General features: G+C 35.1%; 8 protein-coding genes and 1 long non-coding RNA gene across 13 annotated transcripts; 2 read left to right on the top strand and 7 right to left on the bottom strand.

Annotated features, from left to right (window-relative positions):
- Positions 1–5315: 5315 nt before the first annotated feature.
- On the bottom strand, positions 5316–8626 carry LOC127870795 (uncharacterized). Its single transcript, XM_052413287.1, has 2 exons — positions 8391–8626; positions 5316–6598 (listed from the first exon to the last, which is right to left on the bottom strand). Exons 1-2 carry the CDS (start codon positions 8545–8547, stop codon positions 5901–5903), a joined length of 855 nt encoding a protein of 284 aa, XP_052269247.1. The 5' UTR covers positions 8548–8626; the 3' UTR covers positions 5316–5900.
- A 15756-nt stretch (positions 8627–24382) lies between these two features.
- Positions 24383–30071, bottom strand: LOC127875081 (uncharacterized protein F36G3.2-like). The gene is made up of 2 exons (XM_052419898.1): positions 29829–30071; positions 24383–25422 (listed from the first exon to the last, which is right to left on the bottom strand). The coding sequence occupies exons 1-2, from the start codon at positions 29905–29907 to the stop codon at positions 24746–24748; spliced, it is 756 nt and encodes a 251-aa protein (XP_052275858.1). The 5' UTR covers positions 29908–30071; the 3' UTR covers positions 24383–24745.
- Positions 30072–62313: 32242 nt separating this feature from the next.
- LOC127873482 (uncharacterized protein F36G3.2-like) lies at positions 62314–64271 on the bottom strand. Its single transcript, XM_052417366.1, has 2 exons — positions 63925–64271; positions 62314–63275 (listed from the first exon to the last, which is right to left on the bottom strand). The coding sequence occupies exons 1-2, from the start codon at positions 64091–64093 to the stop codon at positions 62581–62583; spliced, it is 864 nt and encodes a 287-aa protein (XP_052273326.1). The 5' UTR covers positions 64094–64271; the 3' UTR covers positions 62314–62580.
- A 7122-nt stretch (positions 64272–71393) lies between these two features.
- Positions 71394–72764, bottom strand: LOC127870786 (uncharacterized). The gene is made up of 2 exons (XR_008044908.1): positions 72410–72764; positions 71394–71586 (listed from the first exon to the last, which is right to left on the bottom strand). It is a non-coding gene; the product is annotated as an uncharacterized LOC127870786 (long non-coding RNA).
- A 299-nt stretch (positions 72765–73063) lies between these two features.
- Positions 73064–95133, top strand: LOC127870784 (acyl-coenzyme A amino acid N-acyltransferase 1-like). Of its 3 annotated transcripts, none has more exons than XM_052413264.1 (9): positions 73064–73082; positions 83387–83764; positions 84124–84387; positions 85557–85726; positions 86314–86427; positions 87790–87875; positions 88241–88325; positions 91201–91402; positions 94538–95133. In XM_052413264.1, exons 2-9 carry the CDS (start codon positions 83548–83550, stop codon positions 94660–94662), a joined length of 1263 nt encoding a protein of 420 aa, XP_052269224.1. In that variant the 5' UTR covers positions 73064–73082; positions 83387–83547; the 3' UTR covers positions 94663–95133. The 3 variants fall into 3 exon arrangements, with proteins under 3 accessions (XP_052269224.1, XP_052269223.1, XP_052269225.1); XM_052413263.1 differs by lacking the exon at positions 73064–73082 and adding an exon at positions 82125–82495; XM_052413265.1 differs by lacking the exons at positions 73064–73082; positions 83387–83764; positions 84124–84387 and adding an exon at positions 84395–84948.
- On the top strand, positions 75286–79067 carry LOC127872464 (uncharacterized). The gene is made up of 3 exons (XM_052415797.1): positions 75286–77272; positions 77665–77776; positions 78293–79067. Exons 1-3 carry the CDS (start codon positions 76457–76459, stop codon positions 78928–78930), a joined length of 1566 nt encoding a protein of 521 aa, XP_052271757.1. The 5' UTR covers positions 75286–76456; the 3' UTR covers positions 78931–79067.
- On the bottom strand, positions 79060–80445 carry LOC127870785 (uncharacterized protein F36G3.2-like). Its single transcript, XM_052413266.1, has 2 exons — positions 80277–80445; positions 79060–80022 (listed from the first exon to the last, which is right to left on the bottom strand). Exons 1-2 carry the CDS (start codon positions 80443–80445, stop codon positions 79328–79330), a joined length of 864 nt encoding a protein of 287 aa, XP_052269226.1. The 3' UTR covers positions 79060–79327.
- Positions 95134–102619: 7486 nt separating the features above from the next.
- On the bottom strand, positions 102620–128272 carry LOC127870783 (uncharacterized). 3 transcript variants are annotated; one of them, XM_052413260.1, is made up of 14 exons: positions 128153–128272; positions 127131–127367; positions 125858–126036; positions 121248–125033; positions 120543–120592; positions 119952–120056; positions 117523–117607; positions 110507–110578; positions 109353–109481; positions 108861–108970; positions 108416–108439; positions 106050–106128; positions 104516–104670; positions 102620–103388 (listed from the first exon to the last, which is right to left on the bottom strand). In XM_052413260.1, exons 2-14 carry the CDS (start codon positions 127346–127348, stop codon positions 103341–103343), a joined length of 5040 nt encoding a protein of 1679 aa, XP_052269220.1. In that variant the 5' UTR covers positions 127349–127367; positions 128153–128272; the 3' UTR covers positions 102620–103340. The 3 variants fall into 3 exon arrangements, with proteins under 3 accessions (XP_052269220.1, XP_052269221.1, XP_052269222.1); XM_052413261.1 differs by having other exon boundaries at positions 128189–128253; XM_052413262.1 differs by lacking the exon at positions 108416–108439.
- Positions 128273–130997: 2725 nt separating this feature from the next.
- Positions 130998–142120, bottom strand: LOC127870782 (sarcoplasmic reticulum histidine-rich calcium-binding protein-like). Its single transcript, XM_052413258.1, has 5 exons — positions 141896–142120; positions 138839–138910; positions 137517–137568; positions 136850–136886; positions 130998–132163 (listed from the first exon to the last, which is right to left on the bottom strand). The coding sequence occupies exons 1-5, from the start codon at positions 142067–142069 to the stop codon at positions 132076–132078; spliced, it is 423 nt and encodes a 140-aa protein (XP_052269218.1). The 5' UTR covers positions 142070–142120; the 3' UTR covers positions 130998–132075.
- Between the last annotated feature and the right edge of the window lie 2059 nt (positions 142121–144179).

The following is a 144179-nucleotide window of genomic DNA, read 5'->3' as shown; positions in this document are numbered from 1 at the left end:
GATATCAATTCTTAACTCATTACTAAATTGCAGGTACGCTACCAGATCCAGATCCTCTAATGATTGAATTTAGAACAATCACACATTCGTCAAGAGATGTATCAGCTGCTCCTAAACGAGCACATGTCTTGAAATGAAACACTGGGCGCATACACGTTAACGTAGATAAATTTGAAACGATTCTTCAATGTTTACCATGAGGGGATATCCACATGTTTACTTCTTTAGACGGGTCACGTTCTTTGTGTTTCTGTCATTGAAACCTATGGGTCAGTTATGTTGCGTTGATGTTCTTCTAACGGTTTTGATGAAACTGTAGTTAGGATGCACATAAAGACAAAGCTGTGAGGTTTCAGAGAGCCCCTACTCAGGTTTCAGCCACCATAAACATTAGCGTCCCTGTGATTACCAACAAGCCAAGTTGTTCATACATTTTCCGTCAAAAAAATAAATAATAAAAATCTACTAAAGTCTTTAACCCTTTCTCTTATAAGAAGCAAAGTGAATATGGCTTTTGCAACCAGCATAAAACCAGAAAAGCCTGCGTGTAACTCGCAGTCTGCTCAGGTTTTATGCTGTTTGCTGCTCATCAGTATTTAAGGGTTGGAAATAAAGCCTTTATAATTTGAATCTAGTAAGAAAGGTCTTTAATTAAATTTATTTTTTAAGGAACTACTCAGGTGTGAAAATACGTATCTAAGAGGTCAAGGGTTAAGAGGCATTAAAGAGAATGAAGAGTGATTAAATCACTGAAGCGTTGTACTTATTCAGCGCCCATCCAATTTGAATGTTCGAGCAGATCCTTGGTCTAACTTCAAACAGCACAACATTGCAGTTCCTAATTGACATCTCACTGCATGGTGATATAGCGTTCTTGTCTTGGCATGGGACGGACGTGTGTCGGAAAAGGAACCGACTGCGCAATAAGGGTTTTACCATAACCTGGAACCCGGAGATTTGGTGTTGAAAGACCGAGGATCGCTTGTAGCAGAACAACTTGCAGCTCATTGTGCCACACATGGCCACATAACATGTGTTTTTATGTATAATGTGAAAGTAAATTTCTGATATAATGTTGCTGGCTTACATTTTCATTTACAGGCGTAAATATAATAGAAATACACTCGAAACGGTTAAATATGATACGTCGAATAAATAACGACCAATATAAGACTACACTGATCTGACTTTTTACAACAATATTTTCTTTGCTTTATATTTATATTGACTGAAACACTGATTGATTGCCCGTCACTAAAGCATACTAACTTCGTCTGCTACCATTTACACGGTATATACACTAAAAACTTTCAGTTGACAGTGTACTCATACTTAGAAATGATATGTTTAGTTTGTCGATATTTAATACAACTACACAACTATTTCTATTAAGCGTAAAATAAAAGATGAGAAATCCTGGGCGGCGTTGATTTGATTCGTTTGTGACGACACTAATATTTCGGAAAAGGCGATGTAACTCGAATAAAACAGTTTTATAGATTTATTGATCATATCGTGTCTTTATGTCATATGACATTTCTTATTTTTTTGGGACATAAGTTCTAATAATTATTGTTCAAATGTTTACTCTCCTTAGATTCTCCGCAGTGAAACTACATTATTTATATTCAGTTGTAAAACTTGATGCAAGTTCCTTTTTATATAAACGGTTCTTAAGTGTATACGCAACTTTCAAAGGATGTTCGCAGCTGTTAACCACATTTGTTCTTCAATAGTCTCCACATCATATATTTTATACATTCGGATGCCAAAAAAGTCACCAGAAAGACTGTGTTCCAGATACTTTGGCACTGGTTTACCTTCGTCTGTCATTAACTGCACGACACCAGCTACCGGTACATCTTTAAAAAGCCCCCTTAAAATTGCTATAACAACGCTTTCATCGTCTGCAAATACGTTCCTAAACCCGAGTTCTTGTTGGGGCATTTATGAATGCTCCCATAACCCATTACCTGGTTACCACGCAACTTAACAACAGCCCGCGGGCCGTTCACCTCGATCCAGGCCACAGAAATTTCTACCAATCTAGTGTTAGATACACCTGCCTGTCCTACTTCATAACCATTGGCCAAAGGTCTTCCGTTAAATCTCTGCACGTGTACTCACACGGAACAGCTTTGTTTTCATATACTCATTTACGCAAAGTATGCAAAAAGCTTCTTTTGATGAACGAAATGTGAATCCATTCTTTTCGTACCAATCCGCCATATAAGATAAGGAATCCAGTGACATATTTGTGTCCCCAGCTCGCTCAATGAAAGCTCCCCATATCAATTTTCATATTCCTTTTCCTCTCAAGTGCTCCCGTAAAATTAAGTTTCCACGATAAAAAATATCTGGTGTGGCGTTTGTGATTCTCCCATATCCTCGAATACAGACAAAGAATACAGTTTGTTTTGTACACAGGCATGTCGAATATACATGTATTATCATGCATTATTATCATTACTGCGTTATTGGAAGATCAAAAAGAAAGTAAGAAGATGATGAAGCCTCTCAAGCTACTTTAAAACCTTGCCAAATGCTATCGTGGCGGATTCGTATTCCGATCTGATATTCCGCGAATTAGTAAGCACCCGTAAGGCTTTTCTTGGTGTGCATATCGCGCGTTTGTCTCAGTGTCTTTTTGTAACAAAACGTCCCTGCCCAATGCCGTTTTAACCACGTGAAAAATGAATTTCAGGATATATAGTAATCAAGACGTTAATTGCTAATGGATTTAACAGTGGAAATGAAACTTGCCGTCTCGTCAAGCCATCCGTGGTAAACATGTATGATTATCCAGCTGTTTGTTCGTAGACGTGTTGGTGTCTTTTCGCCATAAAGCGTCCCTGCTCCGTACATAAAATAACTGGTTTTAAAAGGGTTTAATAACAATAATCAGTTGAGCCATGGTAATGAAGGTATGACACGAACGTAATTAATAACTTAATTTATAAACCCAAATCAATAGAAACAATATATTGAGACATATCTTCTGTCAAAATGACTATTGTTTTCGCATAGATTACATTTTGTATTTCAAATAACAAATTAATTTCTTGAGAAAGACTATCTCGTTGATGGTATTTTATTAAATTCCTTCCTTCATCTTGTTATTATATATTTATTTACAAGAATTAGTGTATTAAAAAATATGCCAAAATGACAATGCGAATGTAACTACATGTATATTGTAGCGGTTCTTCTTGTGTACATTAAATTGAAAAAATGCCAATGATTTAAACGAAGTTTATAACCCTTATGTTAATTTACTCCATAAAAATATGGATTTTCCATTTCAATTTATACCCAAAACCGATTTAGCATTAAATAATTAAAAAGCAAGTATTAAAAGTACATTGGTCACTTATGGGTTTGAACTGTACACGTTGCTTCAAACTACCGAAAACGCATTTGTCATAGATTTGTTCCCGGCCCAACCGTACATGAAACACAAAACTTGCCGGCAACCAAACGCGTTTTTTACCAACCTTCGAGCAGAGATTTTACGGGACCCAGCATAGATGGATCAAATGCCTTCATTACAAACCACGTGATGATTGTCGAGCCAAGTGGTACACTAAATTTTCCGTTGTTATCTTTACTATTTTAATTTTATGTAATGTATTGTTCTTATTATGAACCTAAACAATGCACTATTTTCAAATACAAACAGAAAATGATACTATTTTTCATAATATAATACTGAAACAAAAATAAAGTCCTACCAAATCTGGAAAGTTTGTCTTGCGATAGCAGAGATTTATTTGAGAGCATGGAACGACAACTATGCTTGCAGATTGGATCGAGCTATGCTGGTTTCAATCAAATCTCTGCGCGGACGTTGTCCAGTCGATAAAAGATATTCCCGGTTTTCAATCAAGAGTATGTTAGGAACAACAATCTACGAATGGTATTGCATTTTGGTGGTTCGTATGTAAGGAGGTTTGGTGAACAATTATTATTTTATTTCCATGGCTGTAATCATATGCAACGAGCGTCTTTTTTGTCGAATGATTTACATAATTCACGAAATAATGTGTATTCGGACGAGCAAATCAATTTTGGATATAAATATTGTATGGTAGGATCTTGTTGATTCGTGGGTTCTTTTTGAGTCTTTGGTTTAGGGATCGCATGAAATTCCCTGATAGAATGTTCGCACATGAAGAATTTTGTTACGGAAAAAAGTTTTGACACTGTCACCATCGTTTTGCTGATCAAATGCGATAACACGGGTCAATATTGTGATTCGCCATAACTCGATACGTTCTTATTAAATATTTCCTCCTTCATGCGTTGTACATATAGTGTTACTAAGTAAAATTTATTTATGAGTATTTTTTATGCCACACGGTATGTTGACATTCTTTCATAAGATATAAACCTACCCGAGAATCCACGGCTCAAGCAAAATCTTATTTTTCAAGATGGCGGTTTAACCTTATCAACTATATCTATTATTTTGATGTTAAAAGACAATAAACATTAGAAAAAAGCTACAAATATAAAGACCAAGGTTAATAACTATGCTTACAATGATTCATAGTAATATATTTATAAAATATTTGTGATGTAACCTCTTTTTTGAAAATTCCATGAGTGCAAACAAAGAACATAAGTTAAATTAATCATAAAGGTTAGTTATCTATTCCCAAAACGATTTACCTTTCAAAGAAAATGTTAGAATAAACTTGATAAAAATTAACAAATAATGAACAAAACAAATTTATGTGTTTATAATACACATTCATTTACACGGAAACAAAGAAGCCACATTAACATTAATTGTAACACTTTCTGGAAAAGTTCCGATGACTTGTGAAATCTACTTTACATCATTTCTGAATGACGAGAAGATGGAGCCTGAAAATACATGGCCTGAAAGCACCGCCACTTTATTCTCCAGGAGCGGGTTCAGGCCAGATCAATATTCTTGTGAATGATTAAAATGCTGCAAGGTCTGGATTGCAGCTTACACTATTTTTAAAATTAATTAACAGTTAATGTACACATTTTATTTCAGAATTTACTAAGTAGCATCATTTGCATGTATTGTACTTTGCTTCGTTCATTTTCAAAATAATAGTGACATTTTTTTTTACTGACCATCTTTTAAAAAGTCTTTTATTTAATATGCAGCCCAGCTTTAGACGTCGTTCAAACAGTTTTTTAATCAACATTGTTTGGAAACATTGTTCTTTACTTTCTTTATGCCAATGAATAGGCTGCCTATGAGACCTCACAATAGCCAGTATACTTGCCCCAAAATACTATACATGTCTTTCTTAAATAATGATACATAATAGTGATGCGTTGAAAATTTTATCATAAAAGTTCTGGCTCTGCTGTCGGCTCTCTAGCCCAGCCAAAAATGGTGAGTGTTACATTAACTAAAAGTCAAGCATTCTACTGTAACAAACAGACACAAAACTATCACCAGTTCAGAAGGTTGCCAAATTAACAAACACAATTAACAAACAAAACGTGAAATCAATTGTTTTGTTTTGTTCATATATGCAACGAGATTTTTACATATTAAGCTCAATATACAGGCTTTAGTTTTTTCGCGCATCATAAACACTATGTAAGCACAACACGTTTTTTACACGTTTGTTCAAACGTATTTAGGAAACGCGCTACACACGTTTTATACAACCGATAAGAAACGATGGTTATCCGTTAATAATCCAGTATTTAAAAAAAATATTTCCTTCGTCAGGAATGTCATTTTGATTGTTTAAACATAGTGCTCACTTTCTTTTACATTGATGACAATTATATTGAGAATCGTCATTTTACCAAACTGTGAACAAGTCCCTTTACGAATATATACGGCATAATCATAACTAAACTGCGTCCCTTTTATGAACGGTTGATCAGTTTTTACAAAAGTTTCAAAGGATGGTCGCAGATGATAACCACATTTTGTCTCCAATTGTCTCCACAGGATATTTGTTATACATTCGGATGCCAGAAAAGTCAAAAGGAGAATCGCTGCGTTCAAGATACTTTGGCATTGGTTTTCCTTCGATTTTCTCAAAATGCACGACCCGACCTTCCGGTACATCTTTGAAAAGCTCTCTTAACATCGCTTCAACAACGCCTTCATCATCTGCAAAGACGTTCTTTAACTCGTATTCTTGATGGGGCTTTTCATGAATGCTTCCATACCCCACTACCTGGTTACTATGCAACGCAACCACAGCCCGTTGGCTGTCAACGCAGAAACAGGCCCGCAGAATTCGCTCTCGATTCAATGTAGGATACACCTGTCTGTCATACTTCACCATCATTGGCCAGAGATCTTCTGTCAAATCCCTGCACGTGTATTCGGACTGAACCGATTTCTTCACAGCCTCATTAACGCAAACATTGAAATACGCTACTTTTGATGTACTAAACTTGAAGCCGTTGTTTTCGTACCAATCCCTCGTATAGGATACGGCATCCAAAGCGATATTTCTGTTCCCAGCTCGTTCAATCAACGCCTGCCATATCAATTTTCCGATCCCTTTCCCTCTCAAGTCCTCCCGTACAATAAAGTTTCCAAGATAAAAAATATCCGGTGTGGCGTGGGTGATTCCTCCATATCCTTAAATACAGACAAAAAATACAGTTTGTTTTTATGCACAGACGAGTCGTTAATACATGTATTATCACGAATTAGGCATACATATTTGTAAACGCATTTATTCGTTCTTGAAAGGTAAAAAATAAAGTTCCTAGTTGATGTCGCCTCACATACTTGTATAGCATACGTATGTTGAGACTCAACCTAATATCCAACTTAAGGCTTTTTGTCTGACGTATATCCCGATGTAAACCCTACGACTAAGTAAACACGTATAAAGGCTAATCTTAGTGAGCTTCATCCGTTTAGTGAGTGTCTATTCGTCACAAAATTACCTGCCCCACCCTTGAAAAATGATTTTCATAAAGTAATTAATCAGTTATTAATCGGTTCACTTGATCAGTATTTTACAGCGCCATTAACACTTGACCCTTAGTCTAGCAGCCCGTCGTAAAGATGAAAATAAATTACGTCTGCTTCTCTGGCTTTTCGTTCGTACACGTATATTAAGTTGTCTCATTGTAATAAAGTTTCCCTGCTTCGAACATTTTAATCGCGTTTTGATTACAGTGATCCGTTAAGCCATGATCAAGGAGATATTACCCAAACGCAATTAATCATTTAATGTAGTAATAAGGGAACACCAAAAAATATCTGGAGAGAAATTTTGTGAACGTCAATGGATACATAAATATTACATTCATATAAATGACTATTATGCTTGCGTACAGATAACATTTTGTAATGAAAATTAAACACACATTTTATGTAAGTAACTAGCACGTTAATATTATTCGCCTATATTTCGTAATTTCATCATTATATTATGTATACCTCAACAACAGCGAGTGTAGTAACTGTATTGTAGCGATTCTATTTGTGTAATGTGGATTGGAAACAATGCAAATGAATTAAAAAGAACTATCTAACCGTACTTTTTATTCCGTCGTTTTGATTCAAATATTGTTATTGCATTTCATTTTTTACACTAAAAATATTAAGCATAAAAGAATTCTACAGTAATCATTAAATTTTTATTAAAACCTACGGATAACTGAACATTTCGAAGTCAAAGATCAATTTCTTCGCCAAAAATTAATGGACCAGAACGAAACTTACACTTGATTGTAATTCATGTAGGTACACGAACACACCAAATAGCAGGTCAATACCTTAAAGGGGCCTTTTCACAGATTTTGGCATATTTTGAAGTTTGTCATTAAATGCTTTATATTGATAAATGTAAACATTGGATCTTAAAAGCTCCAGTAAAAAATCAAGAATAAAATTAAAAAAAAGTAGCCGGTACCAGGGCTCGAACCAGTGACCCCCCGGAGTCCTGGAATAAGTCTGAAGTAAAAACGCATTAGCCCTCTCGGCTATTCCGCCGGTTATACACCGGTAAGTATTTTATACCTTATATAACATACTTATACTAATAAGCAATCTTCGTACTTTCGTAAATTTAAACGACAACAACAGAACTATCCAAATTATTCAATCGTTTCGCGTTGCAACGCTTTATAATTTTTATGTTTTCAAATCGTCAAAAGATACATATAATGGCTATATTGGACTATGGTAAATGTTCAGTAATACTGTTTCCTCACAAATATCATAACTAAAATGAAAATTTGCGAATCTGAAACAACTTTTCAATTTTGTCAATTTACCAAACCGTGAAAAGATCCCTTTAAAGTGTTTCGTAAAAGTTCGGAAAATGGAAAGGCGGACGGACAGATGGAAAAACAGACAAACTTTTTAGTTTTTACACACTCCTAACATTTATAGAATAGCAAAAGTAGGTACATACCAACCGCTTCGTCATTCTCATCTACTGTCACCATCAGGTACTTTGGATCCTGCGCAACGTTGGCTTTATGACGTGTCATATCAATACCGACCCAGTCTTCATTAATACAATTTTCATCTCCGTCTTTTGCGTTTCTCACTTTAAACGAACTTTCCATTTCGCAAATGTGGAACTAAAATTGTGTATTTCTAAGTTTATTTACGGGTCCATTATATAGCCTCTTCGTAGAGTGCATCTATAGGATGGACCACTGTGCCAATTATCGGACCAGACTCATAGATACGTCACGCGCACCTGCATGTTTTCATTCTGTATAGCGTTAACTTTGTAAGACCGTGATGATATAAATGAATGCTATTTTTGGTCAAGTAAACATGTGTTTAGTACTTTTGCACAATTGTGTAATAATTCAATTGCAACAAAATATTTTCACATAATTCATGTATACACTTGTTTTTGCAATAATGCATGCCATATATTGACGTCAATATAGCCAGATACTTATAAGTTTGTTGACAGTAGATGCACGCTTGCAAATGGGTTCAGTCCGTATAGGTCGTGACAAGATTACAATGTAAATGATTAATTGGTGTTTGTTTTGAAAATAAAATAAAAACGCCCAAATATGCACTTCGATTTTGTTTGTTTGACCCATCAATTTGACATGTTTATGCAACGATATATGCAACGATATATGTATTTGAGCAGAAATATCTTAGCTACTAAAGGAGAAGGATCTAACCCACAGGAGAGACACTTTAGGTTTATCTTCAGGACCCCCATAAGGGGATGGGGTAATGTCTTGGTGGATTTGGACGGAATTTGTAATGTCCTGGAAGGTTTATCAGTTGATAACAATATTTTATTGACTTGAAAAACTTGTGTAACAACTGAATAAAGAACAAAGAACTACCGTAATTACTCTAGTTTAGGACATCCTCTTTTTTAGCAAAAATAATTATTTTTCGTATCTCTAAATTTTCGGACATACGGGTTTTCGTCTATAATTTATGTCTCTTAAGGACGTACGCGGCAGTTTAGTTTCACGCAAATATTTTTTTTACTGAAACACCGGTTGCGAAATAAGTGCAATATATTTCGGATATTCTGATAAAAAAGAATGTAAACAATGTTAGAACGAAAGAACAACAAAACATGCTTAAAATGAACGCAAGGTAAAAAAATGGACAGTTTTTGTCCATGAAAATTATATACCTTTGATATGACCCTTTAAAGGGGCCGTCCAACAGATAAAGAGTCGTATCGACGCGAAAAGATATTTTGGGAAACTACGAGGATTGCTTATATAGCTAAAAAATACATCCGATCTAAACATGAGCGTGGATGGTCTAGTGGTCTAGGCGGTCGATTTTTTACTCCAGGAATCCAGGGGTCAGTGGTTCGAGCCCTGTTGAGGGTTACTGTTTTTCCTTTAAAAAAAATTGTATTCTTGTTTTTTGTTACTGGAGATTTTTAGTTCAAATGTTTAAATTTACCAATATAAAGCATTTCAAGTATTTAATGACAAGCTTCACTACATGCTTAAATCTGTTGGACGGCCTTTTAAATATATATTGTATACATCTTGTTTTCAGTTATTTACTGTGTTATTCTTCTTTTACTCATATTGCTACACATAATTTGTGTTTTCATTTACATTTAAATCTACTTTTTCATTGGCATACAGCAATACATGTACTAGTAATGTGTTTTGACATGCACCATGTACATGGTTTTCACTGTGTTTTTAAATTGTATTTTAATACATGCAGTTAAAATGCATTTGTGAACAAACGACCCTGGTGACCTATTGTTTTCTTTTTATATTTGTATTAAGTCATAACTCATTAAACATTTATGTAAATTTGGAAAAAATCTAGGTGGAGGAAGTCATGTTAAAATAATAATGACTTTGATGCATTTTATTTATTTTCAAATGTAACATTCTGTTGTTTTTGTGTATGTTTAAAAATTGATAAAAAACATGAATCAATGGATTCATGTTAAAAAACATTAATTTGCAGTCAAATTAAATCAGTATTACATATTTTGTGAGGAATATAGTGGTTGTTTTCAACACTTTTCTCATTAATTTACTCTAGTTTTTATGTTATTACCTTATTGGTTAATTGTTATTGTGCTGAAATATGCTTGTTGTTCAAGTGCGGATAAAAAATGAACAACACTGGTGACCCATGATTTTTATTTTATTTTTCTATCAACAACAGATGGTTCTACCTAAAAACCAAAAATTATCAAATTCTAAGTGAAGCAAAATTTGCATTAAAACTGCCGCGTACGTCCTTAATTTTCGGACAGTACATTTTACCGCGCTTTTCTGCAGACTTCATCCCTGTTTTCGCATCTTGTGACACTTCGATCATGGATTTTTCGACGGGATTAAGGTCATAACGCCCCATTGGTAAAAAAGGGACCATGTGCCTTCTAATTTCAATGTCTTATGGTTCCTTTTTGCACCAATGGGGTGATAAAATATTGCACATTCATGCCTGAGGGCAATGGGCCATAACATTCGCGTAATTGGGTAAATAACCGGTAGAAAGTAATCGATTTACCCAACAGTGTCGTCCTATAAAGGAAGCAGAATGTTTTCTGTTTTTACGTTTTTGTTCTATATCATTTAATACGAGAGTTAGCAAAGCTGTTCAGTAGTATTTATTGTTTTAAGCAGATAAAGAAGAGTTAATCACAAGAAAATTATTGAACATTGATTTATTTAATTTAGTTCAATATAATTATAATATTCGGACACCTTAATTTATGTCTCTCAATTTTCTGACATCTAAATTTTCTGACACGAATTGTCCGAAACCTTAGAGTAATTACGGTATTCGTTGAGTTTATTTGTGTATGTGTTATGACGTTAAAATGTGTTGTACCTCTTCATATACTTTTTAATCCCTGCATAAAAAAATATTTGACACATCATCATGAAATTTTGATTAAATAAATCCTCTCATATCACCTGCCTTCACGTTGTCCTTGTTCGGATCATTGACCGAGACTTTATGATAGCGCATTTTTGAAAGGGCAAATGCAGATGATTTTTACTTCTTATGTTTCCTATATTATCGCTTCATTACAAACTAAATTCATTTGTCTACTAGTCAGTGATAGCTGTATGTATCGGCAGTGATCATATCCTAAATAGTTATGTAAACAATCAAGATGCGGACTGTAATTATGTATAAATATGACCTTAACAGTATTATTTTAAAATAAACATCTTGCCCTGCCACGCACATTTAGTATATTTATTTCAGATAGCGTGTATGATGTTTTTGCACACTTTCTTTCGTGGATTAATTAGGGCTCACAAAGTCCCTACAAATAATTGGCGTCGCACTGAAGTGCGGCGACTAGTATGTAATACGTGTTTTTTTTCGCTTATGGGAGGAGAAGTTATTTTACGGATCAATGTAAATATTTTTGTAGTCAGAATATCTTGCATAGTGGTGCTTTTTGTGTGTAAATTAGTGTAAATAAGTACTGCATTTGTGCCTATTACATTTACTACAACATTTATTGCCAATAATTCAAAGCTAATTCTTTTAATTAATAACTGATCACAGGGACTGGGCAATAATAAAAGATCACAGGGACTGGGAAAATACGCGAACCGGTGAAACTTTCTGGTTTTGAATAAAAACAAAACATAATCAAAATATATTTATTTTGTGGTTTTTCTAACAATAGCTTCATCTTGTAAGCGTAATTTCATATTTTTCTCAACTTCAAGGGGAGATGATTATGAACTTATTCTTACGTTGCTCATTTACGATAGGGGTTTAGTACTCATTGATATGAAAACACTGTAAAATTTTTAATGTGTTTACGAAACGCCCCCCCCCCCACCCTCTCACACATATATTTCACGGGCCTAATAAAAACAAAAAATGGTTACAATAAAACAGCATATTTATTTAAACTAAAATGTCTACATCAAATCAAAAAGTAAACATAGAACACAAATAAAATAATTTGATTCTACTGGAGCTCGAACCTTGGACCTCTCACATGTGAAGCGAGCGTGTAACCACTACACTACGGAACCGCTTGAAAAATCACCTTCTAACTAAGATATTAATAAGCTATTAATAGTCGGTTTCAATGTAAACCCGGAAGTTTAAACGCTGGATAGTGAGCGGGGTTAAAGGTCCATACCAAAGGGTCCATACCACTGGCAAGATACGGGTCAGGCCTGCGGCCTTCTATATGTGGTTCTTAAAAAAACCTGTAGGAGGACTTGATAGTAATGAGACTTGGGTGCTGTGATGGTGCTCCTCATTGATAAGCGGCTGCTTCCTTTATCAAGACTCATTATTACAATTACTAATACGTGTCACGCTTCGCGCTTTATAGCGCCTTTATTAGTAACTAGGTGGTTGCTAAGATAGTGGAACAAAGAAGTTTTGTTTTTATACAAAGCTAGAAAGTTTCACCGAATCGCGTATTTGCCCAGTCCCTGTGATCTTTTATTATTGCCCAGTCCCTGTGGTCAGTTATAAATTAAAAGAATTAGCTTTGCGTTATTGGCAATATATGTTGTAGTAAATGTAATAGGCACAAATGCAGTACTTATTTACACTAATTTACACAAAAAATCACCACTATGCAAGATATTCTGACTACAAAAATATTTACATTGATCCGTAAAATAACTTCTCCTCCCATAAGCGAAAAAAAACACGTATTACATACTAGTCGCCGCACTTCTGTGCGACGCCAATAACTCTTTGAACTAATTAATAGAGGCAAAGTTTATCAACACCATGGGTCTGGCATTTACTAGCATTTCAAACAATCATAACAACCCAAGAGCCTTTGGCCTCAGGCTGTTATGACTGTAGGGTTGTTACGGTGGGCAGTATGAATATTTATCCATGTGTTAACCTCAAATAAAAACGAAATTATAGTTTAGATTTTCTTTCAACCCTTTACTAACTAAAAATGGAACAGTCCAATAAATTATTTCGTCATTTACTAATGAAATCTGCGTGGAGGTTGTGCCTATTGAAAAAGCCGGTCCAGCCAAGGTGCCTTCTAAAAATTCGAACAACAAATTCAGGAGATACGCAATTCGTCTTATTTTGACATAAAACTAAATCAAATGTTTCACAGATTTTTTGAAAATTATTTTCAAATTCTACTAAAGAAATAAAAAATAAATTAGAAATATTTTTTTAAATAAATATGTGACATCACACATGGCCTGACCCCTCCCCTCCCAATGTCACAAATTGTCACACTTTCTTACACCCACTCCCCTCACCTGGAGCATGAAATACTTTATGGACGGCCTCTAGATGTATGAACAAATATGACATTTGAATACAAATGGGGAGCTACAGTTAACTAATGCTTTTTAATGCAGTGTTATAGGTAATTTATGAATTAGAATGTATCATAAAAATAATCATTGACGTCCTAATGTAGTATTCCAGTATTGACAGGCTGAGAGCTATGTGAGCTCTAAAACGACCCAATAGTTTTACCGGATAGGCTAGGGACGACAATTTCCGCTCTGATGGAATCGTTCGTTTAAATGAACTATCTTCTTTAAGAAGCTTATGTCTAGGCGGAAAGTGTCTCCGCATTAGCATGTGTGGATTAAATCAAGCCTGGCTTTCCCACAGCTTGTGTCTAGGCGGAAAGTGTCTCCGCATTAGCATGTGTGGATTAAATCAAGCCTGGCTTTCCCACAGCTTGTGTCTAGGCGGAAAGTGTCTCCGCATTAGCATGTGTGGATTAAATCAAGCCTGGTTTTCCCACAGCTTGTGTCTAGGCGGAAAGTGTCTCCGCATTAGCATGTGTGGATTAAATCAAGCCAGGCTTTCCCACAGCGCGGTTAAGTGTGGATGAGTTCCTGTTTGCATGACAATCTAACCACTACGCTAAAATGTCGAAGTAAATTTAGTTTAAGTTATTCTTTCCCGCACGAAGTATCATCTGAATATTCATTCGTTTCCTTGTTTCTAGTGAGAAGACCTTACCTCAAAGGCCCCATACAGCCGTATGCGAAGGTTATCTACCAAGAACGAGGTTTCTGAGCTTCTACAAGGCAAACTGGCAATGACTTACCAAGAGGTCCCTAAATATGGTATGTACTGTCTCATATACGAGTTTCTGAGCACAAGGTTTAGAATAACACGGGCGTCGTTGCAAGTCTAATTTCAGGTGGAACAGCGGGATGTTGCACTTGGGTGTCCGTCATTCAATTTGACGTCACCATACATTATGCGGACTTTACAGGAAAATACAGAGTCATTCTCCTCTGTACCCAAATACTGTATAGAGGAGCAGTTAGAATATTCTACTCCGGATTCTTGCTCACGTGTCTTCGAGCAATTGCGGTGAACGCCTTAACGTTTACTTTCTACATGCATTTATTGAATCATTTGGAATGCCATTATAAGTATTTAAACCACCGAACAATATATATATATATATTTATACTGTCCCTTCTGTGTATGTAAATTGTTCCAACATTGGAAGATGTGTTTCGGTAAAAGTATGGAGTATATATCTGTGAATGAACCATCTTTTTTTGGGGATGGGGATTTCACAGTATGTCTGCTTCATTCTGCACCGTAGCTAGGCGCACACGCCGAAGTCTCCAATGTCTGTCTGTCTGTCTGTCTGTGTATCTGGTTGTTCACGCATATCTTTCTCCATATATATATATTTATATATATATATATATATATATATATATTGCTTTCATAATTAATAAAAATAGGTCGCCGTGTCATCAATTATGTTAGTTTCACCAACAACTTAGCGAGTATTGTCATTCTGTAAAAATGTTATATAAAATTAAGTAATGTTGAATAGGAATTATTTTTGAAATAACGTGAGCATTAATTGATCAAGCTATTTTTGCGCTTGCTATCTCCAGTGTCCTTTGGGTAACGTTTTCTGAACCTTAATGAAACATTGGTTTTATCTTGACCATATCTAAGCAAAGTTGAAATCTGGGTCACGTGTGTAAAACAAAAACTAGTCATTATTAAAGGTAAAATTTTTCATCCCATTTTGATGAGACCTGGACATCATGTTTATATTGACAATATATAGGCGAAGTGTGAATCTGGGTCTTATGTGTCTGAAACAAAAATCACCTAGTCCAGTCGTACAACAACCGTGTTATTACTCAAGACGAACATTTATGACTAACTCATTTGGATGAACTTGGTCAGAATGTTTATGTTGACAATATGTATGCAAAGTTTTAACATTTTAATATGTATCCACAAGTCATTTGGTCATATAAAATAAATAACCACGTGACACTGTTTGAACATGAGTAGAAATGGGACATAATTTTAACAACATATTTTTTAATAATATATCATTCATCTATATAATTTAAATTGATAAATCTTTATTTTGCTGTTCTAAATCGATATTTGATATCATTATTTCAAGTGTACATATGAATGGCAATTTTGGAGGTAATTAACATATTCATCAAACACAATATTAGCTAAAGGAACTGCGACGATCTGGTTTTATAGTACTGACTAACGCTGTACGCTCAAGCTACCATCGAATTGAATGTCTTCCAGAGTCGAACAATACTGGAACATTTGTGACAATGAAGTATTAAGCCACCATTGTTGTTTGACAACGTTAACATTATTTCATTCGAATGAGTTCGTCTCGATCTTTACCGCGTGCTCAGAATGGTCGAATTAACTTTCACTTCCGTGTTTCATGTTTTGTTCAGTAAGTCAAGTCCGACCAATTCAAACATTGTTTTAATCCTCCTGTGACCGAGTATCGAGCGGCTAAGAAAACGAGTTACATTATTTCTGAATTAATGCCAACAATGCAAAAATAAACGATATACCTTCATAGATTTGTTTAATTCCCGTTAAATCAATTTCAAAATTGTTATATGCAGCATGTTTAACCACGCAAAGCCTATAGTTCCAGACACACCTGCAATAACATGCACTACGGGCTTGTTTACCTGGTACGTCACATCGGAAAGGCATAGCAGTCGATTGCAATTTGTATAAGGTCACTAAACCTAAAAATTCATTGATCATATTTTATAATAACTTAAACAGTAATCATACTTTTTTATTATTTCTTTTTACAATTTAACACGTTTCTTTCGGTCAGTTTTTTTAGCAATTTGTGCACATAAACGTGCTCAAGAATTTCAAAAACACAAACGTTCGACATGTGTACAAATAAATTTCGGCATATATGCTACTATTAAAAGATTTTCTGAAATAAGCGCCCAATCGAGTCAAGGTATTCCCACAGAACAAGTGTCTACCAGCTGACGAAATGTGCGCGTAAAGTTTCATGCAAAAGTATTTCAGTAAACGATTAATAAATTTAAAAAAATGAACACGTTGTGTTTACATAAGCACAGTCGTCTGCTTTTCTTTGAAATGTATGCGGAAATTGAATGAAGAGAACCAATACAATATATGGAATATGGAAATATGGCTAAATTTGGACAATTTTAGTTGAACTTAAATTTTGAAAAGCAATTATACCTGTTTTTTCCTTATTTTAGTTTTGTTTGTATTTATTTTCAAACGTAGTAATGAAACAAAATACTCAAAGCGCATTCTTGTGAGGTCATCACGAGAGCCTCGTTCTTAATCTAAACAAATAATTGATACTAGGATACGCTCGATATGAGGGAATCGTACGAAACGAAAAGCAGGATCCTACTCTCGTAAACTGTATCTGAATATTTTTTTCGGCGTAGCTGTTTCACCCAGCTTTTCACCTTAAATGACCGTTACATAACGGCAGCAGATCCTAATAAATACCATTCGAATATTTCATTGGCTGATTAGAAATAAATACCTAAGAAATTTCAACGCAGATTTGTCGTTCCATACATTCACATACGATGTAATATGATAAATTCTCAACAACAAAAAACGAACACATAGTAACATTCAATAAATGCGTCGTCCGATATCCGATTAATATGTTCACTACAAAAACAAGACTATCATACAAAATGTGCATGTTCACATAAAAAAGATTACATATATTATAACCTATTATAAATTCCCCACTTATTTTACTCAACAATCGTTTCAATAACAGTCAAATAAGTAATAAAAACCGATCGCAATCAATAACAACGCATTCTCGAATTGAAATCCAACATCGAGAGTTAGACTCAATGATGTAGCAAAATTCTGCAATCACTTGCACCAAGGTTACACTACATTAAGGCCAAGGTTCAACACTTCGCTAAAAACCAATGGACAGGAACACATATTATACTTAATTAGTAGGTATACTCACAAACGAACACTCTGGGCAATAAATAAAAGCGTTGCGTAAAAAACACTCCGGAAAACGGAATACCGGACTGACGGACAGACAGTCCAGTCCGACTACTGTGAATAAAAGGCGAATTGTTCTTTCTTCGAATTCAGAGAAAAAGAAGTCTCCTTGTCATAAAGTGGAGAAAGCCTTGCTTGTTCTTTGTGAACCAATTATAAAATATAAAACTCCAATAAATAATATTAGTTTATTAAAAAACAACATTGAATTCACACATGTATATGTCTTCCTCTGTTTATGTCAGTGAGCACAAATGCATTTTTGCATAAAACATATCGGTATTATGTTTTTGCTTTGATAGAGTTAACTCTCCTGTTATATAGACATATCACTTATTAACTCATTACAAATTATTTGTAAACTTAGGGCTACTAAATTGCAGGTACCAGATCCAGATCCTCTAATGATCGTACAGCGGGGAATTTAGAATAATCACACAATTCCTCAAGAGGAGTACCAGCTGCTCCTAAACGAGAACTTTAAAGGAAACGCTGTACGCATACAAGTTCACGAACAGAGATTTGAAAATATTCTACAATGTTGACCATGACAGGATATCCACATTTTGATTCCTTTAGATGGGTCATGTCCTTTTTGTTCCTGTCATGGAAACCTATGGGTCAGCTATGTGCTGGTGATATTCCTCTAACGGTTTTGACAAATATGAAAAAGGATTCTCACATAAAGACTTAGCTGTGAGGTTTAAGAGAACCCCTACCCAGGTCTCTGACACCGTAAACATTAGCATCCCTGTGATTGCCAACAAGCCAAATCTTTCATACATTTGCCGTTAAAGGAATAAATAAATAAAAATCTACCAAAGTCGTTCAAGAGGTACTATAGAAAATGAAGAGTGATAATAAACTGAAACGATTTACTTATTTAGCGCCCATCCAATATAAATGCTCGATTAGATCCTTTGTCCACTTTAAACAGCACAATATTGCAGTTGCTAATTTGCATCTCAATGCATGGTAAGATTACCTTCTTGTCTGGGCATAGGACGGACGTGTGTCAGACAAGGAACCGACTGCGCAATCAGGGTTTTACAATAACCCGGAACCCGTAAATTTGGTGTAGGGAGACCGAGGATTGCTTGTAGCAGAAGAACTTTCAGTTGTGTGAATTTTTACTGTTTGTGTGTGTATATATACATAGATATATATATATGCGACTGATGCTTTCAAAAACGCCCTTCACGGTGCACTTGCCACAGCAAACTGTTGTTCTGCGCTCGGGACATTGTTTCCGAGTTTTGTCACTGCTGGAGACTAACCGAAGTCTTCAACAAACGCCTCACAGGTCCTTGTCATTTCCCTGTTATTGCACACTTCTTGAAGAAGGAGCCTGTTCGGAAGCTGCAAACATCAACATACCTCTCGGATATTGAATTAATTAAATGAAAACACTATGATGAGAACCATTTTTGTACAGCATTTTTGCTACAAACCAGGAGTAATGGCCCCATGCATAACATTTTAAATGGTTAAAGGAAATTCTTAGTGGTCGAAATGATGAAGTGTATATATTTTTTCTCTTAATATTTTCTGACTGCTCTACAAATATTTCTTTGCATTAAGTTTAGTAAATCACTTAACAAAAACGACTGTAGCACAACATTCATTAATTTGTTAGTTATTTTCATGAAAACATTTGCGACACAATGATGCAAGGCAGATCATATGGGGAAATCTAAATTATAAAAAAAGCAGGATTTAGCTTCAATGAAAGCCTTGTAGCAAAAATAAATAAATAAAAGAGAAAAGAGAATTCACGCTACATTTTTATTTCGGGTTGAAGATCATCGTCTTCTGTAGCACTGTCCGTATCCTAAGCACCCTTCGTTATGGATCCATTTCCGGCGCGAAAAGTCTTCGCTGCTCCTGCAAGACTCTTACTTGCTAATCTATAACCAGTCCAATCTCCTGATGCGGCCTGGATTTGTTTATTGTCCGATTTGCAGATTCGCCATGCTTGGGCTTTTAGAAGTCAATATCCACTATCCGCTTTGATGTAACCTGAATTGTTTAAGAAAACATTACGTATCTGTCTTAAAATTTAATAATCCCAATAGCTTTAATGTATAACAAGAATTATTATGGAAATTTCAGTCGGTCTTTTATAGTTTCAAATTTGAATATTTGTGTTGAAACATGGCTGCAGGCTTCACCCAATCTGCAAAAAATAAATAAATAGATGAAGATATCATATTCTGTGTTCTTTATAATACAGTTGGCAGGCTTTAGTGCTATACAAAAGACTAATTATCAACAATATTGTTGAAGATGTTTAAACATATAAACCAATGTGATATTTACCGATCTTTGCATGTGCAGTGTGCATCTATCACTCGAACCTTCTGCTTATAAATTCTGATCCAGGGTTCATGGGGCTTATTGTCGGCTCTATATAATGGTGCAAGCTTGGAATTCAAAAATAAAATAAGACTGTCATCGCGAAAAGTGAGTTCTGAACAAGTCTAAACATTCCCTGATATGCAATCATTATACTCATCCGGAGACTTTTGGCTTGTATTTTTCTTAAGTGTAGTGACCCTATGTGTTGATGATATAATTGTATCTTCACATCATAACACCACCCATTCAACCTGTTCGAATACTGATCTGTGATAGGTTTTTCCGTTGAAATTCTATTTCTCGTCGTTTTTAATAAGTGCAATTGTATCTAAGAATTGGTCATTTTGCGTCATCGTTCATTTTCTGCGTTGCTTTCCGCCATTGTTGGTCCTTTTTGCCTACCAGCCCATCGCACATGCGCGAAAATCAATAATCAAAACAAGAACATTAAATTCGTCTAAATTTCGCTTATTAAAACCTCATTTCAAATCACGAAAATTACAACAACCAATAGATTATTATATCACCTTTATAATAATACTTTATAAATGACGTTACGTAAAAAAAGAATTAAGTTGTACGCCAAATCACAACTGAAAGGTGTGAATAACCGGTTTAATGGAGTTTGGTAACAATTATCAGTTTAGCCATGGTAAATGAGGTATTAAATATACACGAACGTATTTAATTATTTAATTTATAAACCAAAATAGAAAAAATATATTGAGTCATATCTTCTGTAAAAATGATTTTTGTTTTTGCATAGATTACATTTTGTATTCCAAATAACAAATCCATTTCTTGCACAAGACTACCTCGTTATTTGCTTTAATTTATTTCCTTCATCATTGTATTATATATTTTTAAACAAGAATTAGTATATTTAAAAAATATGCCAAAATGGCAATGGGAATGTACGAACTGTATTGTAGCGGTTCTTCTTGAGTAAATTAAATTGGAAAAATGCTAATGAATTTAACGAAGTTTATAACCCTAATGTGATTTACTCCATCGTAAAATATGGATTTTGCATTTCATGTTATACTCAAAACCGATTTTACATTAAATAATGAAAAAGCAAGTATTAAAATAACATATGTCACTTAGAGAGAGGCGCGCCATGATACAAGCAGAAGTCAGAAAGGCAGAAGAAAACAAGAGACAAGCTAGTGCGGTAGAAATGGGAATACATGGAGCATGGACCACATGGAATACAATTGACAGGAAATTGACCTGGGACGACATCTGGAAGTATGACTCAATCAGACTTTCCTTCCTTCTTAGGTAAGCCCATGACCTCCTACTACCACCCGCAAATTTCTGCCATTGGGGAGTCACACCAGACCCTAAATGCCGTCCCGGCACTCGAGAACATGTTTTTTCTTGCTGCCCTACAGCTCTGTCACAAGGAAGATACAGATGGCGCCACGACTATGTCCTCAGAGAGGTGGCCGACTGGCTGGAACAAGAAAAGAAAAAGGAGCGCAGTAGCACACCGCGACAACACTTGATCAACTTCGTGAAGCCGGGTGAAACTGCACAGAAACAGCCGACACAGAAAACCTCAATCCTCAACGGCGCAACTGGATGGAGCATGCAGGTCGACATTGACAACAAGCTGGTCTTCCCAAGTATCGTGCACACAAACCTCAGGTCCGACATCGTGCTGTGGTCAGAGGCAGTGAAACGACTCATCATAATCAAATTAACTGTACCTTGGGAAACCTTGGGAAACCGAATGCGAGGAGGCCAACGAGAGGAAAAAGTCCAAGTGTACAGGACTTCTAGAAGCTTGCAACCAAAGATGCTGGCGTACTTGGTTGTTCCCCTTAGAAGTAGCCGCTAGAGAGTTCTGTGCACAATCCGTCGGGTCTACTGGCAGGGATAGACGGCGGCCTATCCAGAAACTATGCCAAGCTGCAAAGCGGTCGTCCAGCTGGCTGTGGCTGAGGCGAGATGATGCAGCTTGGAAGAAGTAGCGCTATCGACATTCACACCGAAGCTAAGGTGGCCCCACCCTCCCGAGATGTCCTTTGTTTAGGGGCGAAACATTGACGACGGAGGGACTCCATGCTGATGATGAATGTCGATCAGCAATACACAACCACCATATAACCTGAGTCTACAGGAGATTCATGGGTGGGTGTGATATTGTATTCAACCAATGATCGAGCTAAAACAACTGGCTTTGAACTGTACACGTTGCTTCAAGCTACTGAAAACACATTTGTCAAAGATTTCTTCCTGGCCCAACCGAACATGAAACTACCAACTTGCCGGCAACCAATCCTTTTTTTCACCAACCGTCGTGCAGAGATTTGACTGGAACCAGCATAGATAGATCAAACGCCTTCATTACCAACCACGTGATGATAGCAGAGCCACGAGGTACTCTTAATTTCCCGTTGTTATCTTTACTATTTTAATTTATGTAATTTATTGTTCTTATTATGAACCTAAACGTATACACTATTATCAAATATAAAGCAAATGATACTTTTTTCATTATATTATACTAAAACAAAAAATAAAATCCTACCAAATCTTGTAGGGTTTTCTTGTGATGGAAGATATTGAATTTGAGCGTGAAACGAAAATTATGCTTGGAGATTAAATTTGATCGAGCTCTGCTGGTTCCAATCAAATCTCTTCGCGGAGGTTGTCCAGTCGATACAAGATATTCCCGAATTTCAATCGAGAGAATGTAAGGAACAACAATATACGAATAATTTTGCATTTTGGTGGTTCGTATGGAAGTAAGTTTCGTAAACAATTATTTGTTGTTGTTATTTCGATTGCTGTAATCATATGCAACGAACGTCCTTTTTTGTTTTATTAGTTTCATATTTCACGAAATGATGTGTATCCGGACGAGAAAATCAATTTCGGATATAGGTATTGTATGGTAGGATCTTGTTGAATCGTGGGATCTTTTTGAGTCGAGGATGTAGAGATCGCGTGAATGTTCGATATTCTTGATAGAATGTTCGCACATGATGAAGTTAGTTACGGAAAAAAGTTTTGACACAGCCACCATAGTTTTGCAAATCAAATGCGATAAAACAAGTGGATATTGTAATTCGCCATAACTCGATACGTTCTTATAAGATATTTCCTCCCACATGTATTGCGTTTCTAAGTAACATTTATTTATGAGTAATTTCTATGCTACACGGTATGTTGACATTCTGTCACGAGATATTAACATCCCCTAGAATCCACGGCTCAAGAAGAACCTTATTTTTCAAGATAGCCGTTTTACACTTTCAACAAATTATTTAGATGTTTACAGACAATAGAAATTGAAAAAAGCTACAGATATAAAAACTAATCTAAATAATTATGCTTATAAAGATTCATAGTAATATATTTATAAACTATTTGTGATGAAACATCTTTTTTGAAATGTGCAAGAGTGAAAACAAAGTACATGAGTGAAATTAAACATTATGGTCACTTAATTATTCCCACAACTATTGTCCTTTCAAAGACAATGCTAGAATAAACTTTATAAAAATGAATGAATATGGAACTCAACTAATTTATTTGTTTTTTGACACAGAAACAAAGAAGCCACATAAACACTAATTGCAACACTGTCTGGAAAAGTTCAATGACTTGTGTAATCTACTTTTTATTATTTCATAATGCCGAGTAGATGGAGCCTGAAGAAACACCAACACTTCATTTTTCAGGGGCGGTTTCAGGCCAAATTCAAACTTCTTGTGAATGATTAAAATGATGCAAGGACTGACTTGCAGCTTACAATAGTGTTGAAATTAATTAACAGTTTCTGTACACATTTTATTTTGGAATTTACTAAGCAGCATCATTTTTATGTATTGTTCTTTGTCTTGCCCATCTTCAAAATAATTGTGTTAACATACATTTTTACTGACATGTCTTTTGTTTAATGTGCTGCCCTGCTGTGGCGTCACTTAAACATTTTTAATCTCCATTATTTGGAAACATTGTACTTTATTTTCTTTATGCCAATGAACAGGCTGCCTATGATACTTAAACAATAACCAGTATACTTGCCGCAAAATACTATACATGCATTTCTCAAATAGTGAAACATAACAGTGATGTTTTCAAAATTGTATGAAAACTTGTTCTGCTGTCCGTTCTCTTGCCTAGCTAAAAATGGTGAGTGTTACATTAAATAAAAGTAAGGTATTCTAATGAAACAAAATGACACAAATCTATCACTAGTGCGGAAGGTTTACAAATGAACAAACGAAATTAACAAACACACATGAAATCAATAGAGTTTTATTGTGTTCTTGTCCTAGATTCGTACATATCAAACTCAATATACAGGCTTTAGTGTTTTCGAGAATTATAAACACAAAACCAACATGTTTGATCAAACTTGAGGAAAAGCGTTACACACGCTTTATTTTACCGATATCACAAGATGATAATCCAATGATAAACCAGTATGTTTCATTTCTAAGCCAGGAGTGTCCTTTCGGTTGTTCAAGCATAATGTTAACTTTTTTTAAACGATGACAATTATATTGAATATTAAAATGTGAACAATTCCCTTCAAGAATATTGACAGCATAATCGTAACTTAACTGCGTCCATTATATGAACGGTTAATCAGTGTTTATACAACTTTCAAAGTATGGCCGCAGATGTTTACCACATTTTGTCCCCAATTGTCTCCAAAGGATATTTGTTATACATTCGAATGCCAGTAAAGTCAAATCGAGAAACGCTGTGTTCTAGATACTTTGGCATTGGTTTTCCTTCATCTTTTTCAAAATGCGCCAACCGACCCTCCGGTACTTCTTTAAATAGCTCTCTTAAAATTGCTTCAACAACGCTTTCATTATCTGCAAAGACGTTCTTTAAACCGTATTCTTGATGGGGCTTTTCATGAATGCTTCCATACCCAACTACCTGGTTAACACGAAACGCAACCATAGCCCGAGAGCCTTCCGCGCAGAACCAGGCCCGCAGAATTCGCTCTCGATCTAGTGTTGGATACACCTGTCTGTCATACTTCGTCACCATTGGCCAGAGATCTTCTGTCAAATCCCTGCACTTGAATTCAGACTGAACCGATTTCTTCATAGCCTCATTAACGCAAACTGTGTTATACGCTACATTTGATGTACTAAACTTGAAGCCATTTCTTTCGTAAAAATCCCCCATATAAGATACGGCATCCATAGCGATATTTCTGTCCCCAGCTCGTTCAATCAAAGCTTGCGATATCAATTGTCCGATCCCTTTCCCTCTCCAGTCCTCACGTACAATGAAGTTTCCAATATAACAAATATCTGGTGTTGCTAGGGTGATTCCTCCGTATCCTTAAATATATACAAAGAATACAGTTAGTCTTTATGCACTGACAAGTCATTAATACATGTATTATCATGAATACGGCATACATATTTGTAAAAGCGTGTATTCGTTCTTTGAAGATAAAAAATAACATTCCCAAGTTGATGACGCCTCACTTACTTATGTAGCATACTTATGTTGCGACCCAACCTAATATCAACCAAATGCTCTTTGTCTGATGTATATCCCGATGTAAACCCGGCGAATGAGAAAACACCTACTTAGGCTAATCTTGGCGTGCTTCATCCGTGTCTATTCGTCACAAAATTACATGCCATATGCCTTTTTTATCGCTTTACAAAATGAATGTCATAAAAGTAATGAATCAGTATTAAATCAGTTAACGTAATCAGCTCCATTTTAACTTGCCCGTTCGTCTAGCCATCCGTCGTTAATATGAAAATTGAATACGTATGTTTCAGTGATTACAGTGATCCGTTAAGCCATGATCACGGAGGCATTATCCAAACACAATTTATCATTTATTATAGGAATATTGAAACACCAAAAACAATATCTAGAGAGATATTTTTTTGAACATCAATGGATACATAACTATAAGCTTCATATACATGACTTTTTCTTCTGTAGAAATGATTTATGCTTGCATATAGAAAACATTGTGTATTCATATTATAAACCCATTTGATGTTAAAGACTAGCTCATTGACATTACCTTTATTTCGTCACTTAATCATTATATTATATATATCTCAACACAGCGAGTTTATTTTAAAAATATGAAAATAAAACTCCTCGTGAAGCAACTCTATTGCAACGATTGTACATGTGTAATATCGGTTGGAAACAAATGCATATGAATGTAACGAACTATTTGACCGTACTGTTTTATTCCATCGTTTTGTTTAAAATATGGTTATTGCATTTCAAATGTATTTTTGCAATGAAAAGATTCAACATTACAGAATTCTAAAGTTATTATTAAAATTGCATTTGTCAATTAAACTTTGTCTTTTAGCATTCAGCATTATAAAGTAGGAACGGAACCAGCCCTACTCGATTACTTAAACTTATTATGTTACAATTCAGTTATCTAAGGGACCTGTGGTTGGAAGTCAGTTTATGATACCAATATCTGTCGGTTTATGATACCAATATTTGTGGTAATTCAATTATTATCCCCCGCCATAGGAAGAGTAATATTTTTCTGGCGTTGTCAGTGCCGGCATTTTTGTGTCCGGAGCCATATCTTGAAAGTGCTTCGGCGGATATCATAGAAACTTGGTATGAGTACATATATGGATAAGAGGATGCTGCACGCCAAATGGCATTGTACACCATCTGTTGCTAACGGAGTAATATCCCATTGTATCTTGAAAAAAAAGCTTTTTAATATAAGCTCAGAGCTTCACCTCCATTAACACATGAACCAGAGCCATGAAACTTGCCATAGTTGTTCTCAATCATCTGGGGGTGCTTCACATTCAACACCCATAATCCTAGGGGCTAAGGTCAAGGTCACACATTGAGGTCAAAGGTCACAAATTTGATGAATTATTCATTATTTAGTCATTCCTTTACTATGCATCAAAAGATTCTGCATTTTATTGTCTGCAAACCCATCACAGGTACAAATGAGTTAAAAATAATTGACAAAAGGCACAACCCTTCACTTATATCTTTTCTTTTAGTTACACACTCATCCATAAACAAAATTTATTTGGCGGGGGATATCAATTCAACGAATTTGCTTGTTTAAATAATTATTGCGGCTGAAAACGCGGTCGGTTGTTTATCAATGTTTCTGACATTGATCTGTATTGTTCAAGTAAAATTGGAAGAAACGCTTCTTATATTTGCGCCGCTCAAGTAAAGCTCTTGAACTTTATTTTTATCAAGACTCTTCTAATTTTTCTATGAGTTCTTATCAATATTGTCATCTTACCATATCTCGTCGTTAATTTTGCGAATAACTTCAGATTCACTGATACAAATATAATATAACATGAATATAGAGAAACAGTGGGTTGCATTGCAACAATTGATTGTTTGATGCGGTATTTCAAGAGCCCGTATTGCGAGTGAACAGAGATGTCACAGAGTTAGATGGGAACAATGCACCGGAACATCACTGTAATACAAATAATATATAATTTATATTGTATAAATAGCTAAAAGGAATATGGAGATAAAAAATATAATGATGTAAGAAATAGTTGTGTTGTAAACCGCTCACTAAAATATGTATCTTTTATTATTTTAAAAAGTAGTTTGAGACACTTAAAGGGAAAATATATTATTTCATTAAAATAAAATCTACATAAAATACCGCTAAATGCATGCGCACTATTGATAATATTACTGAAGTGTAAAACTCTTATTGATATTACTGTTCCGATTTCGAATCCCATTGCGATTCCACAGCTGTCAGGTGTATTATTTGCTCTATCCCATTTGAAATGACGCATGCCTTTATCAGTTGTTTAAGAAATCATCAAATAAGAAGCCTGGCGTTTGTGAATGACAATGCCCCCATACGGCGCTTTGAAGTCGCACATTAGCTATTTTAGAGTCCAATTTCGCCAAAAACTATTTACCTAAACAAAACTCACGCTTCATCTTCACGCCATGTAGGTAGACTCACATACCAATCAGCTCACCATCTGAAAGCGTTGCTTTAATCGATCGGATGGCAACTCACACTTCATCTGTAGGTCATGTATGTAGACTCACATGCCAAAAAAAAGCTCAGAAGCTTTGCGTTAAAAACCCTCCGGAAAACGGAACATTTCTTAGTTAAAGGCCCATAACTACCCCCAAAATCAATGGACTGCAATTAAACTCACACTTTATCTGTAGGTCATGTGGCTAGGCTCGTATACGGAAAATTTCGGAGTCCAAGGCCCATGACTTCGCCTAAACTTCATGAACCGGAATGAAACTCACACTTAATCTGAAGGTCATGTAGATAGACTCACATACTTAGAATTAGCTCCTCACTGGAAAGCTTTGCGTTAAAAAAATCCCGATAACGGGCAAATGGGATCATATAGGAAATTTTTAAGTACAACACCTATTTCAGCGCCATAAATCGATCGAGTGAGACTCCAGGGGCGTATATAATGGGGAGACAGGGGAGGCGGCCGCCTCCCCAATATTTCGGCTAGTCGTCGTTATGTAAATAAAAAGTAGTCTCCAAAAATCGCTGCCCCCAAACCAGTATTTTTGTAATCACGCGCCGTCAGTGCAGAAGCCATGTGTCCCCTCTCCGTTTGCTCCGAGGTTGCCAATAGTGATGTGTCAATATCCCTTGTTAGGTGTCATCAACCAAGGGCCCAGGTTAATGTCATTGCGTCAATTGTTTTATTGTTCTTTTCCGTGATTGCACAGTCGGTGTTTTGATTAAGGCAGAGACTTAGATATCTACGTCTCTGATCAAGGACAGGCTTTTCTTTTTATGTTAATTGATCGCTTTAAATCAAATGAAACTGCCACTTAAAACAATTTTGAATAAATATACGCGTGAAAAACATTAATATGATTGAATATATTTTTGTTCTCTAAGCATTCAGTTATTATTTGATTAGAAATCATTGAAATAATATTATATATGTAATTGTTTACTGTTCAAAATGAGTATTCCTAATCAGCCTCGAAATTTTGCTTTTCCTAAGCGTACATTCGGGAAGAAAAAGCCAGAACAGCGTTCATTCCAATCTAGTTGGTTTGATTTGTTCACATATCTCCACTACGATAAGGTATGTATATTAGTATTAAATTTTAGATTGCGACCGTTCTTACTACCTAACGTCGATCTAAATACAAACGAAATTAAGAAAGAAAAAAAAACATACAAATAATTCTCGTAATGTTGCTTAATAATGTTTTGTTTTATTATTTACATTAATATTTAACACAAAATTAAGTACACAAACAATGCTTTTTTTTCAGAGCCGGGACCTTGCGCCCGCCTCCCCAATGTTTGGAGGTTATCTACGCCCCTGAGTGAGACGAAACATCTGTAGGTCATTAAGTTAGTTAAACATTACACAAATCAGCTAAATATTGAAAGCTTTTCGTCAAGTGCCTTCGGAAAAAAGGAAATTACCAAGTACACGGCCTATAACTTCGTCAAAAATCAATGAACAAACACGAAATTCACACTCAATATCTGAAAGCGTTGCGTTCTCAGTCCAAGGCCCATAACCCGAAAATCAATAGACCGTCACGAAACTTACACATCATCTGTTAGTCATGTAGGTGCACTCACACAACAAATATTGGGCGAAAAAGCGTCGAGAAAAAATCGAAAAAGTAAAGCACAGTGCGACTTCTTTGTGCCTACCGTTGGCATACAAATACTGATTTTACACACACCTAACCTTTGTAGGAAAGTAAAGTAGGTACATACCGACCGGTTCGTCATTTTCATCTACTGCGACCATCAGGTACTTTGGATCCAACGCAACGTTTGCTTTATGGCGTGACATATCAATACCAATCCAGTCTTCATTAATAAACTGTTCGTCTCCGACTTTCGCTCGTCTCACGTGAACCGAACTTTCAATGTCGAAACTGTCGCAATGTATGTATGTATTTCGAAGTTTATTTACGGGTCCATTAGCGTATTTTTAAGGGCGGATCACTGTGCCAATTGTCGCTTACAACTATAAGATACAATCTAATACGTTGCGTCACGCGCACCTGCGTGCTTACATCCGGTATAGACAATCCCAGAATCGATGAATTGACCACCGCCATATTGGCTATTACGTGACCCCGCCACCATCATGGCACTGAAGAATTTGACAGATAACAGCGTCCTACATAGGTGACACGTAAAACGCTGTAATCTGTCAAATTCTTAACGTAATGTTTGAGGCCGATTTTTTTTAAAGAAATCCTTTCAGTCATGCCTTTGCTTAAAACACAATTATTTATTTATTGAATTCGAAGATAGTTATAAAGGTTCCGCAGTCTGAAGTAAATTTTGTGATTTTAGCGTTAATAATTCCGCAGATGTTAATTAGCGAAATTTTTATGACCGAAATATACAATTTTTTTGAAAATCAGATATCTGCCTCTGATTAAAACATGATTATTTCTTTATAAAAAAAAATTAGTTCAATATATACCCATTAAGAAAATGTGTATGATTCAATACCGAGACAGATTTTGTTTTATTAAATAGTACATATCTTTGTTTTTTTAAAGATTTATTATTTCTTTATTATTATTTCTTATTAAAGTATTATTTTTAAGGTAATGTAAAATCTCTAGCTGAAATAAAATTTGTGATTTAAACTAAAATTGATCCAGAAATATGTATAAGCGAAACTTTGTAAGATTTCACGTAGAGGCAAACTTTTCATTTTAAAAAGTATATGGTTTACTCTAAAACTGTGTTTTTTTTATTAATATATTTTATTTTAAAATCGCTTTCAAACATACATCTCTAGCCGGAAAATAATTTTATGATTTTAAGTTAACTAGTCCAGGGATCTTCATTAGCGAAAATGTGTAAGAAGTTCCTAACATGGCAGGTTTTTAATTGAATGGTGTATATCTGCTCTTGCGTATAAAATTAATTTTATTTTATCATTTAAATACCATTCTACTGTTAGTATCAATGTATGTAGCCTGAACAAACTGTGGTTGTCTTGTTCTAAATTTTTACTTAATTGTTTGCTTATTTTACTTTATTTTCTTAATACAATCTAAATTTACGATAACAATGCTCAACATGACACATATGTAGTCATACGTAAACTTAAATAGTCCCAATAAATAATGTTCGCTACATTCCATCAACGTATTAATTTCTTTCTTAAATGTTCACTACACAGTTAAGATTTAAAATAAACTCTTAAAACACGAACGTAGTGATGTTTTTTTTCGGTAACTACGGATTGTCAAGTTAATTAAATTAATTAATGGTAAAAATACCACCATCTGCGATTGAGGAACGAAAGCATTCCCTCATTTGGAGACGATGTCCCAATGGTGGATTAAAGTGATAATTTGTATGTCTGTGACACCATATATCTCCACATGTGTAAATGCTGTTATTAAGATAAGATACCATGCGTCACCTTCTAATCACATGTTAATAAAGGCCTAATTCATGCTGAGTTATATCAGAGACGTAGATCTTCGTCTCTGGTTTTATGACTCTTAAACAATGCAGATGGAACTGATAACAATATTTATTAAAAAAAAACAAAAAAAACTGTTATATGAGTATTGTATCGATTACAGAAACCATCTCAATCTTCAAATATATTTGAATAAAATCGCGTCACTTCGTTTTATTCTTCAGGGACCTATACAAACATATAGGACCCTGCATTTTTCTTCAGTACCAAGATGGCGGCTCGAGGGGCGGTAATCCGGGAGTGATCGATTTCTGGGATGGTCTATGGCTGCACACCACACTTTTTAGCCACCAATGCGAATTGGCCTCGGTCAAATTTCTAAATAAAGAGAACATCTGTATGAAGAATGTGTTCAATTTGTAGCCGGGATCGAAAACCTACTACTCTGTGGTGAAGAAGGGCTTTATTTTCATATAATGTCAACAATTATAGAAAACAATATAAGAATCCAATCAAAACGATGATTCAAAATGGCCGTTTGGGCAGAATTTAGTACTGTTAAGGACCTATGGCCTGGTAACAATCTTGTTAACATTGTTTCCATGTTAACATTGTGCATGCTTTTGCATTGACATCAGTGTGTGTGGAATGTCGTTTATTTCAGGTTTTCGTCGTTTGCTTGTAAGGCAAGATAGTCCCTGGAGAAGAACTAAAGTACGTCAACAGCATTGTCAGCGGAAAGACATTCTGTTGCAGTTACTGAAGGTACAGCGACATCTTCAGTGGGCTAGGTAAATGTTGGCATGTTTGTCGGAATGTGTTTCCTGGTCTATACCAAAATGTCCTGCGTGCTTTGTTTAATCAATAACTGCGCCATAACTTACTTTTCGCCATTGTGCGCAATTCAACTGATGTTATTTATAAGCAAATAAAAAGTTATTGTGAAGAAGTTACTCTTGCAAGTGCCTCACATTGCTGTATGCCTTTTAACAATGATCTGAGCTTACTAGAAGTTTTACTTTTTCTGTTTCCAAGAAATATGGATTAATATTTATCTCAGATGTCAATTTTTAGGCAATCATTAGTGTCATATCAGGAGTATTTCCTCAATATGTCAGCCCCAATTATTTATGCTATGATTGGGTTATCTCCCTTGCATGAGCCTGTTTAAGGGATTACTACACAGGGGCCTTAAATGTTGTGTTTTTACAACAGATTAAAGGTACACATGCTTAACTTGCCTTTCAAGATCATGCTTAGCATGCAATTTATTTATATTTTTATTACTTTAAGCAAAAACATGTGCATTTGTTGTGAGAGCTGTAAAAATCTAAGCAACGCCAAGAATTTATTGGCCCAAAACTGTGTGTTTTTGTGTTGCTTCTTTGATAAAGTTATGATTTAAAGGCTGACCAAGTCACCTGCACTACCATTTGTCATCTCAATGTGATTAAGACTTCATTTAATTGTTGCAATAAGTTTCTGTGAGGTAGCTTTTCACGACCATGACTTCTACAATGACCCTGAACATGGCATAGAAAAAAGGGAAAACAGGGGTCGGATTAAACGCTTTATAAATAACAAACAAGCCTTCAGACTTGGTCAAGAATGTATTATATTTGCTTGTTTTTGTCCAAATTTCAAGAAAACAAGTCCATATTCTGCAGTTCTAAGACTTTGCTGGCCCTTACGGCTGCACACCACACTTTTTAGCCACCAATGCGAATTGGCCCCGGTCAAATTTCTAAATAAAGAGAATATTGCTCAAGTAAGCACCTTTTTGAGTGTCTAACTAATAATGAATGTCAGGTTTGAGTTGTGGTGATTTTCTTGGATGTTTGTAAGTTACCTAAACATTGGTATTGTAACTAAAGATGCATACAGGAAGTAGAATTAATGCAATTCGAAAACAGGTGTAATGCTGGCTCCGGTCAGTATTTCTGTTGGAAACTTGAAAGGGCGTACGGACATTGAACTATTACAAAAAATCTAATCCTTTGACCCCCATATTTCTCCATTGCTGTTAAGTACTTGGTAAGTTACCAATGTAAAAAAATGGTTTCCAGGCACCTTGCTCCTGCAAGAAAGTGGCAGTTTGTTGTTGAAACTGGCTTAATAGGCTCGGAAACACACAGAATTCTGATGTTTTGATTTGAAATAATCACTACTAAAACATTTTGCCCCGCCTCATTTGATTTGAATGTTACTGATTTTTCAGAAGGCACAGCCTCAACCATTCTTGATATGTGCTTGGTTTATTTTCAGATTTGCGAGGTGACCAGTTTTCAGACATTGGTTCGCTCCTGCTTGTGTACGAGATTGGCCGAGACTAAAAATACTGTAGTGTGCCACCTATAGCGTGAACTGTGTAAAACCGTGGTTATATAAATAAATGCTTTATATGTTCATTTAAAACTGCGTTTAGTACTGTAGCTCAATTGTGCAATATTTCAATTGCAACAAAATGTGATGTACCTCTTCATATACGTTTTAATCCATGCATACAAATTTAATCGACACATGCTCAAAATTTTGAAAAAAAATCCAATCACATCACCCAACTTAACGCTGTTCTTGTCCTGGGTCATTGACCCAGACTTTATAATAGCGCAAACTAGATAAAAGGCCAATGCAAACTAGCTTTAATTTTATAGTATGATCATGGCCTTAACTGTTTTATCATACAATAAACATCATGACGTGTCACAACAATTTAGTGAAATGTATATTAATAGAGAGTATGATGTTTTGCATACATTCTCTCACTGTATTAATTAGCCTCGCGAATTTCCTACCAATAAAACGCATTAATGAAATATACAGAAAATATTGCCTTGTGGTACTAGATGTAAAATAAACATGACATTAAAATACAAAAGGGAGTTTCAGTTAATTAATGCACTCTAATGCAGTGTTGCAGGTAATTAGCATGTAAATTTAGTTTTAGTTGTTCTTTCCCGAACGATGTATCATCTGAAAATCCATTACTTTCCTTTTATCTAGTGAGAAGACCTTACGTCAAAGGTCCCATACAGTATACCAAGGTTACCTACCAAAAAAGGTGGACTGGCAAAATCTTATTGAAAGATCACTTCATATATCAAATTTCTCACATACGAGTTTCTGAGCGCTAAAATGCGAGAACACAATATTTAGGCCAACACTGGCGTCGTTGCAAGTCTGATTGCATGCGGACTAATGGGCGACCGTCATTCCTATCATCGTCGGATACCCACGGCTGCTGATTACGCTCCGCTCATATATCATAGGAATGGAGAGTAACGTAATGAATAGACCGGGGGTGTCCGACGATGCATTCCTATTTACTTCATCGCAAACCGCTTTCAGGCGGACTTTAAAGCGGGTATATACGATTTTGTCAAATATTTATGAATTTATATAAACTGTGTAAAAAACTTATTATATATATATTTCAATATAAATTAAAATAAAAGTTAAGAAGAACATATGTCGAAAAATGCGAAATAAGCCAGATATTTAATTCTGAAATTGAAAACGGCTGTACAGCCGAATTCGCCAGCATGTATACCATACATGTACGATGTGCATCTAAACTTAGTTTAACGGTTTATTTGAATTCCTGCAACGATATCTATTCATACGACACACGAACACTATCTCCGATCCTAATACAAAGACGAATGCTTCGGTTATTGTAGGAAAATATGTACGTCGGGGCGCTAATTTGTCTTTGCTGCATTTTATGAAATTCGGCTTTAATGTTTAATTTTTCTTGCCTATTTTGTGTTATTGTAACATATTTTATCAATATATTACAATTAAACACATATAAAAAATCGTATATACCCGCTTTAAAGGACAACACAGAGGCTTTGTTCACGAGTATTGTCATGCTGATTTATTGATTGATATACATCGAAGTAATGTTGGACAATAATTATTTTAGGCTAACATATGCATTAAGTGATCAAGGTCAGCAAATTTCCTGATGCAATATCCTTCGTCCTTGTCGTGTTGGCCACGTTTTCGGAATCTTGATGAAACTGGGTTTATTTCGACAATATCTAAGCAAAGTTGAATTCTGGGTTACGTTTGAAAAAACAAACACTAGGCAACCACGTCAAATCTTAGAATAAATTCCAGCTCATTATTAAAGGTACAACATTTCATCCCATTTTGATGAGACTTGGACATCATGTTTATATTGACAATATATAGCCGAAGTTTGAATCTGGGTCAAACACCTTGTTTTCACTAAAGACAAACATGTAAGACAAACTCATTTTCATGAACTTGGTGAGAATTTTAAGGTTGATAATTCCTCAATTCAAGGTTTAAACTTTTGAAGATGTATACACAATATAAATAAGTGAAACTAGTCATATGGTCATATAAAAGAAATAATCTTGTGATATTGTGTGAACATGAGTAGCAATGTGGCATAATTTGAACAACATATTTCGTTATCATATAGCATGCATCTGCTTAATGTTGAAAACATATCTTTATATTGATGTTCTAAATCGATATTTGATTAAATCATGAACCATTTCAAGTGTGCATGTTAGGGGCAATATGGGGTTATAGACATAATCAACTAATAAAATTACAGTTAAAGAATCTGTGATGATCTGGTTTTATAATACTAACTAACGCTGTATGCTCAAGACTACCAGGGTCGTTATATACATATGTAGCTTTTAAATAAATATTTTTTAACTGGATGAGGGATATCAATATTTATCAAAGAGGGTCAATACAAATTCTTGACACGCAGCGTGTTTAGCGATTCGAACTGTATCGAACCATGCCGGAACATTTCTTACAGGCATACGATGAAGTATGAGGCCATCATCGTTGTTTGATCAAGTGAAAATAACTTCATGCGAATAATTTCGATTCGACCTTAACAGCGTGATTACAATGATTGACTCAACTTTTCATTTCCGTTTTTAATGTTCCATAAGTCATTCTTAATATTTTTCCCCTGGTGACCGCGTATCTGTCAGTTAAAAAGACGAGTAACATATTTTTTTAATTAAGTACAACGATACAATAATAAACGATATTATAAACGAAAATTGTTTAATGCTCGTTAAATCCATGTCAAAATTGATATTTACAGCGTGTTTAACCAGGCAAAGTCGATAGTTCCAGACACACCTTCAATTACATGCACTTCACGCGTGGTTTCCTGATATTGAGATGTCAAACCGGAAAGTTATAGCAGTCGATTGCAATTTGCATAAGGTCAACTTTACCTAAAAATTCACTGAACATAGTTTATATTAACTTTAACAGTAATAAAACTTTTGTATAACTTTTATTTAAAAGTAAACAAGTTTCTATCGATATTCTACTTATGAGAAAAATTGGCACAAAAAGGGTTGAATGATTTCATAAACACAAACGTTCGACATTTGTTCAAATAAATTTTGGCATATTTGTTACTTTTTAAACATTTTCTTAAATAAGCGTCATTTTGAAATCGATAAGCCAACCTATTAAAACAAAAGTCGGTTCCGGTAACACAAAAGGTTTATAAAATAACAAATTAAAAATATTTTATATCATAATATATAACTTTTAAGTGTAAGCATCAGTATTCATACTGATTCACATATATGTGTTTTCAATTACTAGTATATCAGGTTGCAGGATCACTAGACTTTGATGGGTTCCCTATTAAACGTTAATAGAAGTAAACACACCAGTAAGTGCTGCTTTTTTTCCAAATAACTTGTTTAAAGTATTTTTTTTTAGAATTTCAACCAGTGCATAATATACAGATTTTTTAAGCTGCTTATGGCAATGTGAAATACATCAGAATTACTTTATTTAATAAGCATGTGTTCTACTCTAAAACATCTATGTATACTGCACGATTTTGCTTTACGCAACGTGATCCGTTGTCACCGATTTCAGACGTATTCAAGGATATATTCTTATACCTTAAGATATCGGAACAAACTGCAAGAAAAACTGTTATGCGATATGGCTCTTGCAAATGTATTTCAATAACTTGACATATTTGCAAAAATAAAGTTCTTAACGATGTGTTTACATTCTTTCCAGCCCGTGTGTAAATCCCTGAAAACCCCGTTGACATCTGCACCATGATATACTGTTTATAGGCTACTGAATAGTGGATTCGATGTGTCGACTAACACAACATTGTCAGTCTCTTCTTTTTTATTTAATTAGTTTGAAGTTAAATAGTCCTTTGTCTTTCAAATTAGAACTCATTGTCCTTTAGTTGAGTGTTTATCAGACTTTTCAACTAAGAGGATGTAAGCAATTGGCAGGTCTTTGAATACAAAAGCAGTGTTGCAGTAAAAAGATCGATTTAAATTTACCTAAGTAACTTTAACCTTCTCAATATGTCTATGATGTAAGCACAGAATTAAACATGAATACTTTGAAGACTGCAATATTTTTATAAATTCAAAGACAGCATAGCATAATGCATTGTGTTTTATGTATTATGTGAAACTAAACTTGTTATATAGTATTGCTGGTTTAATATACAGGCGTAAATGACCAAAATAGGTTTTCTTGGAGCCTCTGTAACTCTGGAGATGAATGTGATCAATCGAATAAATAATGATCATAAATTAAAATACAATATTGGCTATGCTATTTCATATTAAATGAAACACTGATTGTCCGTCACTTTTTTTAAAGCGATCCTTTGGCGAGCTTACTAACGAATTTCCTGGACGAGTTTAATAAAATATGGTATAATATGACAACGAGTGTCAGATCATTTTTATCACATGCTTTTAAATGAGAAAAATTAAATAAATATTTACGCAAACATAATAATAAATCCCGTTGCAACGTCATTTCAGCAAAATAACAAAATGCGATTGGTCAATAAGCGGAAACTAAGCCAATGAAAACGATTAAAAAGTATATTACACATATGTATGTAAAGGATATTTGTTCATGTCAGTGTAAGATCGTTTGTCATTTTACCACCGAAATTCTCCAGTTAAACTCTCTTACAATGTAAATAAAAGGCATAAAATAAACAGAAAATTTGTTGGATTCGGTGGAATGTCGATTTTAATTCACTCGTGATCATATGAAATATACATAAAATTATTTATGATAATCTAAAACAAGAAAAATGAGTTCCGAAAGTTTGTTCTTTTCACCGGTGAAAAAAACAACAATTTGTTTATTTTCCCTGCTGTTATTTCACTGCAGAAATGTCATATTTTATCATAAGGTATAAAAGAAATAGAGGATTTTTGTTCATATCAGTGTAAGCTCGTTTGTTATTTCTCGAGTGGGCTGTTTGTAAAACATGCATGCCCCATATGGGCAGTCAGTTGTTTTGGCAGCCATTGTGTGAATATGTTTTTTTGTCACTGTGACTTTGACCTTTGACCTAGTGACCTTAAAATCAATAGGGGTCATCTGCCAGTCATGATCAATGTACCTATGAAGTTTATATGATCCTAGGCATAGGCATTCTTGAGTTATCATCCGGAAACCATTTTACTATTTCGAGTCACTGTGACCTTGACCTTTGACCTGAAAATCAATAGGGGTCATCTGCCAGTCATGATCAATGTACCTATGAAGTTTCATGATCCTAGGCGTAAGCATTCTTGAGTTATCATCCGGAAACCATTTTACTGATTCGAGTCACTGTGACCTTAACCTTTGACCTAGTGACCTGACATTCAATACAGGTCCTTTGCCAGTCATGATCAATGTACCTATGAAGTTTCATGATCCTAGGCGTAAGCATTCTTGAGTTATCATCCAGAAACCATTTTACTATTTCGAGTCACTGTGACCTTGACCTTGGACCTTGTGACCTGAAAATCAATACGGGTCATCTGCCAGTAAAGATCAATGTATCTTTGAAGTTTCATGATCCTAGGCTTAAGCATTCTTGAGTTATCATCCGGAAACCAATTAAATATTTCGAGTCACCGTGATCTTGACCTTTGACCTAGTGACCTGAAAATCAATAGGGATCATCTGCCAGTCATGATAAATGTACCTATGAAGTTTCATGATCCTAGGCCTACGCGTTCTTGAGTTATCATCCGGAAACCATCGGGTGGACGGACCGTCCGACAAACCGACCGACCGACAAAACAAAATACCCCCTCTTCTTCGACGGGGGGCATAAATATATTTTCACGAGTGGCGCAGACATGAGAAAAAAATATTATTTTTCTATGATCACGAGTGAAATAACCAACGATCTTACACTGACATGAGCAAATTTTCTGTTTCTTTAATGCCTCTTTTTCAAGAAAATAATTAACAGCTGTTTCCCTTTCGCTGAAAAGTTACCCTTTCTCGGATTTCTCCCGTGGCGTGCCTCTATACATTTCAAACCACAAAATTGACGTCGTTAGTCAATCGTGATACATCGGCTATCTCGGATTCCTCCGTAAGATAGGCCTCGTGGCTAACGGTCGCCATATTGCCTTGTATTACTACTTTACTACCCAAAAGGTTGTCAGTCTATTGTTATTAGGCTGTATACGATGCGCGTTGAACTAGCGCCAAACTTTTTACCGAAACTTTGATATTAAGAGCACTATTAACGTTCATTTGTGTTGCATTTCGACCTATTATCCAAGTGATTTACTTTTCCATTATTATTTACTCACCCTATCATCCAATTTTTAAGATGAAATTACGGTGTTTACAAAACCAACCAAACCGGAAGTGAAACTAGATGCCTTACGTTTCGCGATGTAAACATTAAATATTTGTTCAGTTTGAGGAAGCGAATCGATAATAGACGGTGGAATATGTATGCAATACAGACTATCATGGCCGATTGTAGTACTGGCTAAAAAATACCTTTTATGACAGGTCATGTATAGAACGTTAATCAAAATAGTGACCATAAATCACTACAAATGTCTGGGTTGATCATTAATATAATAATTAATGCACGTTTCTGATCTCATTGCCTGTATCTAGTTGTAATTACCATGATATTGATAAAATTAAAACGTTTTTTTCATAAATTAACTTTACATGTTTTATTTTTATCATTTAGGTAATATATAATTGTATCATTATCATCATTAAATATTCTGAAAATAATCTAAATTATCATGATTACTTTAAAGTAGAATTTTTAAATTTTTCTCATTATTTTTAATGAATTTCCACATTTGCTTGATTCAAAATAAAATGTATTAATAAGGGTTTCAGTTTTTAATTTTTATCCAATTTTTAGTTTGATTAAATTTAAAGTACTAACTACATACATGTATGTGAAATGCTCTTGAGTTCGTTTCCTTGGCCTAGAACCAGTACTTGGGTGTCTCTTGGCGATTTCTTAAGAATGCTCCCACACTGGGGATCAAACCAGTGACCTCCAGATCATTAGGTGGACACCACATCCATTACACATCGGTGACCTTTAATTAGTAAATTACTTTAGTATTGCAGCATTATATCATATAATGTTGCTACATATTTTTGGAAAATGATTAATGTGCAGTACTAAATAAATCTAAATGCATACAATTTTAATTATGTATATTGTGTGATTATTAGTTACAAATTCACTTTTTACAGGTATACTGGATTATGAAAGACTGATAAACATAAAATTGACAACTCATCTCCCCAACGATACTTTGTGTGGCTCATTCTCAGAACAAACCCATAGTCAGTGAGAAAACTACAGTGTAAAAAGACCACTTGATTGTGACAATTATGGCTGACCAAGCAAATGTTATCATTTAAAATAAAGAAAACTTCCAGTTCAATATACATTTTATACCAATTATGACATTGACCGACACAGAAAATAATTATAAGGTTGATTTTCCCAAAATTGACTGTTACAATTGGATACTGTTTTAAGCTTCACTCTACTTTGTCTGAAAATAAGTCCTAAATGATGTAATAGAAACATACATATTTAATTTTTAGTTTTACAAGTATATATATATATATATATATATATATATATATATATATATATATATATATATATATATACATATATTATTATATCTTTTTATCGATGGTCAATCAATTTAAGTTTAACTAATATATATATATATATATATATATTTATATATATATATATATATATATATATATATATATTTATATATATATATATATTTATATATATACATACACATTATATACATGTGTATGCTTTGATTTTTTTCTATTGAAGCCAAATTAATATCCCATTGGATAGATAGATAATATCACAGCAGTATTCCTAGTTTGTCTGCAAGTACTGCAGAAATCATGGATTATTATTTTACTGAGTCAGCCTTAATCTTTATAATATAATTGTTAAAACAGATTAAGATGTGCATAATACAATTGAGGATGCATCAAGATTAAAAAATGGTACATGTATAAATTAATAAAGAATCAATAACAATCAGAAACTGTGCATTTTTTTCAGTATTGTGTGAAAGGATTTGAAGTAATTATGTGTTTTTGAAATATAATTTATGTGAATTTGAATAAATATATAAAATTTAGTGATTTTCTTAGACAAAACAGTTAATTACATACCAAAGTATTCAGAATGTATTATTGTAATATTCATTCGAATTTTTTAGTACAAAAAGCACTTTTCCCTGGCATTTGTATTTATAGTAATTGCATATTTTATTATTCTGACAGCATTTATAAACTGTGTTCATGCAAGCATGAACACGGTTTCATTTTTTGAGTATTTAAACAAGAGGGCCATGATGGTCCTGTATCGCTCCATTGCTGAAAAAAAGGCTGAAACAAATTTCTCTGCATGTGCAAATACTTAAATATAGGCCCTATTTAAGCACACTTTTGTGAGCTTCTGGGCTGGGTCAAATTTAACCCCAGGGGCATAATTTGAGCAAACTTTGTAGAGGACTACTATATCTCACTTCATACAAAATGTGGTAGCCCTAGGTCCTAGAGTTAAGGACAAGAATATTTTTAAAGTTTTCACAAAATAAGCAAGATATAAGCGTATATAATGTTCAATTTTGTGACCCGCGGGTCAGGATCAAATTTGACCCAAAGGGCATAATTTGAACAAACTTGGTAGAGGACTATACGATGTTATTGCATACCAAATTTGGTAGCCATAGTCCAAATGATTTTTGACAAGAAGATTTTTAAAGATTTCACAAAATAGGCGCTTTATAAGCGTTTATTCAGTTTTTTGACCTCCTGGGGCAGGGTCAAAGTTGACCCCAGAGGCAATATTTGAACAAATTTGGTAGAGGTTTATTAGATGTCACTACATACCAAATTTGGTAGCCCTTGGCCCAATGGTTATGGACAACAAGATTTTTAAAGTTTTCACATAATAGGCCCCATATAAGCGTATGTTCAGTTTTGTGAACCCGGGCAGGGTCAAATTTGACCCAAGGGACATAATTTGAACAAACTTGGTAGAGAACTATTACATGTCACTACATACCAAATTTGGTAGCCAAATGCCTTATGGTTAAGGACAAGAAGAGTTTTAAAATTTTCACAAAATAGGCACTATATAAGCATATAATTGATTTTGTGGCCCCCGGGGCAGGGTCAAATTTGACCCCTGGGGCATAATTTGAACAAACTAAGTAGAGGACTATACAATGTCACTACATACTTAATTGTGTAGCCCTAGGCCTAATGGTTATGGACAAGAATTTTTTTAAAGTTTTCACAAAATAGGCATTATATAAGCATAATTATGTTCAATTTTGTGACCCCCGGGGCAGGGTAAAATTTGACCCTAGGGATTAAATTTGAACAATTTTGGTAGAGGACTATTAGATGTCACTATATACCAAATTTGATAGCCCTAAGCCGGATGGTTATGGACAAGAAGATTTTTGATGTTTTCACAAAATAGGCCTTATATAAGCATATGTTCAATTTTGTGACCCTCAGTGCAGGGTCAAACTTGATCCCAGGGGCATAATTTGAAAAAACTTGGTAGCGGACTATAAGATGCCACTACATACCAAATTTGGTAGCCCTAGGCCCAATGGTTATGGACGAGAAGATTTGTAAAGTTTTCACAAAATATACCCTATATAAGCATATGTTCAATTTTGTGACCCCAGGGGCAGGGTCAAATTTGACCCCAGGGGCATTATTTGAACAAATTTGGTAGAGGACTATTAGATGTCTCTACATACCAAATTTGATAGCCCTAGGCCCAATGGTTATGGATGGGAGATTTTGAAAGTTTTCACAAAATAGGCCTTATATAAGCAAATTTTCAATTTTGTGACCCCCGGGGCAGAGTCAAATTTGACCCCAGGGGCATAATTTGAACAAATTTGAAAGAGGTTCACCCCAGGAACATTCCTAAGAAATTTCATCAGAATTGGACCAGTAGTTTAGGAGAAGATGTTTAAAGGAAAAGTTAATGCACGATGGACACAGGACCTTTGGCCAACTGTGGAGCTAAAAATCAAATTAAACATTTAGTTTTGATGTAAAATCAGTTTTTATATGCAAGTGTCTATTTCACTTATAAATTAAAACAGCATATTATACATTATTGAAAAGATTATTCCAAGCTTGATGTCATATTTCAACTTTGCATAGTGTAGTTACTTGAACATTGTATTGAACTGTATGGGCAGCTATATTTTTTAATTTATGTATGTTGTATTATACAAAATGCATTATTTCTACCACAAGTAGACCATATAAGGCCTATTGCTACTAAAAAGGCACTGGTATGAATTTGACACTGTTTTTGATGCTCATACAAAACTTTAATTATTACTTCACTTTAGTATATTAAATATTTTCAAGTTTTTGTTCAACATTTTTTGCAAGAGAGTGTCTAAATGCATTTGAAAATATACTTAAAACAAACTAAAAATGCATTTTAACATACCTTTTTCCTGGTAAAGTGTATTTGGGATGATAAAAAATACACTTGAAAAGTATTAATGCTGGAAAAATGCAGAAAAAAAAATACATTTGTTTCTGTTAGAAGTGTGTCTGGTCTGCATTTTTAAGTGTATTAAATGCACATCAAATGCAGATAAATACAATGCCAATACTGTTACATGTATTGTAATGGACATAAAATGCACTTGTTCTTGTAATTAAATGCTGTAGTGAATTGAAATAACCTTTTATAACGTTTTAACAATTAATAATACCTTTTTATATAAATTTTCTTTTGAAATGTGACACTTAATTGATTATTGCACCACTAGTAAGAGATATAATTTGTGCTCATAATGCTTTATCATTACACTATATAATATCATTTGTTGTATGAAAATTACCCGTAAAATTCATGTGAAAGCTCAAGAGATCAATAGCAGCGTGCTATACCCTGCTCCTTTTTACATGACTTGATGGTATTTAGTCCCCAATTCTACATGGCCAAGGGCAAATTAATGTGCAGATTTGACAAATAAGTCATAACTGGGATCCAATAGGCAGACTTTCATATTACTTGTATTTAATTTAAATCATGATCTGAATTGCTCTTTGGCAAATCTTCGTTGGTCACAGTATTTAACTGAATTTTGTTCACGTTGTAGTGATTATATGTTCAATATTTATCAGACAACATCTTTCTTCAAAAGTTTAACATGATTGCTTGGTTAATTTAGAAACAAGATCAATGCATCATAACATAAAATGAAAAAATGTGTAATAGTAAAAATGGCAGCAAAAAAGCACTAGATTATCTGCCTTAAATCTGAGACGTTATGTTGACGTATTGGAATTTCTCATAAATAATGTGTTCCATAGTTGTATAATTGTATAGTCGCATGCATGAGTGTTGTCAATGACACAATACCAATTAAAGCCTATAATTTACTAAAACAATTTGAAGTTTGATGTGTGTTTTTTTTCAAGATCTGATAGTTTTACTGATTTGGCTGGATGCATATATGCAGATATATCATGGTTCGTGCAGAGGACGGTAGCAAAAACAAGAGCTGTCTCCGTAGGGTGACAAACGCCCACGATAAACGCTTTGATAGAAGTTATGAGCATTTTTCAAAACCTAAACGCCGACCCTAAGTTCAAGGTCAAAGGGGTCAAAATTTGTGTGTGTATGGGAAGGCCTTGTCCATATACACATGCATACCAAATATGAATGTTACATCTGAAGCGACATAGAAGTTATGAGCATGTTTTCGAAACCTAAATGCAAAGTGTGACGGATAGACAGACGGACAGTGCGATCACTATATGCCCTCCTTTGGGAGCATAAAAATGTGTTTCACATTGTTTTGGTAAATTAGTAATGTAGTTAATAGAACAGAATCATCAATTATAAAGTTATTGATTATAAAGTGTTGCTGGCATATTTGATGCATTCATCTAGCTATAAGAAGGTCCCTGTTTTATCCCCACTGGCACTGAGCGAGGGTTCTCAAAATCTTTAAACAATATGAATAAGTACATATAGGGTCGAGAAAGCCTTGTTGATATGGGGGCTAAACACCTGAAATAAAAGCGACCCAGGTTAAAGGCCGAGGCCAAATAAATAAACCAGAGGCCGCATGAGCCTGCTATACTCTGAACAAGTATTGTTTCTTCTCAGAAAACTGGCTTAAGTGTCTTACTAAGCTTTAGACTTTGAGTTTCAGTGCAATCTATCTAAAATAAATTGGTTAAATTAAATAATAATTTGTAAAAAATAAACATTCTGCACAAATTCAATTATTTACTTTACCTGTGTGCATGAATCATTTCAGTCTTGATGGTTAGTGAACTATGTCAAAAGCACCATAGCTATGAAACACTTGTATTTTGAATATTGCAATGTTCCATAGAAATGATGCTGATGATAATTCTACACGATCATGACATGAAAAATGATGAATTATTAGATATATTTCTAAATTCCTTTTCCACCAACAATTCGGTTATTCCACTACCAGTTCACATGCTTCGTACACAGTTGAAAATAACACTATTCCACTCAACAACCGTGACACATGTACTCAATTTTTCAACTTTTCGCAATTAAAATTGTCTTCTACTGTTATTGTTGTTGTTGTACTTTTGAAAGTAGTTCGAAAGATGGCGACTATTAACCCAGAGATTGATTTATGAAATAAATCGTCTGCTGATCCAGAGTGGTCGTTAGTGTGACGAAATGACGTCAGTATACTATCGAAATTCTCCAGTTAAACTCTTTTACAATATAAATAAACGGTGCAAAAGCATAAACTAAAAAGAAAATTTGTTGGATTCGGTATAATGTCGATTTTAATTCACTCGTGAACATAGAATATATATATATATTTTTTTCTTAATGATAATCTATAAATAGAAAAGGAGTTCCGAAAATGTGTTCTTTTCACCGGTGAAAATAACAATTTGTTCTTTTCACTGCTGTTATTTCACAGCAGAAATGTCATATTTTATCATTAGGTATAAAATAAAAAAAATATATGTAATGATTATATTACATGGGAAACAGGGTATGGCATGTGATAAAATACAAATACACAATTATTTCTATTCGTCCGTAAAAGGAAAGGTGCAGTAAACTTGAACGGCATTGCTTCGATTCATTTCTGACGACACTCATGTTCCAGAGAAGTCGATGTCACACGAAAATACAGTCGTAAATATTGATTATGTTGTTTCCTTATGTCAAAAGACAATAATACTTGTTTTGGTAGAAATATTTAATCATAGATATGTTTTATGTGTGTATTTTCCGCGATGAAAACACATAATTCAGTTGTAATAATTGTTGCAAGTTCCTTTTCATAAACGATTAGGAAAGTGTACACTCAACTTTCAAAGGATGTGCGTAGATGTTAACCACATTTTGTCTTCAATAGTCTCCACAGGATATTTTTTATACATTCGGATGCCAGAAATGTCACCAGAAACACTGTGTTCTAGATACTTTGGCGTTGGTCTACATTCATCTTTCATAAAATGCACAACATGAGCTTCCGGTACATCTTTAAAATGCTCCCTTAAAATTGCTTCAACAACGCTTTCATCGTCTGCAAAGACATTCCTTATTCCGTATTCTTGTTCGGGCTTTTTATGTATGCTTCCATACCCCACTACCTATTTACCACGCAACGCAACAACAGCCCGACACCCATCCAGGCCGAACCAGGTCCGCAGAATTCGCTCCCGATCTAGGGTTGGATACACCTGTCTGTCATACTTCATTACCATTGGCCAAAGATCTTGTGTTAAATCCCTGCACGTATATTCAGAATGAATCGCCTTTTTCATATCCTCATTAACGCAAACTTTGCAAAATGCTACTTTTGATGTACGAAATTTGAAGCCATTCATTTCGTACCAATCCGCCATATAGGATACGGCATACACAGCGATATTTCTGTTCCCAGCTCGCTCAATCAAAGCTTCCCATATCAATTTTCCGATTCCTTTCCCTCTCAAGTCCTCCCGTACAATAAAGTTGTTAATATAAAACATATCTGGTGTGGCGTGGGTGATTCCCCCGTATCCTTAAATATAGACAAATAATACAGTTAGTCTTCATACACAGACAAGTAGTAAATATATTATCACAAATAAGGCACACATATCTGTTAACGCATTCATTCATTCTTGATTATATTACATGGGAAACAGGGTATGGCATGTGATAAAATACAAATACACAATTATTTCTATTCGTCCGTAAAAGGAAAGGTGCAGTAAACTTGAACGGCATTGCTTCGATTCATTTCTGACGACACTCATGTTACAGAGAAGTCGATGTCACACAAAAATACAGTCGTAAATATTGATTATATTGTTTTCTTATGTCAAAAGACAATAATACTTGTTTTGGTAGAAATATTTAATCATATATGTTTTATGTGTGTATTTTCCGCGATGAAAACACATAATTTATTATTCAGTTGTAATAATTGTTGCAAGTTCCTTTTCATAAACGATTAGGAAAGTGTACACTCAACTTTCAAAGGATGTGCGTAGATGTTAACCACATTTTGTCTTCAATAGTCTCCACAGGATATTTTTTATACATTCGGATGCCAGAAATGTCATCAGAAACACTGTGTTCTAGATACTTTGGCATTGGTTTACATTCATCTTTCATAAAATGCACAACATGAGCTTCCGGTACATCTTTCAAGAGCTCCCTTAAAATTGCTTCAACAACGCTTTCATCGTCTGCAAAGACATTCCTTATTCCGTATTCTTGTTCGGGCTTTTTATGTATGCTTCCATACCCCACTACCTGGTTACCACGCAACGCAACAACAGCCCGACACCCATCCACGCCGAACCAGGTCCGCAGAATTCACTCCCGATCTAGGGTTGGATACACCTGTCTGTCATACTTCATCACCAATGGCCACAGATCTTGTGTTAAATCTCTGCACGTGTATTCAGAATGAATCGCTTTTTTCATATCCTCATTAACGCAAACTTTGCAAAATGCTACTTTTGATTTACGAAATTTGAAGCCATTCATTTGGTACCAATCCGCCATATAGGATACGGCATCCAAAGCGATATTTCTGTTCCCAGCTCGCTCAATCAAAGCTTCCCATATCAATTTTCCGATTCCTTTCCATCTCAAGTCCTCCCGTACAATAAAGTTGTTAAGATAAAACGTATCTGGTGTGGCGTGGGTGATTCCCCCGTATCCTTAAATATAGACAAATAATACAGTTAGTCTTCATACACAGACAAGTAGTAAATATATTATCACAAATAACGCACACATATCTGTTAACGCATTCATTCATTCTTGAAAAAAAAGTTTCAAGTTGCGATGTTAAAGGGGCAGTAAAACAGATGGTAAATTGACAAAATAAATAAAAAAGTTGTTTCAGATTCTTAAATTTTCGTTATATTTAGGATATTGTTTTGGAAATAGTAATACTGACCATTTACCATGCTCTAAAATATCTATTATATGCATCTTTTGAAGATTTGAAAACCTGAAAATTAAATAGCGTCGTGCGACGCGAAACGATTGAATATTTAGAAAGTTCTGTTGTTGTCGTTTAATTGTGGGATACTACGAGGATTGCTTATATAAGTAAACAAGAGGGCCTGAAAGGCCAAAAGTCGCTCACCTGAGATAACAAGATATTATTGGGACAAATCTTCTGCACAAGTTTCATGACGATCGGAAAATAAATGTGGCCTCTAGAGTTTTAACAAGGTTGTACTATAGCCATATAAGGAAAAATTCCCCGTCCCCTGGCAGCCATGTTTTTCAACCAACCGGCATCATTTTTGAACACATCCGTGATATTATCGGAATGAATCTTCTGATCAAGTTTCATGAAGATTGGACAATAAATGTGGCTTCTAGAGTGTTAACAAGGTGTTGTTCCTATAGCCATATATAGTCATATAAGAAAAAATGCCACGCCCTGGTGGCCATGTTTTTAAAGAAACCAAAACCATTTTCGAACTCATCCAAGAAATCATTAGGACAAATCTTCTTATCAAGTTTCACGATGATCGAAAAATAAATGTGACCTCTAGAGTGTTAAAGGTTTTACTATAGCCATATAAGGAAAAATGCCCCGCCCCAATTGGCAATGTTTTTCAACCAACCGGCATCATTTTTGAACTCGTCCAAGATATTATTAGGATGATCTTCTGACCGAGTTTCACGAAGATGGGACTATAAATGTGGCCTCACGAGTGTTAACAAGATTTTACTATAGCCATATATAGCCATATAAGGAAAATTTCCCCGCCCCTTGGCAGCAATGTTTTTCAAGCAAACGTAACCATTTTCAAACTCATCCAAGATATTAGTGGGATGAATCTTCGGACTTTATAAGACCGTGTTTTTAAAGAAACCAAACACATTTTTGAACTCATCCAAGATATCATTAGGACAAATATTCGGACCAAGTTTCATGAAGATCGGAAAATAAATGTTGCCTGTAGAGTGTTAACAAGGTTTTACTATAGCCATATATGGAAAAATGCCCCGCCCCCTGGCGACCATGTTTTTCAATCAAAGGGCATCATTTTTGAACTCGTCCAAGATATTTTTCGGATGGATCTTCTAAAAAATGTTCACGAAGATTTGACAATAAATGTGGCCTCTAGAGTGTAAAAGAAAAATGCCCCGCCCCTTGGCAGCCATGTTTTTCAAGCAAACGTAACACTTTTCGAACTCATCCAAGATATCATTGAGACCAATCTTCTGGCCAAATTTCATGAAGAATGGACAATAAATGTGGCCTCTAGAGAGTAAACAAGGCAAATGTTGACGCCGCACAACGGACGACGGACAAAAGGCGATCACAAAAGCTCACCATGAGCACGTTGTGCTCAGGTGAACTAAAAATACATCCGCTCTCAGCATTAGCATGGATGGTCGAGTGGTCCGGGCGGGAGACTTTTTACTCCAGGACTCCAGGGTTCAGTGGTTCGAGCCCTGTTGAGGGTTACTTTTTTCCTTTTTTCAATTGTAATCTTGTTTTTTACTGGAGATTTTTAGTTCAGATTTTTTAATTCATTAATTTAAAGCATTTAATGACAAGCTTCAATACATGCAAAAATCTGTTGAACGGCTCCTTAATCCACGAATAAGTAAACGCCGATAAAGGCTTATTTTGGTGAGCATACGGTTCTTCCGTTTGTCTGAGTATTTGTTCGTTACAAAACTATGATGCCCCTTTTAAGCGATTAAAAATTATTTTCATATCTTATAAATCAGTTCACTGAATCTTGATTTTTCAGCGTAAATCAAACATTTCCGTTCGTCCAGCCGTCCGTCGTAACGTTGAAAATCAAATACGTTTGCTTAAATAGCTGTTTGTTCGAACGTTTGTTTGGGTGTTATCGTCATAACGCTTTCCTGCTCCGTACATTTTAATAAATGGTTTGAGTCGGTTTTTATTTCAGTGATCAGTTTAGCCATGGTCAAAGAGACATTAAACAAACGCATTGAAACATGCAATTTAGGATTGAGGAATTGATAGAAATGTTTTTGTTAAAATCTATTATTGGGAATAGACGCAAATATTAGATACACGTCGATGACTATTTATCTGAAGGAATGACTTATGCTTGCGTATTAATTCCATTTTATTCACCAAATTACAAATCCATTTCATGCGAAAAACTAGCTCGTGGACAAGTTTTCCTTATATTTCATTCCTTCATCATCATAGTATATGCTTCTAAACAACAGTGATTTTATTTTCCAAATATGTGAAAATGGCGATTCTAGTGTAGTTACTCCATTGTAGCGATTCTACTTGGTAATTTTTTTCAATTGGAAGAAGATGTTTTTGTGAAACACTATCTCCCCCCATATATTTGCCCATGACCTTTGACCTTGAAGGATGACCTTGAATGTGACCTTTCACAACTCAAAATGTGCAGCTTCATGAGATACACATTATTGCCAAATATCAAGTTGCTATCTTCAATATTGCAAAATTTGACCTTTGACATTGATCTTTGACCTTAAAGGATGACATTGACCTTGGCCTTTCACCACTCAAAATGTGAAGATCCATGAGATACACATGCATGCCAAATATCAAGTTGCTATCTTCAATATTGCAAAAATTATGGCCAATGTAAAAGTTTGATGCAAACAAACAAACCAGCAAACCAACAGACAGTGCAAAAACAATATGTACCCAAGTATAGACTTCGGACATAAATATGCCAAAGAATGATACAATGTTTACTAAAACCCGGTATTTACGCGTATCGGCTATTCTCGCGGTAAACCGTTTTATTGATTTTTTTTTAAAGAAACATCGGACATTGCTTGAAAAAAGCTACGATATGTATTTATGTTTGTGTCTCACGTTTGAATTTATAATAATTATATCAACTTAATTGATTGTTGGTTTTGATGGTATTTCTGATCTTTGTTTAGTAATGTTTTATTTAATTGTAGTGCTATCTAACCTATTTACCGCGGAAATACCCGACATAATAATAAATAAGAATGACGGACAGTAGTTTTGTTTTTGTTGTGACTACAGTTAAAATTTAGTTAAAACAAGCAATTATGCAATTAGCTAAAGACACATATTATTTGTTTTCAATCATTCATCCGATGTATAAATTCGGTATTTACACGCGAATGAACATTGCTTTAGTACCGCGAGAATACCGTGTTGCAATCAATGTATGTGTATTTTGAAGTTTATGAGGTCCTTTCCGAGCCAGCCTCTATAGACTTTATTATTATGTGTAGACCCGGAGAACCAGCCCTCCTACATTATTAACTTTCTAGACTTACGAATGTTTTGACGATTTTTTAATTAAAACTGTCCAGAAATTATTTAATTTTATTTATTTATTAATTTTTATTATTTTTTTTTGGGGGGGGGGTGGGGTGGGGGTGGGGGGATGGGGGGTGGGGGGAGGGAGCCGGAGTACCCGGAGAAAATACCAAATAAACGCTGAAATATTTCAGTTTTTAATCGACTAAATGGATGTTTTAGAGCATGGTTAATAATCAGTATTACTTTTTCCTTGCAAATAACATAACTATAACGAAAATTTGCAAATCTGAAATACTTTTTTTCAATTTTGGCGATATGTCCGCTGCTGTTGATCCCCAACTAAACTGTTCGCAGAATATCGCTGCTAAAACTGTTGTAATTTTTTCAAATCTCTTGTACGACGGTTATATTACATTCATTTATATATGAAGTAATGGAACGGCAACGCTTCGAGTGGATTAATGATTTTCAATTAGCGCAAACAGGTGAATGAGACGCTTATTACAAAACAAGATGGCCTAAAGGCACAAAGTCGCTAACCTGAGATAAAAAGAAATGACCTGTTCTTTGCAGCCCAAGATATCAATCGAACAAATTTTCTTACCAAGTTTCATGAATAATGAACAACAAATGGCCCCCTGGCAGCCATGTTTTTTAACAGTCCTGAATCATTTTTGAACACTTCCAAGATATGTCCAAATTTAATGAAGATTGTGCAAAAAATGAGTCTTTTAGACAGTTCACATGTTTTCACTATATACATATAAAGAAAACTTCCCCACCCCCTGGCGGCCATGATTTTTCACTGATCACGACCATTTTTAAACTCGTCCGAGACATCCACATAACTAATGTTTTGACAAAATTTCATGATGATTAGGCAAAAAAATGTGACTTCTAGAGTGTTCACAAGCTTTTTTACTATATAAATATAAGGAAAAAGACCCCTCCCCCCTAGGGCCATGTTTGTTTACCGATCAAAACCATTTTCCAACTTCACTGTCGTATCCAGGTGTGGTAGTGCGGTCTCGTTCGCTTACGCAAGTGAGCCGGTCACGGGACGGAAATATTTATTCGACGCTTATTTCCGGTCAGGATAACACCACTGACTGGTTGCAATTCAATTAACTAAAGGCGTCCAGTCAGATACGCCTGAATACATTCAAAGAATTATTCTTTAAGTGAAAACCAAAGCAGCTTTAACGAAAATAACTAACTTTTATTCCAAGAACTCGGAAAATGAAGAACACAACAGAGAATTAAGAACAGGTACAAGCCAAGTCTAAAGAATCTAAGTATCGTTACAAAAATGAACAAAATACAGCAAATACCTTAATGAATGCAAAAAAGAAGTTCACAATCTGTCAAAAAACTGATATGAATATTAGTTACTGTAAGTCTAGAAGTTGCTTCAAAAATGTAGTTTAGAAAATAGGTCCAACTTAATCTAAAGAACACAATTATGATTAGGAAACTTCAGTGAATCAAATGTAAACATAAGTAAAATTTACTAAAGTTAAATAAATAAAATAGAGTCTTTCTAATTTAGAAAATGCCAAATAAAAATAATCTAAATAATAAGAATAATTAAGAAAATAATGACAAAATGTCTTGATGCTGGTGTTACAATAATTTAGAGTTTAATTATTTCAAAATTCCAACCTTTTTCAAGAGCTGTTACATTTTCAAGAAAGCATCAAGAGGTGATTAAATCAGCCAAAACAGCTTATTTTATACAGTTCTGAGAGCACTGGCAGAACAGTATATTTTCCCTCAGAACAGTCCATTTATCAATGATCAATATTTTTCCAAATTCCAGAGCAGAACTAACAAGGGCTGTTTGTAAAACATGTATGCCCCCCATATGGGCTGTCAGTTGTAGTGGCAGCCATTGTGTGAATACGATTTTTTGTCACTGTGACCTTGACCTTTGACCTAGTGGCCTGAAAATCAATAGGGGTCATCTGCCAGTCATGATCAATGTACCTATGAAGTTTCATGATCCTAGGCCTTATTATTCTTGAGTTATCATCCTGAAACCATTTTACTGTTTCAAGTCACTGTGACCTTGACCTTTGACTTAGTGACCTGGAAATCAATAGGGGTCATCTGCCAGTCATGATCAATGTTCCTATGAAGTTTCATGATCCTAGGCGTTAATGTTTCATGATCCTAGGCGTTGAAGTTTCATGATCCTAGGCGGAAGAATTCGTGAGTTATCATCCGGACACCAGTTTACTGTTTTGAGTCACTGTGACCTTTAGCTTTGACCTAGTGACCTGAACATCAATAGGGGTCATCTGCGAGTCATGATCAATGTACCTATGAAGTTTCATAATCCTAGGCGTAAGCATTCTTGAGTTATTATCCGGAAACCATTTAACTGTTTCGAGTCACTGTGACCTTGACCTTTGACCTAGTGACCTGAAAATCTATAGGGGTCATCTGCAAGTCATGATCAATGTACCTATGAAGTTTCATGATCCTAGGCGTAAGCATTCTTGAGTTATCATCCGGAAACCATTTTATTTTTTCGTGTCACTGTGACCTTGACCTTTGACCTAGTGACCTGAAAATTAATAGGGATCATCTGCCAGTCATGATCAATGTACTTATGAAGTTTCATGATCCTAGTCCATAGCATTCTTGAGTTATCATCCCGAAACCATTTTACTATATTGAGTCACTGTCAACCTTGACCTTTGACATAGTGACCTGAAAATCAATAGGGATCATCTGCCAGTCATGATCAATGTACCTATGAAGTTTCATGATCCTAGGCCTAAGCGTTCTTGAGTTATCATCCGGAAACCATCTGGTGGACGGACCGACGGACGGACGGACCGACCGACCGACGGACCGACCGACTGGCGACATGTGTAAAACAATATACCCCCTCTTCTTCGAAGGGGGGCATAAAAATTGATTACTGAACCAGGTTAAACAGGGAAGATAAATACTGTAAAATTATGTACATGTTGTCTTTCTTTCAACTATCTCTTAGTTGATAGGCTTATCATATGTGCTAATGACTAAAACAGTGATAATTTTGTGTTATGAAAAGTACATAATACAGTTAATGTTACATAATAATGACAAAATAAAAACAAACTTTACTACACAGGAAACAAATGTTCTGACCAAATTTCATGAAGATTGGGCAAAAAAATGTGTCTTATAGACTGTTCACATGTTTTCACTATATACATATAGAGAAAACTGCCCCACCCCTTGGCGGCTATGCTTTTCCACCCATCATGACCATTTTTGAACTCGTCCGAGATATCTATAAAAATCGATGTTTAGATTTTTTTATGATGATTAGGCAAATAATGTGACTTCTAGAGTGTTCACAAGCGTTTTTTACTACATAAATATAAGAAAAATGACCCCCCTCTGGCGGTCATGTTTTTTTACCGATCCGAACTATTTTCGAACTAAACCGTCATTTCCAGAAAACACATGTTCTGACTAAATTTCATGAAGATTGGACCAGAAATGTGACTTCTAGAGTGTTAACATGTTTTCACTATATACACATAGAGAAAACTGCCCCGCCCCCTGGCGGCCATGTTTTTTCACCGATCTAGACCATTTTCGAACTCGTCCGCGATATCCATGCAACCAATCATTTTACCAATTTTCATGATGATTGGGCAATACTTGTGACTTCTAGAGTGTTCACAAGGTTACTCTATAGCCATATAAGGAATACTGCCCCGCCCCTGACGGCCATGTTTATCAATAGACCGGACAACGTTACATGAAGATTGGGCATCAAATGTGACTTCTACAGTGTGCACAAGGTTTTTCTTTTTTTTTGACCTAGTGACCTAGTTATTGACCCAGCATGACCCAGTTTCGAACTCATTCGAGGTATCAATAGGACAAATGTTCTGACCAAGTTTCATAAAGATCAGACAATAAAAATGGCCTCTGGAGTGTTCACAAGGCAAAATGTTGACGACGCACGACTGACGACGCACGACGGACTAAAGGCGATCACAAAAGCTCACCATAAGCACGTTGTGCCCAGGTGAGCTAAAAAGTAAAATCATCATACTGTATATTGGTTGGACCTTAGTTTGTACAAACACTCAGTCTAAATATCAATTGATTCAATTTTAAAATGCTTATCCAACGGACTTGATCCATAAATAAAAGATTTATCTCAAATTGATGTGCTTGCAAACGAATTTGAATGTGAAATTAAAAACTACATGAAAACGCAAATACACGAATTTTGTTGTACAAAGAGCATTTTAGATGTATAAAAATCACTTTTTATATTTAAATTTATTAAAATGTGAAACGCTATCACTTTAAAACATGACTTCAACAAAAGAACTAAATTATTCTTGTTTAGAAATACGTATTTTCATTCTTCCGCGGACTTTTATCTTAATGTTTGAAGATGGAGAAGTGTGCTTACGCATGCGTGTACAGGCGCCACGATATGTATACAATAAAGTTCATGACCCACTGACCGTTTCGTGAACTTCACTGTTTTTGCTATGTACTTTATCCTATTTGATATGACCATGTATATATTTGTCGTTTAAATCATTCATGCCTAGCGTCCTGAAAAAAGAACATTGCAAACAATGTAAACCCAGATGAGACGCCGCATGATGCGGCGTCTCATCTGGGTCTACGCTGTTTGCTTAAAGGAATTTCTGTCAGGATTGTTCTAAATATAAAAATAAATATACTAGACATCCCTAATTTTGGAAATAAATTGATCCAACTTAGAAGGATGGGAGAGTCCACTAGGCATAAATGGGTTAAGCAATCATTATACAGACGTAAGTTTTGCACAATTTAAATTTGTATAATAGTAAAGTAGGTACATACCGACCGGTTCGTCATTTTCATCTACTGCCACCATCAGGTAATTTGGATCCAGCGCAACGTTGGCTTTATGATTGAATGTGGACATATCAAATCCAGCCCAGAATTCATTCATAAACTTTTCATCTCCGTCTCTTGCTGGTCTCACTTTAACTAAACTTTCCATTTCGAAACTTTTGCAATTCTCGAAAAAGACAATTAAAATAAAATACTATCTCTTGCACGACTGTTAAGTTCAGTCACGCATGTGTGAGCTATCGTTATAATAATTTGTGAGGGCCAATCTGAACGCATCGGACAGTGGGCTACGATCGCCGTTATGGCGGAATTGTCCGAGGAGTCCCGATTGTTGTGAGGGCATGGATACAACAATCGTGATACATCGGCTATCGCCGGACTCCTCCGTAACATAGTATGGAATGAATCATATGCTGAGGGAATCAAAGCGCTGAAGGCACCAAATTTGTACGCTATTGCATAATCTTAGACGCGACTCGGTTTTCAAAATTATGTTACAGCTTTTTGTATCGCACGTTTGAAATGAACAAAACCCATTCAAATTTATAAAGAGTTTGTCTTAAAGCACGGGTCGGATTGTGGGTGCACTGTTTATCCTAATAGTTATGTTATACAGATAACTTAGACAAAATAACAACAATATGTCTCTTTTTCTTTCGCAATTGGTTCCTGCAATGGCAACCATCTTTAGAATGTTGGTTCCTTGCTAGAGAATAACTAGCCTAGAATCATGTACATGTTGTGTTATGTGTATCTAGTATTTGAATTATTATTTTTTAATTATTGAGCAACAATTTGTCGACGTGAAAAAATTACATAACGTAGAAAAATGAGCCCCCTCTGTACGTAACTTATGACGTTATTTGGGTCCGTTATGACTCTTCAAGAAAAAACCTATACAGTCATGGATAACGACATTTATTTCATTGCTGAACACTTTTTCCCACGCATAGACTCGCATAATCCCAACTGGATATATTCCCCAATGCATCCGTATCAGCGCAACTCTTATCAATTACTGCATTCTTTCTTCTTTTCTCGTAGCTGTTCAATGCCAGATTATCCCGTATATTCCATTTTAAATAGTTAACTCAAGAATTTATAAACATAAACATTCGCCTTTTTTCATAAGTAGAAAATTAATTTTTGGCATATGTGACAATGTAAAGATGTGATGAAATAATGTCCAATCGAGACGGGGTTTTCCAACTGAACACACGTATGTCGCCTGACTTGCTGTTCAATAAATACACCAACACATTTCACGTGACGTTGTACACGTCTTCATAGTTTTCGCGCGCTTTTTACTGAGACAAAGAAACAGCAAAAATACACGAAGCACTGTTTATTTGAAGCTACAATTTGTTTATGTGGCGTTGACAATAAAATTCAGAAGCGTGTTTTGGATTACAAATTTATTTATGCCAATTTGAGAATTCGACAGAACAAGTTAGTGGTATGTAATGAATTCAACTTTAAGTCATTAAAATTCTTTACGTCAAATATATGATTTAACTGTATTTTGCATGTAATGCGCAATTTCCACGAGAAGAGCAAATGTGGGATAAATTTCTTGCTCAGAAAAATTCCAGCGGTCAGGGCGGGATTCGAACCAGGGTCCTCTCGTTTACTAAGCCATTGATCTACCATTACACCGCTGTTCCGACTCATTTGTCGGCTGCATTATTTTACTGCAGGTAATGCAGGCCTACGAGTGCTGTCGCTCATGCAAAGCGTGCACTCTCATTGGCCAATATCGATTGTATACAACGACGCTCCGCCCAGCGTAGCTAAGCTCATACTGACTTGCAAAACTCGCGTTCAAATAAAAACGATCTATAAATAAACAACGTATGGAACGACAACTCTTGTGAGAGATCCCGAGTTAGTCAGCCTATCAAATTTTGCGTAACATGTGTAAATATTCTGTACGCATATATAAAGCTGGTCAAAGCAGGCAAGGCTCTGATATAATATAACATACTACTATAAGTAGTACTATTACTGCTACTACTACTGCTGCTGTTGTTGTTGTTGCTGCCGTTACTACTACTACAATTTTTTAATTGTACGCCGCTTTTATTTAGTTTTATCTCATGGCAACGACATAGCTAACTCGTGGCCAAAAGATAGAAAAAAGGGAGAGCAATTTAAAAAAAGAGAAGTGAATGTCACCTCTATGCCATCGTACTGCCTCGATATTAACGTGTATTTATTCAGTATTCATTTATAAAAACGCATGTAGAAGGATACCTGAAATGAAAAAACACACACATTCCACTGTTTCAAGTGTTGATCGTGTATGACCACATTCAATGAATGTTTTTTATACTTGTGAAAGTTAATAAATTGACACGACGCCTTATCTATGATCGCTCCGCCCACTAGAATTGATCCACCAATCAGCGATCGATTAATCGGGCGCACTCGTTAGCAACGACTTGTCCGCCATTTTCTAGACAAGCTACATGTTTAGGTTCACTTTTATTCCAACGAGTTTCTTTTGTTTTCCTCTTTAAAAAACGATTAAAAATGGTTAAACGGTGTCAATGGGGATTATGTAACTCGGACAATCGATATCATGAAAGATTAGTTGGTGACATTATTAATTTATATCGTTTCCAAAGCCGAAAAGAGATCTTGAGAAGTGTAAGAGATGTATAAATACATGCGGTCGTCACCACGAACAACTGAACGTCAACACTGTCAAAGACAATTATAATATATTTTTATCGGATATACTAGCAGATTTAAATAGTTTATGTTATCGATCTGATTATCACATAATATTTCACTTTTTAAAATAGTTTTATCAGTTACCAGGTCAGAATCGAGGTTCATTTGCATTACTTAAAGAGAAATAAAACCCAGCATGAAGCCTAATTCATGCTGTGTTTTATTACTCTGATAGTAATGCACTTAATTGACATCATACAGGTTATTTGAAGGTGACATGTGATATATTATCTTATTAACGGTATCTACACATTTGCACTCATGTGATGTCACCAATAAACGCATTTAATCCACACTAGGAGCTCGAATGCCTAGATCTATTTTTTAAAACGAGTTTCGTTTATTTTGTTCGGATTAAAAAACGTAAACGAAATATGGAAAAAAAACGGTATAAAAAGAGTTAATGCAACTCTGACATTTGGTATCCAGAAAGATAAGTTAGATGAATTAAATTTATACCATTTCCAACGCGGCAATGCGGTCTTGACAAGAGCGAGTGGAAGCTTCAAGAATTACCGAGATCCCCTTTATAGAACATTAATTTATTTCACAAACTTGAAATGTCATATAAGCAATAACTTAGCAATAACTTAGCATTATTAAGTATGTATTATGTCACGTGTGCATGTAAAATAATTGAGAATTGTGGTACCCGATTCGTGTAACTTTACGAAATCCCCGTTAAAAATCGCGTCTCTGTGTGTGTCAGAAATAAGTGAAAACCATTTTGTTATTATTTTAATAAAGACGTATCGATAAATGCTATTGTAAAAGAGTTATTATTACTGATATTAGTTAACCAATAGATGCGGTAACTTCGGGGAAGTCGGTACCTGCGCGAGCGTCTGATATTGGTAGCCTTATTAATTTATAATAGCCTGACCGTATTCCATTTCGTACAACGCTAATTTTATATCAAAAAACTTACATCAATACACGATTTTCTTCGCTAATTCAATCATTACTGACAGACTTGTGTACATATTTCGCTTACAATTTGACGCGCGTAGGTAGGACTGCATTACCGCATCCGAAATGTGTATTCATACTATTGCCTTAGAGGAACTTATCTGATGTTTGACGGAAAGGGCCGAAAATGTGCGAGTGTGGGTCAAGTTCCCCACAGGTACTACCTTCCCGTTCCCCCAATTTTTTTCCGTACCTAAAATGTTTCGTACCCAATTTTTTTTCGTACCAAATTTTTTTTCATCCCCACTTTTTTGTTCGTTCCCAAATTTTTTCGGTCCAAATTTTTTTGTTCCCAAATATTTTTTCGTACCCAAATTTGTTTTCATACCCAATTTTTTTTCGCAAAATTTTCGTACCAAATTTTTTTTCGTACCAACATACACAATTGTGGTGATTGTGATGATGTAGATAAACTTAACTTGATGCTTTTATATCCATCCTCTCAAAAGCATCGTCACACCAGTACTGTCAGTACTTTGATTCTTAAATTCCACTTAGTGACCTCCTAACGAGAACCAGTAACAAACTATGCAAAGATATAATTGGGACAAATTTTCTGACAAAGTTTCGTGAAGATTGGACAATAACTGTGGCCTATAGTGTTCATGAGATAAATGTTCACGACGCTCTTGTTTCTAATATAAATTGCGCATGCAATTAGTGAGTTAATTCCGCGAGTGTCGTAAGTATTTAACAGTAGTTTCATGACACTTCGAATCCGCGATCATTTGAGTTGAAGTCCAAGGTCGGTATTTGCAAAGCTCCTTAGGGGAACCTTAACTTTAGTTGTACTTAAGAGAACATTTGAGATATGTGTTATGCAAAATTAAGTGTGGTTTTCTTACTAAAAGCGAAAAGTGTATCTTTTCGTGAACTAATCAAGGCTTGCTAATTGCCAGACGTTTTTCTTAAAATCATTTGTGAATACGGACCCAGGGTCACATCCAATACATAATCCTCATTATTACTAGACACAGGACAATTCCAGCTGTCACATATATAGTCGTTTGTCTGCAAATATTCCATCTTTTCTTTTTGTTTATAGATCAATACAAGAAGTCGACATTCAAAACATAGTTTCTTCTTTTTAATTGCATATATTTATATACATATAGAAGTACGCAGATAATTATAATAATACTTTTCGTCAACATTACTTCCTTGTCACTCTCTGTTTATGCATTAAAAATAAAAATTCTCATTTTCGATTTTAATAACTATTTTAAAAATACTGTAAATGCTAAAACATTGCAGATAGACATTTCAAAAACGAAATTAAAGCAATTTTTTTTGACATTTCGGACATCTTTTTTCAAATTCAAATACACGACAGATTTTTTCAAAGGATGTGCGCTGATGTTAACCACATTTTGTCGACAATGCCTTCCACAGGATATTTATTATACATTCGGAGGGAAGTAAAATAACCCCCAACACTGTTTTCTAGATACTTCGGCAATGGTTTATCTTCCATTTTAATAAAACGCACCACAGTACTTTCCGGTAGGTCTTTAAACAGCTCTCTTAAAATTATTTCAACAACGCTTTCATTATCTGCCAAGACATTCCTCACCCCGTATGTTTGTTTGGTCTGTTCATGTATGCTTCCGTACCCAACTACCTTGTTGCCATGCAACGCAACCACAGCCCGCGTGCCATCCACGCCGAGCCAGGCCCGCAAAATTCGCTCCCGATCGAAAGTTGGATAAATCTTTCTGTCATACTTCATCACCATTGGCCAAATATCGTCTGTTATATGTCTGCACGTGTATTCTGACGGAACGGCTTGTTTCATATCCTCATTAACGCAAACTTTAAAAAATCCCACTTTTGACGAACGAAATTTGAAGCCATTCTTAGCATACCAATCTTCCATATAGGTAACTGCGTCCAAGGCGATGTTTCTGTCCCCAGCTCGCCCCAGCAACGCTTGCCATATCAATTTTCCGATCCCTTTTCCTCTAAAGTCTTCCCGCACAATGAAGTTCCCGAGATAAAAAATATCTGATGCGGCTTGGGTAAGTCCTCCATATCCTTAAAATATTCACAACTATAAGTAAGTCATAATGTACAGGCAATTCATGCAAGCATGTGGTGTCACGAATATTCTTCAACTTGCAAACGTTAAAAGCTTTAACGGAACACGCAATCTCGTTATACAAAAGATGAAATGATATTTTATTGAAATTCAAGATAGCGATAGGACTATTCACCCTTTGCTACCGTATATAATATGGTATAATTCTACAACGCAGTCATGAAATTAAAAATATAAAAACAATAATGTACAAATATTACGGAATCCGACATCAGTCTGGCTATTTATGTAGGAAGTATATTCCAACTTATCTGTCCCATGCGTACATTCCAACTTATCAGTCGCATACATTTAAATAAGTTTTAATTAACAGTGATGGATGTGTTAGCTTGTTGTCCAGTAATAAGTACACTCACCCATGCCAGTAACGCGTAACAAATGCCCAGTAGTAAATGCTTGTGCCAGTAGCACACACTTATGCCACTAACACATACTTTTGCCAGCAACAGACAACTGTCCGAAAGGAACCAATGTTTGTTTAAGCAATCATTTTACAAAAACACTGTGTTAAATACAGATACCTTTACATGTATAGCTATAAATAATTTAAACAAATATAAGCAAAGCCACATTGATTCAACATACCAACCGGTTCGTCATTCTTGTCTACCGCCACCATCAAATAGTTAGGATCTAGGACCATATTGGCTTTATGGTCGCACAAGGAGATATCTCCATCAACACTAGCCCAGAATTCGAGCATTAACTTTTCATCACCGTCTCTCGCAGGTCTAACTGTTACCGAACAATCCATGTCGAAACGAAACTGTGGCAATCACAAATATTCAAATATATCGACACGACATTGTGAAATACAATGTACATTACCGTTTACAAATATTCTCGGTAACCAGTGTTGAGTCATTAAGTGTACTACGTTTATAACGTGGTGCGAGTGTTTCTCGATATTCGACGATGGGTTAATCTATGTTTAAATAACCTACACACACACAGATAAGTATGGAAGCACATTCGAGTCAATTGTACAAAAAAAAGAAAACATTAATTTCAGAATTACGGTATCTTTTAGAGCATAACAAACTTATTCGTGTAATAAAAACATTCGAAACTAATTAAAAACGACGTTTTTCTTTCTCGTAATTACTAATTCGTAAGTTTTATCATTAAACTAATATATATATATATATATATATATATATATATATATATATATATATATATATATATATATATATATATTATATATTGATACTTACAAATTGAACAATTGTCTTGTGCCTTTGTTAGAGCTAAAACGTCGTATTTAGAGGAATTTGTTTATGTTTATTTAATAACTTAGCTAGTTTCCATAGAAATGTTAATTGATTAAATTGTCGCGTAACTGACGACACAAGTTCCTCAGTACACTTATAATTTGTTAACACTAGTCTCTGGATATATTGTTAATACAAGTCTTTAATGAACACAAGTCCTTTAATATATTAACGACACAAGTCTCTAAATAATGTCAGTTTTCTTTAATATTCAAATGAAATAATAACTTCCGTTAAAATGATAAGAACGTAATACAAGCAAAATAGCAATTTCAGTTAAAATACTCAAGATACTCTTAGCCTTAAGGTAGCGCACCCGTAATTGGAACCTATCCAAATATAATCTAATCCATTATTTTCTTAATCAGCATCATTTCACTGAACTACATGCAAATTTTTAGGTAGTCTTTCCATGTTTTTTAAAGAAATATACTGATTTTTTCAAAACCACCCCCACACTCGGCTTATGTCCAGTTTATGTGCACCCCAGGGGTATATGACAGTTCCATAATTCATCCCGATTTCCTAATATAGGCATGCAGTTGGTGTGTACAGATGCAGTAAAGGTGTTTTAAGTTTAAACAAGATGAAAAAAGTTTTCTTTTACAGACATTTATTTTTTATAACTTGTTATCTATGGAAGAGTGCCATGACATGTAAGTGGTTTCAGGCAAGTCGAAATTGGGTTGGTTGAAAACAAAGTGTCATAAAATTAAAAATTGTATCATTTAAGTAATATTTTGAACTTAGGTTTTATAGGTACAGTATATACAGCAAAAATACCAAGAAATAGACAGATTTACCGTCTACTTTTTGAAATAAAAATAAAAATGCAACATGCATGGTTCGTATTTTAGCAGTAAATCACCCAATTTAGCCATAACGTTGTTTTAATTTAAAAAATTGAAGAATGTGCATAAAAATTACAACATATTTAACAATAAACATAGCTTATATGCCATATCAAATCAAATAACGTTAGAAAAGAAATAAAACGCGTCGCAAAAAAAGTATACGTCGTCGGCAGGATTCGAACCTGCGCGGGAATATCCCAAAAGATTCCTAGTCTATCGCCTTAACCACTAGGCAACGGCACCTAATATTAGGCTCTTCATCCTTCGAATAAATCGCGGGAAATCATTAGAGGTGCGCTACCTTAAATGCCACAAGAACTCTGTATTTCGACTTTTTCTATTCGTCTTTTTATACCAAGTGTCGCGGAAGACAACCGGGAAATAAACTATAAGTGGATCGTAACCGTATCGTAAGAACATGTCGATAGCACTCTGGATCAGCAGACGATTTATTTCATAAAGGAATAGCATTCTATGCATAGATGGTGACGTCACTACGTTATTATCAGTAAGACCGGTGTGACACAATGAAAGGAATAGAGGAATCCGAGATAGCCGATGTATCACGATTGATGTCGATAGCCGGTAAATAGCCCGTCTACTGAGCAGTCAATTTGATATATAGCACACATTGTTCACACTCTGGATCAGCAGACGATTTATTTCATAAATCAATCTCTGGGTTAATAGTCGCCATCTTTAGAACTACTTTCAAAAGTACAACAACAACAATAACAGACAATTTTAATTGCGAAAAGTTGAAAAATTGAGTACATGTGTCACGGTTGTTGAGTGGAATAGTGTTATTTTCAACTGTGTACGAAGCATTTGAACTGGTAGTGGAATAAGCGAATTGTTAGTGGAAATGGAATTAAGAAATATATCTAATAATTCATCATCGTGTAGAATTATCATCAGCATCATTTCTGTGGAACATTGCAATATTCAAAATACAAGTGTTTCATAGCTATGGTGCTTTTGACATAGTTCACTAACTCATCAAGACTGAAATGATTCATGCACACAGGTAAAGTAAATAATTGAATTTGTGCAGAATGTTTATTTTTTACAAATTATTATTTAATTTGACCAATTTATTTTAGATAGATTGCACTGAAACTCAAAGTCTAAAGCTTAGTAAGACACTTAAGCCAGTTTTCTGAGAAGAAACAATACTTGTTCTGAGTATAGGAGGCTCATGCGGCCTCTGGTTTATTTATTTGGCCAGGACCTTTAACCTGGGTCGCTTTGATTTCAGGTGTTTAGCCCCCATATCAACAAGGCTCTCGACCCTATATGTAGTTATTCATATTGTTTAAAGATTTTGAGAACCCTCACTCGGTGCCAGTGGGGATAAAACAGGGACCTTTTTATAGCTAGATGAATGCATCAAATATGCCAGCAACACTTTATAATCAATAACTTGATAATTCATGATTCTGTTCTTTTAACTACATTACTCATTTACCAAAACAATGTGAAACACATTTTTATGCCCCCAAAGGAGGGCATATAGTGATCGCACTGTCCGTCTGTCTATCCGTCACACTTTGCATTTAGGTTTCGAAAAAATGCTCATAACTTCTATGTCGCTTCAGATGTAACATTCATATTTGGTATGCATGTGTATATGGACAAGGCCTTCCACACACACAAATTTTGACCCCTTTGACCTTGAACTTAGGGTTGGCGTTTAGGTTTTGAAAAATGCTCATAACTTCTTTTAAAGCGTTTATCGGTGGCGTATGTCATCCTACGGAGACAGCTCTTGTTTTTGCTACTGTCCTCTGCACAAACCATGATACATGTATATCTGCATATATGCATCCAACCAAATCAGTAAAACTATTTGTCACTTAATTACAGTAAACTTATTGCATGTTAACTTTTCAACAATATATATTTATATATAATTATATATAACAGATCTTGAATAAAACACACATCAAACTTCAAATTGTTTTAGTAAATTAAAGGCTTTAATTGGTATTGTGACATTGACACCACTCATGCATGCGACTATACAATTATACAACTATGGGACACATTATTTATGAAAAATTCCAATCCATCAACATAGCGTCTCAGATTTAAGGCAGATAATCTAGTGCTTTTTTGCTGCCATTTTTACTACAACTCATTTTTTCATTTTATGTTATGATGCATTGATCTTGTTTCTAAATTTACCAAGCAATCATGTTAAACTTTTGAAGAAAGATGTTGTCTGATAAATATAGAAAATATAATCACTACAAAGTGAACAAAATTCAGTTGAATACTGTGACCAACAAAGATTTGCCAAAGAGCAATTCAGATCATGATTTAAATTAAACACAAGTAATATGAAAGTCTGCCTATTGGATCCCAGTTAAGACTTATTTGTCAAATCTGCACATTAATTTTCCCTTAGCCATGTAGAATTGGGGACTAAATACCATCAAGTCATGTAAAAAGGAGCAGGGTATAGCACGCTGCTATTGATCTCTTGAGCTTTCACATGAATTTTACGGGTAATTTTCATACAACAAATGATATTATATAGTGTAATGATAAAGCATTATGAGCACAAATTATATCTCTTACTAGTGGTGCAAAAATCATTTAAGTGTCACATTTCAAAAGAAAATTTATATAAAAAGGTATTATTAATTGTTAAAACGTTATAAAAGGTTATTTCAATTCACTAAAGCATTTAATTACAAGAACAAGTGCATTTTATGTCCATTACAATACATGTAACAGTATTGGCATTGTATTTATCTGCATTTGATGTGCATTTAATACATTTAAAAATGCAGACAAGACACTTCTAACAGAAACAAATGTATTTTTTTCTGCATTTTTCCAGCATTTTTCCAGCATTAATACTCTTCAAGTGTATTTTTTATCATCCCAAATACACTTTACCAGGAAAAAGGTATGTTAAAATGCATTTTTAGTTTGTTTTAAGTATATTTTCAAATGCATTAAGACACTCTTTTCTTTTGCAAAAAAAGGTTGAACAAAAACTTGAAAATATTTAATATACTAAAGTGTAGTAATAATTAAAGTTTTGTATGAGCATCAAAAACAGTGTCAAATTCATACCAGTGCCTATTTAGTAGCAGTAGGCCTTATATGGTCTACTTGTGGTAGAAATAATGCATTTTGTATAATGCAACATACATAAATTAAAAAATATAGCTGCCCATACAGTTCAATACAATGTTCAATTAACTACACTATGCAAAGTTGAAATATGACATCAAACTTGGAATACTCTTTTAAATAATGAATATTATGCTCTTTAAATTTATAAGTGAAATAGACACTTGCATATAAAAACTGATTTTGCATCAAAACTAAATGTTTAATTTGATTTTTAGCTCCACTGGCCAAATGTCCTGTGTCCATCGTGCATCCATGCATAAACTTTTCCTTTAAACATCTTCTCCTAAACTACTGGTCCAATTCTGATGAAATTTCTTAGGAATGTTCCTGGGGTGAACCTCTTTCAAATTTGATCAAATTATGCCCCTGGGGTCAAATTTGACTCTGCCCTGGGGGTCACAAAATTGAAAATTTGCTTAAATAAGGCCTATTTTGTGAAAACTTTCAAAATCTCCCGACCATAACCATTGGGCCTAGGGCTATCAAATTTGGTATCATATGTAGAGACATCTAATAGTCCTCTACCAAATTTGTTCAAATTATACCCCTGGGGTCAAATTTGAACCTGCCCCGGGGGTCACAAAATTGAACATATGCTTATATAGGGTATATTTTGTGAAAACTTTACTAATCTTCTCGTCAATAACCATTGGGCCTAGGGCTACCAAATTTGGTATGTAGTGGCATCTTATAGTCCTCTACCAAGTTTGTTCAAATTATTCACCTGGGGTCAAGTTTGACCCTGCCCCGAGGGTCACAAAATTGAACATATGCTTATATAAGGCCTATTTTGTGAAAACTTCAAAAAATTTCTTGTCCATAACAATCCGGCCTAGGGCTATCAAATTTGGTATGTAGTGACATCTAATAGTCCTGTACCAAATTTGTTCAAATTTAATCCCTAGGGTCAAATTTGACCCTGCCCCGGGGGTCACAAAATTGAACATATGCTTATATAATGCCTATTTTGTGATAACTTTAAAAAAAATCTTGTCCATAACAATTAGGCCTAGGGCTACACAATTTGGTATGTAGTGACATTGTATAGTCCTGTACTTAGTTTGTTCAAATTATGCCCCAAGGGTCAAATTTGACCCTGCCCCGGGGGCCACAAAATCAATTATATGCTTATATAGTGCCTATTTTGTGAAAATTTTAAAACTCTTCTTGTCCTTAACCATAAGGCATAGGGCTACCAAATTTGGTATGTAGTGACATGTTATAGTTCTCTACCAAGTTTGTTCAAATTATGCCCCTTGGGTCAAATTTGACCCTGCCCGGGGTCACAAAACTGAACATACGCTTATATGGGGCCTATTTTGTGAAAACTTTAAAAATCTTGTTGTCCATAACCATTGGGCCTAGGGCTACCAAATTCGGTATGTAGTGACATCTAATAAACCTCTACCAAATTTGTTCAAATAATGCCTCAGGGGTCAACTTTGACCCTGCCCCGGGGGGTCACAAAATTGAATAAACGCTTTTAAAGCGCCTATTTTGTGAAATCTTTAAAAATCTTCTTGTCGAAAACCTTTTGGACTATGGCTACCAAATTTGGTATGCAGTAACATCTTATAGTCCTTTACCAAGTTTGTTCAAATTATGCCCTTTGGGTCAAATTTGATCCTGACCCGCATGTCACAAAATTGAACATTATATACGCTTATATCTTGCTTATTTTGTGAAAACTTTAAAAATATTCTTGTTCTAAACTCTAGGACCTAGGGCTACCACATTTTGTATGTAGTGAGATATAGTAGTCCTCTACAAAGTTTGCTCAAATTATGCCCCTGGGGTTAAATTTGACCCAGCCCAGAAGGTCACAAAAGTGTACATGTGCTTAAATAGGGCCTATATCTAAGTATTTGCACATGCAGAGAAATTTGTTTCAGCCTTTTTTCAGCAGTGGAGCGATACAGGGTTATCATGGCCCTCTTGTTTAAATACTCAAAAAATGAAACCGTGTTCATGCTTGCATGAACACAGTTTATAAATGCTGTCAGAATTATTAAATATGCAATTACTATAAATACAAATGCCAAGGAAAAGTGCTTTTTGTACTAAAAAATTCGAATATTACAATAATACATTCTGAATACTTAAGTATGTAATTAACAGTTTTGTCTGAGAAAATCACGAAATTTTATATATTTATTCAAATTCACATAAATCATATTTCAAAAACACATAATTACTTCAAATCCTTTCACACAATACTGAAAAAAATGCACAGTTTCTGATTGTTATTGATTCTTTATTAATTTATACATGTACCATTTTTTAATCTTGATGCATCCTCAATTGTATAATGCAAATCTTAATCTTAACAATTATAATATAAAGATTAAGGCTGACTCAGTAAAATAATAATCCATGATTTCTGCAGTACTTGCAGACAAACTAGGAATACTGCTGTGATATTATCTATCTATCTAATGGGATATTAATTTGGCTTCAATAGAAAAAAATCAAAGCATACACATGTATAAAATGTGTATGTATATATTAGTTAAACTTAAATTGATTGACCATCGATAAAAAGATATTAAAATATATGTATATATATATATATACATATATATATATATATATATTTATCCTTGTAAAACTAAAAATTAAATATGTATGTTTCTATTACATCATTTAGGACGTTTATTTTCAGACAAAGTAGAGTGAAGCTTAAAACAGTATCCAATTGTAACAGTCAATTTTGGGAAAATCAACCTTATAATTATTTTCTGTGTTGGCCAATGTCATAATTGGTATAAAATGTATATTGAACTGGAAGTTTTCTTTATTTTAAATGATAACATTTGCTTGGTCAGCCATAATTGTCACAATCAAGTGGTCTTTTTACACTGTAGTTTTCTCACTGACTATGGGTTTGTTCTGAGAATGAGCCACACAAATATCGTTGGGGAGATGAGTTGTCAATTTCATGTTTATCAGTCTTTCATAATCCAGTATACCTGTAAAAAGGGAATTTGTAACTAATAATCACACAATATACACAATTAAAATGGTATGCATTTAGATTTATTTAGTACTGCACATTAATCATTTTCCAAAAATATGTAGCAACATTACATTATATAATGCTGCAATACTAAAGTAATTTACTAATTAAAGGTCGCTGATGTGTAATGGATGTGGTGTCCACCTAATGATCTGGAGGTCACTGGTTTGATCCCCAGTGTGGGAGCATTCTTAAGAAATCTCCAAGAGACACCCAAGTACTGGTTCTAGGCCCAGGAAACGAACTCAAGAGCATTTCACATACATGTACGTAGTTAGTACTTTAAATTTAATCGAACTAAAAATGGGTTAAAACTAACAACTGAAACCCTTATTAATACATTTTATTTTGAATCAAGCAAATGTGCAAATTCATTAAAAATAATGAGTAAAATTTAAAAATTCTACTTTAAAGTAATCATGATAATTTAGATCATTTTCAGAATATTTAATGATGATAATGATACAATTATATATTCCCTAAATGATAAAAATAAAACATGTCATGTTAATTTATGAAAAAAACGTTTTAATTTTATCAATATCATGGTAATTACAACTAGATACAGGCAATTAGATCAGAAACGTGCATTAATTATATTAATGAACAACCCAGACATTTATAGCGATTTATGGTCACTATCACAGGGATCGTTAGGTAAAAAATACTCTATTATACTATATACATATAATTATACGTATATGTATGTAGTATAATAGAATATTTTTACTTAACGGTCCCTATGGTCACTATTTGATTAACGTTCTATACATGACCTGTCATAAAAGGTATTTTTTAGCCAGTACTACAATCGGCAATGATAGTCTGTATTGCATACATATTCCAACGTCTATTATCGATTCGCTTCTTCAAACTGAACAAATATTTAATGTTTACATCGCGAAACGTAATGCATCTAGTTTCACTTTCGGTTTGGTTGGTTTTGTAAACACCGTAATTTCATCTTAAAAATTGGATGATAGGGTGATTAAATAATAATGGAAAAGTAAATCACTTGGATAATAGGTCAAAATGCAACACAAATGAACGGTAATAGTGCTATTAATATCAAAGTTTCGGTAAAAAGTTTGGCGCTAGTTCAACGCGCATCGTATACAGCCTCATAACAATAGACTGACAACCTTTTGGGTAGTAAAGTAGTAATACAAGGCAATATGGCGACCGTTAGCCACGAGGCCTATCTTACGGAGGAATCCGAGATAGCCGATGTATCACGATTGACATTGTTCAGTGAATGCTGCCTAGGATTTGTAAAATAGAATGCAAATGGTACGTTTTGGTATTAATTTGAAGGTAAGCAATAAGAAAAAGAGCCATTTTTGTTGTCTACTTTTTCTGTTGATGGTTCCCGGCTTTGAAAGTAGGTCATACTATTTGAGTAAAAATGGTCGCCTCCACATGTGTCAAAACTGGTGTGCCTATTCTAAGGTAAATATTTTGAGTTACAACGCATAGAATTTGATGGCATGCATTTTTTTTCAAAAGATTATGCATTTATCTTTCGAATGATGTATGATGATATAGTGTTGAAACGCTTGGTCATGGTAAAAATTGATATCGAACATCAACTATTTTATATGTAATATAGAAGGAAATTAATTGCGCATGCGTAACCTGTATGTGAGAGCAATCAACGACAACTCTACGTGGAGATTGTCTACTGAGATGTAATTTACGGTCATTTCGGCTAGCTTATACATAAACGATCTATTAAAAGAAAAAGGCGGAAGAAATTTACTAGATTTATGAGTATTAATTTACAGCTCACCTTTCGGAACGGTAAGCTTTACGCGTTAGTACGTACTTTGATAATATTTTTTGAAACTGACACAAATTTAAGATTTTACGAAATTGGTCTTTAAATTAAACTGCGTAGTATTTTACAATAATAATCTTCTATTATAATAAGTTTAATAATTTTATACCACAATTTCATAAGTATAATTGTACCTATTCTTTGAGGATAATTTCTTCACAATTTGATAATACAATTCTTGTTTTATGAACATAATTTACACCTGCTAATAGTTTTCATTCAATCATTATAATAATCATTTTAAAGATAATTTTAACACAATTTAATAATAGCAAATCTTGTTTTATGAATGTTTTTCCAATTATAGTTTATAAGATAATACTCGTGATCTATATTACAAATTTCTCCGTATCCATACACGTCAGTGTCACCGCTCGCATCCGTGATCACATAACAGACATTTACTAACAAATTGTCAAGTAAACATAATTAATATCAAGATATTGTGCAGTTATATATAATGTATATGTTATTTTTGTTTGGGGCACTTTCAGACCAGATTTCAAATATGAATACAAAAAAGTGAACAAGAAAATTATCGCGAACTCATCAAGACACAACATAAATAACACGAATGGGTTATGTGATAATTATGTCGACATGTGTGGGTTTATTCTATAGAGGCCATAAATAATGACCATTGTTCTGGTGGGTTTAAAAATTCAGGACAGGCACTTATCTTTTTAGAGCATGGTTGTCGAAAAATATACATGTACCAGCTGTGTTGTATTAGAAAAAATGGGTTTATGTCCCTCAGAATGACGGTATCTTTTAGAGCATTAAAAGCCATATTCGTGTAATAAACCCATTCAAAACTAAGTAAAAACGACGTTTTTTCTCAAAATTACAAATGCTAATATAAGTTTAATCATTAAAGTAACAAAAACATGTCAAGAAAACATAATTATTATAAATATATTGTGCATAGTCATGTATAATTTATATTATATATACATTTTTTTTTTATAATTGCACATAAGGTAACCAGAATGTACGTTTCCTTTAGTGGATTACATTATTTATCTCATATAAATAATGTAAACATTAACGGATGTTTACATTAATGACCCTTGTTCTGGTTGGGCTCAACATTTTAACGGATTTTCACTGCTGTACAGTGTTTAATTATCAAACATTATATGGACTTTCTTTGATGCCATCAGCGCATGTTTGACGTCATTTATCAGAACAGGATATTATGTTGTGATCGTTTCATATTATAATTTAGCGAAGTCTGGTCTATTCTGCTGCTCGGCAGAGTCTGTTTGTCAAATATTTCAACAGTTGGCATAATTAATATTAATCAAATGTTAGGGGCCTATCACTGTCAATCCACACTATCACAACATTCAAATATGGGAGGGTAGGCAGATTTGAATAAAATCAAGTAACATAGAGAATCTGGGGGAGAGTGGAGTTGTGCGTAGACATGTAAAGATACATGCAGTTTGAGCGATTTATCCTTTGGTGTATATATTTGTTATCTTATTATGTAAATAAAATGTAGAGTTTATATACTGTATTGTGACTATTAAGGTTATAAACTTTCCCCCCGAAAATTGTAACAATACGGACGACTCAAAGGATTTTACCGGTACGAGGGTTGTTTCGTAATTCGCGAAATTTTCTGTTCAATTGTTTTTATTACACACTTTGTAGCAACTTGAAGCTTGCTAGTTTGTATTACATTTAAAACACAATCTAAAAGAAGTTTACATCTAACGCAAATTTTGCGCTAAATCTCCTGACGTAAGCGTCACGTCTAAACGTTATTTTTCTTTAACGATTTCCTGACGTTGTGATAAACGGTCAAATTAAAGCAATAGCCTTTAAATGTAATAATAAAGTTAATGTCAACTAACGTCATTGACTGCAGTTCAGTTGTATGTTTTTGTTTTAACTTCAGTCTCTGTAATTAACCACCTGACGTATTTTCAAACTAAAATAAAAAAAAGATACAACAATATGTAGCTTTTTTATACACACATACCAAGAAGACGTACGGTGCAATTAAAACTTGATGTTGAAAGACCAAAATCCAGGAAGTTATAGTTCCACAGAGGCTTTTGTAAATTCAAAATGTATTGCATTAGTACCGTCTAATATTGTATACAGTATGTTACTAATCCAGGAAATTCACTTTATCATTGAATGAGGATTGAATTATCTTAAACGTGCCTGTGTTCCATATGAACTACAGATCATATTTGGTGAGTGCATTAATGAAAAACAAGTTTCTTTAAATCGACGAAAGACGTTTTGCGCTCGGTGCTCTCAAGCATGACATAGTTGTCGTCCGATCCGTTAAAAATAAAACTGGTTAAAGATTTGCTTAAATGTTTTGACCAGGTGTTAACAGTTTCGTACATGCATCTAAAGATATATTTCAGTTTTCATTTATCTGAAACTTGAAGATATAAATGAATTTCGCAAATTTTTGAAACAGCGCTCTGATATGAAGAACCACGAAACTATATAAGATACAAGAGAAATCTACTCGCATGCCATCACCCAACACCTTAGAAGAACAATCCAGTTACGTAACTGTTGAAGATAGTCGAGCAAAATGGACAACTCGTATTTAGAATATTACCCACTTAGCTACGCTAAGTTACAATGGCAACGAGATCCAGGAGCGGGTAGATCAAACTGTCACTACAGAGTAGGCCCAATAACAGAAAACGCTAGAAATGGCTATTTAAAATAGTATTTAATACACATGCATCGTCTAAGTAATGAACGAAAATGGAAACATCAACAAATATACAGTCCTTATAGGTTGTTTTTTCATTTAAACAGCACATACCCTATAGGAAAACGTGTGGCCCGAAACAGCCTTTGCATGTAGTATAAGCTACTGTAAGCTGTGTTGCGGTTAAAGCATGGATCTTTATCAGTTGCATTGATTGGCCTATGCCACTATCGCCCCTTCGAAAAGGTCTCAAAGCCTTATCAGTTTGTTTTTGCTTTTGAGGACATTTCCGCCATGTACATCGTAAGAACAGTGATGAGAACTAACAGAGAATTGATTGTCGGTACATTTCTTCTGGTGTTAACTTCTTATTATGCTACTTACAAGCCGTTTTCTCTATTTTATCGGACCTTCAACAGCCATGAGGCACTAACCAACAGAGTAAAAAAAGACAACGACAGGAGGGTTCAGTTGGCAAAGGGATATTTCAGCACAACAAGGACAGGCCAATTTAATAATACACTTTTTCAGAATTCAATGGATTTACTCGTGATTATTGTAACAATGTCTCGGAAACGAGACGTTAATTATCTCATTCAGACCACGGCTTCTATGGACCATGCCTTACACGAGAATTCACTGTTTGGACTCACCGGGTTATTATTGTGCAACGTTGAACGAAATCCAAATGAGCACAGTGAAGCTTTAAAACTTGCACATAAATTTTTATACGTTGATAATAAAAAATCCAACTACCTGAAATCCATACCGCAGATACCAGTTCTTCTTGACAGCGGATTGAAAGACGAAGCGCGCAAACAGGAAATCGTTGACTATGCATTTTGCTTGAATGCCTCTCTCAATTTACCATACAAACACGTTCTTGTATTGGAAGATGCAGGGCTCGAATTAAGCACTCGCAAACAGGCCATTTGCGAGTACATTTTAAAAAACACGTCTAAAATGCGAGTGCAACATTTAGATACTCGCCATTTTTTGCGAGTTGGGGAAAAAACAAACAAGGTGCTTAAAGATCTTGGATTAAATACAAGATTTGTTCGCCGATCGAAAGTCTTCCGACCAAGTACGAAAATAATTAAACCCCGTCTAGTTTCGATCTAAAAATAGATCTGAAAATTGGAATTACCCTAATTTGCATAATGTATTTCAGCGGTTACTTCCGTTCTAGCAGAAATAATTTTACGAAATATTTTTTAAAATATATTTACGCTCTGCACTGTATCTTTCTGCCGATATAGTTAGTAAAGAACATTGAAAATTATATTATTGCAATTGAAAGTATGTTATTCCCTTCTTAAGTGAAAATTGGCGATAGTTATTCAGTATGAAGTTTTTTTTAAAACGAAGCTCATTTCGTTAATTCCTCATTCTTATAAATAGACGGAACACGTTTAGCAGACGATTTAAAAACTCAAAAATGTCGTCTACTAAAAAAATAACTAGCTTTTTTGTGGCGAATTCCTCCGTCTCCTCTGTGGAAGACAAAAAAGCCGAGGCCGAACCAGATAAAAAGAAATGCCAAAACAGTTAAGAAATGGGAAGACGAGCTAAAAATAACTTTGAACACGGAGAGAGACCAAGACGGCAATGTGTGTAAGATGTTCTGCGATTCATCTGATTGGTCTCTACCCCCTCAGCAATGCTGAGTGTGAAAGATGCTTTTCTGTTATGAAAAGGATAAAAAGTGATTGGCGATGTTCACTAAGCACTGAAAGGATGGACCAATTAATGCGAATCTCTATCAGAGATAATGAGGGGTTCCAGCCACGCAGAGCTGTGAATAGGTGGTGGATCAGTGGCAACAGTAGCAAAAGGCCAGATGTCGCCCCATATGGACCGAGGCATTAACTTTGGATGATATAACTGATATAAAAAAAAATACTCTTTACACTCAATTGTGTTACAATGTTGCTTTGAAGTTTTTAGTTAAAATAAACATAGGTCCATCCTTTCAGTGCTTAGTGAACATCGCCAATCACTTTTTATCAACCAAAGGATGCATTATTATGAAAACTTGTATTGCGAGTTGGAAATAAAAAATGCGAGTTGAAATATTAACAACTAGCAATTTTTTGCGAGTTGAAAAAAAAAAGTAATTCAAGCCCTGAGATGACGTCTTACCAGTTGCAGGGACAATGAATTCCATTTTTTACCACTCGCAACGGCCACTGGGTTTGAGGGACTCGTTTGATGAACAGCGCTCTTTGATTCGAAACTATTCGTTCATTAAACTATACTACCCAGAGAGGTGGCAAGGTTTTGCGTTTGAATTTGATAGGATTATTGAATTGTTTGCGTTGGGTGCGATTACTGGTGGAGTTGCTACAGTTTTAAGAGTTGTGTTATGTATTTGTTTAAAAGAAAGAATGCAAATAACAATATCCGATTTTGTAAAATGGTTTGCACTAGGAATTTGCATTGCAAAAATAATTGGACGTGTAAACCTAATTGAATTTCGTCGGGTTTCCGTTCACTTACAGACATTGGTGCGCAGTTCTGCTTGCTGTACACAAGCCATGCTGTACCCAAAACGGGTATTGCCCAAACTAATGCGGCACTTGCTTATAGATAATAGTTTAAACAAAGACTTGGCTATATACAATTTTTCAGAAGCTGCAGGTGATCCTGGTTACCAACTAGAACCGAATATGTTTCATCATATTGGAATGTTAACCTCGCTAAAAGGGAGCTCGGACAAACATCCCGAAGAATTTGATTTTGGACAATGTGAACATCTGTTCGTGTGAGAATATAAACACCTATGTATAGTAACACGCATTTCATTACGATGGGAGGAATATATTTCTTGATAAATTATGTACCTAATATTTGTTAATTTATATTTACACATGTACTAGCTAAGAATAAAAGGGGAAGAACGTTGCACATGTATAATGTGGTTTTATTTTGTCCTGCAAAAACTATCAATCAATTGCCTGTTTTACCCTCCTTTTCTCATATTGATGACAATGTCATGGTCATGAAAGGATAAATTTATGTTTGATATGTGCCTCCATACTTTCGAGCGAGTTTTCTGATTTTGTCTTCAATTTCGTTGGTACCGAAGTCAAAATAATAGTTATACAAATATTTTCCATGGAATTATCCAATGTATAACGCAGCAAAGCCCCTTTCTATATATTGTCAAATGATATGTGCAGATGCAAACCACATTTTGTCAGTTCTGGTCTCAATCAGAAATTTATTGTACATTCGAAGAGCAGAGTCGGCCATGTCCACGCTGTGTTCAATGTACTTCGGCATCGGCTTGTCGTCGACCTTCATAAACCGTACAACATAGCCTACAGGAATACCATTGAACAGCTCCATAAGCAATGTTTCAACGACTGTTTCGTCATTTGCAAACACATTTCGTAAACCGTATTGTCTGTTCGGCTTCTTATGTATGCTTCCATACCCCACTACCTGGTTACCACGCAACGCCACCACAACCCTCACGCCGTCCACACTGAACCAAGCCCGTAGAATTCTCTCCCGATCAAGTGTTGGATACACCTGTTTGTCATAATCCAGCAGCATAGGCCAAAGGTCTTCTGTTACATCCCTACATTCGCAGTTTTGCGTATGTCCCTTCTTCATTTCCTCAGATAGTGTTACATTGTAAAAGGTAACTTTGAAGGAACTATACTTGAAACCCTTTTTCATGTACCATTCTACCATATCAGGCTCGCTATCGAGAGCAATGTTCATATCGCCGGCTCTTTTCACCATAGCATCCCAAATCTGCCTTCCAATACCTTTGCCCCGCATGTCTTCTCGGACGATGAAGTTTCCAAGATAAACCGTATCGGATGTATTTTTACTGACGGCACCAAAGCCTAACGGAATTGGATCAACAACATGCAATTAATATTGATAACTCGCATTCTTTTTTAAATATAAATATAGTTTTTAAATATCAATTCACATATACAAGTATTCGCGACCATTGTGAATACGTGAGAATTAACATTTGTAATGCACATAAAAAAATACAATGATCATTGGAATCGACGTCACGTGTGAAATTGTTATCCTAACTATAACAACTGCGTATTAACTTGTTAATTGCTGCACGAACAAAGCGACTCACCAACTGGCTGGTCGTTCTTGTCGGCTGCAACCATTAAATAGTCTGAATCCAACTTCATATACGCGTGGTAGTCATACATAGACAGATCACCGTTGACACCTGCCCAGAATTCATTCATCAAACTCTCCTCGCCAGACTTGGCCGGGCGCACATTTACGGCATAATCCATGGTGAAGTAAGTTTCTGTAGTGTATACGTACAAAGCAATACGATGCGCCAATATTGTTAATTTTTTTAAGTAAATTAATATTGAATTGTGACAGTCCGCAAACTAATTCGCAAATGTACGCAAATTTACGCTCTTCATAAATCTAGCAAAAAATGCACCCTTAAGAACAGCATGTACTTGATTTTGCTTTTGAGATATAGAGTTTAGCTTATAATTCGATAGTCTTCATATCGCGAGTTGTATTATCAGTTTATTATATACATTCAGTATATGTTCAGTTTAGAAAGAGTGCGCTGTGTTATAAGGGTATAAGGTTACTATTATCATGTTATGTTATCTTATCTTCAGTACTGCAAGGTCAGTATCATACTACGTTTGAACTTGGGCACCAAATATGATTAGTTCTTACTGGTTTGTGTGTTTAATTTTGTATTGCAAACGAAACTTATCTACACATACTTGAATCCGTTTCATCGCCAAAATGTACGAATGTGTGAGAGTTTGACACGAGCCGCGTTGTTCAGACTTGAAACGACCTATAGGTTACATTCCACTAAATCAGTATGTATCCCTCTGTGGTCTCATCACTCTCTTACAATGCGGTTCATTACATTCACTGTCGCATTCGATTTTTTTGAAAAACGCGACAGTCGATATTATTACAGCGATATTTGAACAGTACAAATATCGCGTGTCACCGCGACTGTCACGCAGAAATATCGAGTATCGCTTCGTGCGTCGTGTGTTGCGGTCTAAAATTAGACCGCGATACACGAGATTCGGATAATATGGGCGATATTTGAATAATAAAATATCGTACGTCGCGGCAACCGTCGCGCTAAATATCGTATGTCGCTTCGTGTTTCGTGCGTCGCCCTTTGAACGCGAGACACGACACACGAAGTGATACACAATATTTTGCGCGACAGTCGCGGCGACGCACTAAATTTTGCGCGACAGTCGTGGCGACGCACGATATTTTGCGCGACAGTCGCGGCGACGCACGATATTTTGCGCGACAGTCGCGGCGACGCCCGATATATTTAACACGATATATCGCCTTTTGGGCTACCTGCACAAAGGCGATATATATCGTGTTAAATATATCGTGTATCGCTTCGTTTGTCTTGTGTCGCCCTTGATAAAAGAAGGGCGAGAATATAGATGGCACTCGATCTGGATATATACGTTGTAGGGCCTTTCGGCGTAGCACAACGGGAGAGAGGTTGGATAAAGTTAGGCCCACTGTAGCTCAGTTGATCTGAAACTATCAACTGTTTTTGCACAAACAACACTATCCTCGAGTTTGTTCCACTCTATAATTGTCTTTGGAAAGAAGGAGTTGTTTAAGTGAGACGTCTTGCACTGTATTGGAACGAAGCACTTTAGAGTATTTTTCAATGATATTGTCAGAATTGTAATTTTGGAATGATTTTGGAGTTACTTTACGCTTAGATTTGCGGACAGGGGTTAAATAGTCAGAGCTTTGCAGGGCTGGTACCAGCCCCTCAACCACCTTGTAGAAGATCAGTCTGTTTGCTTTTCTTCTTTCTTGGAGTGGTGGGATCTTCATACCTTCCAACATTCTAGTGACTCAGCCTGTTGTTTTGGAGGAGTAGTCGCCGGTAATGAAGCATGCTGCTTGTTTTTGAAATTTCTCGAGTTTGTCAATGTCTTTTTGGAAGTGAGGGTCCCAGACGATGGAGCTGTATTCTACTGTCGAACGTATTAGAGCGAGATAGGCTGTTCTGCGGCAGGATTCTGGACAGTGTTTCAAGTTTCGTCTGAGAAAGCCAAGGGTGGAATTTGCTTTTTTGGTAATCTTGCTAATCCGGCCTATCCGGATTCCGTACTTTACGGAGACACTCCGGAGATAGACGAAGTGGCACGATTGCCGCAGTAACATTATATATCGGCTATCTCCGGAATCCTCCGCAAGATTGATTTATGCCTAAAAACGTCTGCTGATGCAGAGTGAAAACAACAACAACGATAATAAGTATGAACTCGGTTCTTGAAGGTTTTCGTCACATATCGAAGAATTGTCCTAGTAAGTACTAGCGAAATTATGAAACAATAATTTTATTATATGATAAACAGTTATCGAATGTCAAAACATGTGATACAAATTGAATTACAAGTGAATGGCGAGACATTATGTAATTCCGGATTGTATGAGGTTTCGGATAAAATGTATTTTACTGTAATACGGTATACCGTGGCATAATACTTGATGAAAATCAAATGTGTATGAAAAGTCGTTTTCTTAAATGTTGTATAAGTGAATGAATTTTCATTGATTGATTTACAAGGCTGTAAGGCTTGGTCACATATAAAGATGCATCCTAAATTTTAACCTTTCTTTAGTTCTTTGCAGTACATGTGGCCATTATTTCAAGATAATATACTAAGAACAAGCACATTAAATGCACCTGTACATTATTTTATTGTCCATCTTTTCTGCCAAACAAGTTCTTTGAATCTGAATCAAAATGTAAGTTACAAGTGTTACATCATTAGCAAATAAACCAATAATAATATTAATAATAAATATAACTTTATTAAATCAGTAAAAGCTTAAGCAGACATAACACATGTCAGTAAAGTAAAGAAATAATATCAGTTATCATGCACAGACATTTACATTTTGTGTAGCACTTTTGTCATGTCGTTTTAATTTCTCTCAATTTAATTTTTATTATAGACTGACATTACTTATACATTTTTTTAATGAACTCAATTTTTAGCCATGCAATTACATTTTTTCAGGAATATGCAACCAAAGCCATTGTATCCCAAAGGAACCATTGTATTATATGTTTCAATTCATGTTTGTGTCATTCTATAAATTGAAGGTAAACTTTTCATGTCTTTAAACAGTTCAACAAAACAGTTCATTATTGTCTGAACACGATTAGAATTTCCAAATCTTCACTTTCAGAGGTCAAGACATGCTTTCCAAATATTTCTGCATCAGCTAGTCAAAACAAACTAATTTCAGCAAGAAGGCAGTCATGTCTATCAAGTGATACGAAACACATACATCAGCTAAAATTTGTGACTCGCGAACCTCTTATAATACTGAGAAAATATTCCACTAAAATGACCCCATTGTTAACTGTCAACCCAAAGAGGCACTTGTTAGTTGATGACAAGCTTTCAATAAGCATATCAGGCTTGAAGGGCAGAGAAAAAATCACAGTTCATGCACATATGGAAGAAGATGACAAAAAGTTTGAGTCCTTTGGATGGTTTGAGGTTGGATATGATGGACAGGTTGACTTAACAAAAAGCGCTTCCTGTGGTGGCACATATGAAGGTGGTATAATTATTTTGTTATTAAAAAGTTCTTTCAAACTACAATATACAACAATAACAAGTGCTTTTAAATGGCCTAATGGTAAAAGGTGGTCTAATGATCTTTATATTGCCTCTTGACGTTACTGTTTAGAAAAGATTGTGAAATGCATTTTACCTCAAAGTTCTCTTTATTTCAAGTACACAAATCTCAATACTTTTTAAAAACAGCACTTATGATGGACGTTAATTTGTCTTTACTGGGAATTCGATTTTTAAATGAATTGGTTTTTTTTTTGTAAATACAAAGGTGTTTGAATTATTGTTAAAATAATTGTTACAATTCCAAACAACTTACAAGCAAGACTTTAATTGCCATAGGTGTTTCATCTATGGGTCTGTTCTGGAGCATGGTTCCATGCCCAGGACAAATGGACGGTATCCGGCTTATGAAGAAAAATATAGAAACTCCTTTCAAAACAGTATTGAGTGTACATGAAGGGTACCAGTCTCTTGATCAACTCAGGGAAAGTGCAGGGGAAATTCTTTGTTCAACTGAGATAGAGAGATTTTACAAGGCTCAGGCTGTTAAAAAAGTAGAGGTTACTGACGGGAGGCTTCGTGGAATGCTGTATTTACCACCTGGTAAGCAATTGTATCTTTATCTTTTTAAAATGCTTTAAACTTGTATGTATATAAATAAAAAAAACACTGTTTTCTTAAACAGCAAGGGAAAGAGGTTCAGATGTTGTTATTTACCTTCTACAATTGTCCTCTACTGAGTTTGTACAAATCATGCCCCAGCAGTCAGACTTGTCCTCACCGTCGGGGTAACTTGTTACTTGTTTTCCTTAGAGTTCCATTACACAAATGTTTGGTATTTGTTTTAATAACAGTGTTATAAAACAAAATATTATAGTCATCTTCATTTGTGTAATTCATTTTTTGTACGTAGTTGGCCCCGCCTTTAATTTTATTTAACACAAACATGACCGCTAGGCTAGACGGTTTTCCTAATATAGCTAAAGTGTAAACTAGAACATTCCGTTATTCATTATATTTGCCCAATCATCATGAATCTTTCTCAGAATATTGTTTTGTGATGTACAAATGTTTACATCTACATGTTTACGTCCCAACAATCGATTGCCGATAATCACTGGGCAGCGCTGTCAGAGAGACTGTTGTTAACTAGAAAAATCTACAGTAAGTTAAAAGGTTAAAGGTAAAAACAGTACAATTATCATCAAACAGTACAATTACCGGTTCATTATTGACAAATCTTAAATACCGTAACTTTAAATAATAAACAAGTTTGATTTTAAAGTAAATTAGAGGAAATGTAAATTCCTATTTATTGGCGTTATAATTTTACTAAAATTCTCTTCCAAACTTTTAAAGGAACTAAAAAACCTCAATGTTCTGTAAGCTACGAAGTTTTTATAGAAAACAAATATATGAACAGACACGCTTCCAAAACAAATGACTTGACATTGTACATTTGCAGCATACTTTTCTTTTTGTATCGGGACAAAGAATCAACAGGAAATACATGAGTATGGTTTAATTGAAGTTATAATTTGTCACCGTCGCGCCTGCATAGGAATTAGTATTATACAGCTTAGTTTACACCACAGGTGTTATTTGATCAATGTCAGAAGACATGATGACGGGATAAAAGGATTTAGCTAACGTATACGACTCTATATTTTGCAACTAAACTTTGAATAGAAAGCTGAAATCATATTATGGTATATTTGTAACATTTACTCCCCAAAAAATGAATGCATTGGACCGCATTATTACTTTTTCAGGACCAGGACCCTATCCTGGCGTCATAGACTTGTTTGGTACTGTTGGGGGCATCGTAGAGTTTCGCTCAGCACTGCTGGCATCTCGAGGAATAGCTTCGTTTGCTCTTCCGTACTTCCGGTACAAAGACCTTCCAGCTTCCCTGGATGAGATTGATCTTGATTACTTTATGGTAAACATGATTGCTGCAGGTTTTCTTCACAATTACAGCATGGTTTGCAGTGTTTAGGTCTTCTTCATATCTTACACAAATCTTAAGATTCTGAACTGTTTGAGAAGGTTTTAGTTTTTATGGTTTTACTATTTTATATGCACAGACCATATGTTATAAGGCACTCAAAGTCTCAATGAAATTAAAGCATTCAATGCTTAACAGGACTCATCGAAAAATACGTTATATAGAAAAGAAAGAGCTGTTTAGACCATGGTGATTTAAAAACTTTAAGCGCAGATAGCTATGAAGATCATTCTCTTATCAATGCCTTGCTTCCTGGAATTTTTTCTAGAGATGCGTTAAATGTGAGTTCACTATACTAAATAGAAAACTGTTAAACATCCTAATTTTTGTTTAATCAATTCCAATATTTGTACAGTCTTAAAATCAAAATGAAGGGATCTAATTGGCTGGAAATTTGAGTTAACCAACCAATTACAATTATATAGGGAGGGCGTTTATTTGTGAAGGAGTGTGTATGTATATAAATGATTTTTATACTAATGGTGCACACACTTCTGATGTAATTTTGTGTTCTTTTAAAGGAAGCCATAGATTACCTACTAAAAAGAGATGACATTATTCAGAATGGAGTTGGAGTTGTCGGTGTTTCAAAAGGTGGAGACATAGCCTTAATGATGGCTACCCACAATCCAAAAGTAAGATGGGTTGTTAACTCGGAATATCAAATCTGGATAATTCGCTACCTCTTCATCAGAAAGGAACTCGATATAATTGTTATTGAATTACAGTACACTATATAGAAGTGTGCGGGAAAGAATATTAGAGCACTGGATAACATAGTTTAAGAGAATCCCACTTTATAATAGTGTTGAACAGAATTAACGTCATGCCTGGAAGACGATCGCTCTGCCTACTCAATTGCGTGATATAGTGGTCAGTCCAACGTACACCAGTGTGTCGTCTATGCTTATATATTACGAGACATTCTGGATTAATTAATTTAAATAATCATCTAAATTCCTTATACACATGTAACACTGATAAACTTGATTTGTATCATTTATGGATTTGAAAATGCCAAAATATTACTTTTGATATAACATCAAGTAATATGTAATGGGTATTTCGGTTAGTAAGACACGCTCTCTGACGCTTGCGCGGGTGCCCCATGTTATTAGGTGTTATGTTTGTATGAATAACAAATAGCACCTCTACATTGATTACCGACGATGACCGGGTACGGTACGTATTCCCTCTCATTATAACGTATTAAGGTGATATTAATAACATAAAACATAGGGCATTTATGAATCACTATAATTGAAAGTGAAAAACCACAAATCAGTTTCTAAAATAATTTAAGGTTCTGTGATGGGGATTTTGATAGTACTACATTTACATATTGAAGCTTCCAATAGCAATAGCTCGTGCGCATAGACATCCCCCAAGTTACCTCATGAAATGGGGCTAATAGTTAACATAACCTGTCTGTGACACAAAAGAGCGCTTTATATAGGGGATTTCGATAATTTACAAAGAGCTGATGGCAAAATTATGTGTTAACATGTATACATATAATCTTTATAATGGAAATACTGCACACAAAATAAGTTGGGTAATTTACTAAAAAAAATTCTTCATAATCATTCCTCATTAATACTTAATAAAGGTTTTTTCTTTTCGATGAACATAATCAAAACTTGTTGAAACCATGTGCATATAGACAGTCTGGGAAATTGCTGACAGGTCGATAGCATCCGGCGCACCCGATTATTGAGTAGGAAAACTATGAAACTTTGGGAAAAAAAAGATGTATTGAATATGCAACTTTTTCAACTGTTTTGTTTTGATATTTGATAATGGCTTTAGTGTGATGGTTAAACCAAACCATAAATCATGATTATTGACACTTATTTGCATTATGGTAACTTAATTGCCGATAGTTTTCTGTAATTTTTGACAATATCAAAGAATACTTAATAATTTATTGTTTTTGCTTAAATATAGATGTATTTAAAAAAAATATGTGAACAATTAATCATTTATACATTTTGAAGGTTCGAGCAGTTGTAAACATCAATGGGTGCACGTTCTGTGCCTCCTATCCAATGAAATATAGCGGAGGAGATATACCAGAAGTGCGGTAAGTGGCTCGACTCAAAGTGTTCTTTCAGGAGATACATTGAATATAATTAGGGCGCTGACCAATTGGTTAGATGAGACTGTGTCCAAGTTAATTAAATGTTTTAATAACATGGCACTTAAATGGACCTTTGATTGAGTTAATTATAATGTAATGATACCCATTTCAATACACAACTTAGGGCAATGATTTATGTAAAGGATTTGCAAGGTTAACATAGTTATACCATAAAAATATAATATTGAAATAATAAAAATAATAATTATTATTATTTCAAAAGTTAGAAAGGTCCCATTAATAAAGGTGTTTTACTACTATTAGAAATAATTAAAAAAGTTTTAGCTTGTATTTTATCTTTTTTTCAGTTTAAATATGGAAAAGATGGAGCTTATTGATGGCCGGTTTGCAACTAAGAGCACTTTGGATTATACTCCTGATGACATCTTTAAGGTATAGTATATGCGGTTAGCCAAATAAATTTATATGAGAATTAAAGCTGTAAAAGCTTTAGTTGCAACATCATTGGAATTCTTTGGCTATTGAATGACCATTATTGAAACATAGGAGCTGTCAAATGGACATCACAAATGTGGTCATTCTCAATATGAAGATCCAGTAGATCTAACACAGTCTAATTTATTGCTTTGAAGTAATTTCTATGTATCATCGTTATGCATTGAACCAGTTATGCAGTTCATATAAGTAGGAAGCAAACCTTAAGTGCACATGCCTAATTTATTTTAAACATCCATGCATCAGAACGACTTTTTGTAAGCCTTCTTTAGAAGTTCCTTTTAACATTGTTTACCAAAAATAAGTTCTCAGTTTTGGAAGAATTCATGTATTATTAGTGATGTTTTATGATACTAATAATACGCTGTCAATCGAAGCTTGCACACATTTCAGTTATGTTCATTTAAATCTGCAATATTAGTGTCTTTAGATAATCTGCCTGGTACATGTATATTAATGTATTTCGTGTATAACAATACAATATTCTAGATATGTCACTTGTCTTTGACCTTTAGAAATCATTTTCCTTAATCAATGGCTCGAATAAAACTTGAAAATTTAATGATGTGATTCATGCTTACCTCGCAGTTACATCATGCTGACATCTATTAGTAGTAGTGCAATAAGTTTGTAATATAATACATAATATCGGCAGTACGAGATATTGTTTATTAATGTTTATTTTACAAGAAGTAACGCAATTTCGTTTAATTTTCCCATGACATCAATATCATTACATATGGGCAGTGGTTATTTGATGTTAATTCATGTATATTTTACAAGAATTAACGCATCTATTTAATTTTCCCATGACATCAATCTCTTACATATCGGCAGAAGTTATTTGATCACAGTTCTTGACTAGCTAATTGTTTATTATGCTCCCCCAAACATTTTTTTGGGTTGGAGCACATAGTCGCCGCTTTGTCCGTCCATGTGCTTGTCCGTGCACAATTTTTTTCCCGGGCTATTTCTCAGCAATTCATGACCGGAGTTCAATGAAACTTTATGGGAAGCTTCACTAACAAGAGATGTGCATATTATCACCCGGTTCTGGTCGGATGATTTTTCACAAAGTTATGGCCCTTTGAAATTTTCCATTAACTGTACATATAGTGCAATCCTTGTCCGGGCTATTTCAGCAACTAATGACCGGAATTCAATGGAACTTACTGGGAAGCTTCACTAACAAGAGTAGATGTGCATTTTATCAGCCGGTTCTGGTCGGATGATTTTTCACAGACTTAGGGCCCTTTGAAATTTTCCATTGACTGTACATATAGTGCAATTCTTGTCTGGGCTATTTCTCAGCAACTAATGACCGGAATTCAATGCAACTTTATGGGAAGCTTCACTACCAAGAGGACATGTGCATATTATCAGCCGGTTCTCGTCGGATGATTTTTCACAGACTTATGGCCCTTTGAAATTTTCCATTGTACATTTAGTGCAATTCTTGTCCGAGCTATTTCTCAGCAACTTATTACGGGAATTCAATGAAACTTTATGGGAAGCTTCACTACCAACAGAAGATGTGCCTATTATCAGCCGGTTATGGTCGGATGATTTTTCACAGAGTTATGGCCCTTTGAAATTTTTTATAAACTGAGCATATAGTGCAATTCTTGTCCGGGCTATTTCTCCCCAACTACTGACAGGAATTCAATGAAGCTTTATGGGAAGCTTAACTACCTTGAGGAGATGCGCATGTTATTTGTGGGTTCTGGATAGATGATTTATTTAGAGAGTTATGGCCCTTTGAAATTTTTAAGTTGCTAAACCATCCATCGTTTTATTTTGTCCAAAGTTATAGTGCAATATTGTGACCAAAAACCTTTGGGGAGCATCACCCGTCTACGACGGTTTCTTGTTTTTGTTTAATAATGTTAAATGAGATAATGGTGCTACCAAATATAGATAAACGCCCGTTTTTGCAATTCAACAATAGGCTGTGCTCAATTTACGTTGAAAAGTGTTGATATGCGTGGCTTACAATCGTTCAGATATTACTAGTATATAGATCGGACTCAAATCAAGCAGTACGGCCGAGTTTAGCACAAGCGAGAGACCAAAGACACATTTTGATGATTTCTTACGGGTTGCAAAACCCTTGAAGGGTCATGTTTGTTTTCATTGTTACAAGAATATTTTGTTCACATTAGCATAATAAATTTCAATGAACAGTTCTCCGAGGTTGTGCGTCTTTACTCCACCGAACTACGTTACATGTTATTTTTAATATTCTTAAATATTGCTTAATGTTTTGCATTTTGTCACCTTTTGTTTTGTTTTATTATTGGAAGTTATATATTAAATGGAGAATCTCGCGGTCCGGTGCAAAATTGTATTTAACTCGCCCTGCCAGATCCCATAAAAATGATGTGTAAAGTATTTAGAATATTTCATAGTCAAATGCGCATGTGGCATTGTTGGTATTTTTCAGTGGATAACTCCATATGGAGTGATTAATTTATGTCAAACAGGCATAAGTCTATTTTACACTTACAGACGCACCTTGTAAATTGACATTTCTTTCAATTAAAGAAGAGTTTTAATATAGTGCTCGTATAATACGTATATAAATCGTTACGCATGCATAAGATCATCATTAATAAGTTAACTATTAAAATTGCTTTGTTTTGGAAAAAAAGGATAATTTGGATGTGCTAAGTTTACAAATTGCTAAGTTTAAAAATCCATTACGATATAAAATATTATTTATTTAAATGAAAATTCAATTTGCGAAATAAAAGGGGTCGGCATTATTTTGGTTTTCCAATGTTGTTTATGTAACGATTACAAACTTCTACAGGTGTGGAAACATGATGCTAAGGTGTTGAACATTCTTAGCGAGGATGACATGTGCTCGCCAAAAGAATGTATACGGCTTCTCCACTCCCTCTACCCTTCGAAGAAGGTCCATAACTGTATCGTGGCAGCGTACAAGGGTGCAGGGCACCTCGTTGAACCTCCGTATACACCGCTTTGTTCTTACTCGTACCATAAAACATTCGGTAAGTTTCTTTGTTTACCTTATAAAACAAACACAGGTTTGTAAATATTTGTTCCCTAAATCGTTCCCTAAATCTTACAGTTTTTTTTCATGGGGTTAAAAAGTATGCTATGTTCATGATAGTACCATAAATCTTACGATTTCTTGTGGGGTTTTTACCTAGTTGAACAGACCATTGTATAATATTTGTACAATACGTGTTACGATAAATTTTCTTGTTTTAATTACAAAAACAAAAGTATATGACTTTTCTGTTCCACAAATCTTGCGACAAGTTTTTTTATGTAACACATTTGATTATATTACTATCGTTCCATAAATCGTCTGTAAGTGGCTTATTTAGAATTCCACAACATGTTATTATCATAATTAGTATTGATGCTGTGTTCAAACCATAAAATAAGTTCAATTCCGTGTTTGTGTGCCTACACATTTTGAATACTTGATAAAGTATGCAGCATGATATCATTTCACTCAGATTTGAAAGGTGGTTAGCTGATAGAAAAAATATTTATGATGTTTTATGGGAAATGTAAATGATGTTTTATGGGAAATGTAAATGACAAGATACAGTAGATAGATAGATAGATTTATTTCGGCATATGAAGCATATACACAGTTCACAACATAACATAGAATAAAATAATAAGCAATTATTAAAAACTATATCATGTACAATAAACTATGACATGCTCACCAAACCAAGGATAACACAAAAAAGAGCAAGCCCTTATTTCCATTGTGGTCCTTATTATTGGTGGCATGACAAAAAGAGGCAGACCTTAAACATAACTATGTTGACCTTAAACATAACTACGTCATAGTAAAATAATTATTTAATGAAATAAAAAATATATATCACCGTTCAAAAGAGATCAAACTAATTATCACAGTAGTGCTCAGAAAATATGACAGGAGCTGGAAACTAAGATCAATTGATAATGTTATCAATTATTGCAACACATAGATATTTTGACAGTTGTAATTTGATGATATGAGATATCATGAATTATCTAAATTAAATATATTGCTAAAATGTATGTTATGAAGTATGAACTAATAATTATTAAAAATAAATAACTAAGACGAAGTTAATATCTGCTTATTAAAAGTGAAAAGATACACATTTATAAAAAATTAAATATTATTCATTAAATGACTTTTAATGGCAACCTTAAAGCCTTCTAACCTGTTGACCTCTGTGAGTGACTCAGGTAAAGAGTTCCAGAGTTTAATGCTGTTAAAAGAAAAGGATTTGGAACCATGACATTTGACCTTGGGTAAACAATTCCCACCCTTTTTACTAAGCCTAGTGCTGTAATTATGCATAGAATCTTGGGAAACAAAGTGTTCACTAAAGTAATCTGGAAAAGGCCATTTCTTATTTTGAAGACATGACATAACATTATTTGATTTACTCTCATGTTAACTGGTAATCAGTTGAGGGACTTAAAGTGAGATTGGTCAATATGAACTCTAGAATCAAGGTCAAGAACAAACCTAATTAACTTATTTTGACAAGTTTGTAACTTATTTCTTAAAGACTGAGTTATACTATTATACCAAACAGAACAAGCATAATCATAATGACACTGAATCAGTGACATTACAAGAAGTTTCTTCGTATGCAAAGTAAGGAAATCTTTCTTACGATAAAGGAATTTTAACCTAGAATTGGCCTTTTTCAAAAGAGACTCAGCCATTGAGCAGAAAGAAAGGTTTTGGTCAAGGGTAATTCCAAGATACTTAACGGATGATGTAGAAGCAATGGGTGTACCATAACAAGATATATCAATGCTAGATTGTGACCTAAGTTTTTGCTTGGACCCAAACACAATTGACTCAGTTTTACCTAAGTGCAATGACAACTTATTGTCGATCAACCATTGGCTAACCAAGTTCATATCATCTGTTAGTGCCTTTTCAACATCAAGTACACTTTTACCAGAAACAAGGATTCCAGAATCATCAGCATATAATAACAATTTATTTTTAACCACAGCTGACATATCATTCACGTAAATTAGAAAACGAAGGGGTCCAAGGATTGAGCCTTGGGGTACACCACAGGTAATACTGGCCTTAGAAGAAAAGGTACCGGAGACATCAACAAGCTGGTTTCTATCCGACAAGTATGATTTGAACCAGTTTAAAACGCTATCACTAAGACCGGATGCACGAAGCTTCATGAGAAGAATTGAGTGGTCGACTGTATCAAACGCCTTCTGTAAATCTAACATAACCATGCCAACAATATTACCTTTATCATTTGCATACATGATAAAATATATTAGGTGAATTAAACAAGTATCCGTGGAGAAGCCACTTCTAAAACCTGACTGAAATTTATACAATAATTTATTATCTTTAAAATAAGATTCAACCTGGTCATAAACTACCTTTTCAAGGATTTTAGAAATATAGAAGTATATGATATTTGTGATGATAGGTGAATTAAAACAATAAACGGAAATAATTATTGTTTAAGTCCTAAGAGAGTTGGAGGCATTAAGCATTAAATTTGTCCGTCCGTTCGTCTGTCCACACCGGTATGACCGTACTTGCATTTCAAATATTTGTTGTTTTGAAGCCTCTTGAATGAATGGGTAGATTTTGCTTAAACTTTCGCAGTTAAAAATCCTTAACGTGTAGATAATCTTTACAATTAAGATCTATGGTTGAGGCGAGATTTTGGTAGAATTATTACCCTATTGGCTGCCTTTCATGTAGAGAATTAGTCTCATAATTTTGTAAAACTAAATTCACTTTTGGTTGAATCTCACCCAAACGTTCGCAATGACCTAACATGTAGATGATTGTAAAGAAAAGAAAAGTATGTGCGTAACTTTGTGGCTGCATTATGGTCCTTTGTCTGTTAGAAGATATAGTTGATTTGTGTGTGTCTTAGGATGTGTTGTGGGGTTATCTGCTTCTGAGCCACTTTGCTAGTTTTGGTTAAAAACGTAGTCTCAAACAGTGAGTGTTAAAGTATTTATCTCAATGGCCTTTATATATTATTTGCCATGTTTAAAGTAATGGTTACTTTGTTTTATTATTTTAATGATAGATATCGATTATTTAGTTGATTTTAACTTGCTTACGATATTTTTAAGGATGTATATTGTCACCTTTGCAGACATCTTCATGTGGTGGGGCGGTAAACCAGCGGACCACGCGTTCGCACAGGAAGATTCCTGGTGGAGAATCCTTGAGTTGTTCCACGAACAGCTGGGGCAGACAATCTCACATGCTAAACTGTGATAATAATGTGTTAGGTTGTAATAATGTACATTCCAGTCAATGCCACACGCTGAAATGTTAGACACGTGCTAATGGCTAAAAACTCCAGTGATGCCATGTTTTGGCGATACGAGAGGCTTTAATGAGTATTTTAATGCATCGATGCAAGATGATTGTAGACATAGAAACCCGGTGCTGTTTTCGTGAAGCTCTTAACAATGTTTATATCATTATTACGCGAGTGTGAGATTTGCAGGTTTTTCATATTCAATCTGCTAGAAGGGCTGAAAAATGCTTTAACAAAATTCTGAGCCGGTCGCGGGGAAAACTTTGCTAAATGCATTTGCGTAAGGTATCATCCCAGATTAAGGGTATAACCAAGCAATACACGTTCCGCTTTGAAATCACAACCGGATCTCCGGCTAGTGCTTCACCCGCTCCGCACCTAGGCGACTTGGGTTAAATGCCCCCCCCCCCGCCCCCCCCTCCCCCCCCCCCGTAACAAAGGACCAAACCAAAATTGAAAAACTTAAAATAACAACGAAATAGCTCCTACTACTACTACTCCTACTACTCCTACTACTACTACTACTACTACTACTACTACTACTACTACTACTACTACTACTACCACCACCACTACTACTACTACTACTACTACTACTACTACTACTACTACTACTACTACTACTTCTTCTACTTCTACTACTGCTACTGCTACTACTACTACTACTACTACTACTACTACTACTACTACTACTACTACTACTACTACTACTACTGCTACTACTACTACTGCGTCACTAAAATAGGCTGTCAGCAAACTTGATTTTGCACCCATTGGTGCAAAAAGGATCATGTGAAATTGAAATTAGCAGTACCCTTTGGCCGAATTTTCTTCTCAAAGATGTGACCATGGATGATCAATTCGTAAAGACAGGACAATAGTATTGAGACATGTAACTCCCAGTTATATGCACCATTACATTTCTGTTAATGATTACAAAATACACACAAATTTGTCAAATATGTCTCTTAGTTATATTATAAATTAATTATTTATACTATTATTAGAATGTTGACGATGGCTAAATCCTCAATTTCTTTCTGGTCGTTTAAAATGACATATTTTGTTGTGTCTTTTTTGTGCGAATGGAATACTGTGTATGCAAGCGCCTTAGAGAATTTACAGCAGAAATTAACTAAAATTATCAGGTACCAATTGTTATGTTTACTGAATTATCAAAGATATGTCCTTCTAGTTGGAGATGTGTTTCTTGTGAGCGAAAACCGTCTCGTACAGTTTAAGATTTGTTTTATGTTATTCTACAAAGCTTGATTTAAAAATATGTTATCAGTCCTCTTTGCATGACCTAAACCGTAAGGTAAATGTCAAGATCAAAATGCGGTTCTGTAATGTGTGTGCTGAGTTTGGGTTGGAAGACACGTATAAAGCACAGGTGGTTAGCGTGTGGCTATGATATTAAATCGCAAAATCATTTTGAATGAAAAAAAAATCGAATTATAACGAAAAATCAACTTGAAAATATTCACTCTCAAATATATATACCGGTATGACAAGGTTTCAACTTGTCATACTTGAAATGCCCTTTAATCCGTGAAAAGTTCAGTTTTCGATCGGGTCTGATCGATGACGAGTAAGTCACACGAGTTGGGTGGGTATCGTGTTATTTCTTAAAATTTGATCCAGCATTTGTAAAAAATATTAAAGGATATGTACATCCTAGAAAGGAAATTCATTTCTGCTTTGAATAAGACCGAGTTCATGGAAATCGCTGCACAATGGATGAAGTTATGGCTTCTCAAAGCGATGCACCATGTATATATATATGTATATATGTGTATATATATATATAATGTGTGTGTGTATGTTGATATCTTGGTACACCCGTAAGACTTCCACATCGCCTGACCTCATTTGAGCCGCATATTGACATTAGGTATGGACTTTAATGGACGAATACAGAATGTCAACATTCCTCGTTAAACGATATTGACTGTTCGATTTACATCAATACTAATTACTGAACAGCTTTATACCACAGGTGGTAAGCGTGTGGCTATGATATAAATTAGTAAAAACATCATATTGAATGATAAATAATCAAATGATAAAACGAAAAATCAATTTCTTTAAAAAAATATTCAGTATCAAATATATATATTATATGATTCTTTATTTTGTTTGAATGTTGTTTATATAAACTGTGAACATGTTAAAATAAATTTTGCAAATAATATCAGTCAGTTCTGTATTATAATGCATTCAGTTCGTACTATTTTTATTTAACGTTCACTCATAGGAGTGTGAGTTGGATTCCCGGTCCGGCCAATTTTAATAACTCCAGTGTGGATTTACCATGGTTTTCAATTTTCTGCGGCAGCTCTGATTTAAAGCCACACACCTTGAAATGAAATACATGGTAATCAATACATATAGATGCAATTTGAAAGTGTGCGATTTTTTTTTAATATATGGCTAGAACGAAACTGGTGTGATTGCACTTTAGATTTCTTTAATTATGTAAAATGTACTCGAGAAAAGCGTTTAAATTTTTGTTAAACAATATACATGTACGGATTTAGAACGTGTCTGTGACGTAAAAGACTGTTGAATCTTATAATCGGTGTGTATTGTCTTTTACTTTGCGACGGAAGTTGACGTATAATTTTAAGCGCAATTTCTTTGATGAATATGTCGCTCTATTGTTTGTTGATCAGAGACTGTGATTGGCCGATTATCTTGTGCGCACAATATAGCGATTGTGTTTTCAAGTCTCAAAAAAAGAGACGGGAAAACAGAACTTGTGTTTTCCGCTCCAAAAAAAAAAGACGTGAAAACAGAATTTTTGTTTTCCCGTCGCCCCCCCCCCCCAAAAAAAAAATTAATAACTCCTGAAAACAGACTCTTTTTTGAGCGGTGTTGTCACCTTGGTGCCACCGTAGTTTGGCTATTGCTATTAGATGCTAACATAATTATTGTCTCACTAAATTTTTTTTATATGTAGTGTAGGAAAAAATATTATATTATCGACAAGCATCACCGTGTAAACCTGCTTTGCAATCCTCGGATACATTCAAGTACACAATGACAATAACGTAATGCTCTCAACATTGTACCAGTTACATATATTGATTGCAAAATAGATTAGTCCCCTATTGGACTATAGGTTAACCCCTGGTCCATCAATTTGCCAAGAATGTGAATTCTTCAATAACTAACGAAATACTCAAGCTTGTTCGATGAAATTCCGTATGTTCATATAGGGTCATATGGGGAATATGCGTGCTGTTCAGCTTTATGGCCACAAAACAATGTGTTTGCTATGATAACAGAAATAAGTTAAAACTAAAATCTGGATCGTGTTACTCACAAATGATACCGTACTCCAATTAGACTGATGATTGTCGGTACTAGATGTAAGTCCATATGGGGAATCTGCAGGATATTGCAGTTTTGACTACCGGTTAAATCTTAATCCTACCATAGGTTGATGGAACTCAGTATGCAAGGAATGCACATTATCAATGCTTTTTCCTTCCAACATTTGTGGTTACTATGGACAGGTATGTACACATACCTGCTATGGATCAGATTTGTTTAATATCTGGATCCGGAAACGCAACATTAATACAGAATCAAATTTAAGAAAACGTGCTATGTGTAGCATGGGGCATTATGGTGATCATGCAGGTAATTTCAGTATTTTGACACACCAACATTGTGGTTGATGCGACAATTAACATATTTGAAAATTAAAACCTGGATCCGACCATAACTGAAGTGTATTAACGCTAGATTGATGAAACACATGAATTAATCCGTAGGAACACTGCTGTTTTGTCTATGAAATAGCTTTTATATTTACTATATTTTAACACAAGCTTATCTCTGTCAATATAAAGAAGTGAAACTCCAGCTGCTGGAGCAGTATTGAATTCTCATTAAAAACAATTAGTTGGTCCTTTATTTAAGGCAAGTGACCGATTGCCCAAACAGTACAAAACAGCACAATACAAACCAACATAAACACAAAATATGAATAAAGCTAGGCTCCCCGCCTTGGAACGGTCAATGCAAAGCATTGGGGGTTTAAACCGGTTATAGAGCGCTCAACCTCACACTTGGCCCAACAATATTCATAATACATTTAAGTGTAAATAAAATTTAACGTCATAGCATTGTAACTCAAATCAAACAATAATAAAAGGGAATTAAAACGCATTCAATTTAATTACTCAATGGTGTTGATACCAGAGCAACAGAGTTACAACTTTTTGACGAACGATAAAATGAAACTACAAACATGTGTCAACTACATTCCTTCTTTATAAAAAAAGATTTAAAAATATAGCGTCATTAAGTTAATATTTCAGATAATCATCGCGCAAATACAGGAAGAAGCAGCAATAATGGGTGTAAAAATTCCATATTACATTGCTTGGTTGTTTATGTGACTGCTAAAAATTAAATTAATAATAATTAAATAAAAAAGAAACGCCTATCAGAGAGGAAATATAAATAAAAATGAACGTTATAAACCCAAAAAATCCATGTACCCAGGAACAGAGAAAGAGTTATGACGTAATTGACAGGCGAAGACACAATGACGTGAAAAAATCCAGGGGCGGTAGTGTAAAGTAATAATAAAACTATTAATAGGGGGCTACTGCAAAATTGTACTACTAATAAAACAAGTTAAAGTCATATATTAATGTAATCGATGGTACTGTTTGTTCAACAAATGTGTATGGACGGACGGACGACGGACAAAGACCTATCTGAGCAATCAGGTGAGCTAAAAACAAATATAATTACTATTCAATAGGGAACATGTCAGTAAATTTTGCTTCATAATTTATAGTCTTGATCTTTTTAGCTCACCTGAGCACAACGTGCTCATTGTGAGCTTTTAAGATCGCCTTTTGTCCGTCGTCCGTTGTGCGACGTCAACATTCGACTCTCTAGAGGCCACATGTATTGTCCAATCTTCATGAAATTTGGTCAGAAGATTGGTTTCAATGGTATCTTGGATGAGTTCGAAAATGGTTACGTTTGCTTGAAAAACATTGCTGCCATTGGGGCGGGGCATTTTTCCTTATATGGCTATAGCAAAATCTTGTTAACACTCTAGAGGCCACATTTATTGTCCGATCCTCATAAAACTTGGTCAGAAGATTCATCCCAATATTATCTTGGACGAGTTCGAAACTGATGTCGGTTGGTTGAAAAACATGGCCGCCAGGGGGCGGGGCATTTTTCCTGATATGGCAATAGTAAAACATTGTTAACACTCTCGAGGCCACATTTATTTTCCGATCTTCATGAAACTTGCTCAGAAGATTTGTCCCAATGATATCTTGGGCGAGTTCAGAAATGGTAACCTTTGCTTGAAAAACATGGCTGCCAAGGGGCGGGTAGTTTTCTCTATATCTATATAGTGAAAACAGTCTAGTTGTGATAAGCCATTATGTTAAAGAAAGATAACCTGTACATACTTTCTAATAGTTAAGTAATAGTTAACTGTATAAACCTGTGACTTCTTTCATAAAATGTGGTGTACATAAAGACAGTAGTTTGCATGCAATTTAATAAACCTATCTCATAAAATAAATGTACATGTACTAATGCACTGTAGTGCCTTATCTTTGATCTTTACTGAAAGGCCAAGTTCACCTACTGTGTTTTTGGTGTATTTAGCAGACTACTGTAATATGAAACTGTATACATGGCAACCTTGTTATTTGGCATTTTCTACACTATAAAGACTCTTTTGATTGAAATAACTTTTGTAAATATTTCTTATTTTTTATATTCGAGTAACTGGAGTTTTCCACTCTCCATAAATTGTGTTCTTTAGATTAAGTTAGACTTATTTTATAAACTTAATTTTTGAAGCAACTTCTAGACTAACAGAAACTAATATTAAATCAGTTTTTTTTTGACAGATTGTGAACTTCTTGGATATGACGGTCGAGTTCGAAAATGGTTTTGACCGGTAAAAAAACTTGGCCACCAGGGGGGGGTGGGTCATTTTCCTTATATTTATTTAGTAAAACAAGCTTGTCAACACTCTGGAAGTCACATTTTTTTCCTCGTCATCATAATTTATTTTTCAATATCGATTTTATAAATATCTCGGACGAGTTCGAAAATGGTCATGATGGGTGGAAAAACATTGCCGGCGGGGGGGGGGGGGGGGGGGGGGGGCTGAGGCAGTTTCTTTATATGTATTGTAACGCCTGCCTTGTAATTGTTTACTTTGTTTTTATTCTTACAATAATAAATTCCTTAAATTACAATTTTTAATAACTTTAAAATTAATTGATGATAGTTCATAACTTATAAATTCATTAATGATAGATCAGGTATATTTTCATTGTATGATAATACTTAAGAAATGAAATAAATGCTTTAAAATCTTTTTAAGTGCAGATAGTTTACATCAGTGGTCAGTGATGATCTTTGATCTGTGCTTATCTTTACCTGGATGCTAAGAATAGCAGTGCTCTCATTTGATTGGATGTTTACCTATGTTACTATGCCTGCTACACTTCAGAATCAGGGGACTGGCACATTGTTGACCTCTCCCATAAGAACTATTCAACCAAAACATCTGGGTATACATGTGAAAGACTAATGCTAGACCTCCTTGCTCTAAGTTGAAAGAGTTAGTCCACTAATTTAAAGATTGGGGTTAGTGAATTACTAATCTGCCAGACCTGTTTAATGTAGCAACTGTTAGTTTTATCATAGAGGTGAGTTTAATGTTCTAAGTTGAAATTTCACCAAGTAAAAGTGACTTACTCTTATTTTTCTCTAGATGAAAATTTTGAATTAATGATTTACTGTGTTTCACTAAATGGGAATGTTAAGTTAGTGGAGTAAGTTTAGTTTAGTGGAGTTAGTTTAGTTCTTTTAACTAAGTGCAATTATTAGTTAAGTGATTACTAAGGCAAAGTGAATTAGTATTTTTTACTCTAAGTGAAAATATTGAGTTAGTGATTAAATAAAGAACAGTGAATTTATGCAACAAGTTAGTGTTTTTAATAATGATGAGTGAACATATTGAATTTATTAAATGACAAATCTCAGCTAATCTGTTAATTAAAGTGACTTAGTGTGTTGTGATTAACGCAAGTTATAAGTGATTAATGAAAGCCGAAGAAATGGATTTAAACTGTTTGTTTTCTGAAAGTGTCTTAAATAAGACTTAAGTGAAAAATACAATGAAATTGAGTTCTTAATTATTTGTTCAGTGAAGTGAATTGAGTGAATTCAATTAGAGTGATCACGGGTGTTTGTTTATCCTAGTGCTTTATACAGGCATTTGCCTCATACTGAACACAAACTGTTGACCAAGTTTAGACATGAAAGTGTATAATTGTTTTTGAAACCTTGTTTTAACTATGATTAACCTTTGAAAGTTTATGAACTGTATTTCTATATGAATTGTTTGTATTGTTTGCATTATTGCTTAAGTATAAATGATGAATGTTTGGAAAGAATAAAAATAGTTTAGTCACATTGTTGTTGAAGAACAGGTCATTTCTTTTTATCTCAGGTGAGCAACTTTGGGCCTTTCAAGCCCTCTTGTTTTTCATTTTGCTTCTGTTAGCTAAAAGGACATATTTATTTTAAAATAAGTATTCATATTTTAGATGAATTTTGTTTATTTAGATTTTTATCATAAAATTAACTTCCTTTGCAATTAAACCAAACTGTCAAAACTGAGTCCCAAATGTGTCTTATACACTGACATCGTTTTTTCAGCTATTTTAAAAGCTTTAAAGATATTTGAGGAATATGAGCAAGAATAGGGATAAAAAGTGTTTTGCAGATTTAATCTTAATGGTAATGACAACTGTGAAATTAAACTAATTGCCAAAGCAAACGAGTGACTCCCAATATACCACAACCAAAACACACTTTATGGGGTATAATAAAACAAAAATGTTTATAATTATTTTACTTTAATATGGCGCCAATCAATCACAAACAAGACAACAATGTATATCTTATTAGAAATTTCATAGAACAGAAACAAATGCAACAAATAAATAAATAATATCACACTTAGTTATCACAGTTAAAGCTGTATGAAACAATATGGCACATTCTAAACCTAATCTCCATTCAAATTAACCCAAATTAGTTAGTTTGAAACATACTTACACTGTAGTTTCCTTATTTTAAAGCAGCGAGAGCCCCATGCTTCTAACAGGGAATCACATATAATGTACATACATGCACAAATCGGCAGAACGAGATTATGTGTGATTGTGTGTTCGTCAATTCAATACAAGTTTCAACCAGATTTTATCTTCATACAAGTAATTAGCAATATGCTCAGGAACTGTATGAAGTTTCATGGAAATCTGTTGCTCCACTTTATTTTATAAAATTTATACATCACGAAGTAGCTGCCAGCTGACAATCTTTAATCTTGTAAAACAAAATATTGCTTCTTGTACTTCTACACTATTAGAATATAGAACACGAGAAGATTCAAGGAAAAAAAGTATTTACAAATGTAAGAAATGCATACAGACCAATTTACTTATTACCAACCAAACAACAGACCAAACAACATGCCGAGTCCATTACACCACCTTACATTTGTGTGTGTAGGGGTGTAACAAAATAAAAGATTTCATCCCAAGTATCAATCTGTGTATTAAAACTTTGCCATCCGCAACTTGTCCAACCTTGGTTTTCTTCTTGGCTTCAATATAAAACAAACTCAATGGCTGGTATAAATAGAACCGAAACTATTAATTTCAAAAAGAATAAGCTATTTTATCAGCAAAACTGTAAAATTCATAGTATATTCAAAAATCAAAGGTTAACATAATTCTTGATTATGTGCAGATTATTCAATAAGAAATCTTGCCCGCATCGGAAATAATTGTTATTTGATAAAAGGACAGTTCTAATAAATACAAAATCAACAATTAATAGAGCCAGGTTAGTGTGCAAGATGTATTAGATTGATTTAATTTCATATTGTTAAATTAAAGCAATGGCTTTATCAACGCTGGTATAATTGTTTATTCATGCATCTCATTCATTCAGTAAATAAAGCTTGTCACGTTCCGTTGACGTCACGTCCGTAAAAGTCTAAAAGGCGGATTCGGTGTCAAAAACCGATAATACGGTGTAATTGTACCGTTCTAATTCAAAGGAATAGTGGTCATTTAATTTAGCGATAATTACTTTAAACAAGTCATAAACTCTGACATATTTTCATATAGATACCCCCACAATTATCCCCGGAAAAGAAACGTTCTCAACACCTTATAATTTGTTTACTCGCAGCGGGCTGCTTTTATAATATCAAAGACAATTACCGCTTTCAGACGCTTTTAACGCAAAAAAGACGGACAAATAATGTGCTGCGTTTTTAATTTTCGCGACTCGAGACGACTGACGCCTGATCGTTGATTTCAGGTCAAATATGAATTTCGAAGTGGAATATAGTGACCGTTATGGTCAGGTGGCCGTTAAATTCAATTGTAATATAGAGTGTTTTTCGTCGGTGGGATTCCAGACTGACCGTTGTCTGCAGGTGACCGGTAAATTCAGGTGGCCATTAGGTCAGTTTCGACTGTATTTACATAGACAACAATGTGACAATAGCAATGTTTTAATGATTCTTTCAAAACATCCAACAGAAGTGTTTTCCGCGAAATTCTCGAAAGAAAAACTCCTTGTAAATTATAAGTTCCGATGTTTAATTTGACCCAAATAAAATCATCCCAATTTTAAAAACTTTAAGTTTAATTGGCTACTAAGGTCTTAACCGTTTCGTCCGAGGAATCTTTCAGTAATCACAATACCCAATCACCATACCTTGACACGGAAAGGCCCAAGGCTGCTTAGCTGTACAAGTGGTGTTATAGATGGTCGCCCATGTGCACACTGGAATGGCATGTCACAAAGGGAGAGGTCCCTGATAAGATGATGGCATTCATCCAGAGTCAAGCTGTCTCCAAACTTGATTGCTCCTGTAGGTTGAAGCAATTGATGATGATTCGTAAGGATTTTTTTAGCTAGAGCAAGAGTTATTGCCAAATTAACATGAAGTTATCTGTAATATAAAATTTCTCTCAATGAGTATAAATCACACCATGATTTGTAAAATTTACTTCAGTCATATAACTTCCCCAAAATAAAAATAATAAGATTGTTGAAGAAGTTTTAATTTCTCTATTTCTGACTGGCCAATTACAATGAGACATATTTGCTGTTTCATTATTTTAAAATTACATTATTGCAATTGAAGACTGTATTTACATATGCCTTACAGAATTCAATATAAATGGACAAAAGTTTATAAGTAATTATCTTTTTTTGTAAACTGAAACCTCATGAAAATTAGGGAGATAGCTAACCGTTAGTTAAACCCCAATATACCACTTTGACAAATACATACATACAACCTTCACAATTAATGCTGTATTGTGACGTTTGATCTCTTAACACTATGACCTAGGTCCCAAAGTGGTTCTTGGTGCAATACCATCTTATAAAGTTAAACATAGGCTACAGGTTATATGAACAAGAGCACCGCATAACGGGTGCCAACGCTCGGCTGCGGGTGCAGTTTTAAATAAAATAAAGATTGTCAGAATTTTTTAATTTTTTTAGAGGTCACAGTGACATTGACCTTTGACCTAGTGACCCCAAAAATGGGTGTGGCGTGTAAACTCATTAAGGTGCACCTACATATGAAGTTTCAATGTTGTAGGTGGAAGCACTTTGATTTTAGAGACAAATGTCAAGGTTTTAGCATGACGCGGACGGCGGACGCTAGACGACGAGCTGGCTATGACAATATCTCGGGTTTTCTCCGAAAACAGCCGAGCTAAAAAACTAAAACGCATGGTAAAGGTCTAGCTCGGATAAATAAGCCTTAATTAAAAAGGTGCTGTAATTTGACCCCTAAGCATGACCTTGACCAATACAGGTCCACATACCTATCATTAGCACCAGGTGTTCAGTATAACACCAATGATTTTTTGCCCCATTGGGATAAGTACCCGCACCAGCCCAATTGGGAAAAATTAGCGCTTAAAAAACTTAAATTGGGAAAATTAGCGTCCTGAAGTCGCGATTGGGACATTGGTGTATTTCATTTGTTGCTAACAAATACTTTAAACTTGATACAGGTAACTAAGTCTTGTCAAGTTTTCAATATTATATTTTCTGCATAGGGAAATAAACTAAATGTTGCATTAAATAAAAAAAAATTGGGGGGGGGGAAAAAACCTTCCATTGGGAATTTTTTGGGCAGCAATTGGGAAATATTTTTCCCCATTGGAAAAGCGCCGTTTTCCGGTACTTAAGAAGGAAAAAAATCACAGTTCACTGTGCCAATACTCACCGTGGCAGGCCTGCTGACACAGAACCTTGTGGACAGTCTGTGGTACAATGCTCTGAGCACCTCTAGTTGACATGAACACCTGCAAACCGTAACTAAGGCTACAAGGTCACCTCATACTTCATACCCAGTTATTACAAAAGTCTGATACAACAGAAACTCAAATTAAATTTTGTTATTTTTTAAACTACGACCAAAGGCTCCATTTTTAGCTCACATGAGCACAACGTGCTCATGGTGAGCTTTTGTGATCGCCTTTTGTCTGTCGTGCATCGTCTGTCGTCAACATTGTGCCTTGTGAACACTCTAGAGGCCACATTTATTATCCGATCTTCATGAAACTTGGTCAGAACATTTGTCCAATTGATACCTAGACTGAGTTCGCAACTGGGTCATGCTGGATCAAAAACTAGGTCACTAGGTAAAAAAAAAGAAAAACCTTGTGAACACTGTATAAGTCACATTTGATGCCAAATCTTTATGTTAATTTGTCAAAATGTTTGTCTAAATTATATGTTGGTTGAGTTCAAAAATGGTTCCCGTCCGTTGAAAAAAATGGCCGCCAGGGGCGGGGCAGTATTCCTTATATGGCAATAGAGAAACCTTGTGAACACTAGAAGTCACATTTGTTGACCAATTATCATGAAACTTGTTCAAAACATTGGTTTCATTGATATCTCGGACGAGTTCGAAAATGGTCCAGATCGGTGAAAATATATGGTCCCCAGGGGGCGGGACAGTTTCCTCTATATGTATAAAGTGGAAACATGTTAACACTCTAGAAGTCAAAGTTTTGGTCCAATCTCCATGAAATTTGGTCAGAACATGTGTTTTCTGGATATGATGGTTGAATTCGAAAATGGTTCGGATCGGTAAAAAAACATGGCCGCCAGGGGGGTATTTATATAGTAAAAAAGCTTGTGAACACTAGTAGTCACATTTTTTGCCTTATCATCATAATTTGCTTTCTAAACATGAATTTTATAGATATCTCGGACGAGTTCGAAAATGGTCATGATGGATGGAAAAACATGGCAGCCAGGGGTTGGGGCAGTTTTCTCTATATGTATATAATGAAAACATGTGAACAGTCTAGTTCTGATAAGCAATAATGTTAAAGAAAGATAACCTGTACATACTCTCTAATAATTAACTCCGTTGTATAAACCTGGGACTTTCTTCATAAAATGTGGTGTACATAAAGACAGTAGTTTGCATGCACTAAATAAACATATTGTATCTATGTTTTAAAATAACTGTACATGTACTAACGCACTGTAGAGCCTTATCTATCTTTACTGATAAGCCAAGTTAACCAACTGTGTTTGGTGTATTGATTGAACATCTACTGTGCTAAGACATTGTTTCCATGGCAACATTGACTCCAGTTAAATGCATTGGCTAACCTTTACATAATTAGTGCAGTAGATAATGACCACTCTGTATTTATCAACATACTAGTATGCTCAAGATACTCTCCTTTGAAGGGTCCACACTTCTGCTAAAATAAACTGGGTTTTATTGTATGTGTACAGTTGTTTATAGTGAAACATTGTGAATACTTTTAGTCACATTTTTAGTTCAATCTGAATGGCACTGGCTGAGTGCAAATGTATATATCATATCTTGATTTAGTTTACTAAATTAGTTTTAATAATATCATCTTCAAACATGGTGACAATCTTTATGAGCATAATATTTTTATGCCCTCAAAGTAGGGCATAATAGTGATCGGACCGTCTGTCCATCTGTCTGTCCTTCCGTCACACTTTGCATTTAGGTTATCGCGTTTAGGTTTCGAAAAATGCTCATAACTTCAATGTCGCTTCAGATAGCAACTTGATATTTGGCATGTATGTGTATCTCATGGAGCTGCCTATTTTGAGTGGTGAAGTCAAGGTCATCCTTCAAGGTCAAATATATGGCTTCAAAGCGGCGCAGAAGGAGGCATTGTGTTTCTTTTGTTTGCTCATGGTGAAATTTTGTTATCACCTTTAGTCAATTGTCTGTCTTCCGTTGTGCGTCATAAATATTTGCCTTGTTAACACTGTAAAGCAACCACATTTATTGTCGGATCATCATGAAACTTTGTCAGAAGATTTGTCTCAATGATACCTTGGACGAGTTCAAAAATGGTTCAGGTCTATTGACAGGTTAGACTGTATATGTCTGAGATTACCAAACGAGGATAACTTCACAATTCCATGCATATTCAACTAATTAGTCAATGGCAAACTTAAATTAAAATAGTAAAAATTACTATGGTATGGAAATTAAAAAATGTTTTAGTAAAAAACATTTCCCTAAATTGTAGTTCCAAAGTAGCTCGTGGAGGATTAATGAATGATAAATGGAAAATTTAAACTTACCCCAAAAGACTCCAACATCAAAACCTGCAAAAATGAATCCAATAAAAACACAGTGAAGCATTTTAGACACTCGCAAACGGATACATTATATATATGTTACAACCCCATGGACAGCTAGGTCTTTTTAAAATTGAAAGAAGTGTCTAGACAATAAACAATAAGACTGCATCAATAATATATATAACGGCGGCTATATGCCACCCTTTAGGGGGCATACAATAAATAAATAAAACAGAGACCATCATCAGTAATAGTAAACAACAGGGTGAAGCAGATAATGTGGTCCTTGATTTGTTGTTCCCTTTTCAAAAGACCTGATGCACGGAGTCTTGCATAGTAATTGAGCAGAGTGAATCTCTTCTAACCTTAGGCTTTTTATGCAATGGAGCACCAATGAAAAAGGCAAGCAATAAAGAAACAAAATATCTTTAAGGTAAGAGTGTACCTTAATGGTGTTCCAGTATATTTTATCAGCATTCTCTGCCTTCTGAACCAAGCAGTTTGGCACTGAGCTCACAAGAATGGTTGTTGAAGAATCAGGATCAAAGGTTATACCTGGGGATGGTTACATTTTCAGACAGTACAAAACAAGAGTAATACATTAATACATTAGGAAATGCTGCTAATGGTTGGATTGCAACACATTTAATAATTTTGTTCTTAATTTTACAAATCAGAAGTTAGTAAAAGAGTAACTGTCAACAAAAATGCAGCTCCATTTAAAAGTATCTCAGATAGTGAATTTGTTGAAAAGTGGATTAAAGAAAGAAAGTGATAACCACTATAAACATGGACAAATCAGTACAGGTGACTTAGACAATTAACAAAAAAGACATTTGTTGTGTGTTAATAAACAGATAGTAACACTTCCCTTAAATTTTAGTAAAATTAGTATGCATTCCATATCAACTAAAACACTTCTGTAATCAGAGATTACCCAGCCTCTGGTACTCCTGTGTGAAGGAAGACAGATTCCATATCTCATTCTCTGTGAACAACAGCTGCCTTGGTGGAGTGACTTCATATGGCACAAGATACCCTCCTTTCTTTCCCTTAACAAACGCCTCTGAAGTTAAATCAATAAACAAGGGACAAAATTGTCACAAAACCAGGTTTTCATTGTGAAAAAAAATCTGATTAAGGGAGACAACTCAAACTGAACTTTTGAAATGAACAAACAAAATTAACCCCTTTTGTAAGTTTGTTTCAAAATAAATCTATTTTAAGTTGTGATGACCGTGAGATTGGAGATATTGACGTGATTCTTATGTGCGACACACCGTCCCATGATGGTGAACAAATGTGCCAAATAATTGTAAAATCTCACAATGAATGACATAGTTATGGCCCAGACAAGCTCATTTATTGCCAATTTTGACCTTTGAACTCAAAGTGTGACCTTGACCTTGGAGATATTGACGTAATTATTTCGCCCGACACACCGTCCAATGATGGTGAACAAATGTGCCAAATGATTTTAAAATATGACAATGAACGACATAGTTATGGCCCGGACAAGCTTGTTCCGCCCGCCCGCCAGCCCGCCAGCCAGCCCGCCCGCATTCGCCAATCTAATAACCAGTTTTTTCCTTCGGAAAACCTGGTTAAAAACACCATTATTTCAGCTGTAGAAGCATTCAATTTGCTAATTTCATATGTAATCACTTGAGGGTTGATAATGTAACACGCCTCTTGACAATGCTTTTAGAGCCTTGTCAAAACCTGAATAAACATTTAGTAGTGTTCATTTAAATAACTGATATTTTAAATACAAGAGTTGACAATTGAAAAATATCTCAAAAGAAACTATTCCTCACAAATGTATTATATTTTTAAGGATATTAATTTCATTTTTAGATACATAAATACAACACATTGTTTATACCTCACTAAAGGTTAAAGAAAATTACTTCAAATTTATCACACACTTGCACTTGTTAGTTTTTTCTGTGCATTTATTTTTTTAAGAATTTCAACACCAAACTGGGAAGCAAATATTACATAAACCATACATATGTCAACAGCAGTTCTCAAATGTACATGTATAGACAGCCTTTGTAAAGTAAGAAATTGAAGTTGAAATTTACTAACCCTCTGTGAGAATTTCCAGCCTGATTCTCTCGTGTGCAGCATGCTGATCCACCAACAGTAGCAAGGCATGATCTGAAAACAACAGCCATATATTGGGTTAAAAACCATATACCGTACCAACATAATTGCAGCTGTAATTGTCAAACATTACTACTAGGGTAAGTGTAACATTACGCCATGCAGCAAGGTTTCAGCAAAAAAGAACAAACATTTATAAGCAAATAAATCTGCTGATTACTAACTTAAAATGCATTTGTTGCAAAGATGCTGTAAAAATCACTGTAGCTGAAGTCATTCCTACTTTCAAACTTTTACAAAATATTACCGCAACCCACAAGAATGAATTTCATCATAATAAAATAAGGATGAAATACATAAACCTGAGGATGAGTACCATTCCCTGTTTTGGTAAAAACACAAAAAGATTAGTGTAAAGATCTCATTTACATTCAACTCTTGAAGATAATGTGTACAAATACATTTATATGAAACAGCTACTGAATTAAGAAATTTAAGACATAATTTTCATAGGAAACAAGAGATGTGTTTGTCCAAAACACAATGCCCCCTACTGCGCCGTTTTGAATATATTTTTTTTACCTTTGACCTTGAAGGAAGACCTTGACCTTTCACCACTCAAAATGTACAGCTCCACGAGATACAAATGCACGCCAAACATGAAGTTGCTGTGTTCAATATTTAAAAAGTTAAGATTTGTTTTCTTCACCTTTGACCTTGAAGGATGACCTTGATCTTTCACCACTCAAAATCTGCAGCTCCACAAGATAACATGAATGCCAAATATGAAGTTGATGTGTTCAATATAAAAAAGTTATGATAAAACTTTAACGAAGGTTTAAGTTATAGGAAAAAAAAATACAATGATATTTGACCTTTGACCTTGAAGAGTGACCTTGACGTTTCACTAAAAATGTGCAGCTGCATGAGAAGAAAGTAAGAGATTGAATGGAGAAATGTTTGGGTTTTTTTCCCTTTGACCTTGAAGGATGACCTTGACCTTTCACCACTCAAAATGTGCAGCTCTACAAGAAACACATGCATGCATGCCACATATGAAGTTGCTGTGTTCAATATTGAACAAGATATGTGTTTGTCAGAAACACTATGTCTCCTTTTGCGCCACTTTGAAGCTATATATTTGACCTTTGACCTTGAAGGATGACCTTGACCTTTCACCACTCAAAATGTGCAGCTGCATGAGATGCACATGCATGCCAAATATCAAGTTGCTATCTTCAATATTGCAAAAGTTATTGCTATTGCAAAAGCTATTGCAAATGTTAAAGTTGGGGCAAACAAAGAAATAAACAAACACACAAACCAACAGACAGGGCAAAAACAATATGTCCCCCACTATATTGGTGGGGGACATAAAAAGTTATGATAAAACTTTAACAAAGGTTAAAGTTTTAGGAAAGAACAAGAAATGTGCTTGTCAGAAACACAATGCCCCCTAATGCGCCACTTTATTTTTTTTTAAGTTTGACCTTCAGGGATGACCTTGACCTTTCACCACTGAAAATGTGCAGCTCTATGAGATACACTTGCATGCCAAATATCAAATTGCTGTGTTAAATATTGCAAAAGTTATGAAGAAGGTTAAAGTTTTGGTAAAAGTTTTGGGACACACACAGACTCATATAATGACAGACAGGCCAAAAACAATATACCCCGATCTTTCGATTTAGGGGCATAATGAAGCCATACATTTGAAATTTGACCTTGAAGGATGACCTTGACCTTGACTGGAAAAGTTATGATGAAGGTTAAAGTTTTGGTTAAAGTTAGATGCGTCAGAGAAAAGACAATGTTACTAAATAAATGAAGCAATATATTTGAAAATTGACCTTAAAGGATGACCTTGACTGGAAAAATTATGAAGAAGATTAAAGTTTTGGTTGAAGTTTTGAATTTTTTAATTGACCTTTGACCTTGAATGATGACTTTGACCTTTCACTACTCAAAATGTGCAGCTCCATTAGGTACACATGCATGCCAAATATCAAGTTGCTACGTTCAATATTGCAAAAGTTATGATGAAAGTTAAAGTTTTGGTTAAAGTTTTGATTTTTTTTATTGACCTTTGACCTTGAAGGATGACTTTGACCTTGGCCTTTCACCACTCAAAATGTGCAGCCCCATGGGTACACATGCATGCCAAATATCAAGTTGCTACGTTCAATATTGCAAAAGTTATGAAGAAGGTTAAAGTTTTGATTTTTTTTTTATTGACCTTTGACCTTGAAGGATGACGTTGACCACCTATCACCACTCAAAATGTGCAGCTTTATGAGATACACATGCATGCAATATCCAAGTTGCTACGTTCAATATTGCAAAAGTTATGAAGAAGGTTAAAGTTTTGGTTAAATTTTTGGGACTCATAAATTTGACCTTTGACCTTGAAGGATGACCTTGACCATGCATGCCAAATATCAAGTTCATATGTTCAATATTGCACAAGTTATGACGAAGTTTAAAGTTTTTGTTAAAGTTTTGGGACACAAACACACAGACACATACAATAACAGACAGGCCAAAAACAATATACACCCGATCTTTCGATCTGGGGGCATAAAAATACAATGATATTTGACCTTTGACCTCGAAGAATGACCTTGACCTTGACTTTTCACCACTCAAAATGAGCAGCTACATAAGATTCACATGCATGGTAAATATCAAGTTGGTATGTTCAATATTGCAAAAGTTATCAAACTTTAACCAAGGCAAAAGTTTTGGGACAGAATGACAGACAGGACAAAAACATTATACCCCCGATCTATCGATCCGGGGGCCTAAAAATGATTTTCACAATATACAATGCTTTAGCATTACTTGTATTCTGACCTTTGGTATTTGACACTGATTTTATTTTACAAACATACTGATAATGCTTGCCTGCATTTCAAAGACACATATTTCACTAATAACTTGAAATTGTAGTAAGAGTGTACAGAATAAACAGGGTTTTCAGGGGTTTACACACAGGCTGGATAGAATGTAATCACACCGTTAAGAACTTAATTTTTGCAAATATCTCAAGTTAATGAAATAGTTTTGCAACAATCTTTAGTGCATAAAAGACCCTTTTCTAGCAGTTTGTGCGGATATTGTAATGTAGAAGAATAAATCTTTGAATACAACTGAAATCAATGACATAATTTCACTTTCTGTGCAGAATAACTGTGTAGTACAAATCAAATTTTAACAAGAACACAGGCTTAGTGTCCCCTACCGGTTTCACCGGAAGGGACTTATGGTTTGCGCTTTGTGCGTCTGTGAGTCTGTCTGTGAGTCAGTCTGTCTGTCACACTTTTCTGGATACTGCAATAACTTTAAAAGTTCTTAATATTTTTTCATGAAACTTGCAACATGGATAGATGGCAATATGGACATTATGAACGTCATTTCATTTTGTTCCTACGTCAAGAATTGTGGTTGCTATGGCAACCAAAAAAAATCTGAAAATGGTGGAATTTCTGACAATGGTGGAGCCTGTAGGGGACCATATTGCTTGACAATAACCTTGTTAAATAAAGTAATTCTGATGCATTTCATATTGCAATAAGCAGCATAAAAATTCTCTTTTATGCACTAGTTGAAATTCTAAAGAAAAATTGTTTACAAAAGATATTTGAAATAAAGTACCACCATTCGTCATGTTTAAATCCAATAAATTTAAAAGGGGAACCTCACAAAGTAACATGATCTTGCACCCTGGTAAGATATTTTATCATAGAAAGAGCTCAAGCATTCACATACAAGATATCTTGTTAACTAATTATATTTGGAAAAGTTCGCACACACTTTTTAGCTCCAGAAATTTCCACATAAGTTTCTTGAAGACATACTGATATTAAGAAAATTAATGAAATTCACATTAGTTTTTTTAAAGTACTGGTATTTAGGAAATTCCTACACATCTTTTCCTTAGAAGTATTATAACAAGAGTGCCGAGATGGCCCTTGTTCGCTCACCTGAGAGGAGTCGGTTCATTCAATCTTTACCAAATGTCAAACTTCACCTAGATATTGTCCAGACAAACATAATGGTCAAGTTTCATCATTTTTTCATCTGCAGGTCATGATCAATGTAGTTTCATGATCCTAAGCATAAGCATTCTTGATTTATCATCCGGAAACCATTTTTCTAAGTTGAGTCACCGTGACCTTGACAGCCATTGTGTGAATACGTTTTTTGGCACTGTGACCTTGACCTTTGACCTAGTGACCTGATAATCAATAGGGGTCATCTGCGAGTCATGATCAATATACCTATGAAGTTTCATGAACCTAGACATAAGCGTTCTTGAGTATCATCCAGAAACCATTTTACTATTTCAGGTCACCGTGACCTTGACCTTTGACCTAGTAACCTGAAAATCAATAGGGGTCATCTTCGAGTCATGATCAAAGAACCTATGAAGTTTCATGATCCTAGGCATAAGCGTTCTTGAGTTACCATCTGGAAACCATTTTACTATTTCGGGTCACCGTGACCTTGACCTTTGACCTAGTAACCTGAAAATCAATAGGGTCATCTGCGAGTCATGATCAATGTACCTATGAGGTTTCATGATCCTAGGCCTAAGCGTTCTTAAGTTATCATCCGGAAACCATTTTACTATTTCGGGTCATCGTGACCTTTACCTTTGACCTAGTGACCTGAAATCAATAGGGGTTATCTGCAAGTCATGATCAATGTATCTATGAAGTTTCATGATCCTAGGCATAAGCGTTCTTGAGTTATCATCCGGGAAACCATTTAACTGCTTTGGGTCACTGTGACCTTGACCTTTGACCTAGTGACCTGAAAATCTAAAGGGGTCATCTGCGAGTCATGATCAATGTATCTATGAAATTTCATGATCCTAAGCATAAGTGTTCTTGAGTTATCATTGTGAAACCATTTTACTATTTCGGGTCATCGTGACCTTGACCTTTGACCTAGTGATCTGAAAATCAATAGGGGTCATCTGCGAGTCAAGATCGATGTACTTATGAAGTTTCATGATTCTTGGTGTAAGCGCTCTTGAGTCATCATCCATGGACGGACGGACCGACATGAGCAAAACAATATAACCCCTCTTCTTCGAAAAGGGGGGGGGGGGGGCATAATGAGAAAACTGCACCCCTCCCAGCAGCCATGTTATTCAACTGACCGGAACCTTTTTTTTTAACTCAACTCTCCTATCAAGGAAACAAATGTTCTGAGCAAATTTCATGAAAATTGGGCCAAAAATGTGACTTTTACTTTGTTCACATGTTTTCACTATATACATTTAGAGAAAAATGCCCCGCCCACTGGCGGCCATGTTTTTTCACCGATCCCGACCATTTTCAAACTTGTCCGAGATATCAATAAAACCAATATTTTGACCAACATTCATGATGATTTGGCAAAAATTGTGACTTCTAGAGTGTTTACAAGGTTTCTCAATAGCCAAATAAGGAAAACTGCCACTATATACATATAGAGAAAAATGCCCCGCCCACTGGCGGCCATGTTTTTTCACCTATCTTGACCATTTTCGAACTCGTCCGATACATCAATTTAACCAATATTTGACCAACTTTAATGATGATTGGACAAAAATTGTGACTTCTAGAGTGTTGACAAGGTTTCTCTATAGCCAAATAAGGAAAACTGCCCCGCCCACTGGCAGCCATATTTTTCAACGGATCAAAACCACTTTTGAACTCAACCAAGATATCATTAAGAAAAACATTTTGACAAAGTTACATGAAGATTGGGCATGAAATGTGACTTGTACAGTGTTTACAAGGTTTTTCTTTTTTTTGACCTAGTGACCTAGTTTTCGACCCGGAACAACCCAGTTTCCAACGCGGCCGAGATTTCATTGGGACAAAGCTTTTATCCAAGTTTCATGAAGATGGGACAAGAAATGTGGCCTATAGAGTGTTTACAAGCAAATGTTAACGGACGGACGGACAGGCGGACATACGACGGACAAAGACCGGTCACAAAAGCTCACCTGAGCAATCAGGTGAGCTAATAAAAACATTCAAAACACAATGTCCCCCTATATGATGTTTGACCTTGAAGGATGACCTTGACCCCTATATGATGTTTGACCTTGAAGGATGACCTTGACCCTTTACCACTCAAAATGTGCAGCTCCATGAGATACACATGCATTTCAAATATAAAAATTGCTAGCTTCAATATTGCAGAAGTGACATTACATGAGCAATTTTGACCTATATATTTGACCTTAAAGGATGACCTTGACCGTGACTTTTCACCACTCAAAATGTGCAGCTCCATGAGATACACATGCCTGCCAAATATCAAGTTGCTATCTTCAATATTGCAAAAGTATTCATAAAATAAGCGATTTGGGCCACATATTTTTGACCTCTGACCTTGAAGGATGACCTTGACCTTGACCTTTCACCACTCAAAATGTGCAGCTCCATGAGATACACATGCATGCCAAATATCAAGTTGCTATCTTCAATATTGCAAAAGTACTCATAAATAAAATGAGCGATTTTGGCCACATATATTTGACATCTGACCTTGAAGGATGACCTTGACCTTTCACCACTCAAAATGTGCAGCTCCATGAGATACACATGCATGCCAAATATCAAGTTGCTATCTTGAATATTGAAATACTGCAAAAGTGTACATTAAATGAGCGATTTTGACCCATATATTTGACCTTTGACCTTGAAGGATGACCTTGACCTTTCACCACTCAAAATGTGCAGCTCCATGAGATACATATGCATGCCAAATATCAAGTTGCTATCTTCAATATTGCAAAAGTTATTGCAAATGTTAAAGTTGGCGCAAACCAACCAACCAACCAACCAACCAACAGACCAACAGACAGGGCAAAAACAATATGTCCCCCACTACTATTGTGGGGGACATAAAAATAGTTTTGATCTAATAAGTATAGGTATACAGAAAATTTACACCCAAGTCTAAGGATCATTGTAAACAAAGGCCATGATTAACACCTGCAGAATCCTTACTGCTCCCTGCACCATCTAGTGGAGGCTCCAGCAAACAGGCTATAAACTTGTTGTCCAGCTGTCCCAATACCTGACAAGAAGCAACCATACATCAAATACAGTTGTAACTTAATACTGTGAATCCCAATAAAACAAAAAGACAAGAGGGCCATGATGGCCTTGTATTGCTCCACTGCTGAAAAAAGGCTGAAACAAATATTCTCTGCATGTGCAAATACTAAAATATAGGCCCTATTTAAGCACATGTACATTTTTGTGACCCCCTGGGCTGGGTCAAATTTAACCCCAGGGGCATAATTTGAGCAATTTTTGTAGAGGACTACTATATCTCACTACATACAAAATGTGGTAGCCCAAGGTCCTAGAGTTAAGGACAAGAATATGTTCAATTTTGTGACCCTCGGCGAAACCTCAAACTTGACCTCAGGGGCATAATTTAAACAAACTTGGTAGAGGACTATAAGATGTCACTAGATACCAAATTGGTAGCCCTAGGCCAAATGGATATGGACAAGAGATTTTTAAAGTTTTCACAAAATAAGCACTTTATAAGCATATATTCAATTGTGTGACCCCGGGCAGTTTCAAATTTGACCCCAGGGGAACAATTTGAATAGACTAAGAAGAGAACTATTACATATCACTACATACCAAATTTGGTAGCCCTATGCCATACGGTTATGGACAGAAGATTTTTAAAGTTTTCACAAAAAAGGCCTTATATAAGCATATGTTCAATTTGGTTTCCTTCGGGGCAGGGTCAAACTTGACCACAAGGGCATAATTTGAAAAAACTTGATAGAGGACTATAAGATGCCACTACATACCAAATTTGGTAGCCCTAGGCCCAATGGTTATGGACAAGATGATTTGTAAAGTTCTCACAAAAAAGACTATATAAGCATATGTTCAATTTTGTGACCCCCGAGGCAGGGTCAAATTTGACCCCAGGGGCATAATTTGAACAAATTTGGTAGAGGACTATTAGATGTCTCTACATACTAAATTTGATAGCACTAGGCCCAATAGTTATGGACGAAAAGATTTTGAAAATTTTCACAAAATATACCTTATATAAGCAAATTTTCAATTTTGTGACACCCAGGACAGGATCAAATTTGAACCCAGGGGCATAATTTGAACAAATTTGAAAGAGGTTCACCCCAGGAACATTCATGAGAAATGTTATCAGAATTGGACCAGTAGTTTAGGAGAAGAAGACGTCTAAAGGAAAAGTTAACGCACGCACACACGACGGACACAGGACCATGACAAAAGCCCCGCTGGCCTTTGGCCAGTGGAGCTAACAACAAAGATAACTGCATGTCCCATCTGTTTAATTACAGAGATGTGATGATCAAAATGAACAAGCAATGTGTTTGTGAAACACTATGTCCCCATATATTTGACCTTTGACCTTGAAGGATGACCTTGACCTAAAACTTTCAACACTCAAAATGTGCAGCTCCATGAAATACACATGCATGCCAAATATCAAGTTGCTATCTTCAATATTGCAAAAGTTTACATTAAATGAGCGATTTTGACCCATATATTTGACCTATGACCTTGAAAAATGACTTTGACCTTTCACCACTCAAAATATGCAGCTCCATGAGATACACATGCATGCCAAATACATGTATGAAGTTGCTATCTTCAATATTGCAAAAGTTATTGCAAATGTTAACGTTTGCAAAAACAAACAAACCAACCGTCGGGCAAAAACAATCTGTCCCCCACTATAGTGGTGGGGGAAATAAAAATTCATGTTTCTATTGAAAGAATCCAGTTTCAACTCTATGCTTTAAAAACAAGCACAAGAAAAATTCAAATCACTATCAAGTGCAAACCCATGTTATACAAAATTCATATTCAGCAATTTTGCACCAAATACAATTTATTTAATAAGTTTCACAGAAAAATCATGGAAATCAATACCTAGCATTTATTAAATGAATCAAGAAAGAAAGCCATCAAAAGGCAAACAATCTGGCTTTATGGTTAGAACAGTGAGTGTTTGGTATACACACTTCTGACCTGACAATGGTTCAATTCAGTTTTCCCAATAACAAAAGGCCACACAAAAACATCATGCCTTTCAGTAAAATAGAAAACTGTGTAAATTAGTTCGTCCCAGCTGTCTTAGTCTAGCAAGTTAATTAGATACTCATACACCCCAAGTCCCCACAAAATGGGGCCTCAGCCTCAAAACACCTTATATATGTCACTTTACATAGTGGACTAAGGATCGGCAAACAGAACAAAATAGTACAGTAAATAAAATAATGTTTTCATTAAATTGAAAAATACACTGTTATCTTAGAGAATAATAAGTAAAGAACACTTTTTGAGCTCAATGTAATTCTTCAAAAACAATTTTATAAGCTCAAGTTGCTGGTTATAAAACCTACCTTGACATTATTGAATGACTGTTTACTGAACTGGCAGGTGATTCCTACAGGCTCCCCAGGTCTTGTCAGGTAAGAAAAATCTGGCACAGGTACATGTCCTGAAGACTGGACAGAATTTTTTTTTAAACAAGCAAATTCATTGAATTGATATCCCCCGCCAATAAACTTCTGGACACAAAAGTTTTCTGGATCGATGCACAGCGCCACCGAGCATCATCCTCTTATCCATGAGGTCAACTGATTGCATGTCCAGACTGTTCATAGATAAGATCAATTAAAGCATCAAAGATTTGTAGGAAGCATTATTTATGTTAGAAAAAACATTTAATTTAGGTTTAATCTCCTATGAGAGAACCGAAGAACAAATGTCCTGGCAAATCACAATATGACTTTCGCAATCAAGGGCATAAAAATGTATGATATTTTATATGCAATATTTTGTTTTTCCTCATTAAATATGTTTCAATAATATTCTATTTGCCATAAGTGCATGTTTTGCTCTGACAACACTAGATTTGTGTTGTTATTCAAATTGTTTTTAATCAACATAAAAGTTTATAACAGTGTTAAATTTTTTTTCTTGTGAAATACCTTAACAAGGCTATCCAAGTTTGCTAACAGGCTCCGTGCTGCTTCACTCTCTGCAACGATCAATGATGCAAAAAACTGTAATACTTTCAATTAGCTTCTGGTCTGCAAATACCTGATTACCATCTAGGATAAATGTACTATGTGCCTTAATAGTTCAAATAGAATTAATTCAGTTTAATTTTGTGCACATAATCAAGCCAAGAGACCATATAACTAGAGAATGAAATATCTTTTTGAAAGAATTTTAAGTTGTGCAAATATTTAAAACTAATAATTACAAGGTTTTACTATAGCCGTAAATGGAAAAATGCACTGCCTCCAGACAGCCATGATTTTCAACAGACCCAAACCATTTTTGACCTTAACCCATTAAACATTACAAAAAATGTTAAGACCAAGTTTCATGAACATTTGACAAATAAATGTGACCTCTCGAGTTCAATAAGATTTACAATAGCCATACGAGGACAAATGTCACACCCTCTAGCAGCCATGTTTATAAACAGACATTTTCCAACAAGTCAAAGATATCATTGGAACACATGTTCTGACCAAGTTTCATGAAGATTGCACAATAAATTTGGCTTCTAGAGTGTTAACAAGGTAAATGTTGACGAAGCACGACAAACAAAAGCCAATCACAGAAGCTCACCATGAGCATGTTTTGCTGAGTCGAGCTAAAACCTAATTTATTGCCAAACTTACCAGTGTTAGTCCACTTTTGAGCATCCCAACCTTCGCTTGCAGAAAGCGTGTGTGAAGCATTGCAATGATCATGTGTATCCTTTATATTGCCATGCATATGATGATCACTACATGATTTAGAGCAGTTATTTAATGCTGAACATGAATCCAAGGACAATGTTCCTGGTTCATTATAATTGTTGTTTTTTTCATTCAAATTTTGAATTGTATTAGCACTACCATTTTGACATTGAAATTCTGCGTTTAAATTGTTTTCCTTTTTTTCTGCTTGTTTTTCTTGCATGACAACACCAGTATCTATCTCAGTAATCCCATTTTCCCATTCAGCTTCTGAGAATGCAACAGAGGTTCCTGTCAACACTTCTGGTTGTGAGACCATGTCTTCACTAGTTGCTTTAAATACTTGTTGTGTGTCTGTTATATTGAAAACACTAGACTGAGTATCGAATAAATCTGAAAATGTGACTACATTTTTGTTAGAAGCATCAAACATATTTGTGGCTCCCTTGGCCTGTGATACAGTGCAATTTTGTTTACCTGAGGTCTTATAATTTTCAATATTTTCCATCAGCTGTGTCAAACTAATTGATTCACATGAAAGATTTTCTAAAAACCTCTCGCTATTTTCATAACTATCTTGATTTCTTTCTGAACAAGAATTCGCGACTTCAGATTCATTTCCACAATCGCTTTGTACAGATATTTCTAGCAGAGTGTCATCTAACAAAGTATCTTCAACAGCATTTTCATCCATCTTCAATGCTTGTGAATATTTCTCTTCAGACTCGACATCTTGTTTTGATGGAAAAAAACCTGCAGACCAGCGGAGTGGTGAGTTGTCCTTTATTTCAGAATCAGTACATGGTGAAAGTCCAAAGTCGTCTAGATTAAGAACAGGGGAAAACCCAGTAGACTGTGGAGTCATGTTTTCCTGTTCCTTTATTTGAAAAGAAACAAATTCCCCAGAGCAGCCAGTGTGAAGACAATCTACTTCATAGGGACTGGGTGTGAAAGCCTGAGTACAATGGTCATTAGTCAGAGCTGGTGTACTTCCTTCTGATGATTGTTTTTCACGACCATTCCTAACAGAGGTATCATTAATGTCCACCTCCTTAGCTACACCATCATTCATTACTCTTGTTTCACACACAGTGGCTTGAATATTTTTATCTGGATTACTAGTCCAATCAATATGACTCATATCAGCAGATACAGTATCCAATTTAATTTCATACATGTCTCCACAATGCAGTAGGTCCAAGTCACTTTTAGAATTGTTCACAAATTCACAAAATTCTCTTTCATGTAGCCTGATAACTTTTGCGCTACTACACATTCCATTTTTGATTGCTTGCCTTTTTCTATTCATTTTCATTTTCTGTTCATTTCCATTGGCGTCTTGCCCTATTAAATCAACATACTGCGAATCAAATATATTGCATTTAACTTCAGAATTCATTACTTCTGATCCATTCATTTGATAATCCATCATATTTTCTAAATCAATTGCGTAGGCTACATACTGCGGTTCAGAAGGCTGACTACAATGTGTTCTATTTCTTTCTTCTAAATTGCCACTTACATGAAAATCATCTCCACCACCATAGGCTGCATCTTGATCATATTTGCTACTGACGTGAAACGCATTTGAATGAAACTGAAATATCTTTGATCCAAGCTCTTCTGTTTCACCACAACTGGTACAAAACTCATTGGATTTTTTTTCATTTAATATACACTGTTTGGGAGCTTGAATTCTTGGTTTTTCTTGTTCTCCCATTAACACATTTGTATTAATGTGATCTTGAATAAGTATGTCTGATTTTGCTTGATTTGTGACAACAAGAAGGGGTTTTGCTAGATGAACATGAAGTCTATTCATTTTTATTTTCTGTTCACTACCATAGAAGTCTAGCCCTGTTAAATCAACATAAGGCGAATCCAATGACTTGCATTCAACTTCAGAATTCATAACATCTGATCCATTCATTTGATAATCCATCATATTTTCTAAATCAATTTTGTAGGCTACATATTGCGGTTTGGAAGGATGATAACAATGTTTTCTATTTCTTTCTTCAACATTGCCACTTACATGAAGCTCGTCTGTTATACCACAACTGGTAAAAAACTCGTTGGATTTTCTTTCATTTGATACAAGTTTGGGAGCTTCAATATTAGGTTTTGATTGTTCTCGCATAAACACATCTGGATTAACTTGATCTTGAATAGGTACAAGTGATTTTGCTTGATCTGTCATCACTGCATCAGGTTTGGATAGATCTACCTTAAGTACATTGGAATTAGCTTGATTTGCCATCAATTTCTTGACATTTGACGTATGAATCCCACATGATTCGCTTTCATCTTGTTGTACATCTAGATTGTTACGACTCCTGTTTCTAAACTTTTGCAAGCAGCTTAATCTGGAACTTGCACTTTGTAGAGCTACAATCCTTTCAAGTTTCTTAAGACTCTCATCCACACTTACAGACTTTGTTGGTTGTGGGACCTTGCCAATAGATTTCTTGTACCAAGACAGACTGGAAGCTGAGTTAGTGATTGAATCTTCCAAGGCTTTTGCTCCATTAGTTTCACTTACAGTTCTAGATGATTTATTGCCTGTAACTCTCAACAGCTCAGTATTAATTTTCATTCCTTTGTGTGATCCTGGATGGACTTGCATATCTGACTCTTCAATAGATACACCAGCTTTAAAATTATTATTCTGTTCTTTCCCTTTTAAGAGGGATAATTCTGCATCTATGGAATCAGAGATTTCAGATTCAGTGGACATTTGTGTAGCATCTGAGTTCTCATCATGTTCCAGGCTAGAATCAAAACTTTTATTTCCGTTTACAACTAAATGCTTTGCTTTCCTACCAAGTCCAATAGCAGCTTTATTCATTGGAATTTTCATGTCAGGGTTCTGTGGAGTCTTAAACTGATTGTCAGGAACACTAGGCTTTCTTGTAGCTGTCTTAGATTTTAGAGTGTCTTTCATATTCTCAGGACAGATTACATTGCATGTTCTATCGCCATTATATTCTTTATATTCTTTGTTGGATTGCTGTTCCTGAATCTGCCTGGATTCCTTTAAACAGCCATTCTGATTCCCTACAAATGATGTAGCCAGGTCTTCAACACAACTTACAAGTGTATCCCAGTCCTTAAACTCTACCATAGTTTTAGCTGGCTCAAAAGTAATATCATACTCTGACACAGGGCATTGGATTTGTAAAATAAACACTGGATACACTTCTGAAAATTTTGGTGGGCTTTTGAAAACATATTTATTATGGTTGGAAAATTCGGGTGAACCTTCAGGCAACTTCACTTTTGGCCTCAAAGTTGGCAAATTCATCAAAACCTGACTTAGAATTTTGTGTACTCTGGTTTTCTTGACAATGCGCCCGTTGACGTACACAAATTGTAGATTCTTTCTTGAATGACCCTCACGACCTAGAAATCCAGTGAGTCTGTATATCCCTGTAAAGCCTTCCACAGGAAGTAACATGCTCGATTTTGCGGGGCCATAAAGCTGGGAAGCAATGGCCCCTGTATCAGTCCCTTTGCGAGTCTGGAATACAACCTGACCAGTGACATCATTTCTTAAAGAGAAGGACACTGATGGGCGGATAAGCGCTATGCTCTCTAGGATTTCTCGTACCCTTTCAAGCTCATGGGTCTTGTTCAGTGATTTTTGTCGCACTGGAAAATTGATAAAGAGTTCATGGACTGTCACCGTTGTCCCTAGGCTAGGCCTGCTCTCTGAAGATTCTACAACTGTGAACATAACATTCATCCTTAAAAGTTTCACAACCAAGTCCACTGATAAGAACAAGTAATCTAACAATAAGATTGTATTGACTACAGGTTAAGTGTATACAATAAATATAATTAATTTAAGTGAAAACTGTTTTGGATGAAAATGATTACACTGAAACAGGCTGTTTGTATAAGTTTACTCCATGGGTCTAAAATTCTGCTTGAAGCCTGGACTTGCCCCTTAGGGCTACCAACTACCAAGATCTGGCTGGCCTTGGCTTACTGAATTTGAAATAGCCTTAAGTTTCAGGTTAATAACAGTCACCTCTACCATGATTTTTCTCAAAAGCTAGTGTGAACATCAAACTGTGTTGACATTTTGTGGAAAAAAATAAAGCTGTCTTAGTAAATATTTATGGCATACAAACAGGCTGGTTTTTGTAACAAACAGAATCATTCGCGTTTTGAACAGTATCAGGTATTATCTAGAAGGGCAGATAGATCTGAAAATGGGGTGGCTCTATTAGCAGGGATGGAAATTAGTGGTTGCCCGTGAGCCCAGGGCAAGTAGATTTTAGTCTGGGCAACTTAAATTCAAAAGTTGGTAGTCCAGCCTGGCAACTAGATTTTTTAAGCTTGAAACATTCAAGTACAATTAGATTCTAAACATTTAATAAATCATTAATTTAGGCAAGAATTTTCGGGCAAGGATAATAATTGTATGCCCAAGAGCAAAATTTTGGTCACCAATATGAGTGGACAAGTAAAATTGTACACCCTTCTGTTAAAGTTTTTAGTATGGACACCAAAAGGATTCATCCACCAATACTGTTTAAACTTACCATTAATTGCCTTTCCTTCACGGAATATTTTACAATAAGTCTGACTTGAAGATTGTTCACGAGTGGTGATCTTCAGCAACCCACAGCAGTCTCTGATGCTGGCTACAGCCTCCCCACGGTAGCCATGGTGGGTCAGATTGTCAAGGTCCTCAAGGCTATGGCATTTACTAGTGCAAAACCTGTAATCAGTGAAAATGACATGTTCATTTGAAGTTTATAATGGCACACACACAGGGCCTGTCCTGTCATTCACCAAATTACCAGTAGCAAATGGCTACAAATGGGAAAATTTGGCTCAAGAAATGTCCATATGACTATAACATTATCTTCATAAAAACCAAATAATACTGATAAAATGTGAAGACTTTCTGTTTTCTATCATTAAATAAGCTAAAGAAATTTTTGAGCCAGGGTCAGCCCTCACACAATTAACATATTCATACAGTTTTAAGCTTCCTACATTCAAACAATTGTAAAGGCCCTCTAGACTCTGGCATTTACAAGTACAAAACCTGTTATCAGTGTTTAGACATGGGCATTTGCGGTTTTTACTGACATACAACATTTACATATGCAATAAGTTCCAAGCATCCTAGATTCCAAAGTTTGTATGGAATGCTACATTATACTATTTTTTGCTGCTTTACAACTAACATGTATACGTAAATTACTTTTGGAAATCATTACTGGAACCTACTCCAGTTTACTATTTTTTGACAACAATTTACCGGTACACCATTCTGCATATTGTATTATTCAATGTATAGCTCCTACAGTTAAGAATTATAATGATAATTATTTGAATGTGGTTTATGCTATTTAATTGTAACAAATTATGTCTAACAAGACAATTGTCAAGCAATATGGTCCCCTACCGGTGAAACTCCACCATTTTCAGCAATATTTCTAGTCTATTTGTTGCCATAGCAACCAGAATTCTTGACGTATGAACAAAACAAAATGACGTGCAAAATCTCCATATTGCCATCTGTCCATGTTTCAAGTTTCATGGAAAAAATGAAGAAATTTATAAGTTATCGCAGAATCCAGAAAAGTGTGAGAGACTCCCAGACCCACTGACACACAAAACGCAAACCATTTAAGTCCCCTACGGTTACTGGTAGAGGACAAAAATATTATGAATTGTGCCCAATAACATTAACAAAAAAAATGGCCACAATTTTTCATATTTAGAGAAATATAGTGATAACAAACTTTTTATGAGCAATCGGAAACCATAGAGCAATGTTCATACATTAAAATCATCTTGTACCTATTCCCTAACAGCTCCATTTCATTCCTGGATATGCCGGACCCATTGTCGACAACCTGGACCTTAAAGCTGTCTAGATCAATTCTAACAGCAATGCAAGTGGCCCCTGCATCCAGAGAGTTCAGTACCAGCTCTTCAACACACTGACCAACACTGGTGATTGCCACTCCAGTCCGGATATAGGACTGAACATTCCTAGGCAGCAGTTCTATTTTCATCTCATGATTTTACCATTACCTGAAAAATATTCAATTAATATAAACTTACACAAATTTAAGAAGAATACAATGCTTTCATCAAACTGCTATTATAATCTTGTTTATTCATGATTGTCATTCATTGAGGCCTACTTCAGCCCTTCAAAATTGACCAATATTATTTGGCTTTTTTTAAAGCAACCAAGGTTCAATTTCAACACCCCACAGCACAAAACAATACTTTAAGTCAATAAGGGAATTTTACTAGTCATTATGAGAATAGGCACCATACCCTTGAAATTGAAAACCTAAATCATTGTTATAGAAGAGAAATTCTAAACAAAAACATACCAGTAGAATGGATATTACAACTTGTTCCTTACTTTTTTTTAAATAATCAAGTGGGAAAGTGTATGAAAAAAAATGCAGTTGGGAATATTACCCCCAAACAGCAATAAAATTTGATAAGAAATTCCTGTCATCAAGAAAAGGTAAAAGGCAGAAAATTGCAGGCGTGAGTCCAGTAAATTAGGTCATTGGTGGTATCGATAGTCTACAACACTAACCATGTTACACATGTAAAAAAAGAAAATATACCTTATTATATCAAGCACAATGGTTTAAACATACTTGGTATGATCAACCTATTTGATTTAATAGTTCGGTATTTGTACAGAACTCGTTTGACCGACAGCCTCATGAATTGGGCTGAAATGTCTTGGTTCGAACAGTCTTGCATAAAAAAATACGGCTAAAAAGGGCTGGGTAAATGTACTTAGTATCAAAACAACTACAATCTGAATCAAGAAAACAAAATACAATCACCTTTAAATAGTAAAAACAAACAATCAACATAGTTACATGCTGGTTATTTAACTGTTAAGCTGACGAATGTTTTTTATGAAGTAAGTACAATATTATTTCACGGGAAGTTGAAAGGTTAAAACAAATGCCCTACTGTAGACATTAGGTTTTAGGTTACACGTTGAATTTGTTATTGTCTACTGTTCTATTTGCAGCGCGTAACGTTTTCATTTTTTGTCGGCATAAGTTCATGTGACTTAACTCGTCGTAAACTCACGCTTTATTTGTTATTGATTCTGGTGAGGTTCGGCGTCACCTCAAACCGGTTAAAACCCTCAATCCTTTCAAAGACCTTTCCTAGGCGGTGATCACTGTTTTAATTTTGCGTTTGTTTTTATAATTGGCGTTCTGTTAACAATTCAGTGGATAAATACAACACATTTTCTCGTGATATAGTGTCTGATGTTTCATAGTTTGTCATGTTAAGTAAAACTAAGATCTTCGTTTTAATTTTCAGGGCTCAACATTAACAGTTGTCCTAGTTGTCCGGGCAAGTTAATTTATAATCTAGTTGTCCGCCCAAGCAAGTGCAAAAAGAACAAAGAGCATTAAATTTAGACTTTAATTAGACTTTAATTGCTGTAATCATTTTGTTAAATGTGCAAAAATTAAAAGGTTGTGTGGTGTATCATTTTGATCTTTATTAAAAAATATGAGGTTTACAGTTAATGTGATATTTCGTGTTTGGGCAAGTGGCTTTACGTTTAGGGCAAGTAGATTTTCTAAGTGGCGGGCAAGTTGATTTTTAGGTTAATGTTGAGCACTGATTTTGTTTTGTATTTTCAGTCCAGTGTTTTGTAAAGCAGTCATACCGTTCAAAGAACAAACGCGAACGCTAACACAATCGGAGGTCGCTGGACAACATATCCTATGATCGTATTGTGAAACTGATAAAACGGCCATATAACATTTGTGGAAATTATTTGTGTGGCTAATTAGCCTCGACCGCTGATTCAAACGGGAAGTTTGCAACGTTTAAGGTGTAATATTGAACACATATAATTTGCTTTAAATAATGCTGCAACTTATGTTCATGTTGTTAGATCCTCTGATCTACACTAATAATTTGCGACTCTCTGGCGTTTTATTGATTGTCAAATTTGAAAATGGATATCATCTACACCAAAGCAATGTTAAATCACATAATTTATTTCGGAACATAACTATACCAACCTATTAAAGACACGTAGACCTGCTGCACGTTGTCGTGTTGATAAAATGCAATTACATGCGGAAACTACGGAATCCGGATAGTGCCATCTTTAATCTCGCCCTTCTTTCATCAAGGGCGACACACGACACACGCAGCGATACACGATATTTTGCACGACAGTCGCGGCGACGCACGATATTTTGCGCGATGCACGAAATATCGCCATCGTGTAGCTAGCCAAACGACTGTCGCGCACAATAACGTGGTCGTCGCGACTGTCGCGAAAAATATCGTGCGTCGCCGCGACTGTCGTACAAAATATCGTGCGTTTCCGCGAATGTCGCGCAAATTATCGTGTATCGCTTCGTGTTTCATGTCTCGCGTTCAAAGGGCGACGCACGAAACACGAAGCGACGCACGATATTTTGCACGAAAGTCGCGGCGACGCACGATATTTTATTATTCAAATATCGCCCATATTATCCGAATCTCGTGTATCGCGGTCTTATTTTAGACCGCAACACACGACATACGAAGCGATACTCGATATTTTGCGCGACGGTCGCGGCGACACGCGATGTTTGTACTGTTCAAATATCGCTGTAATTATATCGCCTGTCGCTTGTCGCGTTTTTTAAACGGTGTTACAGTACTTTTTAACCATTTATTATCAATATGGCTGCCCTCGACACACTTTTAAGATTATTTTAGCATTAGTAAACTGAGTACACATTAATTAATTTTCATAAGAATTTTGTTACATATTGACAAGGATATATGTTTAAAACTTTTCAGAAATTTGAACAATGGAGTAAAATTTCTATCAATATTAAGATAATATACCATTATAATATGTATCACATCCAAAATATCTAGTATCTATCCGTGCTTCGTGTGTCGAGGTCTGAAATTAGACCGCGATACACGAGATTCGGATTATATGGGCGATATTTGAATATATCTGTCGCGCAAAATATTGTGCGTCGATTCGTGTTTCGTGCGTCGCCCTTTTAACGCGAGACACGAAGCGATACACGATATTTTGCGCGACAGTCGGGCGATGCACGATATTTTGCGCGACAGTCGCGGCGACGCACGATATTTTGCGCGACTGTCGCGGCAACGCACGATATTTTGCGCGAGATTATAGATGTCACTATCCGGATTCCGTAAGAAACCAATATCATAAGATAAAGCAACCAGAACACGCGAGACCGGAACATACTCGGAAACAGTATCTAAGTTGCAATACGCTGTTATTTCAAATACAGGTTTTACCTGAAAATCATTTCATCATCCGTGAATCCAATATTTATGAATAAATAGTTATACATTATATATTTGCTGGAGTCTTTAATTGGGTCTTCAAACGGACGGGTGGTGGTGACATCAAAGTCTTGAATAGCGTTTGCTTCGTTAATAAATACAAAACATATACAGCACTTTCTATACTGCTCATCTTGTTAAGCCTTTGATTTATTCCATTCCTACAAAAATCGTTTAATTAACACATATCTGGCTCCCTTGGTAGTGCATAAGACGCGATGCGGACAGTAGGGAGTAATGAGATTGTGACCTTGTATTGGAATGCTACATGTTAGTTTTGCACGTTGAACTATGAAGTTTTATTAAGGAAAGACAAAATCCATGTCCTCCACTAATATGTAATTTTATTAGTAAACACTCTACAAACATACAAAATAGTAGACTTTGTTCACTCGTGAAAAGAAGAAATACTCATTAATATTAAAACACAATGTAAACAAACATGAACTTTTCAAAACATTCCAACTAAATACATAACAACATACAGACAATGTAATACTTTTGTATTGATTCACATAAACTACTTCACTTGGTAATGGTAAATTTATGTTGCAAAAACATTTAAAATGATGGCAATATACAGATAAGTTTTCTTATAACGTCAAAGAAGTCTCAATGATTCCTCTTCCCATTATAACTACTAATGTTATTTCTGAACATGCTTCTCCACTTGAAATAGAAGTGAATGTCACTTTTTTAATTGCATCTTTGAAAGCATGACCAACATCCAAATTTGGATATTCAAAATAACAATTTGATCGTTTACCATGAATATCATTGTCATCATACAACACTGGCATCAAATGTCTGCTTAAAATGTGGAATAAGTAAAATCAACTACGGGGTACGCAAAATATATAGGAGAGAATTTCAACACATGAGAGTTAGTTGCAATCACACAGCAAAACATGCACGCACATAAAGAATCTGTAATATTACACTTCACTAAGGTATTCGAAGTAAAAACCATTGTTTCAAAACTAATCAATTTTTAGTAGGTATTATTTTTGTTCACATTTATTAATCATAATAAACCTAGAAAATCAAAGTATGATTTGAACTTCAATTTTAAAAAGCTTACACGCATTCAATGGGATATAAATGAAAACTGTAACATGTATTTGATATGCAATCAAAATTCTTCTTATAAGTTAACAATGGCAACACTGGAATGTATTATATACACAATAAGTATAAGAGAATGATCAATGATATGATTGTGCATTCAAAACTTATTCAAAGTTGGATGAAAATTGCGGCATACTAAGGAAAAGCCAATATTTATAATAAAATAATTATGGAATTCAACCTTTAACTTCAATAAAACTGAAAATTGTGTGAGCTTAAATTTCGATGCCTTTTTTGCCATGTGTCCACACAATGATCGATAGTTGTGTCATGGAAACTACAGCTCATCTTTCTTTGCATCGATCCAAGACTTTGCCCCCTCAATATCTTTGTCCACTTCGTCCCTGTTCACACTTGGGAGCGCGCTGAAATTTGAGTACCGGTATTTCAATTACTTTACAATTATTAATAATTTTAATAATTACTTATCTTGATGACCTTAACAACTGCAACTACTCCGAAAATGTAGATACAAAAAATATCAAATACTTACAGGTGTCAGAAAATTATAATTATATGGAAATTAATGCAATAAATCAATTTACAATAGATGTCTTGTGATTATCTCTTCTTGTTGTGCTTGAAAAAATAAACACAACTTTACAGCTTTGCTAACTATTGATGAAAACTAGAGCTTTGTCACAGACGTGACCTATACCCCCCCACTTCTGCATTGACACAGACTATTTTGCATGCTGTCTTCACAAAAAAAGATAATCAAATTTATGGCGATTTTTAAGAATTATAATGCCATTATCATTTATGGCTATTTCGACCTTTGAACTATTGAATTCTTTCGCATGACATGCCGTCCAAATTTATGGCAATTTTTTTACTTTTGAACTCCAAGTGTGACCTAGACCTTGGAGTTATCGACGTAATTCTTTCGCATGACACATCGTCCAATGATTAAGAACAAATGTACCAGGTATTTTTAAAATCTCACAATAAATGACATAGTTATGGCCCGGACAAGATCATTTATGACCATTTTTTACCTTTGAACTCAAAGTGTTACCTTGACCTTGGAGTTATCGACGTAATTCTTTCGCGCGACACACCGTCCAATGATGGTCAACACATATACCAAATAATTTTAAAATCTCACAATGAACGACATAGTTATGGCCCAGACAAGCTCATTTATGGCCATTTTTGACCTTTGAACTCAAAGTGTGACCTTGACCTTGGAGATATCGACGTAATTCTTTCGCGCGACACAACGTCCAATGATGGTGAACAAATGTGCCAAATGATTTTAAAATCTCACAATGAACTACATAGTTATTGCCCAGACAAGCTCATTTATGGCCATTTTTAATCTTTGACCTCAAAGTGTGACCTTGACCTTCGAGATATTGACGTAATTCTTTCGCGCAACACACCGTCCCATGAAGGTGAACAAATTTGCCAAATGATTTTAATATCTGACGATAAATGATAAAGTTATGGCCCGGACAAGCATTTGACCCTTGAACTCCAAGTGTGACCTTGACCTTGGAGATATCGACATACTTTTTCATGCGACACACCGTCCCATGATGGTGAACAAATGTACCAAGTTATTTTAAAATCTAACATTAAATGACATAGTTATGGTCCGGACAAACTTTCGGTTTAAAACACACTAAGTGACCCCGTGACCTAGTTTTTGACCCAGCATGACCCATATTCAAACTTGACCTATACATCATCAAAATACAACTTGTGACCAAGTTTGGTGAAGATCTGATGAAATTTCAGGACAGACCGACAGACCGACCGACCGACAAAGTGACTCCTATATATCCCCCATTACCAATGGTAATGAGGGTATAATAATATAGAAACAAGAGGGCCAATCTGAGAGGAGTCGGTTCATTCAATCTTTACCAAACGTCAAACTTGACCTAGATATTGTCCAGACAAACATCCTGGTCAAGTTTCATCACTATTGAACCAAAACTCTGGCATATGGAGTGTTTTTGTTTTTGTAAGATTTGACCTGGTGACCTATATTTTGAATTGACCCCCCCCCCCTTACCACACATCAAACTTTGCTTACAAAAATAAATATTATGACCAAGATTCATAAAATCTGAAACAAAATTGTGACCTCTAGAGTGTTTACAAGGATTTTGTAGAAATATAATGAAAATTTGGACAATCGAAGGGCAATAATTAAGGCATTAATTATGTGATATATATAAAACCAATCTTTGTACCAAGTTGCATGATGATTGGGCAAAAAATGTGATTTCTAGAGTGTTCACAAGCTTTTTTTACTATATAAATATAAGAAAACTGCCCCCCCCCCACGGCAGCCATATTAATCAACTGACCAAAACCATTTTCAAACTCAACTCTCATATCAAGGAAACAAATGTTCTGACCAAATTTCATGAAAATTGGGCCAAAAATGTGACTTCTAGAGTGTTCACATGTTTTCACTACAAACATATAGAGAAAAATGCCCCGCCCACTGGCGGCCATGTTTTTTCACCGATCTGGACCATTTTCGAACTCGTCCGAGATATCAATAAAACCAATGTTTTGACCAACTTTCATGATAATTGGGCAAAAATTGTGACTTCTAGAGTGGTCACAAGGTTTCTCTATAGCCAAATAAGGAAAACTGCCCCCACCCCCCCCACGGCAGCCATGTTATTCAACTGACCAGAACCATTTTCGAACTCAACTCTCATATCAAGGAAACAAATGTTCTGACCAAATTTCATGAAAATTGGGCCAAAAATGTGACTTGTAGAGTGTTCACATGTTTTGACCAACTTTCATGATGATTGGGCAAAAATTGTGACTTCTAGAGTGTTTACAAGGTTTCTCTATAGCCAAATAAGGAAAACTGCCCCGCCCACTGGCGGCCATGTTTTTAAACCCTCCTGAACCACTTTTGAACTCAACCAACATATCATTAAGGCAAACATTTTGACAAAGTTACATGAAGATTGGGCATGAAATGTGACATGTACAGTGTTTACAAGTTTTTTCTGACCTAGTGACCTAGTTTTTGACCTAGTATGACCCAGTTTCGAACTTGATCGAGATATCTTTGGGACAAATCTTCTGACCAAGTTTCATGAAGATCGGACATGAAATGTGGACTCTAGAGTGTTTACAAACCAAATGTGGACGATGGACGGATGGAAGACTGACAAAGACTGGTCACAAAAGCTCACCTGAGCAATCAGGTGTGCTAAAAAACGTAACAAGAGCTGTCACCATAGGATGAACGCTATCATAGAAGTTTGTTTTTTTTTCGAATCCTAAACGCAGATTTCGAAACCTAAACGCGGACCCTAAGTTCAAGGTGAAGGTCACAGGGGTAAACATTTTTGTGTGTATGGAAAGGCCTTGTCCATATACACATGCATACCAAATATGAAGGCTATATCTCAAGGGACATTAAAGTTATGAGCATTTTTCGAAACCTAAACGCAAATTTCGAAAACCTTAACGCGGACCCTAAGTTAAAGGTCAAGGTCACAGGGGTCAATTTTTATTAGCATTTGGAAAAGTCTTGTCCATATACACATGCATACCAAATATGAAGGTTATATCTCAAGGGACATAGAAGTTATGAGCATTTTTCTAAACCTAAACGCAGATTATGAAACTCAACGAAGACCCTTAGTTCAAGGTCACAGGGGTCAAAATTTGAGTGCGTATGGAAAAAACTTTTCCATATACACATGCATACCAAATATAAAGGTTACATCTCAAGGGACATAGAAGTTATGAGCATTTTTCGAAACCTAAACGCAAAGTGTGACGGAAAGACGGACAGTCCGATCACTATATGCCCTCCTTCGAGGGCATAAAAAACAGAAAACAGTCTGCTTCCTTAATAGGACGACACTGTTTCAAATGCTGTTGGGTGAATCAATTATTTTCTACCGGTAGACATCATTATTTACCCAATTACGCAAATGTACCGTAATGGTCAATTGCCCTCAGGCATGCATCTGCCAGGTTTTATGACCTTAGTCCTGTACAAATCCATGATCAAAGTGTCAAAAGATAAGTGAAAACTGGGCTGAAGTCTGTGTAGAATAGCATGGTAAAACATGCTGTTTGAAAATTAATTATTTTTAATGAACAAGAGATGTGTTTGTCAGAAACACAATGCCCCCTAATGCGCCGTTTTTTTTACCTTTGACCTTGAAGGATGACCTTGACCTTTCACCACTTAAAATGTGCAGCTCCATGAGATACACATGCATGCCAAATATCAAGTTGCTATCTTTAATATTGCAAAAGTTATTCAATATTGCAAAACTTTAACCTAAAACTTTAACCTAGCTTAAAGTTTTGGGACAGCATGACATACAGACAGAATGACAGACAGAATGACAGACAGAATGACAGACAGACAGACAGACAGACAGACAGACAGACAGACAGACAGACAGACAGACAGACAGACAGACAGACAGACAGGCTAAAAACAATATACCCCCATTCATTCGATCCGGGGGCATAAAAAGAGGGCATCAAAAAACTTAAGTGTCGGAAAACTTAAGAGAAATTGTGATACATCCAAAACCTGCAGGTTATTGCAACACTTAAGGCATTTCCTGGGTAGAACCAGTGCTTTGTGTCTACAGGATAGATCTTGATAATGCTCCTAGAGTGGCAATAAGAACATTACTCTGGACTACCCATAGATTGGAAAACACCATATCCACTATGAAACGATGTTCAAATTTTACACTTCACTTAACAAACTGAGTCAAATACTTCTGAAAGTGTGTAAAATCTTAGTGGCATGGATGGACATTTACCTGTTACTTGTACAATGATGAAGTAGATGGGTAAATATATTGGATAAGAATTCTGCTTTAAACCAGATCTAGAGCTGCTATAAAATAGTTTTTAATGATTTCTGAATATGTGATGGAAGTTTATGTGTGACAAGCTGGTTAAGGTATGTAAATGTTGCATCAAATGCTTTTTAGCACTTCTGTAGCGTTTAAGTTTCTCATTTAAAGAAACTACAACCTGTATGGGACATTTAACGTTAAATGAAATCTTTCATTACATGAAATACTTACTTAACCATTGCTGCTGTAACAGTATCAATAATGCCACCTGGAACAAATATATGGTGGATGTAAGACACATTTAAAATAATATTTCATAGTTATGCAGAGGCAGATAACAATGTGAAAAAATCATTATTTGTTATGATGTTACATTGAATTGAATTAAATTGTGTGAACAAGCAATAAAATAAACATATCATTATAATACAAAATATTGATTAGATACAAATAAAGCACATAATACGATTGATTCAGGTATATTTTAAGCCATAGGAACAAATCTGATTGCTTAGTCTGAATTGCGCATACAGTTTTTTAGAATTAAACTATATAGTTTTGTCAAAGAACAGTTAACAAAAATGGTGCGAAAATTCCTAGCGTGAATAAATATAGTATAGTTATTGTATATATTTTCATGCATATTTATTATTTTAGTCTTTTTTAAGAGCATTTTTCTGTATTTTCTTCAATATATATGAGTCATTCACTAATTGACAACACATTATTGACATGGAAGAGGAACAACTCCATACTGCACAATTAAAGAACTTTTATTGGTAACAGAAAGCAAACAAAGCTGTTGGAATGACGAAGACAGAGACAAGGAAGTGTATATTTTTGCTTGTCAAGTTTATGCAATCCTTGTATGAAAAGGGCATTGAAATAACAACAATACCTGGCTGACAGATTGAGTCGCAAACTTTGCAGAGGTAGCAAAACTTGCAATACTGAAAATAAAAGAAGTGTACATATTTTAGATACCTTTATCAACAATTGTTAAGAAAAATTGTAAAAAAAAATTTCTGTCTCAAATGGGGGAACAATAATTTTTTTATAGAAAATTTCAAAGGGCCATTACTCTGTGAAAAATCATCCGACCAGAACCTGCTGATAATATGCACATCTCCTCTTGGTAGTGAAGCTTCCCATAAAGTTTCATTGAATTCCGGTCATTAGTTGCTGAGAAATAGCCCGGACAAGAATTGCACTATATGTACAGTTAATGGAAAATTTCAAAGGGCCATAACTCTGTGAAAAATCATCCGACCAGAACCTGCTGATAATATGCACATCTCCTCTTGGTAGTGAAGCTTCCCATAAAGTTTCATTGAATTCCGGTCATTAGTTGCTGAGATATAGCCCGGACAAGAATTGCACTATATGTACAGTTAATGGAAAATTTCAAAGGGCCATAACTCTGTGAAAAATCATCCGACCAGAGCCCGCTGATAATATGCACATTTCCTCTTGGTAGTGAAGCTTCCCATTAAGTTTCATTGAATTCCGGTCATTAGTTGCTGAGAAATAGCCCAGACAAGAATTGCACTATATGTACAGTTAATGGAAAATTTCAAATGGCCATAACTCTGTGAAAAATCATCCGACCAGAACCCGCTGATAATATGCACATCTCCTGTTGGTAGTGACGCTTCCCATAAAGTTTCATTGAATTCCGGTCATTAGTTGCTGAGATATAGCCCGGACAAGAATTGCACTATATGAACAGTTAATGGAAAATTTCAAAGGGCCATAACTCTGTGAAAAATCATCCGACCAGAGCCCGCTGATAATATGCACATTTCCTCTTGGTAGTGAAGCTTCCGATAAAGTTTCATTGAATTCCGGTCATTAGTTGCTGAGAAATAGCCAGGACAAGAATTGCACTATATGTACAGTTAATAGAAAATTTCAAAGGGCCATAACTCTGTGAAAAATCATCCGACCAGAACCCGCTGATAATATGCACATCTCCTCTTGGTAGTGAAGCTTCCCATAAAGTTTCAGTGAATTCCGGTCATTAGTTGCTGAGAAATAGCCCGGACAAAAATTGTGCACGGACGTACACACGGACACACAGACACACGGACGGACAGACGAAGCGGCAACTATATGCTCCCCCCAAAATAAATTTTGGGAGAGCATAAAAATACATCAGATTGTCTAGATGTTTTACATTGATACATAACATTTTACAAGAGTACAGACATAGAGACGTACCTTGCACATATGACAGTTGGGCTGCTTGGGTGATGATTCGCAGGGACACTGCTCATCACATAGCTTACAGAACTGTAAACAAAGCATATCTAGGTAAAATATATTATTTATAAATGTATATTTAAGTCTACACTAAACCCGATCTATAATTTATTAAGATTTTCCCCCAAGCGCGTTGTCAATCTGGAGGCAGCCACGCCCTAATATTCGAGTCAGCTAATGCTGCTGCAGCTAATGGCCATATGTTGACTTGCATGTGAAGGTGTCATAAACAGGGCCCCCACTAGCTTACATCCTGTTAATTAGTTTTATCGCCCTGTGACTTTACTGTCAGAGTTTAGATAGCACGTATGATTTTCTTGAAAGCCCCATTGTTTGTCATAAAATGGGTTAATTTACATAATATGAGTTTTCACTAAAAACTAATGCAATAAATAAAATAGCAATATTGCCATTATTATGGGATATTGTTGTTATTGCAGTTTAAATTAATAATGCACGATAAAGACAAGGCTCAAATGCCAGTAATAAAATAAAATAGAAGAATTTGGGAATGGGGCCAGGTCCCTTTCGCGTTGTTTTCACTAGTATTGGGAAATTAGTGTTTATGATTCTTTGCATACAAATACTCTAAAATTTAGATTACAAACGATTTCAATATAATATTTAGCCTATAGACTTACATTATGGACTTTAAATAAACTACTAAGGTTCAACTTATAGAGCTGGACTTCCAGTCTGCAAAACTAACTTTTTTGTCTTCATAGCCAATTAGGCTATGAAACTTTGAAAATGTCATAGCCAGAGGAAATTTTTCATAGCCAGAAAAAAAATGAATTAATTAACAGTAATAATACAAAGCCAGTGCTCACCGGTATCGATCTTAATCATATGAATGATAAACACTTTTTCGTAATTTCAAAGCTATTCAACCGTTTTAACTAATTTATATAATAAAAACCCTCGCACTATTATTTCATTTATAAGCGTAGAATGCAAGTTCAGTTTACCAAAAGAATTACGACACTTTAAATACGCAAACCAGACTTTACACTCAGTCTCTCTATAAAATCTAAGGCCGCATACATGCCATACGTCCCGGATCGTCCGGGACAGTCCCGGAAATACAGACCCTGTCCCGCAGTCCCGGAAATCTGTCAAATGTCCCGCATTTTATTAAAATCTGTATGTTCCTTATCTAAGCATGCCAATCTGTGCTTGCCACTTATATTGCATCGTCTCCAAGGCAATGACTGTCCGATTAGGCAATTACGCTACATGTCAAAATCGATCAATTAACGGGGGATCCTGTTATCTTGACTATTGTCACAGTCAAACAAAAGGGTTTTATTCGTTGTTAATTGGCTCTAATAACTATGCTTTATGGCTGTGTAGTTTTAACAGATATGCTATGCACATTCGTGAATAAGTCCAGTTTCACCCGGATTCTCTCGCTTTCACGGTGTTTGATTTATTCACACATGTTATGCGACAAACAAAACGCCCTTATGCGCAGCGGCTTCAATATTAGTTGTTACAGTTTGATGTCATAGCTTACAAACCCCCGTGCCACCCATGACAAAGTCTGCATTCATCACCCGTGTTACCCGCAGTCCTCGTTTGAAGTGAATACAGTGATTGAAAATTAAATCAGCACTGAGCTATCTCAAAAGCATAACCAACGAGGTGAATTTTGCCATTTTTAGTATTAGAAATTTTATGCTAAAGTATCGTTCGCGATAAAGATCACCTAATTTTACAACTACGCATTATATAAGTTTTATACGAAAGAAAAGATTTCAAGGTTCTCTGTGCTATGAAGTTTGTATGCAGCCGTCAATACGCCCATGCGTTTCCTGCAGATGATGTGAAATGTACACAAAAGCAATTTCGCACCCTTTTCTAACACGTGGCTGGTACCTAGTAATGGAAGAAGCAACGTTTAATTTGACGTTAATAGATCTAGTGTATTTCCGATAGGCTTTCGGACTTCGCTGGATAGAAAACTAAGGGAAGTACCCAAGCGGTGTCACTATAAGAATTTACACCTGAATTGTGTAAATTGATTATTGATTGGTTTATTTTCTCAGATTTTTTTTCATCGCAATTCAGGCGATCTATATTCAATTTTTCTATTGCCAGACTGAGAGCCGAAATTTCATCACATTGGATCAGGCGATGGGTCAATTTTGCAGACTGGACTTCAGATCAATAAAATGTTGATTCTTAGTTCAAACCTTCAATTGGGAATTTATAGGTCACATTTGGTGAAACTTAATACTTTTTTCCCCTATCAGACCCACAATTGAATGAAATAAACAACACTGAATGCATGTTTGCTCATAAACTTCATCCTGTTAAATGTTACACTACCTAAATATTTAATGGCATCTGTTCCTAGAAACACGTTTTAAAAGACAGTCTACAATTTGAATACTGTCACTTATCCGTTATATGAATTGACATTAAATTTAAGTATAAGTATTACTGTAAAATAAAACTCAGATTAACTGTTATTCACAATAAAACTTTATTTAATAATGTAATTTTTACACAACATAAAATGCATGAAATGATGTATGAATGTTCAGTTTTCATTGTCTTTTTGTTCAGTCAATTTTTTTTATCTGTCTTAAATAAAGTAGACATGAGCAATGGCTACTATATTATCATTGGCATAATAATAATAATATTATTATTGCAAAATGTACTGCATTTTTTGCTAAAATTGGTTCAATCAAATAAACTACAGCAAAACAAGTCTAAGTCAATTTCAAAACCCATGTTTGCAATATTTATTATATTGATTTTGGATACGTTACCTGTTAAATTCAACCAATGGCATTGTGACACACAGAGAAAACCAGGGGTCATCTCAAAACATGTTTATGCATATGCATTTATCGAAGCAAACTGAAAAGCGAATGCGTCATATAAAGACGAATAATACACTAATGTTCAAATGGATAAACACATTTTCGGAATTATAAAAGAGTTGAAATAAACATTCTGGCAAGTCTAAGATTTTTTAATCAAATCTCGAAAAAGTAAACTAACCGCACAATATTCGCAATAACCGCACAGCGAGCCTTTGGCATATTCCAGCTTTTTGTCATCAACCTTTTCTTCCTTTTTTTCTTCGACATTTTCGGTCTTTTCCGTTGCCGAGCAGTGCTGAAAGCACAGCACACAAATTAAAAGACAAACAAATGAAATAACTTTTGGTGACATGTTTCGGCGTTTCTGTATCGCGTCCCCAAGTAAAGATCTGTCAAGGGTCGCAACTCGAACAAACGTGCACGTGAAAGGCGACATAACACTAATTGTATGGTGACCAAATACCGCAATCAGCTTATTGACAATTTCAAAGAAAACAGTGGTCGTCAATACCTTACTATTTGCGTCAATGTAAGATAATAATCAACGTCAGATTATATATCTATTGTTACGGTTTGTTTCTAAAATGTGTTTATGCATGAACAAATTGCTTATACGTGGGTGGTAACTTAGTCCGATTACCATGATAACATGTTCGCGCTGGGTCCGTTCGCCTTCTCGTATACAATGCATGTAGTTATTACAGACCCTTAAAGGGGCCTTTTCACGTTTGTGTAAATTGACAAAATTGAAAAAAGTTGTTTCGCAAATTTTCGTTTTAGTTATGATATTTGTGAGGAAACAGTAATACTGAGCATTTACCATGCTATAAAATAGGCATTATATGCATCTTTTGACGATTTAAAAACCTGAAAATTATAAAGCGTTGCAATGCGAAACGAATTAATAATTTGGAGAGTTCTGTTGTTGTCATTTTATTTTGTGAAACTACGAGGATTGCTTATATAAAGTATAAAATACATTCAATATAGTATCTGGCAGGATGGCCGAGTGGTTTAAGTGGTAGTCTTTTTACTCCAGGACTCCAGGGGTCAGTGGTTCGAGCACTGCTGAGGGTTACCTTTTATTCGTTTTTTAATTTTATTCATAATATTTCACCGGAGCTTTTTAGATCCAATGCTTACATTTATCAATATAAAGAAATTAATGATAAACTTCAAAACATGCCAAAATCTGTGAAAAGGCCCCTTTAAAACATATTAATAATTGTTGAGAGCAGGATATATTAAACCGCACCCATGAAAAACACGATATCAGGGCGAGTAAATCCATATTGGTACGTATATAACATGAAACCATAACTTTATATACAGAAAAAACATAACTTCATATACAGAAAATAGAATGTTCTTATTCAAAATACCTATATTTTAGTGCATGTTAGACCCTTATTGATGACGTCTGATCAATCTGCTGGTACATGTAAACCTGTTTTAAAGATTAAACGAAAACTGTCGTCTTTGTCTGCATTACTGTCCGTCTTGTAAAATCTGATTAAAATGATACCCAATTTCTTATGGATTACGCCCGTACACTTATTTTATTATTGTGGTCATAGTGGTGTGTTTTATGAATAAGATGTTCAAAACATTTATTTAGTTTTTTAAAACTGTCTTTTAAATAAGTTGAAGACTTATTATTAACACGGGCTATTATTATGTTATCATGCAATCCGCAGCTGGTCTCCTTATGTGGTATGAGTATAGCTGTAACAAAAATGAATTGAAAGAAGATTCATTTTGAGCAAAGACCTATTAAGTGTATTTATAGTTCTTTGTTTTGAGCCATTAATATTTTCCTGCTTGGTCAATTTTGTAAAAATATATACGTTAGTTAACTTTTCAGATACTCACCATCCCTAGAAATATTTCTAAATTTTCTTGCCTGCCTCCCTACGATGGCATAAAGGGGACATAGGAAACATTTTATTTAACGGTCTATGACGTGCGCACGCGATAGCTATGACGTGCGCACGCGATAGCTATGGCGTGCGCACGCGATAGCTGACAAGTCAGAAAAGGTATCATATAAGCCATTTGTTATTAAAAAAACGGAAATACTTTGTGATTTGTTTCAAAAGGGATTGAAAAGCTTGGAAATTCATTATGTATTGAGAATGGACTATAAAAACACAACATGTGCTCAGTGCGCTAGTTACAAATGGCTGAAATATCGGCAAATTTCATTGGTCAATTATTGCTTTCGCACGCGCTACCTGTTCTGATCTGATATGTTTTCTGATTGGTAAGCTATGACGTGCGCACGTCATAGCTATCACGTGCGCACGTCATAGCTATCGCATGCGCACGTCATAGCTATCGCGTGCACACGTCATAGCTATCGCGTGCGCAAGTCATAGCTATCGCGTGCGCACGTCATACCTATCGCGTGCGCACGTCATAGCTATCGCGCGCGCACGTCATAGCTATAGCGTGCGCAGGTC

The sequence above is a fragment of the Dreissena polymorpha genome, chromosome 3 (assembly GCF_020536995.1).
Source record: "Dreissena polymorpha isolate Duluth1 chromosome 3, UMN_Dpol_1.0, whole genome shotgun sequence".
NCBI classification, from domain to species: Eukaryota; Metazoa; Mollusca; class Bivalvia; order Myida; family Dreissenidae; genus Dreissena; species Dreissena polymorpha.
This window is presented reverse-complemented; position numbering and strand designations above follow the sequence as displayed.

Coding starts and splice junctions, on each gene's coding strand:
- LOC127870795 (XM_052413287.1), bottom strand. CDS start 8,547: ATGGAAAGTTCGTTTAAAGTGAGAAACGCAAAAGACGGAGATGAAAAT. Junction 6,599..8,390: donor TGAGAATGACGAAGCGGTTG/GTATGTACCTAC, acceptor TCTGTATTTAAG/GATATGGAGGAATCACCCAC.
- LOC127873482 (XM_052417366.1), bottom strand. CDS start 64,093: ATGGATTGTTCGGTAACAGTTAGACCTGCGAGAGACGGTGATGAAAAG. Junction 63,276..63,924: donor CAAGAATGACGAACCGGTTG/GTATGTTGAATC, acceptor GAATATTTTAAG/GATATGGAGGACTTACCCAA.
- LOC127870782 (XM_052413258.1), bottom strand. CDS start 142,069: ATGTCACCAAAAGTTATTTCATTTGTTTGTCTTTTAATTTGTGTGCTG. Junction 138,911..141,895: donor GTTATTGCGAATATTGTGCG/GTTAGTTTACTT, acceptor CTTTGTTTACAG/TTCTGTAAGCTATGTGATGA. Junction 136,887..137,516: donor CGACTCAATCTGTCAGCCAG/GTATTGTTGTTA, acceptor TATTTGTTCCAG/GTGGCATTATTGATACTGTT.
- LOC127872464 (XM_052415797.1), top strand. CDS start 76,457: ATGTACATCGTAAGAACAGTGATGAGAACTAACAGAGAATTGATTGTC. Junction 77,273..77,664: donor AAATAATTAAACCCCGTCTA/GTTTCGATCTAA, acceptor CCTCTGTGGAAG/ACAAAAAAGCCGAGGCCGAA. Junction 77,777..78,292: donor AGACCAAGACGGCAATGTGT/GTAAGATGTTCT, acceptor TCAAGCCCTGAG/ATGACGTCTTACCAGTTGCA.
- LOC127870785 (XM_052413266.1), bottom strand. CDS start 80,445: ATGGATTATGCCGTAAATGTGCGCCCGGCCAAGTCTGGCGAGGAGAGT. Junction 80,023..80,276: donor CAAGAACGACCAGCCAGTTG/GTGAGTCGCTTT, acceptor CAATTCCGTTAG/GCTTTGGTGCCGTCAGTAAA.
- LOC127875081 (XM_052419898.1), bottom strand. CDS start 29,907: ATGTCACGCCATAAAGCAAACGTTGCGTTGGATCCAAAGTACCTGATG. Junction 25,423..29,828: donor TGAAAATGACGAACCGGTCG/GTATGTACCTAC, acceptor TATATATTTAAG/GATACGGAGGAATCACCCTA.
- LOC127870784 (XM_052413263.1), top strand. CDS start 82,447: ATGAACTCGGTTCTTGAAGGTTTTCGTCACATATCGAAGAATTGTCCT. Junction 85,727..86,313: donor TTGATCTTGATTACTTTATG/GTAAACATGATT, acceptor GTTCTTTTAAAG/GAAGCCATAGATTACCTACT. Junction 88,326..91,200: donor CTCCTGATGACATCTTTAAG/GTATAGTATATG, acceptor AAACTTCTACAG/GTGTGGAAACATGATGCTAA.
- LOC127870783 (XM_052413260.1), bottom strand. CDS start 127,348: ATGAAAATAGAACTGCTGCCTAGGAATGTTCAGTCCTATATCCGGACT. Junction 117,608..119,951: donor AGTCATTCAATAATGTCAAG/GTAGGTTTTATA, acceptor GCTTCTTGTCAG/GTATTGGGACAGCTGGACAA. Junction 108,971..109,352: donor ACAGGAGTACCAGAGGCTGG/GTAATCTCTGAT, acceptor AACCATCCCCAG/GTATAACCTTTGATCCTGAT.